This window comes from Barbatula barbatula (genome assembly GCF_947034865.1).
Source record: "Barbatula barbatula genome assembly, chromosome: 19".
Classification (NCBI taxonomy): Eukaryota; Metazoa; Chordata; class Actinopteri; order Cypriniformes; family Nemacheilidae; genus Barbatula; species Barbatula barbatula.
Window position 1 is genome coordinate 1,014,309 of NC_136782.1, and position 144,179 is coordinate 1,158,487.

The following is a 144,179-nucleotide window of genomic DNA, read 5'->3' on the forward strand; positions in this document are numbered from 1 at the left end:
TATGGCTAATTCTTCAGATCACCTGAATAGATAAATGCTAGAAGTTGTATATGTGTAAGCAAAGACTCATGTAAAATGTACACAGAACTATTGATGACAAAATCAAATCCACATGTCTGAAATATATTTAGTTTTTTCTTTAGATTTTCCATTGACATAACTGTCATTTTATCTGACCGTGTAAAAAAGTGCTGCGCTTTGTCCTGTAGGAATTAAAAGGGAAAAAAAACAAGCAGGTGAATAGTCCAAAAGCCCCTCTATTCCTTACAGGGTCACAGTGATCTCCATTAAAGGCTTACCAGCAGAGCACAGCCTTAACTGTTACTAGAGACACATTCGGCTCAGGTGTCACACGAATCCCCCCCCCCCCCCGCTCCTGACATCCCCCTCCAACCGGAGAAAACCGAGCCTTTATCACGCATTCGTACACACGCTCTTGATTTGTAATTGTGAAGCTCTCAATCGCAGGATCATTTTAACTGGAAGCATCTCGTGCTGTCCGCTCCGTTGCTCTTCATTGTACACTAGAGCAGCAGGGGCTCTGGGGTTGTACTGTGATACCGCCTCCGTGTCCTATACCTGCTCTCGCTCCCATAGGGACTTTGGGAGATGCGGTGTGGCCGGGGGGCCCCAGGTCCGTGTTCGGCGGGCGAGTCTGACGGAGGCGCCTCTCTTTGCACGGCCAGCGGGAAAGTGAGCGCTACTGTTGGGTTTGTGTTGAATGGTAGAGTGACACCAGCAGGTCAAGCCCTCCTGAAGCTGCCATTCCTCTCAGTTTTCAGATGGGTATCCTACCTCGCTGCTGACTCTCTGTTCATGTTTGCATGATTCTTCAGGTTCGGGGGTATGTCGAGAGACGTTTAAACACATTTATAAACTTGGTATTTATAAACGTAGATTGGATGTAAAACGGCTCTTTCGAAGATGTTTTTTAGCAGATGTTTTTTACACAGCAGATGTTTTCAAGATCTTTAGCAGACGTCTTACAGACGTACGTGTGTTAGCAACTAAAGCCTGTCATGGTTGGTGGGTGCCAGTAGCTTTCAGTTTACCCCAGAAGAGGTGAGCTTTTGAGATTATCACTGCTCTTTTGGACAAAGGCTTTTTTGGAGTGACACCAAACAATGAGACTCTGATTTTCCTGACTGAAGCTGTTATATTCAGCTTCTACAGAAATCTGCAATCATGTGTAATGTCACAAACTATTTCATTACACAGGCCACCTAATGAAATGCTGAGCTTAAACAAGATATAAGGTGTTATAGCTTTAGAAGCGCTGCTTGGCATCTGATCATCCATTACTGTTGAATAGCCACTGAAAGAATTTTTCCGGATCATGTGTCACGACGGCCCACAGTCCAGCTGCCAGACTGTTATTTTTTCGGTCCTTCTTTGCTGTTGGTGGACGGGTTGATTCCTGCATGTCACAAAAGCACCAAACAGTAGATCAGGGATCTTCAAGTCTGCTCCTGCTGTCCTGCAGTCTTCCCCTCCAGCCCTACCTGTCATTTTCAAGTAACAATTTGATTAGATGCTTCAGTGTGTTTGTTTGGGGTTGCAGCTGAACTCCACAGGACAGTAGATCTCCAGGGACCTGTTGAGAGACTTAAGGGCTGTCTGCATGAGACCCTTTTCAAATAAAAGTGGACATCTTTTTATGCGCTGTGGCTGTTCATTTACACAACAATGGCATTTTGGTGGACTGAAAATGCAAACTTTTGAAAACGGGTCTCCAAGTGCAAGTTATTGAAAACGACAGCATAATCGTCTATGTAAACTCTGGAAATGTTAATGTTCAGTCTCTAGGCATGCACAAGTATTTCCAAAACAATGGACCCCCTTCGCACCGACGTCACATTTACATCATGGCATTGCCTGGAGGCACTAACACCTAATCAAAAACTGGGTAACAACAAGTTAGGTTGTTTTTCACGTAGCAAACCTTTGAACGCATTAGATATGCTAGCTAACTTTGTTGGTTATACAACAAGCAGTTAACTATCGGACAGAAACTAAACATAATGGAAACTGTTGGTCATCTCTTTTTCTTTAGTTGTCACAAGTGCATTAGTATAAAGGGAGAGGGAACAGTGAGAAGGCTCATGTTATGTTTCAGGTTTGCATTCAAGTAAATGCATTTGTTAATGTTTCACACTATTACTACACACGGGCTATATATGGGCTATAGATCTATAGATGTATACAATCTCAGTTTATCATTACTATACAATCCTATCAGTTCGTCCCTGGATCCATTGAGTGAGTGCGTACAGGTCGCACATTTTAAAAGTTCAAGGAATTGTTCACTTCCAACATATATTTTCATGATAATTTACTCACCCCTGTTGCATTTTCTTCTTTAGTCAAAAATAAATAATTTTTACGTTAAGCGTGACCTTTTCAACGTAATTACGTATTACTTGAAGTCGTGAACGCGCTTCGGAGAACAGAGTAAGGCAACCATTTGTGTTTATAAAGCATATACAAATTAACGTTTGTTTCGCTAGATTAGACCCTTATTCATTGTCTGGTATCGTTTAAAGCCCTTTGAAGCTGCACTGAAACTGTACTTTTGCCCTTTAACAGTTTGTAGTCCATTAAAGTCCACTATATAGAGAATAATTCTGGAATGTTTTCATCAAAAACCTAAATTTTGATTTGATTAAGGAAAGAAATTCCAACGACAAATGCTAGTGGTGTAAGCATCGGATTCCCTTTAACATTTCTCCCGCAAAAAGTAGATTTACGGCACCACTACAACCAGCGGAGACATAGTTTTTATATACACAAATTATAAACACACATACAGAGGCGGACAGAGTACACAGGTTCATTACTTGAGTAAAAGTACAGATACCCCTTGCTAAATTTTACTCAAGTACAAGTAAAAGTACTACAGTCAGATGTGTACTTAAGTAAAAGTACTGAAGTACATGTTTTTAAAAGTACTTGAGTATCAAGAGTACAAGAGTACATTTTCTAAATATTGCATTACTACTGCCACAGTGCTTACATTTATGTACAGAAACGTCCTACATGGAGTAATGAAAACTGTTAATGTTAATACCTTGGAGAATGTTAAAGGAATTTAAAGTAAAATAAAGTAATTTTAATCTTTTTACCATGCTTTATTCTTTTCACCTCTGCTAGAGTTTTAATGGATTTTTGCACCCACATTTGAACCGAACAGTTTTAAACAACACACCGCATACTCAAGAACATCAAAGCAAATACTCGGCTTACATTAATGAGTAATATTAGAAAATACAATTCAGCTAACAATTGTGTGTACATGTGAGTTTCTCTGTTTTTTCATCAATCAGTGGTGGCGTTTCATCAAAACCTAGGGTATGGCGAAATTTCCTCAGACCATACAAAAACGAACCACAATGAAACCAAATGATACCACATATATGTAACCGCAAAACTTAAAGTAGTAAAAATAACCCACAGCCAGATGTTGTCATAACCACCACCAACGTTAATCGACTATGAGACTAAAATATAAACCAACCATTGATCAGATTCAGCAAACAAGATTAAATATAAAACATGTCTTACCTTGTCGCAGGGTTGTTAAGCCTTGATTCTTTTCATTTTTAAGCTAATCCTGGCATAGCTAGTGGCAAATCGCAAAATACATAATAGCCTAAACTGCGACTGCACTACAAAGTCTTTCAGTACAATATATTTTTTTAATTTTTCACAGATAGCGTTGTACATTATGAATGAAATACAATAACAATAGTGTAAATTATTCGATTTATTAAAATTATTAAATGGATGCCAACTAATTGGGAAAATAAAGACCATCCCCACTACCCATAACCTCACACTTGATTCCAAAACCACTGTTAGGCATTTTGTAGACAGTTTCTTTGTTTTATTGAAAATAAATGCCTGTATATGATCTTAAATGTGGAAAATGCAGACAAACGAGTTTAGCCAAAAAGAGCTTCGAACCAACATTACGATGATGTCACGTCAAAACTACACATCTTCGGTCTTACCGACTATACGTCAATGACGCTATGTGAATTAACGGTGTTTATACATTCTCAAATACACATGCTTCCGACGCCTATGCTACATGTACACATCAGTGTAAAGTAGTTTAATTATCTATAATGAGTCTCATTATGCACACGTACTTTGTTTCAACAATGTTTTCTGAACGCTAGGGCCATACACAAACGCCGCCCCTGAAATCAATAAACCTAAAACAGCAAAGAAGGCGATATAGCAATGTTCTGACACACCTCTGAACCTGACCGTGTTATACACGCAGCATAGAGCAAAGAAGAGAAAATAATAATGATTAAAGAAAATCAGCTGACCGGTCGCCATGTTTTCAAGTTCATTTCATGTTATATTTAGCATTTTATATGACGCTATTGGCTACTCTTCCCTTACCTTTATTCTTTATTCATATAAAAATACCCCCAAATCGCATGAAAATACACACAAAACACATATTCTTCAATCGTGCATTTATTAGCTTCTTGTTTTGGTGAAGAAATGTCACTTTAGCTTCATCGCGGATGTCCTGAATGAGGAAGTGTACACAGGACGTGTCATGCAGACGTGAGATGATTGACAGCTGTGTACAGCAAATGATAGAGCTCTGAGGTCTGGGTGATTGTTGCTGATAGGCTCGCCCAATAAGTGGCGCCTGCACAATCCAATCACGTTTGAGAGGGAAAAAACTAATTGGTGGTTTCCGAGATTTTTCTTTTTCCTTTTTAGAAGTAACGTGTACTTACGGTTATGGATAGAAATGTAGCGGAGTAAAGAGTACAATATTTGCCTCTCAAATGTACTTGAGTAAAGTCATGAGTACTCCCCAAAAATTATACTCAAGTAAAGTACAGATCCCTCAAAATTGTACTTAAGTACTGTACTCGAGTAAATGTACTCCGTTACTGTCCGGCTCTGCACACATATACACCGACAAAGTGTGTTAAACAGGATTTTAGCTTAAAACAGCGTATCTGTTCGTCTACAGGCACGTAGTGTTTGTTTACATCGCAACATAGCCATCCACTGGCCTAGCATACATAATGCAGTGTTTTTATTTGCTTTCCCAGATCCATTTAAATGCAGATTGTTTTGATAACGCAATCATGTGTACATGAAACTTTTAAAAATGCAATGGAGGGTTTTTAATCGTGTAATGTTTACTTTGCACACAGAAGTTCACTTTTCTTCTCTTCTCTCCACAGACAGAAAATGGGTGGGTTCCGCATACAAACTATTTTCATAGCTGTAATAGCATTGACTTTCCCTGCATCTTATGACACAATCAAGCCCACTCAGAGGCCAAAGTATCAATACACCAAGAAACCACCTCGAGAGGTGCTGCAAACTACTGTACATGTAGGCAAGCCTACAGTCACCGCACGGATTGTGGACTACACCAAAACAAGAGAGCGCCTCCCTATGGCCATCACAGAGAGCACAACAGTTCCAGCAGACAGCTATATAGATTATCCCGCAGACACCACTGCATCCCCAACCGCCACCAAAGACAATTACACGCTAGACTACAATGAATGCTACTTCAACGTCTGTGAGTGCTGCCCTCCAGAGAAAGGACCACAGGGGTTTAAAGGAGACACAGGTCTGCCAGGTTGGAGAGGCTAAGTTACTGATCTCTAGTTTTCTTAGGTGTTAGTACACAAACAATGGGTTCAGTAGGTGTGTTTTATGTCATGTTGCAGGCATACCTGGAGAAAAAGGAGAACCTGGACCCAAAGGGGAACCAGGACAATTCGGGGCACTAGGGATCGCAGGGTCTAAAGGAGATAAAGGTTACCCTTTGAGAACATGTACTATGTAAAAATATTTGTCTCATTGTTTCCTGTGATCGTGGGAGGTGTCACATGATGTGTTTTCCCCATAATATATTGAAACAGGAGATAGAGGCGAGCCAGGAAGCACAGGATTGACTGGATCCCAAGGCATCCAGGGAAAGGCCGGAATGAAAGGTGGACTTTGTTTATTTTTGGATCTCAGTGAGACAGTAAGTGTATGCTTTATTAGAAACATGGAATATGTTTATCTCTACAGGTGAAATAGGTATTAAAGGTGAGAAGGGGGCTAGTGGTCTTCCAGGACTGAAAGGATCTAAAGGGGAAAAAGGAGAGCCAAATGTGAATGCGTCAAAAGGTGAACAGGGCGATACTGGAAAAAGCGGACCACCTGGCCCCCGAGGCATGACTGGTGAAAAAGGTGAAAAGGGGGATAGAGGAGAGTGTGGTTTACTTGGGGACAGGGGCCAGAAAGGAGAACCAGGTGACCCTGGACCACCAGGTGTACGTGGAGATTCTGGCCCATCTGGACAACACGGCATGCACGGTACTCCCGGAACACCTGGAGAACGTGGAGAAGCAGGAATCCCTGGAGTAAAGGGAGAGCCAGGAGGACGTGGGTCACCAGGACTCAAAGGTATGAGAGGTCTGAGAGGAATGAAGGGCGATCGTGGTCCGCAAGGGAAGCGAGGGGACCGAGGCCTACGTGGAATAAAAGGCCAAACGGGCCAAAACGGTTTGAGACTGCGGTCTGCCTTCAGTATTGGCCTCTATCCCAGTAAGTCTTTTCCTCCGTCAGGATATCCGGTTCGCTTCGACAAGGTCTTTTACAATGACGAAAACCACTACGATACAGCCACAAGTAAATTCAACTGCACCTACTCAGGAGTTTACGTGTTCTCCTACCAGATCACCGTAAGGAACAAACCACTACGAGCTTCTCTGGTGGTCAATGGGGTGCGAAAAGTTCGCTCTAGGGACACTCTACACGGTCAAGACATTGACCAGGCATCCAACCTAGTGATTTTGAAGCTGGATGCCGGAGATCAGGTATGGGTGGAGACATTAAGGGACTGGAATGGCGTCTACTCCAGCAGCGAGGATGACAGCACCTTTTCTGGCTTCTTACTCTATCCTGACGAACACCCTCTCCATGTTTAAACCAAGGTGCAAGGTCATCTTGAGCTGACCTTTACACTATTTGGACATGGAAGGTATGGGAATTTATGGCTTAACTAACTGAATGCAGTTTGCTCTTTTCTATTTGTTTATGGCTTCTTAATAGCTGTATGACCCCATATTGGTAACCACATCTAAACATTTTATTTGATTCATATATATATATATATATTTATATACAGTATATAGATGTACTTTAGGCTAAATAAACACCTAAACTACATGACAATATATTAGTTGTACAATGCATGGAGGGCCGAATATAAGACTGTCAAAATGAGGAAATAATTGATAACTTATTAGAATGCTAGTTTTTCTCCTTACCACGTCTTTTGGAAAGCAGTTGGTATAATCTGACAATCAAACATGAAAACAAATGATATTGATGAAGAGGGACATCATGTAAAACTTTAGTTTTTCGTGGATTGGTTGTTATGTCGTCCTGCAGCGAGTCATTCAGAAGATCGCGATCATTTCACTCAATACTGCCTTATTCTTTAAAGATGCTGTCTGTTTATTTTCAAGGTTATGCATACAAATCATTGAGTATAATACATAACATTTTGTATGAAACCTAATACAATTCACAATGTAGGCTTTGGGCCGCTGGGTTCATGAGCCCTTGTAATAAAATCAAGCAAGGATAATCATTCTGAATTACTTTTCTTGCCACAGGTCCATAAACATTACATTTGATTAAAAATATTTCCTTCTTGTAGCTTCATATGGGACTTGATTGAAGGTTTCTCACATTCTATGTACACAAAGACAAAAAAGAGGTGATGAGCAGCATGATGTCTTTTGTACTGTTCAAAAGTTGATGAGGCACCACACTGTATTTACGCTCCAGTTGCAATGGTATGGAATCTTTTCTGTGGCAGCATATTGCATATAATTTGTGGTAAAGGCAATAATCACAGAATGCATTGCCAAAAAGATCTAGTGAGCTTGCTGTCTACAAAGCATTTTTAAAGGAATTCCTATACTTCTGTTGTTCCATCTGTAAAACCAAGAATTAATCTGGGAGTTGAGTTTCAGTAAATACATTGGTCACTAGGAGCATCTCTGTCTACGAAGTCATATCTCAGATGCCTATGTGAGACACATAGTTGTAGTTTTGGAGAGATGCAAACTAACTGGAACTACCTGTGCTGGAACTACGGTTTTAATCCAAACCTTCCAGCCAATCAGAATCCAGTCCTCAAACAGACCACAGTATAAACTCCACATTTGCAGGTATATAAAGGATTGTAGATGCTCCCAGAGCAAAGGTTGTTGTTAAAATTTTGAGACAACGCTGCATATTAACTTTGCCAGAATGCACTGCACATTGAAATCGATTAGGTTCAGCAAGGCAGCTGACTGGATTTTGACAGAATATCTCAGACACTTACTTGGGTGCAGGTTAATCGACCTTAAGTTCCAGGGTGTTGCTCCATCGCTCCACGTCCAGACGTCTGACCCTAGCTTTACAGATATACACCCCAGCGTCCTGTTCCTTCACCTTCCAGATGGTGTATGTGTTTGAGGATGAGACCGGTGCCAGCCGGGTGTGGTTCTTCATAAAGTGATATTCTATTTGAAGGCCTTCTGCTTTAACATTCAGCCGCGTGTCGCATTTGATACGCACAGCCCTTCCAGCGACGACCTGACCAGAATCAACCACCAGCCGGGGAGTTTCCAACTTATCTGAGAAGAATCAATTCAAACATGGTTATGTTACACTGACAGCACTGTTAACATTGTCCCTTGCAAAAATAAGTATGCTTTCGAGATTCATTTTATTAAGTATATGATTCAAGGTATGTTTATAATTGTACTTTATGTGGTAAGTACCAGTATACTTGTACTTGTTCAATACTACTCGAGACAATTCTTTTTGCCAATTTTCCTTAGTTTTTAAACTAGTTTACTTCAAGTGTAAGAATTGCAAACTTAGAATACACAACATATTTTTCTGAGAACCACATAAAATATATTTCGGAGCATTATACTTTCTTATTTTTTAGATGAAAAGCAGTATACTAATAGCACTTTTAACTTTACTTTTGTTAAGGTGCTGCCGGGTTACTGCACGTTTTCTATAACATGATAGATAGCAATGCACTTTAGAGACACAGTCAGCATGCAAATGCACTTGAATGTTTTAACATCTGCTTGTTTTGCTGAAAGTGTAATTCATTTCTAAGATGCAGCTCAGTTATGTAGACAGAAATGAGAAAGACCTCATTTGCATCATGTTGCAGAAGTCGTACCGAGTACGTTTACAGGAACGGGAAGAGACTGGGCGGAGTGTAACACGTATTTCTCAATCCATGAGACCCGGCACCAGTAAACACCAGCATCCTCAAGAGTAACTTTACTGAAAACCAGCTCATTACTCCAGTCGACGTGGATTTCAGAGCCGTCCTTGTAGAAGCGAACCTCAGTTGCTACAGGATTGCCTCGAATGTTACATGTCAGAATGACAGTATCGTCAAGGATGGGAGGTGGAACCGGTGTCTGCAGGAGCGCCCATCCTCCTGGAAGAGAACAAACAGTAAACATGTGGACTCCACTGCACAGTAGCACGTTGATAAAAGACATAAGAATCATCGAAAGCAAATACTGTCATCAGTACTGTGGAACACAAAAGCAGGCGTTTATGCCAATGCTTTAAAAAGCACAACCCTTGACCAAGACTTGAGATATTGTGTCATATGGACGTCCATTAAAGGTGCTGTGGATTTGTGTCAATATCTTCAATCCATTCTTCTGTCATGTCGTGACAACTTTGAATACATTGAAAATTGTTAAAGATTTTCAGTGATGAACATCTTTTTTCTACTTTTCACAAATAGAAACTTCACATGACCTCAATATATATCACAATGGAATAATTCTATTTCACTTCGAAGTAAAACATGAGGCTGAACCAATTATGACAGACTGAACTATTCGTCATAATGGTGCATAATGGTGATGCTGCTAAATGTATTACATTCCAAGAAAGATCTATTAGTGCTGTTGCGCTCTAACAGTACCGTATAAATGTTAGATGCATTTTTTAACTCTGTAAATGCTTACGATCCACGTGGAGCTGGAGAGGCGGGCTGGGAAGTGTGTTCAGAGCATAAGGCCATTTCTTCGTGTCTCTCTCTCCCCGGCAGCTGTAGTTTCCACTGCGTTTAATCCAAGCCTCACTCGAATTGTAGAAACCCATGTCCTGTTCATCTCGAAACCACCTGTACCTCCAGGGCTGTGAGGGATCGTCGGGCACGCTGCACTCGGTCCTCAAATCGTCGCCTGAGAACACCCGCGTGGAACCCTTACTGACTGTAATGCTGGCCAGTATCGGCGCTGGTGTCGGCTCTGAGGGGCAAGATACAAAAACACTTCCCATCACTCGACATCATTGAGTTTTTGAGCTTATAGTGTATAACTTTATGGTTTAACAATTATTTGACCTTCCTTCCCAAAAGTATTAGTAATATAATCACACAGTTTTTGTGTACCTTGACATTTTGCTCTTGGCAGTAAAATCAAAATGGCTGAAACAGAAAAAAAAAGAAAACCTAGTTTGGCAAAAGAGAAACATTGTTTAAATATAAGACCTGCATTGTGATGTGGAGGACTCACCGCAGAAACAGTGTAGCAGAATCATGGTTGTTCAGCTGTGTCTCTTATGCCCTCATATATTCTCCATTTACTTCCCCTTTCTACATAAAAACAAGGATTTTGCATACGTTGCAATTTTTGGAGAACAACAGAATGTGAGAACAACATCGTTCAGAAAAACCAAAGATCCAAATACAGTGGAAAAATACAGACAAAACACAGCAAGTGCACTTTAAAGATTTATAGCTTATCAGTCTGATAGAATGATGAGAGATGATGTTTAACATTTCACATACATTTTGTTTTAGTTCTTTTATTACACCGCACGAGTTGAGACATGCATACATCACCTCACCTCCCAGCACACAGGAGTTTCATTGTTCAGCAGGATTTGGATTGTATAAATACAAAAAATGATGAAATAACAACTGTAGAATAGAGGATTTCAATGTTTTTGAGGTTGAACGTTTGTTTCGTGTGGTACATTTGCACTTATGCGTTCAAATATCATTTAATAAACAAACACTCAAACATAGTCTAAACAACATAGTTATATTCATTATATGATGGTTGTAATCAGATGGCGTTTTCTGGGGGGTTAATCCCGTGAAAAGTGTCAAGTCTGTCATTTGTAAAGTACAAATACCTCCACAAATGATCTACAATATTTAGTCATGTGCGAAATTGGCATCTCTGTGATTTGCCGGGACGTACATAATTTTTTCCAGGGTTGGAGATTGATGACATTTATAGCAGCATGCGGCAAGAAACATTGTTCTGCTTGTGATATATCATTCAGCTAGACCTCTTAAGTCGGCATGAAACAGAAGTAGCAATTGTCTTTTTTTCTGAATCGTGACGTATACCTGAATGAAACGACAGGGCGAGACTTGATTTCTAATCTGATCACTAAAGGTGAAAGTTTGCTATCTGTCAGTCATTGCAGCCCCGCCCTCGCGCCATTCCTTGTGACCAGAAGTGAAGAGAGGGCATTTCGAGGGGGGGAGGAGGTTAACGTTTTTATTTAAAGATAACAAGTGCAAATAATAAAACATTATAATAATGATGTGCACGGATAAAATAATTTATAATGCATACTGTGCAAAACAATTAGAATGATCATTTAATGCCGACTATAAGACATTTTCACGCAACAGCATATCCAAAATGGCCATATTAATGCCTTGACATCATGGTACCCCTTAGAAAAGATAATACATCATTGGATTATAGTAATATTATGATCTGATTAGTTACTTTAATTACCATCACACATTTTAAGTCATTCAGCCGATTTAAACAGAGAAAAGTACATAATTCATTACCAGTACATCATTGTGATCCTCACACTGAACATGGACCAGAGAAAGCAAACGAGTCTGAGGAGCTCACAAAAAATATAATAGGCAAGCATGGTAAAGGTAAAGGCCACAAGACCATCTCCAAGCAGCTTGATGTTCCTGTAACAACAGTTGCAAATATTATTAAGAAGTTTAAGTGTGCGGCCGCAAGAGGAAAATCCACCCCAGATTGAACAGAAGAATAGTGCGAATGGTAGAAAAAGGAAAACTTCCAATCAGATACAAGCTGAACTCAAAAATAAGGTACGTCACTTTCTGATCGCACCATCCGTCGCTTTTGGAGCAAATGTGGGCTCCATGAAGTCCCAGGAGGACATAAAAAGCCAGACTGGAATATCCTAAAATTCATATTGACAAGCCACAATTCTTCTGGGAGAATGACCTTTGGACAGATGGAGCTTTTTGGCAAGTCACATCAGCTCTGTGTTCAAGTTTTCAAAGCAGTGAAACATGGAGGAGGCTCGGTTATGTTTTGGTGCAGGGCACAATGACATCTCAAGACTATCAAGGCATTCTGGAGCGAAACGTACTGCCCAGTGTCAGAAAGCTCTGTCTCCAACAGGCTAATGACCCAAAACACGCTACAATCACCCAAGAATGGATAAGAACAAAACATTGGACTATTGTGAAGTGGCCTTCTATGAGTCCTGATGTGAATCCTATCGAACATCTCTGGAAAGAGCTGAAACTTGCAGTCTGGAGAAGGCCCCCATCACACCTGAGACCGCTGGAGCAGTTTGCTCGGGAAGAGTGGGCCAAACTACCTGTTAACAGGTGCAGAAGTCTCATAGAGAGCTACACAAAACCTTTGCTTGCAGTGATCACCTCTAAAGAATGTGCAACAAAATATTAGGTTTGTGGGCCATTATTTAGAAAATTGTGCATTCTTAGTATTTTGTGGAGGGCTACCAACAAATTTGAGTCTATCCAGAAACTGTTAATGAACATATTCCTACATTTAATAGCCATCATTTAAGGTTCTCTCTGCGTTGACTGGAATGGATTGAGGTCGGAAGTCGGATATTTTAGGTCATAATATCTGAAGTCATCCCTTTTGCTGTGCGAATGAGCCACACGCAATTCAGAAGTGGATTTCTAAATCCCACGAGGTGGCCAGATAATACAAACCCGTCAGACACAAGTCAGTAAGATGTGATTGAATTTATAAATTATATTTAATCAAACAAACCGAATGAAAATAACTTAACAGCCCAGTACATAGGACCATATCCGCATGCAATTCAGAAGTTCTTTCATGACACTGACCAAATACAATACCAGCTCCTTCCTTTAATTCTCTTCATTTAATGATTTAATCTCTCATATTTATGGCTTCACACACTATAAATTGGACACTGCATGCAATAGTAACACACCTCTGCATACAACAAAGAGTATGTTTTAATGAAGTAACTCTCCAATTGAATCATAAATTAGATTTTTTTACAGTGTAACATCTTTTCCTTAAAAGTTACATAAACAGTAAATAAATATCAGATATGTTTCTACAATAACAGTTACTTTTCTTCACCTCTTCACCGTGCTTTAAAACATTCAAGGGTAACAGAAAACCTTTACACTGTCCCATATCTGCGGTTTTAGCAATAATGTTGAAAAAAATGATCAGCCAAGTAATGAAGATGCACAGAGATTATTATATTCTCTATTATTAACGCTTATCAATAAATGATACTGTGCATTTCAGTCACCTTTATAAAGGCGAAAGACTGTGCAAAAGATATGTAAACGATACCCAACATATCACCAAAAATAGAATAAAGATCTACCCGGGAGAGTTTAATTTCATTTAATTCATTCATTTTTTTATGTTGGGGAGAGTCACATGAAAGAAACTTGAGTGTTGTCCGTGTCTGAATCGAGAGTATCACGTGTACATAACCCCTTGATTCATCACAGACGAAAATGTAACTGCGGATGTGCTAAAAAGAACCGAGGGATCTAGCCAGCAAACTTCTGCGGCTGTAGTGGAGGAGGCAGACTGTCGCTCTCTGCATTATCTGAGTCAATAGTGAAGATGCTGGAGGTCTGTGTCCTCACAGGCGGCTCTTCTAAAACTCCAAACGCAGTGAGTACCTGTCCGTCCTTCCACTGGATGAGATCAGTCTCCAGCTCACCTCTCTCCTCCTTTCTCCGTTCCCGCCGAAGCCCTGACGGCACACCAGCGCCGGGCTCTTCTCTGAAGCCATTCTGTGAGGAAGAGGCCCTGATGCCCAGCGGGCGCTGTGGAGAAGCCACGCCGGTCATGTAGCGCTCGAAATCTTCACTGCTCATGTTCAGAGCCTGTGCGTCCAGCTTCTCGATGAACGCCACCGCACAGCACTGCGAGAAGAACGTGGTCAGAACTGATGAAAGGCACCATGGAACACCAAAAGTACCAGCTAAAGGAAGTAAGAGGCCACGGCTTACCAGGTTAGTGAAGTAATAGCCGTCCTCTCCGCTCATGAGACGGCTGGGCATACAGAAGCGTGTGACGTACTGGATGTTGGAGTGTAAGCGCGGTGGATTGGCCTTCAGGATGATGTAGACGAGAGTCGGCAGAAAATCATCTGCCGAGGCGGCAGCTTTCATGCTTCCCTGAACGGCCGTAAGGATGTGTTTGCTACACCTGGTGACACACGCCAGCTTCTCCTTAGGCACCCGTTGAGAGTCCATGTCGATCAGGTCTGTTAAATGAAAACCAAAAGCGCGATAAGTGATAGGGAGAAGACAAAAACACAATCCGTCCGAAAGACACTTCATTGGATTGACTGCTCGATAAATAAAAGCTTCATTTGCTGGTGACCCAAAATAAAAAAATGTAAAGGGGTCATATGGTGCTAATACATGTTTTTCTGTGTCTTTGTTGTCCGAAGTGTCGGAACAAGAGATGCATTCTATGTAAAAGCACCTGCCTGAAACACCTTGTGTAACCACACCCCCACAAATCTACGTCAGTCCGTGGTATGACGCACATGTAAACACAAGTTAGTCAGTACGATTGCTCTGGAACCTGATGTTCCAAATATGGTGAGAGGCGTTACATTTCTGTCACGCGCACACATTGACCAATCACCACGCAGTGGTTAACTGGCCAATCATAGCACACCTCGCTTTTCAGAGCGATGAGCTTTGTAAAACATCTGTGCCTTTCAGAGAGGCGGAGCAAAGAGGAAATACAAACATGCAAGGTATGTGGAAAATACAGCTTTTTCAACCATAAATCGTGTTTACGAACCATAATATTGGTTTTAGCCGTGTCATATGACCCCTTTAAGTCTGCTTTGGAAAAAGATGCTATGGTAGGAGGATGGCACATTTGAACATACACATTTTTTTATATATTTCAGTTTTTAAAACATATTGTTTTAGTTTTTGTCTCTCTAATTTGTGTTTAGACCAAACTAAAAGTTGTCATTAAGATCAATAAAAACTAGCTTATATTTGATCATTTCATACCAAATTGTGACAATGTCTACAGCATCAGAAAAACAACAGAAATTGTCGTGTCTTGTGTGTCAGTGGTTTTATTCGCGTCTGTACCTGTGATGGCTCTCTCCACACTGTCTGAAACTTTCGGAAGCTTCTCATCTACCGGCACACACAACATCTCAATAGACACCCAGTGCAAAGTGCTAAAACACACACACACAGTCAGCGGTAAACGCATATTAGCTCACAATAGAAAGATCATCTGTCATGGTCTGTTGATGGTTTCAGCATGTACATACCCGATTCTCTTCTGGATGGCCAGATCCTTCTTCTTATCATCCGTGTGTTCAGGACAGAAGAGCTGCTCGTACAGACGACCCATCACATAATGCTCAACCTCAACCATCACCGTCTCAGTCTGATCCGCCGACCCTGAAACATGAATTTCGAATGTTTTTATACTGAACTCATCATATTTTCTATCCTCTAAACCTCACACGTACACAACGCTGCAGTCTCGTTCCATTATAACATCCCTTTGTGGTCGAAGCATATAAAACCTTTCGTTAGCTTGTTTTGGCGGTAGAAAATCGGATTCAATCTGAATAGGTAATGTCGCTCAGTGTCCGGGACCGTGATTGTTGTCTCTGGTCGTTAGCTAACTGCTCGTTCGGTTATATATGAAATAAACATTTACATTAAGAGGGAAATAATCAACTGAACTTGTTCCAAGTTTCTAGCGAGGTGGCCATACCAACAGAAGACAGTTTATTTGGAAAGGTGATAATTTAGGCTGCTAGGCTACTATGAAATGATAATCCCACTCTCTATGCGATTCGCCGTCCTAAACCACGCCTCCTCCAAACACATGAACGTATTCCGTAAATCCAGGAAACTAATTACAAACTAAATCCATTACATTCTTCTGGAAGCACGTACATAGCTGTCCAAAAGAAAGAGAGCAACCATTCAGACCCTCATATTATTTGACAACTTTCCTTCTTGATTGCTATCAGGATGTAAAGAGATTTCCATCCAGTCTGGTTTTATCCACTACAGCTGTCCTTTTTGGGGGTTCAAATGTTAGACTAGCGCCTGTACTCTCGATTCGGACACTCAACAAAACAGCAAGATGATATTTTAGACTCTTTAATAGCTGACTCTGTGCTGGTTTGTATTGGTTGCCCTTCTTTTGCTTTCAGCTAATGCAGTGACGCACTCGTGATGTCGGCACTAAATGTGTCTCTACATCATCTGTTGAAAATAAAGAGATTGATTTCTTAATTCTATTTTGCATGTTTACCCTTCAAATTGGTGTGAAGATACTCTGTCATGTTTTGATAGAAGTCCTGCACCGATTCGGAGAAATCTTCACAAACCAAGACCTTCAGCACAAAGCAAACACACAATCACCACAAGTCAGATTTGAGCTCCCATCCTCTGTACTCTGCAAATACAGCCGTCACCGGTAGCATTTATGTTATCATTAAGATCTTTGAGAACATTTGCCGGACCGTTTTCTTTCAGGAACAGAAAGGGATCAGGGCTACCGCAACGCTGATGAATCGCAATTTTGAAACTGACATGTAAGTTTTGCTCTTTGTCACCTTTTTATGTCCAATATTTTCTGTGAAGGCATGACACCGTTTGAAGATGTCATACGCAGGTCTCGGCAGGGTCTTAAGAAAGTCGATGAAGTGTTGTGTCACATGATCCCTCTCAACGCTGGTCTGTTTACTGACTGAAGAACTCCTGGAACCTGCAGCATCTGTGAAACATGGACACCAGACACGTTGTTTTCAACCTTCTAGCACATGCACATTCACAAGAATGAGAGTGCGTTCAACGTACCGCCGGCCTTTAACATCAACAATATAGTTATGTTTACATACAGTAATAGTAGTGAGGCCAGGGGAGAAGTTTATCTACATTGAATGTCTCTTCCTCAGTGTCACATGAGTGAAAGTATTTTTTTAACGATAAGCTTCACGATAAAAACAGAAGTGTGTGCAATGATTCTGCAATACATCCTGATAACTCATGAACTGCTTCTGTTGCATCACACTGCTGGTTCATCTCTACTGAATTGCTCAATCGAAAGTGTTCCAGTAGGGTTCTTGTTTTTTGACACAATAAAATAAAAGGTTCATTTCAATCAAAAAATGAAACCAAAACTATTATATGTTGGCAATATTGTCACGTTTTTCTTCTGAACACAAATGTGGAGGTTTACATTTTTTGTCCGTTGCCTCGCATTTACATTCAGCCGATAAGTTTATCCGGGGAGACTGCAAATGATGTTCGAGGGCCAAGAGCTCCAAGCTTCAATGTTATTGACCTTGCAAATAAGAACATTACCTTACAGGGTTTTCAAATGCACAGTGTGAAACATGAAGCAAGATAACCCAGCAAGATCATGCTGACCACAGATTTATCACAGAATGACCCTGGGTTAACAAAAAGCACTTCATTTATTTTTATACATTTCATATTTGCCCAATGTATTCCAAGTGTGTACCTCTCATCGCAGGTGTTTTGGGAGCTGAGTTGAAGAGTCTCTTCACTATGGGCACGCTGTGTGTCACTGTTTTGGATGATGTGCTGGTGTCCTGTGTTTGCTCCCCCTGGTGGCTGCTGGCGTACGCTGCCTCTTCTTCTCTCTGTAATCTGACACACACACACACACACACACAGCATGAAAATAAAAATTCAGTTCATAGCTTTGCCATACATGATCGCACGCAACCTCAAAACCTTGTAGCTTTACATTGTTAAGCCTCTTGGATTTTAAAGTATGCACATCACTGTTTCATAGTGCAGTTAAGAGGACACAATAACGTCTTGGGCTGAAATCAAAGTAATAATTGTATTTCATCAATGTCAAATGAGTTTAGCCGTTTATTGATTTCACATGATTGTATTTATCAGTAATATCCATCTTTCTAAAAGGTCCTGCCATTTCTTTGAAACGTTCTTGTGCTTTTTGTAAAGAGTGACAGCTGATCATCATGCTTGATTCTCTTTAACACAACTGACTTTCACAGTTTATTGATCTGAACACACATGCGCTTGAATGCCGTCACAATCTGATTACCCAGAGGGCAAAAGTGTGTGCATACGAAACATTGTTTCATGAAATAAATGGACATTTAGGTGGATTTTATAGAGATTTCACGCAGGTAGATTCACCTGCTGACCCTTACAGATGATGAATGAAATCTTTCTTTCTCACCTCTCGGCCAATGCTCTATCGTCCTCAATCTGCTTAGTTTTGCCACAGGGATTCTCTTCGTGCCAGCATATGGAACAGAGACCCTGCCAGACAGTGTTACCGTAGAAACCACATCCCCTCTTACACATCAGCTCTGACTGCTGGATGCTGATGCCCCTGCGCTCCACACCAGAGTTCATGCTTCACCGACAGAGAAACACACATCAGTTGGCCGTGTTCAAATCAAGGGTGGCTAAAAACGGCCAATCTCAATCAAATCACTGAACGAGAGAAAGTGTCATACTTTTACTGTGCAAAATGTTTATTATTCACTGACAGGGTACGAACACAGGTAGAATATATAACTGTCTCCCAACAAAATGTCAAGACATGTTGACACATCGGACCGTCACGTCACTCACAGAGAGTTACGTAAACAAAACGGTGCTGCTGTGACGTTCTAGAAAAGCACAACATCACATATCATGACCGTAACGGCGACTCTCAAGAGTTAAGAAGTCTAACGTCTTGCGTTAAATGATCGTCGGTTTCATTTGTCATCGGTGTCTGTAAAAATGAACATGTGTTACCTGACAAACCAGACAACTGTCCAAACGACTTTAATATGTGAAACTGGTCTATCTGAGGTGTGTAGTGACGCTTCATTCAAAATAAATCAGCAGCTAGTAATCGCTAGTCGCTAGATGTTTGTGTTGTTGACGGAAGTTCTCTCGCCACCGGAAGCGGCGTCATATACACGCGACACATTCTGCCGGTTGTTGCTAGAAGAGCTACAGCTTCGGCCGGAAGTGGTGCAAAATCTCGCCATATGATCACAATCAGTGACATTGCTCTACACCTACACAACAATAAACCCAAACTTACAATAATACAAAAATATGAATCAATTGTTTTCAGCGTGACGAAAATGACGTAGTGTTGAAGTGCGCATGCCCAGTGGAAGTAGCTGTGTCCCTTCTAGTCAAACCCCGTTCTTCTTACAAGCGTTAAAATAAAAGTCCTTATTTTAGTTCTGTGGCATTATTGTTATATGTTATTGATTTTAAAAGATGTAAACATATTTAGCACATGTTAACAGAATTAAACTACAACTTTTATATTATGAGGAACATATAAAGTTGTTTTTTACGGTCTTGGTTAAAAACTTGCTCATGTGGAAATAATAATCATATTGCTGTTTTAAATGACACACAAATATTTTAAAATCCATTGAAGAGCTTTCAAGCTAACGTTGTAATGCTTAGCTAATGATCTTAAAGGAGCAATGTGGAGATGCGAGCGGCATCTAGTGAGGTTGTGAATTGCAGCCAACGGCTCTAACAGGACAAATAGATGCTGTCACATCGCTTCTTTGACGAAGAGATAACGTAATCCAGCCAAAGAAAACAGAGACATTTTACATGAATTTATTTTTTTAAATCTCGTACTTTTAGTTCCCTTTCAAGAGCGGTCTCTCGACATTGCGTAGCCTACAGCTAAGCTATGGGGGATATCCCTCTTTCTCATGCGAGTTATTGTGCCCCGGCCTTACTGGACCGTACCATACATATTTGTGTTAATCCAGACAACCCCTTGTCACAGGAGTTTCAAGTGGCCATTTTAGGCCTACCCTTCGTTGTAAACTTAGGTTTACTTACACAGCTCTTTGCGGATTGTATATATGGTTGCTACCCCGTTATTACCCGAAGTACTACTAGTACCTAAACGTAAATAGGCATACACCATATTTTCCAAATATCGGTTAATTTACGCATTTCTCTGCAGGTTGTAATCTAATGCTTTACCAAAGTACTATAAACGGATAACTCGGGTGAGGATGCAGAATAGCTTTGACCATCCCAGGGGCAAAAATGAAACAGGACGGCGAGGTTGAGACCGCCTGCAAATCTCCAATTCTCTTCAGAGAGGTAATTGCCATTAAAAAAACATTTTAAAGGTCAGAAGCCTGATAGGTGCTGACTCCATAGGTTCAAAAGGGGCGCTAACCAGACCCTAGAGCACTATTACTAAGTCCTATGTTGGAACAATCCATCTAGAAGAGGCATCAGCCGCCTCACTCCACGAATAAAGTGGGCAACTAAAGGTTGTTTTCCCACAGAAACCCCATCAATCAGGGCGTGGCAAGCCGAAATGGTGGCCACATAAACCCTGAGAGTACTGAGAATTGACCCTGAGGACAGTTTCTCTCGCGGAAACTCCAACACTGACACAATCTGGAAGTGAATTGGGTCTGCATGGTGTACCATGCACCATCTGTCAAAAACTCTCCTTCTAAGGGCGTAGCTCCTTCTAGTTGAGGGAGCCCTAGCACTTAGAATAGTTTCTACTACTTCAGGCGGAAGCCCAGCACCTCTCAGCTGGTTCCCTTCAGGGGTGAAGTATCGCCCCGTGTGCTTGAGACAGGAGATCCCTCCTGACTATGACCGTTCATGGCGTGTCTTCAAAGAGGGATACTAGATCCGAGAACGAGACTACTGACGTGCTGTCCACCTGCACTAGGATATGGTGGCCTTGTAACTGCCGGAGGAAGTATTACAGGGCAAGAAATACAGCCATCATTCCGTGGCAATTCATGTGCCAATTGAGAAGATGACCTCTCCAGATCCCTTGGGCTGGACGGCCATTTAAGACCCGCAGCCCAACCTGTGAGGCATGCGTCTGTCGGTAGCATATTGCGATGACAACACGAACCGAGAGTGGGACAGATAGTCAGAAATGGAGGTCTGAACCACATTCAATTTGTAATGGAAATTTTCTAGTCTAGCTTCTTGATGTGTCTATCTATATGTTTATGAAGTTTTTATCCATGTTTTCTTCTCTATGTTATCATGTTTTTCTCTATACACGTCATACCACTCTGCCTTTGCCCTCGAGCAGAGGCCAAGATGTTCTGTTTGGAATAACGGAACTTCTCGTAAACCAGCTCGCGATTCTGGCTAGGGGGCAAAGGGAGGGGGTTTTCACGTTTTAATCATATATAAACTCTGGGTGTAGGAGGAAAGAGCGCCTTTGCTCTGCACCATGCTCATTGCTTATGATGCAGATTAAACGACAATAAAATACTTTGCAAAGTACCTGATGTCTCTGTATATTGCGTTTGTCAAAATTGAATAAGAAAATTCCACAACAATTTGGCGATGAGGTATGGGATCACAAGGCTGACGGAGAACGGACTAGAGTTGACTGATCATCCTGGACATAGCAAATCCAGCTCTAACCCCATACAGGGACGAGAGAACTCTACTCCGGACTCCAAGCTGACGTGATCCCAAAAGAACTCAGTGCAAGGCACAAAAAGGAAAAGTGGTGAGTCAGGTAGATTTCTGAACAGTCTGGAACAAAAGGGGAGACTACTTAGCGCTAAACAGTCTGGGGGACTGCTTAAAACAGTCTGGTTAAAGAGGGGAGACTACTCAGAATCGAGAGAGATTCTAAACAGTCTGGGGGACTACTAAGAAATGATATGGATAAACCAACATACAGAGAAATGAGGAAAAGGTGGGGAACGGGAAGTTTACAAGGTGTACCCTATTTAAAAGAAAAAGCTAACTTTCCAGAAAACGGTAAATTTAGTACCACAAAATTAGAGAAAAAAGAGAACATATGGGGAAAAAAAGACATGTCTACAAAAGAAAGGGAAAAATATGATGAAGCGTGTAAATGTTTAGAGTTATGGGAGAGGGAAGCTAATAGACGTGACTATGTTTTTAAAGAAATGGCATTGGAAGAACTGCCACCACCGAAAACTCCATTGTACCCTGTTTTGCCTGAATATAATGATGTAACCCCTCTGTCTTCTTTACCCCCATCTATGACTTGTTTCAAACACCAACCAGAGGATGATTGTGTCCCTCCTCACCGACATCTGAACCCGATCGAGGCAGCTCCAGTGCCCCCACCAGTGTCTCCACCAGCACCAGTGCCACACATGCCACAGCCCGTGGTGTGTCAAAAGCAGGAAAGAGCGCAACCAGCACCGACGTATAAAGAACTTTTGACATTTTGCAAAGAATTCTCACCCTCAATGAAAGAATTAGAGAGACTGTTGAAAGTCAAACTGAAACCATCTGACCTGAGAAAGTTACAGGGTAAATGGCCTGTGGAGGAAGTATTTAAAGAACATTCTGGACTTCAACCTGATTCAGACGGACCAGACATTGGTCCGTTCGAAGGACATCTCAGATCCACTTTTTTGCGGAACCTCAGAGAAGAGCTGAGACGAGAAGTGGAAAAATCATGCATCGAGCCAGATCGTGCGAGAATGAGTGAGATTGTCCGTCATGCTGTACATGCCGAAAGACAAACAGGCAAGAAAGAGCTTCAGAAGAAAAACACACAAGATAAAGAACTCCACATGGCTCTAATGAATATCGGAGGAGAACACGGAAGAATAGGAAGATGGCGAGGGAGAGGAGGTTTTAAACCCTCTAGTAATTATGACCCAGAGAAGTGTTTTAACTGCAAAAGATTGGGGCACTGGTGGAAAGATTGTCCTGAGCCTCGGAGATCACGGAGGTCAAGAGAAAAGGTAGATGGAAGTGAGGAGGTGAGGCATCATTCCGAGGGTGGTGAGTATGATTTCCCTTAGCATATGCAATGAAGAAATGCTTTTTCCTACTGTATGCAATGAAGATCTGCTTAGCTCACATTCCATGATGAATGAAACCGCTTTCTGAACTTTGCTAAAATGCACAATGCTCGTGTGCAACAAACTGCTTGAATTATTGATAGATTCAGGGGCAACGAATATACTGTGATTCACAAGAAGTGTTTAAATTTGCCAGAGTCTAAACTAGCTGTGTTTTCCCTAAATGCTAGTGGCTCTAATGTAAAATAATGTATGTCAAAAGGGTGCAATGCGAGTTGGGGAGTGTCAAATTTCAACACAGGTTTCTCATGTCTGACTGCTGCCCGATTCATTTGCTGGGCAGAGTCATAATGTGTATGATGACAGATTGAGCATGATACCAACACGACCCGTGTGCAGCGCTCGTACAGCTGTACGATGTAGTTTTGAATTACGTAAATATGATGTAGAATGTATTGCCTCACAGAGCCTCATGACGTTGATTGCAATGGTGTGGGGAGCTGTGGGTGTTTTGCTGACAAATATGCGCACGCCATAGAATGGGTTAAAAGGGATGACGTGCAATATTCAAATTTGTTGCACGCCCATCGTGAGAATCATGCCTGTCTGTCAGCAACAAGGGGACTTGAAGTGTTTTCACACACAAAAAAGATTAATGAAGAGTATTTAAATACCATAAATTTTGGGGAAGGTGCCCGTACAACTGTTGATAACAGGAAAATATTATGTTTGGTTGATTAGGAACTGTGAACCTGTTGTGATAACACCCAAGGGTAATTTTCGTCCACGCAAACAGCAATACCCCCTCAAAACAGAAGCCTCAAATCAGAAGACCTCAATGGCATAAGGCCAATATTCAACGAGTTTCTCAAAAAAGGCATAGTTGTGCCATGCCCAAATTTACCGGTGCGCACACCTTTTGTTTCCAATTTAAAAGATAAGAGAAAAGAACACAAAGTAAATGTCTTCAAAGTCCAGCTGGCAAAACAATTTGTTCGTTTTTTGGGTCACGAAATTACTGACCGCGGCAGACAGCTGTCCGCAAAGCGTGTCTGCAATTACAGACATCGCAAGTCCAAAAGCAAAGAAGCAATTGATATCATTTTTAGGGACCATTTCTCTGCTCAGACAGCAGAGCCCATTGCACTCACACGCGCATGCGAATTGGCTGAGGGTAAAAGTGTCAACATTCACACAGAGAGTAGATATGCATTTGGTGTAACTCATAATTTTGGCACACTCTGGAAACACAGGAACTTTTTGAAAGCTGATGGTAAAAAGATTCTTAATCACACACCGGGTGCTGATATGCTATCTGCCATTATTCTACCATCAGCCATTGTTGTGTGTGACTGTGACACACACACTTTTGTATCTGAAACTATTTTTTGCAGGAAGCCGACAAGCTGACCTTGCAGCAAAGCAAGCAACATCAGCCACAGACAGATTGTCTCCAGAAATCACTAACAAAATTCTTTCTCTTGCAGAGATGCAAACATTTTGCAGAACCAGCTGAGCGTGCACTCTGGAAGGAGTGCTCATGTAAATACACAGACAATGTTTGGGGGGCCCAAATGGCCTCACCCGTTTGCCAGAACATTTTTTCCCTGCTTTTGCGATTTTGACGCATGGCCTAGACCACGCGTCAAAAGGCGGGATGTTACAAGGCAATGTGTATTTGTGTTTTTTGCTCTCAAAATGTTTGTGCAGGTCAAAAGAGCAGTAGCAAACGGAGCTGACAAATCATTACACAGCTTCCAGGAAGTCGTAGGAAAGACACGCCTCCCACTGCAAAAAAGGTGTCCAAGGAGTGGCAACTCCAACCGTAGGCCATCAAAATGGCATCCACAATGGCTCTTCGCAATGGTCGTGCTGACTCAAACGACAGGAGGAGATTCGCAAAGGAGAATCAATTGTTCGAGTCGGGGACGCATCGAACCCCGAGAAATTAGAGATTATAGAATTTTGTTTTTGTGCAACACTATATTCCAAGTTTAATAAAACGGTATGGGGAGGGACAGTGTTACCCTAATTCTGCTAGGTACTGGGGAACAAATATGTATTTGTGTAGAGGTACGTGTACCTCAGGTGATGTGGTGGATAAGGCAACAAAATTTGAAAATGTGGGCCATTATGTCCCCTGGGACGGCCAAATAAAAAGGAAAAAGAGAAAGTTTTAGACTAGCTGTAACTCAGAAAAATTTTAGTTATGAGGGAACGGGAGCAATTCCACAAATGAGAGTAAGAATATGGAAAGTGACGAAGGCTGAAGCAGGTGGTGTTACCAATTCTAGTGGGATTTTAAGAACTGTTTAGATAGAAGAATGAAACCTGTAAGAGAAAGGGCGTTGCTCATCTTACATGGTCAAAGTATAAAGATTTTGGTTATCATATATGATAAAAGGGGGGAATGTAATGGAAATTTTCTAGTCTAGCTTCTTGATGTGTCTATCTATATGTTTATGAAGTTTTTATCCATGTTTTCTTCTCTATGTTATCATGTTTTTCTCTATACACGTCATACCACTCTGCCTTTGCCCTCGAGCAGAGGCCAAGATGTTCTGTTTGGAATAACGGAACTTCTCGTAAACCAGCTCGCGATTCTGGCTAGGGGGCAAAGGGAGGGGGTTTTCACGTTTTAATCATATATAAACTCTGGGTGTAGGAGGAAAGAGCGCCTTTGCTCTGCACCATGCTCATTGCTTATGATGCAGATTAAACGACAATAAAATACTTTGCAAAGTACCTGATGTCTCTGTATATTGCGTTTGTCAAAATTGACTCACCTTGATTAAGGAATAAGAAAATTCCACAACAAATTCAATTCAATTTTATTTATATAGCGTCTTTCACAATTTGCATTGTTCCAAAGCAGCTTTACAGGGGAAAAACGAAAAACCCAAGAAAGGGTAAAACACACTACATGGTGTTTTATATAATAAATCCAATTATTCTAGTAAATAATATCTAATGTCAGCATCTCCTGGTGGTTTATTTAGCATATTTTCCACTAAGTGAATGCTTGGCTGAAAAGATGTGTCTTTAATCTAGATTTAAATTGGGCGAGTGTGTCTGATCCTCAAATAGTGTCAGGAAGGCTGTTCCAGAGTTTAGGTGCTACGTATGAGAAAGCTCGACCCTCTTTGGTGGATTTAGTTATTCTTGGTATTATCAAAAGTCCTGCATTTTGAGATCTTAGAGAGCGTGATGGGTTGTAGTGTGATAGAAGCTCTGTTAGGTAGGTAGGGGCTAAACCCTTTAAGAAGAACTTTAAAGTCAATACGATACTTAATGTGTAGCCAGTGAAGGGTTGATAAAATTGGGGTTATGTGATCGTATTTTCTGGACCTGGTTAGAACTCTGGCAGCTGCGTTCTTAACTAACTGTAGTTTGTTTATTGATGATGCAGGACAACCACTAAGTAGCGCATTACAGTAGTCAAGTCTTGAGGTCATAAATGCACGAATAAGCTTCTCCGCGTCAGCAACACACAGAATATTTTGTAACTTGGCAACATTTCTTAGGTGGAAAAAGGCTGTTTTTGTGACATTTGAGATGTAATTTTGAAATGACAGGTTGCTGTCTAATATAACGCCTAGATCTTTTACTGTATTTGTTGGAGTAACAGTACATCCTTCAACTTGCAGTTTATAATCAGAAATATTTGGTTTACATGTCTTTGGTCCGATAAGTAATATTTCTGTTTTATTCGAATTTAAAAGAAGGAAATTACAGGTCATCCAATGTTGTATATCTTTAATGCACTCTGCCAATTTGGATAGCTGGGAGGAATCATCTGGTCTTGATGAGATATATAGCTGAGTATCATCTGCATAGCAATGGAAGCTGATTCCATGTTTTTTAATAATGTTTTTGAGGGGAAGCATGTATATGGAGAACAGCACGGGTCCCAGAACCGATCCCTGAGGTAATCCATAATTTACTTGCGTTAGATTGGATGATTCCCCATTTAAATGGACAAATTGATGTCTGTCTGACAAGTAAGATCTAAACCATTGTAGTGCCTGTCCCTCAATACCGGTATAATTGTGTAAGCGATCTAGAAGTATGTTATGGTCTACGGTATCGAACACAGCACTAAGGTCAAGCAGGACCAGGAGTGAGATGTTACCTTTATCTGATGCTATAAGCAGGTCGTTTGTAATTTTAACGAGCGCAGTTTCAGTGCTATGATGCGATCTACAGCCTGACTGAAATTTTTCGTGCATGTTGTTATTTTGTAAGAAAGAGCATAACTGAGTGCACACTACTTTTTCTAGTATTTTAGACAGGTATGGGAGATTTGAAATCGGTCTATAGTTTCCAAGTTCATTTGGATCTAAGTTTGGTTTCTTGATTAGAGGCTTAATGACGGCCATCTTAAAGGGTCCTCGGACATCGCCTAGATTAATTGACGAGTTGATAATGTTATAGATGGGCTCAATTGCAACAGGTAGTAGCTCTTTTAATAATTTAGCTGGTATGGGGTCTAATAAGCAAGTTGTAAGTTTAGAGGTTGCGATAAATTGAATTAAATCTTCCTGTTTTATAGGCGAAAAACGCTGGAGCCTTTGTTTTGGAGCGATGGTTGGTGCTAATTCATAGGACAGATTTGAATGTTGAGTTTTTAAAATTTTGTCACTAATGTTTTCGATTTTCTCTGTAAAAAATTTCATGAATTCATTGCTACCGAGGTGCGGCGGAATAGCCAGGTCAGGTGGTGTGTGTTTCTTTGTTAATTTAGCGACTGTGCTAAATAGAAACCTTGGATTGTTTTTGTCAGCCTTTGCTGCTTTTAGTGCCTTTTTATAACAATTTGCCCTCTCTTTCCACGCCATTTTAAAGACTTCTAATTGCGATTTTATCCATTTGCGCTCTAGTTTGCGAGTTTCTCTTTTAAGGGCGCGAGTGGTGCTATTGTACCATGTTGCAATATTTTTCTCATTAATCTTTTTTGACTTCGTAGGTGCAACAGCTTCTAATGTATTAGAGAAAATACTACCCAATTTCCTGGTCATGACATTGAGCGATTCTTTATTTATTGGTATGGTTATTAAAGGAGTCAGATCTGGCAAGCTCTTTGCGAAGCTATCTTTAGTAGCGGAGGTGATTGTTCTACCCTGTCGATAACGAGTTAAAGGGCTGATTCCTGACGTGCGCAAAGTACCCGTTATAAGATAGTGATCGGTGACATCGTCGCTTTGAGGCATAATATCTATATTGGTTAGATCGGCTCCGTGAGATATAATCAGGTCTAGTGTATGATTAAATCGATGAGTGGGTCCTTTAATGTGTTGTATTACCCCAAAAGATTGTAGTAGTTCTGTAAATGCCAGTGCTAAGGCATCGTTAGCGCTATCTACGTGGATATTAAAATCTCCGACAATTAGTATTTTATCAACGTTAACCAATAGGTCCGATAGGAAGTCTGCAAACTCTTTCAGAAAATCAGTATAGGGACCACGGGGTCTATACACCGTAGCCAATGTAATAGAAAGCAATGGTGTTTTACTTTTGTTAGGAATAATTATGTTCAACGCAAGCACTTCAAATGATTTAAATTTATGCTCTGTTCTCTGAGATACAGTAAGAAAGTTTCTAAAGATTGTAGCGACGCCGCCACCCCGACCAACCGGACGTGGCTCATGCATATAACAGTAACTTGGTGGGGTACACTCATTTAGGCCGAAATAATCATTTGGTTTAAGCCAGGTCTCGGTAAGACAGAGTATATCAAAACTGTTGTCCGTGATCATTTCATTTACAATTACTGCCTTTGAATTTAGTGATCTAATATTAAGTAGGCCGAACTTTATAAATTGGTTTGGGTTGTTTATTACATTGTCTTCAGGTTTAATCACGATCAGATTTTTTCTCTGACTTTTGCCAAAATGTTTACTTTGTAGTATTATTCGGGGGACACATATAGTCTCTATATATTTGGAAGCAGTAACATTTATAGCAGTTGAGGCGCACATACTATGGTTAAAGTTTTGACTTACCTGAGGGAGACATAGTCAACCGGTGCTTAGCGCCTTCGAGATGTTGTCGGACAGGAGAGCCGCTCCGATGCAACTGGGGTGCAGGCCGTCGGGGCGGAAGAGCCTAGGTCGCTCCCAGAACAGATCAAAATTATTTACAAAGAACAGCTTCTGTTCAATACACCATGACATCAACCATTAAGCGAAAAAAGTCTACTGAACTCATCATTCCCTCGTCAGTAGGTAGGCAGCGGTCCTGATACGATAATCCTCGCTGTGGGCGATGCGTTGCATACCGTCTCGATCAGACTCCTGAAGTCCCTCTTCAGGATCTCCGACTGCCGCATTCTGACGTCGTTCTATCCCGCGTGCAGCACGACAGCTTCGACGTTAGCGTTTTCCTTCAGGATCGCAGGTACCTGCGCAGACACATCAAGAACACGAGCGCCGGGAAAACAGTGAGTGCGCACCTTACCTTTAGTAGATGTAGCGCGTATGTTCCGGACGATCGAGTCTCCGATGATCACAGTGTTGCATTCGGTCTTGCAGAGGGCGGCAAAGCGGTTCCTGGTCTGGATCTCGAAGACCGGTGGCGGTAGCTGAGTCATCTCACCGGTCCTGGCTAGCGCCTTTCGCCGTTGGTGTTCATTTGGGCTGGTCGAGTTCTCGTAGCCTGGGCTCTGTGCAGAGAAACACGCGGAGTAGAAGTGGAAGAAGTATTATAATCGCGATGAAAACTTACCTCGGATTTGCGAGCTTCAGCACGGGGTGTTTCCAGCGCCTTTATACGTTCTCGCAGCCGTGTTTGCTTCTCAAGTAAATCCTGGATCTGCTTCTCCACAGCCTCCAATTCCGACTGAAGCGCAAGCGTTTCCTCATCTGCACTCAAAGGTACAAACACGTCTGAAGCATTAGCATTAGCCATTAGTGATGTAATAAGGAGAACAGCGAGTTAAGCAGTATGCAGGCTGGTAATGCTAATAGCCTAAGGGCTAACACAGAATGATCCGATACAAATAATTTATCAGTACGTTTAACAACGATATTTGTTTATGCTATACTTAAGGATGGGTTTCACTCTCGCTTAATAACAATTTAAGACACAATTCTTCAAGATGTAACAAGAATTATTAGATTTGAAAGAGCTCCCGCTCAAACCACGCGCTCTCAGTAAACTCTAAGCAAACTCGCAGCAAACAGGAAACCATAGAATGGGTGCGAAGCCCCTGGCGCGTCACCCTTATATGCCTCTGGGGTTGGCCCTTGGAAGAAACCCCCTGGCTCTGAGCCACAATTGAAACAAATGCAGGAGGCATTACTGAGGTATTACTGTAGAAGCCGCCACCATGAGACCTAGAACTTTTTGAAAGTGATGATTTGTCACTTTCTGGCCTAACCTGAACCACTTTCTGGTTCAGCATGGAAACTAATGCCTGGTATCTCTCTATGGGTAGATAGGACTGTAGCCAAAGGCTAGACGATCACATTTGCATATCGCTTCCATAGTGTTTGAAACGCAGCATCGAGAGTAGCTTTTGATAGGGAACTGTAATTTGTTTTCTGATCTGCTAGAGTTGCCTGTTGTGCATAGTTGTTATAAACAAATGTGTAAGTTTTGACTGTTTATGAAACAGATTTTTCCCATTATATTACATATTGCATTTTCATATAGACATTAAAAGTGACTCACAGACTAAGCAGAGATGGAGTTCATGTGTCACGAACTGATGGAAGACCCAAGAGCAGATTTCAGTTAAAGTTCAGTTTATTGAAGGCAAAAAATAAGGCAAACAAAGTTACGCGGCGGTACAGCCGGAGAAATGCGGGAGGAGGCAGGCGTGGGTCAGTCGAGGCGTTAACAGTATCCGTAAAGGGAGAAGAGAGAGCGTAGTCAAGCAGGCGTGGTCAGGCGAGGTGCGAATCGATACTGGGAACAGATGGCAAACTCTTAGTCGGGAAGCAGAATCGGTGAACCGGGAAGACAACTTCGAAACGGCAACTCCTGACAAACAACCACCAGAACGAGCTTTGGGAAAACAAGATTAGAGACAAGACACGACCGATTGCTGTTCAATAAAGGAAACAGCCGAGTGTGCGCAGAAGTGAATGGTAAGTCAAACCTGAACCCTGACAGTACCCCTTCCCCCAGGCGCGCCCCCAGGCGCGCCAGAGGAAAGAGGGGCACGACGGAGGTGGAAAGCCTCAATGAGCGAACGGTCCTGGAAGTCCCGGGCCGGGACCCAACATCTTTCCTCCGGACCATAACCCTCCCAGTCGACCAGATACTGGAATCCCCTACCACGACGCCTAGAGTCAAGCACCCTCCTGACCCTGAAGGCGGGAGCACCATCAATGATCAGGGGAGGAGGGAGACCGGGGAAGAAACCAGGGGAACATGAGGAGAGCGACCGACAGGTTTGACTTTAGAGACGTGGAAGACTGGATGCACCCGGCGAAGAGGACCCGGCAAGCGAAGCCGAACCGCCACCGGGCTGAAGACTTTAACAATCGGGTATGGCCCAACATAGCGAGGGGCCAGTTTGCACGCAGGGACGCGCAAAGTGAGGTCCCTCGTAGAGGGCCACAGATGTACCTGGGAGCCTATGTCCGGTGACAGTCAGCGGCCAGCTTGGTGCGGTCCCTGGTCCGTAGAAGAACCTCCCTAGCCCTTCTCCAGGTGAGGCGACACCGGTGAATAAATGCTTGGACCGAGGGAACCGCAGCTTCGGGGCCTGGAAAGAAAACAAAGGAGGTTGGTAACCGAGGCAACACATAAATGGGGATAACCCAGTAGACGATACCGGCAACAAGTTGTAAGGATACTCAGCCCACGTAAGCTGCTGACTCCAAGAAGAAGGATTGTGAGAGGCCAGGCAGCGGAGCATCCGGCCAAGTTCCAGATTGGCGCGCTCTGACTGGCCGTTAGACTGTGGGTGAAATCCCGAAGACAGACTGGCAGGAGCGCCAATCTGTCGACAGAACTCCCGCCAAAAGCAAGAGACGAACTGGGGCCCCCTGTCGAAGACCACGTCCTCCGGGAGACCATGAATTTCGGAAGAAATTATCAACGACTGCCCTGCCTGTCTCCTTAGCAAACTTAGCAGAGTTTAGGAAAGGCCAGGAAGAAAACCGGTCCACTACCGTGAGGACTACCGTATTGCCACTGGAAATGGGGAGACCAACCACAAAATCCAGCGCAATATGGGACCAAGGGCGGGAAGGAACAGGAAGGGGTAAGAGCAGCCCAGACGATGGTGCGTTCAGGGACTTGCTTTGGGCGCAGACCGAGCACGCACTCACGAACCGACGGACGTCCTTCACCATGCCCGGCCACCAGAAACGCTGGCGGAAGGCAGCCAGCGATCTTCTGACGCCCGGGTGGCAAACGAGTCTGGAGGTGTGTCACCAACGGAGAACAGCCGCGCGAACCGAATCATGTACAAAAAGTAGATTCGCTGGACACCCTCTAGGGACTTTGATTCCGCTCAAAGCTCGCTTGACGCGATGTTCGATTCCCCACGCGACCCCCCCCAGCACACACCCAGAGGGCAGGATGGTGTCAGGTGGGAGCGGATCACACGGGGAAGTAAAACACCGCGACAAGGCATCCGGCTTGGCATTCTTAGAGCCCGGCCGATACGAGAGCACGAAATTGAAGCGCCCGACGAAGAGTGCCCAGCCAGCCTGTCTAGAATTCAGCCGTTTTGCGGACCGAATATATTCCAGATTCTTGTGATCGTTCCACACGATGAAGGGGATGGTAGATGCTTCTAACCAGTGGTGCCACTCCCCCAGAGCCAAGCGAACAGCCAGCAGCTCTCGATTGCCGACATCGTAGTTCCGTTCTGTGGGAGACAAACGATGGGAAAAGTAAGCACACGGGTCTAACTTATTGTCACAACGGGAAACCTGAGAAAGGACCACCCCAACCCCCACCTCCGATGCATCAATCTCCACCACAAACTGCCGCGCCGGGTCCGGGGTAACGAGGATGGTGACTTTTAAGTTCCTCGAAAGCCCTCTGAGCAGCCGGCAGCCAGACAAACTTGCTGTTGGTGGAGGTTAAAGCAGTGAGGGGAGCCGCCACCTGCCCGAAGTTCCTGATAAACCGGCGATATAAATTTGCGAAGCCCAGGAACTGTTGTAAGGCCCTGCGGGAATCAGGCGGCGGCCAGTCGGAAATGGCCCTTACCTTCTCTGGGTCCATGTGGATCCCCTCTGATGATGCAATGTGTCCCAAGAACGGAACAGACTGGCGGTGGAAGTCACACTTCTCCGCTTTAACAAACAGCTGGTCCTCCAGCAGTCGGTGAAGCACCCGCCTGACGTGCTGAATGTGCACCTGGAGAGAAGAAGATTAAAATGTCATCCAGGTAAACAAATATGAACTTATTGATCATATCCCGCAGCACGTCATTAACGAGCGCCTGGAAGACGGCCGGGGCATTAGAGAGTCCAAAAGGCATGACTCTATACTCAAAATGCCCCGTAGGGGTATTAAACGCCATCTTCCATTCGTCCCCCTCTCTTATCCGGTCTAGATGGTAAGCATTGCGAAGATCCAGTTTCGTGAAGAACCTTGCAATAGCTCGAAGGCCGATGACATAAGCGGCAACGGGTAACGATTCTTAACGTTTATGTCGTTCAGCCCACGGTAATCTATGCAGGGACGCAAGGAGCCATCCTTTTTCTTCACGAAAAAAAACCCTGCACCGGCCGGAGACGAGGAGGGACGAATAACACCAGCTGCCAGAGAATCACTCAAATATTTCTCCATGGCTATCCGTTCGGAAGCGGACAAGGAGAAAAGCCGGCCGCGCGGCGGAGAAGTGCCTGGGAGGAGGTCGATAGCACAGTCGTACTGATGGTGCGGAGGAAGGGATTTGGCCCGGGACTTGCTGAAGCCCGCTCGCAGGCTTTGGTAAACCTCCGGGACACGAGCCAGGTCAACTTGTTCATCCTGTAACACAGAAGGAACAGAAGAAAAAGCAGAACCAAGACAGTGAGCATGACAATACACGCTCCAACCAGAAACAAAATTTGAGCCCAGTTAATGGCGGGGTTATGTAACGATAGCCACGGGTGACCTAAAATAAGAGGAACGACAGAAGACTTTAGGACAAAGAGAGTGAGCTCCTCCCGGTGGTTGCAGGAGGTAATGAGACCTACCGAAGTGGTGGTAAATGATACCGTGCTGATCACCTTGCCGTCCAGGGAGTGGGCGAGAATGAGTGGATGGAGAGGGAAAAGGGGAATCCCTCTCTCACTAGCCCAGGTCTCGTCCACGAAGTTGCCATCCGCTCCTGAATCCTTGAGGGCCGACTCACAGAAAGAGTCATTGGCACAGGTTGGCACGACTGGTAGAAGGGTACGCGAACCCAGGATGGGGGAGATGGAGGTGCCGCTCGCCAGGACTCCCCTATTTACCGACGAGCGCTGGCTTTTAACGGGCAGGCAGCCGCTTGGTGTCCTTGTCCCGCACAGTAGAGGCACACTCCGTCGTTTATGCGACGCATCTTTTCCTTGGCCGAGAGGCGAAGTCTGCTGAGTTGCATGGGTTCGGTTTCATCCGAAATTGGGGTCTGCGAAGTGAAGACCACGGATCCAACTGAACGGTAGAGGATGACTTGTTCTCGCTGACGAACCTCTCTCCTCGCATCCAGCCGAATGGCCAACTCCACCAGTCCGTCAAAATCCCCGGGAAAATCCCGGGCATAAATCTCATCTTTGATCTCACTGACGAGTCCCTCTAAGAAACGTGCCATCAGGGCTTCGGTATTCCAGGTGCAAGTGGCTGCCAGGGTACGAAAGTCAATCGAATAGTCCATCACCGACCTACTGCCCTGTCGCAGTGAGGCAAGGCATCGAGAAGCCTCCCTCCCGAAGACTGAACGGTCGAACACCTTGATCATCTCCACCTTAAAATCCTGAAAGTCGTGCCTGCAGCGAGCCTGTGCCTCCCACATAGCTGCTCCCCACTCGCGAGTTCGTCCGGTAAGAAGGGAAACCACAAACGCCACCCTGGCTCTATCTGAAGAGTAGGTGCGCGACTGGAGGGAAAACACAACTTCACACTGCGTGAGGAATGCTCTGCAAAGGGTGGGCTCACCGTCGCTCTGGAGGTAGTCCTTGAGAGGTCGCATCGAGCTATAGTGTGTGTTCCATCCGGGACGAAAGATCATTCACCAGAGCGGACAACGCATCAACCGTCTGCTGAGTTGCCATTATGCCTTCCTGATGATGGCCCAGTAACGCCCCCTGCCGCTCCACGGCCATGTGCAAAGTTGAAACATCCGCTGGGTCCATGCTGGCCAGTGTGTTCTGTCACGAACTGATGGAAGACCCAAGAGCAGATGTGTTAAAGTTCAGTTTATTGAAGGCAACAAAGTTACGCTGCGGTACAGCTGGAGAAATGCGGGAGGAGGCAGTAATCGTAGTCTGGCAGGTGTGGGTCGGTCGAGGCGTTAACAGTGTCTGTAAAGGGAGAAGAGAGAGTGTAGTCAAGCAGGCGTGGTCAGGCGACGTGCGAATCGACACTGGGAACAGATGGCAAACTCTTAGTCGGGAAGCAGAATCGGTGAATCGGGAAGACCACTTCGAAACGGCAACTCCTGAAAAACAACCACCAGAACGAGCTGGGGGAAAACAAGATTAGAGACAAGACACGACCGATTGCTGTTCAATAAAGGAAACAGCTGAGCGTGCGCAAAAGTGAATGGTGAGTCAAACCTGAACCCTGACATCATGTGCATAATTAACGGCACAACTAAATAAATGTCTCCCTTCCTTTTAAAACATGGCTGGTTTCAGGTAATATACATTTTGTAAATATTTTCTAATAATTTAATCACATATATTTACATTGTGGGAAGTTTTAATTTGAATTCTTGTTTTGTTTATCGTGTTTTACCCATAGTGGGTTTTTGTTTTTGTTTAATAAAGTTTTGTGATAACCCTTTGTCTGTCTGCCCTTTGGTTGTGTCCTAATCCATGACAGTAACGTGCAGCCATCTTATGAACAGGATTTATCAGTAAGTAAAGGGTATCTTACTAAAAAAACGTCTCGGTTACACATGTAACCTCCGTTCCCTGATGGAGGGAACGAGACTTTGTGTCGAACCGACAGATGGGGTTTGACTTGAGAATCTATCATCTTCTGACTATTTTGAAAAGGCAAATGAAATTGGCGAATGAAATTACATGCCGGACGCCCCCGGATATCCGGGTATAAAAGGGAGACGGCGTGCTGCATTCATTCACCTTTTGTGTTGAGGAGCCTGAGAGCATCTCTTGACTGCTGCAGCGGGCGGCAAGTGTTGTGGCATCAGGGAACGGATGTTACATATGTAACCGAGACGTTCCCTTTCTGTCGGTCTCTCGACGTTGTGTCGAACCGACAGATGGGGTTCCTATGAAAACGCCACAGCACTATGCCGCATCACAATCTCTAGCGAAGCGACGGTGACTGGCCTAGGCGTGTCAGACGCGAGCGCTAGCGCGAAATTGATATATGATATAAATGTATTTATCCTTTTCGGAAAATTGTTCTGCACCATACAGCACTGTATGGTACACTTATACAAAAAACGAAATCAATTTCCTCAACCACCCCCACCCCCCACACATTCACAACGTTCAGACAAAACAGAAAGAAAAACACAAACCCCACTACACATGGCTGGGATAACAAAGCGTAGCTGTAAGAACTGTGACAGTTCAGCTGGAAAGAAAGTGCATGGTGCTATTTAAAGTGCTGTCCTGCAGGTAACTTTTTGTTCATCAATGTGATGCTCGTTGGAATAAATGACTTACTGGCCCGATTTGTTTTAAAAGAATGTAACCTAAACCTCATCCCTGATGGCAACACCTCATATGCCTGATGTAGGGGATGTAACATATCATTATTTATTGCTTGACCTTTCTTCAACACCCTTCTTTCACAGGTAATAGCCATACTGTCTAGTTCTTGCTCAGTCTGTTTTTGTTGGTCACTGATAAAGAGAAATACCAGGCAACACAACAAAACAGTAGCATGTTCTCCACAAATGAGTGATAAAAAAGTAAGATCATATCTCTATCTACTCTGAATTGTCTTAGTCTCTGCATAAAATGCAGCCTCTGCAGCTCCTTTTTAGAGATGGTGTCAGTATTGCTGTTCCATTTCAACTTATTATCTATTATTGTGTCTAAGTACTTGCACTCCTCCACAATTTCAACATCCTCTCCATTTATAGCCATAGACTGATGGGGCTGGCTCTCAGTTCTGTAATTTCCTTTGTTTTATTTATATTTAGATGAAGACAGCTGGACCTACACCAGTCTACAAATTGATCTACCCAGCCCCTGTAGTTGGACTCGTCCCTATTCTGTATTAACCCCACTATTGCTGTGTCATCTGCAAATGTTATTGTAAGATGCTCAGATGTATTACTAAAGTGAACAGTACTGGCGAGATGACACTGCCATGTGGGGATCCTGTATTGGTCATAATCGGGGCAGACACAGCTTCATTTACCCTAACACACTGTGTTTTCTCTGTCAGAAAGGACTCAATCCACCTCGTTATGTTAGGATTTACCCCCAAACGCCCCAGCCTCTCCATCATAATATGGGGCCTGATAGTATTGAAGGCGGAGGTGAAATCTATAAAGAGAACCCTGTCATATCGTTTGGGCTTATCCAGATGGCAATAGATACTATGGAGCATATACAAAAGAGCATCATCTGTGCTCCGCTTTTTTTTTATACGCAAACTGTAAAGAGTCAATATTTCATTGCACATTATTTAGAATATGTCTCAAAACAATTCTTTCTAGGCTCTCCATCACAATTGATGTTAGGGCGACTGGACGATAATCATTTAAATCAGCTGGTCTTACTACCTTAGGTACTGGTACTATGATTGAAGACTTCCAAGCTTTATGAATGTAGTGTGTATCTAATGATTTTTGAAAAAGCTGGCAGAAAATGATGCTTAGTTGTTCACTACATTTCTGCAGAACCCTTCCACTTATTTTATTAGCGCCTGGTGCTTTTTTGGATCAATTTGACTAAATACTCTACGCACCTCCTCTGTTGTAATGGTTGGAGGAGTGCCATACTGTAGCTGCTGTCTAATGGCATCACGCTCCCTAAGAAAGTCTGATGTTTCGAACCGTGCATAAAAAACATTCAATTCATTTGCAAATGCATGATCATCTCCTTTTGTAACTATGTGCCTTTTCTTCTCTTCCTTCCCTATCATTGTATACATCCCTTGCCATGCATGTTTCAGGTTTTTCCCCCTCATTTTCGCCTCAATCTGCAGTTTATATCTTTGTTATTTGTCTAATCTCCTTCTGAATCTCTTTCATTTTAAGCATATCTCTCTGTTCAAAAGCTCTCTTCTTCCTATACAGTGCAGTTTTTAATTCTTTATTTACCCAGGGTTTGTCATTTGGAAATGTTAAATGTCAGCCACTACTGAGTTCTTACTAGTATTTACAAAAATGTCCCACACAATACAATCAAAACAGCCCCTAAGATGTTCAACAGACTCAGTAGTCCACTGTTTGACTGTCCTTATCTCGGGTTTGCTGGTTTTGAGCTTTTGTCTATACTGCGGGTCGATGGAACTGATGGAAGACCCAAGAGCAGATTTCAGTTAAAGTTCAGTTTATTGAAGGCAAAAAATAAGGCAAACAAAGTTACGCGGCGGTACAGCCGGAGAAATGCGGGAGGAGGCAGGCGTGGGTCAGTCGAGGCGTTAACAGTATCCGTAAAGGGAGAAGAGAGAGCGTAGTCAAGCAGGCGTGGTCAGGCGAGGTGCGAATCGATACTGGGAACAGATGGCAAACTCTTAGTCGGGAAGCAGAATCGGTGAACCGGGAAGACAACTTCGAAACGGCAACTCCTGACAAACAACCACCAGAACGAGCTTTGGGAAAACAAGATTAGAGACAAGACACGACCGATTGCTGTTCAATAAAGGAAACAGCCGAGTGTGCGCAGAAGTGAATGGTAAGTCAAACCTGAACCCTGACAGTACCCCTTCCCCCAGGCGCGCCCCCAGGCGCGCCAGAGGAAAGAGGGGCACGACGGAGGTGGAAAGCCTCAATGAGCGAACGGTCCTGGAAGTCCCGGGCCGGGACCCAACATCTTTCCTCCGGACCATAACCCTCCCAGTCGACCAGATACTGGAATCCCCTACCACGACGCCTAGAGTCAAGCACCCTCCTGACCCTGAAGGCGGGAGCACCATCAATGATCAGGGGAGGAGGGAGACCGGGGAAGAAACCAGGGGAACATGAGGAGAGCGACCGACAGGTTTGACTTTAGAGACGTGGAAGACTGGATGCACCCGGCGAAGAGGACCCGGCAAGCGAAGCCGAACCGCCACCGGGCTGAAGACTTTAACAATCGGGTATGGCCCAACATAGCGAGGGGCCAGTTTGCACGCAGGGACGCGCAAAGTGAGGTCCCTCGTAGAGGGCCACAGATGTACCTGGGAGCCTATGTCCGGTGACAGTCAGCGGCCAGCTTGGTGCGGTCCCTGGTCCGTAGAAGAACCTCCCTAGCCCTTCTCCAGGTGAGGCGACACCGGTGAATAAATGCTTGGACCGAGGGAACCGCAGCTTCGGGGCCTGGAAAGAAAACAAAGGAGGTTGGTAACCGAGGCAACACATAAATGGGGATAACCCAGTAGACGATACCGGCAACAAGTTGTAAGGATACTCAGCCCACGTAAGCTGCTGACTCCAAGAAGAAGGATTGTGAGAGGCCAGGCAGCGGAGCATCCGGCCAAGTTCCAGATTGGCGCGCTCTGACTGGCCGTTAGACTGTGGGTGAAATCCCGAAGACAGACTGGCAGGAGCGCCAATCTGTCGACAGAACTCCCGCCAAAAGCAAGAGACGAACTGGGGCCCCCTGTCGAAGACCACGTCCTCCGGGAGACCATGAATTTCGGAAGAAATTATCAACGACTGCCCTGCCTGTCTCCTTAGCAAACTTAGCAGAGTTTAGGAAAGGCCAGGAAGAAAACCGGTCCACTACCGTGAGGACTACCGTATTGCCACTGGAAATGGGGAGACCAACCACAAAATCCAGCGCAATATGGGACCAAGGGCGGGAAGGAACAGGAAGGGGTAAGAGCAGCCCAGACGATGGTGCGTTCAGGGACTTGCTTTGGGCGCAGACCGAGCACGCACTCACGAACCGACGGACGTCCTTCACCATGCCCGGCCACCAGAAACGCTGGCGGAAGGCAGCCAGCGATCTTCTGACGCCCGGGTGGCAAACGAGTCTGGAGGTGTGTCACCAACGGAGAACAGCCGCGCGAACCGAATCATGTACAAAAAGTAGATTCGCTGGACACCCTCTAGGGACTTTGATTCCGCTCAAAGCTCGCTTGACGCGATGTTCGATTCCCCACGCGACCCCCCCCAGCACACACCCAGAGGGCAGGATGGTGTCAGGTGGGAGCGGATCACACGGGGAAGTAAAACACCGCGACAAGGCATCCGGCTTGGCATTCTTAGAGCCCGGCCGATACGAGAGCACGAAATTGAAGCGCCCGACGAAGAGTGCCCAGCCAGCCTGTCTAGAATTCAGCCGTTTTGCGGACCGAATATATTCCAGATTCTTGTGATCGTTCCACACGATGAAGGGGATGGTAGATGCTTCTAACCAGTGGTGCCACTCCCCCAGAGCCAAGCGAACAGCCAGCAGCTCTCGATTGCCGACATCGTAGTTCCGTTCTGTGGGAGACAAACGATGGGAAAAGTAAGCACACGGGTCTAACTTATTGTCACAACGGGAAACCTGAGAAAGGACCACCCCAACCCCCACCTCCGATGCATCAATCTCCACCACAAACTGCCGCGCCGGGTCCGGGGTAACGAGGATGGTGACTTTTAAGTTCCTCGAAAGCCCTCTGAGCAGCCGGCAGCCAGACAAACTTGCTGTTGGTGGAGGTTAAAGCAGTGAGGGGAGCCGCCACCTGCCCGAAGTTCCTGATAAACCGGCGATATAAATTTGCGAAGCCCAGGAACTGTTGTAAGGCCCTGCGGGAATCAGGCGGCGGCCAGTCGGAAATGGCCCTTACCTTCTCTGGGTCCATGTGGATCCCCTCTGATGATGCAATGTGTCCCAAGAACGGAACAGACTGGCGGTGGAAGTCACACTTCTCCGCTTTAACAAACAGCTGGTCCTCCAGCAGTCGGTGAAGCACCCGCCTGACGTGCTGAATGTGCACCTGGAGAGAAGAAGATTAAAATGTCATCCAGGTAAACAAATATGAACTTATTGATCATATCCCGCAGCACGTCATTAACGAGCGCCTGGAAGACGGCCGGGGCATTAGAGAGTCCAAAAGGCATGACTCTATACTCAAAATGCCCCGTAGGGGTATTAAACGCCATCTTCCATTCGTCCCCCTCTCTTATCCGGTCTAGATGGTAAGCATTGCGAAGATCCAGTTTCGTGAAGAACCTTGCAATAGCTCGAAGGCCGATGACATAAGCGGCAACGGGTAACGATTCTTAACGTTTATGTCGTTCAGCCCACGGTAATCTATGCAGGGACGCAAGGAGCCATCCTTTTTCTTCACGAAAAAAAACCCTGCACCGGCCGGAGACGAGGAGGGACGAATAACACCAGCTGCCAGAGAATCACTCAAATATTTCTCCATGGCTATCCGTTCGGAAGCGGACAAGGAGAAAAGCCGGCCGCGCGGCGGAGAAGTGCCTGGGAGGAGGTCGATAGCACAGTCGTACTGATGGTGCGGAGGAAGGGATTTGGCCCGGGACTTGCTGAAGCCCGCTCGCAGGCTTTGGTAAACCTCCGGGACACGAGCCAGGTCAACTTGTTCATCCTGTAACACAGAAGGAACAGAAGAAAAAGCAGAACCAAGACAGTGAGCATGACAATACACGCTCCAACCAGAAACAAAATTTGAGCCCAGTTAATGGCGGGGTTATGTAACGATAGCCACGGGTGACCTAAAATAAGAGGAACGACAGAAGACTTTAGGACAAAGAGAGTGAGCTCCTCCCGGTGGTTGCAGGAGGTAATGAGACCTACCGAAGTGGTGGTAAATGATACCGTGCTGATCACCTTGCCGTCCAGGGAGTGGGCGAGAATGAGTGGATGGAGAGGGAAAAGGGGAATCCCTCTCTCACTAGCCCAGGTCTCGTCCACGAAGTTGCCATCCGCTCCTGAATCCTTGAGGGCCGACTCACAGAAAGAGTCATTGGCACAGGTTGGCACGACTGGTAGAAGGGTACGCGAACCCAGGATGGGGGAGATGGAGGTGCCGCTCGCCAGGACTCCCCTATTTACCGACGAGCGCTGGCTTTTAACGGGCAGGCAGCCGCTTGGTGTCCTTGTCCCGCACAGTAGAGGCACACTCCGTCGTTTATGCGACGCATCTTTTCCTTGGCCGAGAGGCGAAGTCTGCTGAGTTGCATGGGTTCGGTTTCATCCGAAATTGGGGTCTGCGAAGTGAAGACCACGGATCCAACTGAACGGTAGAGGATGACTTGTTCTCGCTGACGAACCTCTCTCCTCGCATCCAGCCGAATGGCCAACTCCACCAGTCCGTCAAAATCCCCGGGAAAATCCCGGGCATAAATCTCATCTTTGATCTCACTGACGAGTCCCTCTAAGAAACGTGCCATCAGGGCTTCGGTATTCCAGGTGCAAGTGGCTGCCAGGGTACGAAAGTCAATCGAATAGTCCATCACCGACCTACTGCCCTGTCGCAGTGAGGCAAGGCATCGAGAAGCCTCCCTCCCGAAGACTGAACGGTCGAACACCTTGATCATCTCCACCTTAAAATCCTGAAAGTCGTGCCTGCAGCGAGCCTGTGCCTCCCACATAGCTGCTCCCCACTCGCGAGTTCGTCCGGTAAGAAGGGAAACCACAAACGCCACCCTGGCTCTATCTGAAGAGTAGGTGCGCGACTGGAGGGAAAACACAACTTCACACTGCGTGAGGAATGCTCTGCAAAGGGTGGGCTCACCGTCGCTCTGGAGGTAGTCCTTGAGAGGTCGCATCGAGCTATAGTGTGTGTTCCATCCGGGACGAAAGATCATTCACCAGAGCGGACAACGCATCAACCGTCTGCTGAGTTGCCATTATGCCTTCCTGATGATGGCCCAGTAACGCCCCCTGCCGCTCCACGGCCATGTGCAAAGTTGAAACATCCGCTGGGTCCATGCTGGCCAGTGTGTTCTGTCACGAACTGATGGAAGACCCAAGAGCAGATGTGTTAAAGTTCAGTTTATTGAAGGCAACAAAGTTACGCTGCGGTACAGCTGGAGAAATGCGGGAGGAGGCAGTAATCGTAGTCTGGCAGGTGTGGGTCGGTCGAGGCGTTAACAGTGTCTGTAAAGGGAGAAGAGAGAGTGTAGTCAAGCAGGCGTGGTCAGGCGACGTGCGAATCGACACTGGGAACAGATGGCAAACTCTTAGTCGGGAAGCAGAATCGGTGAATCGGGAAGACCACTTCGAAACGGCAACTCCTGAAAAACAACCACCAGAACGAGCTGGGGGAAAACAAGATTAGAGACAAGACACGACCGATTGCTGTTCAATAAAGGAAACAGCTGAGCGTGCGCAAAAGTGAATGGTGAGTCAAACCTGAACCCTGACATCATGTGCATAATTAACGGCACAACTAAATAAATGTCTCCCTTCCTTTTAAAACATGGCTGGTTTCAGGTAATATACATTTTGTAAATATTTTCTAATAATTTAATCACATATATTTACATTGTGGGAAGTTTTAATTTGAATTCTTGTTTTGTTTATCGTGTTTTACCCATAGTGGGTTTTTGTTTTTGTTTAATAAAGTTTTGTGATAACCCTTTGTCTGTCTGCCCTTTGGTTGTGTCCTAATCCATGACAGTAACGTGCAGCCATCTTATGAACAGGATTTATCAGTAAGTAAAGGGTATCTTACTAAAAAAACGTCTCGGTTACACATGTAACCTCCATTCCCTGATGGAGGGAACGAGACTTTGTGTCGAACCGACAGATGGGGTTTGACTTGAGAATCTATCATCTTCTGACTATTTTGAAAAGGCAAATGAAATTGGCGAATGAAATTACATGCCGGACGCCCCCGGATATCCGGGTATAAAAGGGAGACGGCGTGCTGCATTCATTCACCTTTTGTGTTGAGGAGCCTGAGAGCATCTCTTGACTGCTGCAGCGGGCGGCAAGTGTTGTGGCATCAGGGAACGGATGTTACATATGTAACCGAGACGTTCCCTTTCTGTCGGTCTCTCGACGTTGTGTCGAACCGACAGATGGGGTTCCTATGAAAACGCCACAGCACTATGCCGCATCACAATCTCTAGCGAAGCGACGGTGACTGGCCTAGGCGTGTCAGACGCGAGCGCTAGCGCGAAATTGATATATGATATAAATGTATTTATCCTTTTCGGAAAATTGTTCTGCACCATACAGCACTGTATGGTACACTTATACAAAAAACGAAATCAATTTCCTCAACCACCCCCACCCCCCACACATTCACAACGTTCAGACAAAACAGAAAGAAAAACACAAACCCCACTACACATGGCTGGGATAACAAAGCGTAGCTGTAAGAACTGTGACAGTTCAGCTGGAAAGAAAGTGCATGGTGCTATTTAAAGTGCTGTCCTGCAGGTAACTTTTTGTTCATCAATGTGATGCTCGTTGGAATAAATGACTTACTGGCCCGATTTGTTTTAAAAGAATGTAACCTAAACCTCATCCCTGATGGCAACACCTCATATGCCTGATGTAGGGGATGTAACATATCATTATTTATTGCTTGACCTTTCTTCAACACCCTTCTTTCACAGGTAATAGCCATACTGTCTAGTTCTTGCTCAGTCTGTTTTTGTTGGTCACTGATAAAGAGAAATACCAGGCAACACAACAAAACAGTAGCATGTTCTCCACAAATGAGTGATAAAAAAGTAAGATCATATCTCTATCTACTCTGAATTGTCTTAGTCTCTGCATAAAATGCAGCCTCTGCAGCTCCTTTTTAGAGATGGTGTCAGTATTGCTGTTCCATTTCAACTTATTATCTATTATTGTGTCTAAGTACTTGCACTCCTCCACAATTTCAACATCCTCTCCATTTATAGCCATAGACTGATGGGGCTGGCTCTCAGTTCTGTAATTTCCTTTGTTTTATTTATATTTAGATGAAGACAGCTGGACCTACACCAGTCTACAAATTGATCTACCCAGCCCCTGTAGTTGGACTCGTCCCTATTCTGTATTAACCCCACTATTGCTGTGTCATCTGCAAATGTTATTGTAAGATGCTCAGATGTATTACTAAAGTGAACAGTACTGGCGAGATGACACTGCCATGTGGGGATCCTGTATTGGTCATAATCGGGGCAGACACAGCTTCATTTACCCTAACACACTGTGTTTTCTCTGTCAGAAAGGACTCAATCCACCTCGTTATGTTAGGATTTACCCCCAAACGCCCCAGCCTCTCCATCATAATATGGGGCCTGATAGTATTGAAGGCGGAGGTGAAATCTATAAAGAGAACCCTGTCATATCGTTTGGGCTTATCCAGATGGCAATAGATACTATGGAGCATATACAAAAGAGCATCATCTGTGCTCCGCTTTTTTTTTATACGCAAACTGTAAAGAGTCAATATTTCATTGCACATTATTTAGAATATGTCTCAAAACAATTCTTTCTAGGCTCTCCATCACAATTGATGTTAGGGCGACTGGACGATAATCATTTAAATCAGCTGGTCTTACTACCTTAGGTACTGGTACTATGATTGAAGACTTCCAAGCTTTATGAATGTAGTGTGTATCTAATGATTTTTGAAAAAGCTGGCAGAAAATGATGCTTAGTTGTTCACTACATTTCTGCAGAACCCTTCCACTTATTTTATTAGCGCCTGGTGCTTTTTTGGATCAATTTGACTAAATACTCTACGCACCTCCTCTGTTGTAATGGTTGGAGGAGTGCCATACTGTAGCTGCTGTCTAATGGCATCACGCTCCCTAAGAAAGTCTGATGTTTCGAACCGTGCATAAAAAACATTCAATTCATTTGCAAATGCATGATCATCTCCTTTTGTAACTATGTGCCTTTTCTTCTCTTCCTTCCCTATCATTGTATACATCCCTTGCCATGCATGTTTCAGGTTTTTCCCCCTCATTTTCGCCTCAATCTGCAGTTTATATCTTTGTTATTTGTCTAATCTCCTTCTGAATCTCTTTCATTTTAAGCATATCTCTCTGTTCAAAAGCTCTCTTCTTCCTATACAGTGCAGTTTTTAATTCTTTATTTACCCAGGGTTTGTCATTTGGAAATGTTAAATGTCAGCCACTACTGAGTTCTTACTAGTATTTACAAAAATGTCCCACACAATACAATCAAAACAGCCCCTAAGATGTTCAACAGACTCAGTAGTCCACTGTTTGACTGTCCTTATCTCGGGTTTGCTGGTTTTGAGCTTTTGTCTATACTGCGGGTCGAGCTGAATTGCGTTGTGATCCGAGTCTCCGAGGGGTGGTTTTGCGTAGCCCTTGTAGGTGTCCTTAATATTCCAGAAGCATAGACCAAGTGTCTTTTCCCTCCTTGTCGGGCACTTGACGTATTGATAGTAATTGGGCAGTACGCTTGTGATTGAACATCCATTAAAATCTCCAATAACAAACTTCGGCGCATCAGGTGCCATGTTTTCTAATTTAGCCATTGTGTCGTATATCCTATTTGCCGCAGCCTTAATATTAAGTCAAGTCAAGTCAGCTTTATTTATATAGCGCTTTTTACAATTTTCATTGTTACAAAGCAGCTGTACAAGAAAACATTGACTATAAGTAAAACATAAAAGGTTATGGAAGTCAAAACACAGTTCAAATATCAGACACACAATAAATTACTATATGCAGAGTTAATTAAATAAGACTATCAAATTCTAGCAGCCCCCCCGGCCAGGCAAACAGTGCAAAACAGTATGCAAACGGTGGCGAGGAACCCAAAACCTCGGAGGGAAAAAAAAAACCTCAGAGGGAGACCAGGCCTAACCAGGGGATTCCAATTCCCCTCTGGCAAAAACTGCTGCCTCTGCACAAGCTCAACAGTGCTTGCACAACAAGGCAAAATAAAAAACAAAATTTAGATTTAAAATTATCATTAATAATCTAATAGCGACTGAAGTTTTGTAGAGTCGCCACGTCCTTCGTCCAGCATTTGTCAGGTCTGGGAATGGATTGCGCCCTGCCCGCTCCGGTAGCCTTGGACTGCGTCCTGCCCGCTCTGGTAACCTTGGAAAAATGAGACAAGACTGGCTGAGAGTAGAGTACTGTTCTGCACTCTTTGATGCAACAAATGCATCAGTTGTTATTGGAAGTGTCCCTGGTTCCGGTTGATCTAACTAGTGCAGCCAATATTAGCGCAGGGATGAACATATACCACAGTGATAAACACCTGACCAAATTCCTTCTGTAAATAATAAGGTCTTACCGACAGCGACAATAGCTCAATATCCTCCGAGCAATAAGAGTCTCTTACTATGTAATTTCCACACCAACCCTCATTTATATATACACATACTCCCCCACCCCTTCTCTTGCCAGTTACCTGTTCATCACGGTCCAGTCTAATCGGGTCGCTGAACCCTGTGATCCTGAGTGTTGAGTTATCAGTCGTGTCTTTAAGCCATGTTTCCGTGAAGCACAACAGACAACTTTCCAGATACTCTGCGAGGTACCTCACAGCGCTCCGTAGCTCCGTAAGTTGCTTCAACAAGGAACGGGTGTTAGCCAAGATGACAGTAGGTAGAGGTGGCTTGCTCCCCAGTGCGCGAACTCTACGCCGTATGCCCCCGCGCCGGCCTCTTTTCCTCGGGGATGTGGGTGTCCGTGTGCACTCCTCAGGTAGATCACCTGGAAAGTTTCCGCTGTGCAGATCCCTTAGCTGCCAGAGTTGATCCCGGGTATAACGTAAAACCCCATATGTTGTAGCAGCGGCCGATGCACAGCCTCCCCGACTCAATGAAGGGATTGTCGACAGCAACAGATGAATCGCCAGGACGATATACATAAACTGAACAGAACACATCTTGACCTTGTTTGTTCACTTCTGACTTAGCAGCCACACGTTCCCAACGTGTAGTTCAGGGCTTTCACACGTGCAGCAGGCCCTAGTCGCCAAGATGCAGTGCCGGTTTGTAACCATCCAATGGGGTTGGCAGGGCGTCCCAGAGCTTTGTCAAAGATGAGAGGCACCTGCCCTCGGCCACCACAGACGAAGGCCTTGTATCTCTAATGGCGAGAAGCCGTCCAGTACCGTAGGGCCACTGGGGAAGCGCTGTTCTTAGTGCTTAGTGATGGAGGGAATGCCTGTTCTTCACCCGTGGCGAATGAAGTGAGTCTGAATTAGCGCACTGACCTGCCCGGAAAGGGGGGGAAGGCGCTTTCGCAGGTGTACACCCTACCGGCCGCCGGTCTCACGTGCTGGTAGCATGCAAGACTCGGCTGCCGGTTCTACACGGAGGTTATAGAATCACGCGAAGGCGTAGCCCAACCCGCAGCTCTACAAATATCTGCCAGAGAGGCGACCTGAGCCAGTGCCCATGAGGAGGCCACATCCCTGCAAGTTCACCACCTGGTCCCGAAAGGGATTGTTGGGAACTTTGGGCACGTAGCCAGGCCGGGGTCTCAGGATCACGTGAGAGTTACCGGGCCCAAATTTAAGGCAATCCGGGGATACAGAAAATGCTTGTAGGTCCCCTACCATCTTGATGGAAGCGAGCGCCAGCAGGAGGACCGTCTTCATCGAGAGGTGAGGAAGAGCAGCCTCCTATGGGCTCGAAGGGGGGCCTCTGAAGGCCCACCAGGACAACATTGCGGTCCCAAGAGGGAACGGAGCGCGGACGGGCCGGATTCAGGCCGAAAATACACAGCCGTAACCAGGTGAATGGTGAATACATAACAAAAAGCTTGGCCCAGACAGAGAGGTCCTCTTCAGGCTAGATACTTTAGCAAAGGGCCCTTTTATTCACTCAGTTGTTCTCCCAGTCACTTTTTCAGTTTAATTTCTACGAGAATACTGGGCTTTTTTGTGTTCACTTTTTCAGGTGTTCATTCTTGAAAATATGCCCTTAGTGTTTTATTCGCAAAATTTTTGAATATATTCCCTCAAAAGCACTGGGATAGTGTACTTGCTCATGGGGAAGATCTTATAAAAAAGGAGGTAATAAACATATTTATTGAGTCTTCAGCCTTATGAATTAATGATTAGTCTGAGACAGTTGTTTTTGTAGTATGTGTTTGTATTTGTATGTACTACTAAGTATTGTACCACTAAGCATTACTTTATCAAAATTATTGGGAAATTTGAAAAAGTGCCAGCGCAATAGACTTGCTATTGCATTGTTTGAAGATGCCATAACAGGGAAACTGTATTAACCTAGGCATAGATAAATAATAAAAAGTCTGTTCATGGAAATTACATATAGTGAGCCTCAAACATAATTGTATCCTCCTTCTTTTGTAAACTGAAGGGATTGGCTGAAGTGCCTCAAGTTAGCGAACAATGGCAGAACAGTGCCAAAGTTACTATAACAAAGCCAATCTGTTTTTCAATTTGTTTTACCGTGGTTTAAATATTGTAACCGTTAATTCTCCTGTTCATAAATGAAAACTGCACATGAGGTGACTGGGTTATGAATGGCTAAATGTGGTTAGTTTTCATTTGTTTAAATGTTGAATCACAATTTAATAAAAGTAAAATACAAATATGAGAGAAAATGACAATAATCCATTGACAAAGTTATTTAAAATAAAAAAACGGATATTGTGTTTAAATTTTTCATTTGTATTGAATGGTCTGAAAATGTAATTGTAAAGGGTTAGGGTAAACATGATTTGTGAAATTGATTTCAATCGGCAGTGGAGGGAATATGATGATCTCCTCCACAGCATCATCGAGCTGCATCTATGTTAATACTTTGCAACCTCTAGTGGCGGAAATGACATATTGTGGTCTTCAACGCAGTGTTTGTTTTACACCACTGATATGTAAATGTATTGTTTTATGGCCTGTGCTATCAGTGATGATTTTAAAAGTTTGTGTCAAGGCTAGCTGTCGTAATATTCCAACCTCAGTTTTAGGTCCACTAAAATAAATCTTTTCATGAAGACCACATCTACACAACTAATAGGTCCTATTGTTCAGTCCTGCCATGTTGTTGGATGTTTTTTATAAATAGGTCTGTTTACCAAGCCATAAACTTACACAACCTGCACGTTTGCTTCAAGGAACGTAAGCTTTTCATTTGACTGGATAAAACAGCATGCAAGTAAGTCAAATGCTGTGATTAGTAATGTGTCTTGCAGATATGAATACTTTCATTACATTACTTTCAACACATTTGTAGCTTGTTACATGAATGTGGGAATTTTACAACATTGGGCTAGAACAGGTGTTTTCAATCTTTATATCTCCAAGGCCCCCATTGCACTCAACAATTTTCTCACCATTTCTACCCAATCAAATATTTTAGAGCTTGACATTGACTGGAAAAGTGTTTATTCAACAATGGTAAGTAATACGAAATATGGAGCACTTCCGGCGCTGCACCTTGGCGATGAGTGCCTGTAGCACGCGTGAAAGCCCTGAACTACACGTTGGGAACGTGTGGCTGCTAAGTCAGAAGTGAACAAACAAGGTCAAGATGCGTTCTGTTACGCAGTTTATGTATATCGTCCTGGCGATTCATCTGTTGCTGTCGACAATCCCTTCATTGAGTCGGGGAGGCTGTGCATCGGCCGCTGCTACAACATTTGGGGTTTTACGTTATACCCGGGATCAACTCTGGCAGCTAAGGGATCTGCACAGCGGAAACTTTCCAGGTGATCTGCCTGAGGAGTGCACACGGACACAGCAATAGTGGGGTTAATACATAATAGGGACGAGTCCAACTACAGGGGCTGGGTAGATCAATTTGTAGACTGGTGTAGGTCCAGCTGTCTTCATCTAAATATAAATAAAACAAAGGAAATTACAGAACTGAGAGCCAGCCCCATCAGTCTATGGCTATAAATGGAGAGGATGTTGAAATTGTGGCGAAGTACAAGTACTTAGACACAATAATAGATAATAAGTTGAAATGGAACAGCAATACTGACACCATCTATAAAAAGGAGCTGCAGAGGCTGCATTTTATGTGGAGACTAAGACAATTCAGAGTAGATAGAGATATGATGTTACTTTTTTATCACTCATTTGTGGAGAACATGCTACTGTTTTGTTGTGTTGCCTGGTATTTCTCTTTATCAGTGACCAACAAAAACAGACTGAGCAAGATAGTGAACTTGGCCAGCAAGGTCGCGGGGCAAAAACTAGACAGTATGGCTATTACCTGTGAAAGAAGGGTGTTGAAGAAAGGTCAAGCAATAAATAATGATATGTTACATCCCCTACATCAGGCATATGAGGTGTTGCCATCAGGGAGGAGGTTTAGGTTACATTCTTTTAAAACAAATCGGGCCAGTAAGTCATTTATTCCAACGAGCATCAAATTGATGAACAAAAAGTTACCTGCAGGACAGCACTTTAAATAGCACCATGCACTTTCTTTCCAGCTGAACTGTCACAGTACTTACAGCTACGCTTTGTTATCCCAGCCATGTGTAGTGGGATTTGTGTTTTTCTTTCTGTTTTGTCTGAACGTTGTGAATGTGTGGGGGGTGGTTGAGGAAATTGATTCCGTTTTTGTATAAGTGTATCAGTATGGTGCAGAACAATTTTCCAAAAGGATAAATAAAATTTATATCATATCACATATCTTGGTTTTTAGTTTTTTAATGAATTTCCATGGTATTTTACTCTCATTTTAAATTATAAGTCATCTTGAGGCCCCCTTGGAAGTCAGTTGGGGTCCCCTTGTGGACCACTGGGATAGGGTGGTGGCAGAATTTGCATTACATGAATGAACTGTACTCCTCAAGTGTAACAAAATACTTTTTTTATCATTTTTGTCAGTGAGAAAATAGAGTTTTCAAGATACACTTGACTGGTCCTGGTCTTTTTCCTGGGCTGAACTTGCTTAAATGTATGTTTGATGCATGAAGGTCAGGTGATAATGATATTGTGGAAATGGGGGGGGTGATGGTGTACTTGCTATTACAGTTACATTTACTGTATGCATTTTGCAGATGCATTTATCCAAAGCGACTTACATTGCATTATACCCACAGCAACATTGACATTCTGCTTTAGATCATGTCATTGCATTTACTAGTTCTTGAATGCCTAAAAGTCAAGCTTCAGTCAGTTTGATTTGAGTTCGTGATTTCCAATGAAATTCATTGATGGCATCATTCATATTTTTATTGGTAAAATGTAATTTTAGTGTTACATAAGAAAATGACAGAGGCTGCATTCATTTGAATGATGCTGTTAAACCTTGTGAAATCTAGCATTAAATGCACTTGATTTGAACTAATTTCAAATAGAACGGAAGTACACTGAACAGAGAAAGAAACAGTACATGCAGTATACATGCATATGGATGAACCCCATGAAAACATGTATTCACCCTTTCTTTACAAAAAAAGAAAAGGATTGTCTTTTTTTTTCAGGGTGGAATACCTCATGTGGCTGTAACAGAAAGCTAGTCAGTTTCAGCACAGATGATAATGTAATTCATTCTAGGTGTAGGACAGCGATGTATCGTGACCTCACGTTATAAGAGACTGTTCATAAAAGCACAGGAACAGAAGGTTCCTGCATCACGTCTGCGTACTGACCGTGTCTGTGCTGAGATCTCTGCACCAGCCGCGCGACAGACAGACTATGTTTAACAGAGAGCTCCTGAAGGACTTGCAGAGGAAGAAGTAGATGAGTGGATCCAGCACAGAATTGAGGGAAGAAAGCCACAGCGTGCTCTCCTTCAACTGAAAGAAAAACAACTTCTGCTCGCAGTTAAAGAATCGTCCTCGTGTCTGGCTGATGGTGTACGGCACTCGGGCAAAATGAAAGGGCACAAAGCAAACAAAGAACACTGCCAACACAAGGAAGACATTTGCCTGAATGCTGGCTTTCTTCTGCGTCGGGTTTCGAGCTTGTGTTCGGGCATAAGACTTGTAGAGCTCTTTGGAGATGAGCGCGTAACATATTATCACGGTCACAAGGTTTCCCCAGAAGATCACCTGGCAAATATGGTTGACCACCTCGTGCCATCGCAGTCCCATCTGTGTCTTCAGATCACTGCACTTGAAGCGAGCCGACGTGTTCGGAAGACTAGTCAGAATGACGTTTGGCAGGCAAATAGTCACGAGGGTCATCCATATGAAGCCTGCGAGGAGCTTTCTGTTCAGCAGGCGTCTAGCATTGGTGCCAACAAAAGGCCACATGGTCTTTCTGCAGCGATCCACACTGATCAGGCCAAAGAACAGAATGCTGATGTACATGGTGAGGTAGAAGAGGACGGACGACACGCGACAGACAAAGACACGCGTTCCGACCGATGCGATGTTTGAGTCGGCGAAGATCTTAAAGGGGAAGGTAAGCGTCATGATGATATCGGCCACAACGATGTTCTTCAAGTAAATGATAAAGTGAGATTTGCTGGGGATTCTGAGGAAAACCCATGCTGCCAGACCGTTCAGCGACAGGCCCAGGGTGAAGAGAATGGAGTAGAGAATGGGGAACACTATCGTCTTTAGAGTACTTTCACGGGAACAGGGACTCGATGTGTGATTTCCACCGCTCTGGTTGGAGTAAGTGTCCGAGAACTCTGCAAGTGCTGTTGTAAACTCCATGGATAACGCCGTTCTGTTAACAACATAAATATCAGAGACATGAAACACACAGGCTGCCATCCCATTCTTCTCCTCGTGCTGTTTCTTCAGCGTACAGTCTACAATGTATTGTACAGTAACATACGGTATGATGCGCAGTATACAATAGAGTTCACAATGCAATATGCTCAAGCCTCATTAAGCTCCTCCTTTATTAAGTCGTGATTTTCCACAAAATTTAGAATTTAAATGCAAAGTAACAAGATTATGGATAACTAGACTGCACTCCTTTAATTTAGTGACGTTCCCAAAGCCCCAAACGTTGAGTGCAAAATCTCATTAGTAAACATTTGTGATAATCAGTAGAAATAATGACGCTATTTCATTTCACATTACAATCATTTTGCATTTTCTAACATGAACTTACAATGAGCGATATCGTTTTCAGCATGTATTAATCCTTGTTAACGTTAATACAGTTACTTGTGTTGGTCATGTTGCGTGAACTAATGTTTACACTGACAATGTTTAACTGTAATGTATCAGTAATAGCTCAAATATACATGGGAGTAAGAATAAATAAATGCATTGACAAACTGTTAAAAAATTCAAACTGTGTGAAACCTGACAGCAATGGCTATTTATGTTGCAGCGTGTGTTTGGTTCCCATGAGAGATGTGTGGTGGATATATAATACAGAACATAGCACTGAACTTACCATACAACACGACTCCGGGATAGAATGTGTTTTGTTTTAGTCAGTACTTCTGATGGGCTAAATCACTCTTGGGACGTTACTAAAAGGAAACGTCCCTTCTGCTTTTTGCTTCCGGCCATGCATACTCATGGAGTCAACACTATGTAACCTTACATTCTGTCAACAGTCTTTATGCTAAACAAAGTTAAAACAGTGTACATTTTGTGGCATAATATCTGCACGTTAATAGTTTTTTGACATTCTTAAGAATTGTGGATTTTAAGTGTTGAGGTTGTAAAGTGTTTCACCTGCATTTATAGTTTACAATAACATGGCCAGTGTCATATCATTATGAGTCATACGAGGATTTACGATGTCCCATGGTGGATGATCTTTAAACTGTATCTGGACAATCGCACTGATAAAATTTGACCTTTGTACAACCCTACATAAGCAGCGGGGATAATACATATCAGGTAACTATATGATATTTAAATGTGGATGTATCATGTACACTGTATAAATAATGTGTTTACTTTGTATGTGATGAAATGTCTCATTGTCTAAATGAATGAACAAGTGCGCAAGATTCAAGTGACCTGAACAGTATTAAAAGAAAGTATTTCATTTTCATTACCTCGCAACTAAATGCAAGTACAATCACAAACTGAAGGATGATCGTAGCTCTGAGATGTCTGGATCACTTCTCTATTTCTCTTTAATCTTGCTGTTGTTTGTATGGCACCCAAAGCAGTAAACTGTTGACAAAGCACTGGCTGATCTTGTGTTGTTGGGCAACATCTTTCCTCATTTCTGCCACACTTCCTAAAAGCATTGTAGAGATTTATTTGTGACTGTCACAATGCTAACATAATGGGGGATTGGAGCCCCTCTTCGCTTGTTGCTAGGCTGTTGCTATGTGGCAGTGTGTACTAGAGGATACTTGCAAGGTTAGATTGTTGAAAGAAAAGGTTTCCAGTTTATTCCCACTGTCTGTCATCCATTCATGGCTTTACATACCTCTCCTGATGTACTGTGTATCTCATCAGAAACATCTAAACCGCCTCGCTACCATAATTCTCACGCTGCCAGTATAAACACATGAAAATACTGCAGGCCCATGACATGGCTTGAAAACTGCACAGACAGGAATGGAAAGACTTCTCTTTGTGTTCTTCCACAGCTCTCGAGTCGAGGCACTGAAAGACGGCAATTATTGAATTACACTTTCATTTCGAGGTCAAAACAACAGACAACAAAGAAGAATCACGAGCTCTCGTCTTCTCACAGCAGGGTAGATTCTGCTAAGACGATGGAAAGATGCAGTGTTTGATTGGGGTTTAAACGGTTAAGATTTCTCCAGAGTCGGTTCACTGGCACACAGATAGCTCTATGTTTGTTCAGTCTGAAGTTTCTCCGGCTTCAGAGATGTTGGCAGCTCGCTTTATAAACAGATTTATTTTTCCATCAGTGGTTTTCTTTGTTGAAAACTTATATGATTATGGTTCGACTAGGTTTTCCAGATCATACATTAAGGTATGGAGCATGTTCATGTGTTCCTGTTGCAGTCTAGGCTAAATGTATCTCACTTTTGTGGCAATTCTACATGTGTTCATGAGGGGAGCTGGGTGTCCTGGACCTCATATAAGGCCTGAAAAATCTGGGTCTACTTCTGGGTCTTCTTGTTTTTCATTTAAATCGAAATGCTAGAAAAATAGTTTGTAAAAATAGACTAATGACAGAAAGTCACATTGTCCTTTATCTGTGCCGTTAAAATGCTGATAAACAGTCCAATGTGCCCCATGCTTTTTTTTAACAAATTTACAGACTGAGTTAAAAGTCAATTAGATAAAAGCGTCTGTAATCTGAAAATAACAATATTCGGTTTTCACCTTGGCACTGTCAGGATTGAACCCAAACGCAGACAGTAGGTGCGGGAGAAACAATGATTTATTAAACAAAGCAAAGACCCACAAGGGGGTAAAACAGGAAGGACAGAAATAATAATTACAGGCAAAACAGGAACATGGATGGAATAAACTGACACTTGACATATACTAACACTGACTAGACTAGACTTGCTTTGACACGACTCGAGGAACAAGATACAATGGCTTGGCAAGGCATAAAGCACACAGGTGAGCAATACAAAACCAATGAGCAAAGGACAGAGAACACAAAAGGGCAAATCCAGCAGGGAACAGGTGAGGGGCATGAAACAATAATAATTTAATTAAGAAGGTAACGAGAGGGCGGGGACGTAGACGAGACCAGGGAGAACGCACATTATGTTGTAACCGACAATAATGTATTTCTATCCACACAAAACACGTGGTACTGTCATGATCCTGACCCAAGACTAGAAACCTGACAAGACGAGGCAGAACCATGATTCTCATTGAATTTACCCAACATTTTAGACATCCCTATTCTACATGTTGTCGAACAATTGCTCCGAAGCAGTTTCAGGAGAAAGATCTGCGAGACTAAGTTGAAACTCCATCAAATCTCATGAGCTTTAAAAGAGTAACCTCCGAGCAATGACATTCCAGGGTCTGTTATTCTCAGAAGACCAGCAAAATGCAAAATTACGAATAAATTCAATATACAGTACATATGCCTGATTAATGCTGCCTTCATGTGCTCTCAAAGTCTTCAGAAATATGGGTTTCCTAGGCAAACATCACACATGAATGCCCTCTGATGTCATGTTTACCACTGTGTGCAGTTCATGTGCAGTTTTACCCCCCCCCAAAAAAAACACACGACGGCAGCATACATTGATCAAGAAATCTTTTAGACATTTGGTTCTTTATATGGAAGTGTTTGAAATAGTCAGATACGTGACTGTGTGGATGATGTTGAGGTTTGGCTGGTGGGATAACTCATGTTTCACTCAGAGAAAACCCAATTGCAGACAGCTCTTGCAACGAAACTCTTTCTTAAAACAGAATGAAAACATAACAACTCAAAATCCCTCGAAGGGGAAACGGAACCAAAACATAACTATACCAAAATGGGCGCTTTCAAAACAGGCTTCATAAAGCTTCGAAACCCGTGTAAAAAAAGACCACCCACTGCCACAACGAAGGAATCCAATGGAGTGGGTGAAGGGATCTCGTAGTCTGCTTCTCCCCAGTGTTTCTACATGAAGTTATTTAAAAACTAGTTGTTACAATTTGGTTCGGTTTACATGACTATGTGGTTAAGACCGATCTTACTCCAATTTTGATTTATAAAATAAGTTATATGACCTTTCCAATTTATCTGTTGATCATAGTTTTATGAGTAAATCCTCGTACTCAGTTATCCTTTCGTTTGGGACCTGGTGTCGCACAGAGTCTCACGCTCACAAAACAGTCTGTTTTTAGTCAGAGGTTGCCGGGTATACCAATATCATTAAGTCTGGCCACCCCATGCTTGCTCAGAAACATAACAATAGTTATTTTAGGTGGAAATCTGGTAAATGTGAGCTTTAATAAATGTGCCCATTTGTAGAATGAAATCAAAACTACCGTCCATCCTATCCTGACATATTATTTTGCGGTAACAAACAGGCTCCTTTCAATCAACCGGTAATAACAGTCTCTGAAGGATTTAGTAAATCAAAAATAACAATTTAGTATGCCGGGCATTAAAATCATAGACTGCACATATAAAGAAATTTCTTAATAGACATGATAATCAACATTATATAAGAATAAAATAAAAACACAAAGTTTATCATACCTGGCACAATCGAGACACACAGTTGTTATGACGGAAGTGTTGGATACAGATGCTTCCCTGAGTATTTAGCCAATGCACCCTATATACCCAGATGTAACAAAGACTCATGAATTCAATGGTCATTGTGAAATTTAGTTTGACTGACGAGATCATCAAATGTGATCTCATTCTATCTGTAAACAAGATTTCCCTGAGAAAGCCACACCTCTTAGATGAGTGCAGGTTATCTTCTAAAGTCATAAAGCTCCGATACACTCTTTGTTAGGTTTAAAGGAAATCGACCCTTTTACCCATCGCACCATGACCTTTATAACAATACCAAACATGATCAAATCTTCATAAAATGACAATAAATGAGATACATGGTATGAAATGTGTAAGCACGTTTCCAGTGGTCAGGACCTGAAGAGGTAAAGGGGAGGTGAGAGGTGTGATAAGAAGAGGGGGTTCAGTTCCTGGGCGCCAACAGCCCCTGAGGGGAGGGCAGGATAGCATTCCTCCGGATCTAGCAAAGAATTGGGTTTTATTGTTTTTGTGTCCCCGCGCCACAAACAAACTCTTAGCACTTTTCCAGCGGCCATACACTAACAATTACAAATCAAGAAATAAATTGTAGTGATCCATCATGGACAGTGATCATCACGGGATAAGTATCACTTAATGTGAAATCTAGCCAAATTTGACAGAATAAACAGAGACATATGTTGTGCAATTGATATATATTGGATAATTTGGTATTTGACATACATTACATATAAGATAAGTGCAGTAAAAAGTCAAAGGTCAATTGTAGCCTATGGAACAGCTTTGTGAGGTGTGTGATGGCAAATTATAATACGTTATTAATGTTGAAGCACACACACTACTGTCATGATTCTCGGGTGGTGAGACACGGATAGAGGACCCAGGTGCAGACAGCGAGTAAGGGGCTAACAGATATTTAATAAATAATTAAACAAACACCCACGAGGGGGTAACATAACAAAACATGGATACAATATAATAAGACAGGACTAGGACTAACTACACTGAAACAAAACTTAAATTAACTCTTTGATATAAACTACACATGACTAAACTAACACAACACAGGAACTCACCACACAAACCACACTGAACCAGCACAAGACAGAAGACACAGGGGCATTAAATAAGGGACCAAATCAAGAGGGGAACAGGTGTAGGGCATGAATCAATAACGAGAAAACGAGAGGATGGGAACAGACACGAGACCAGAGAGAGTGTACGGAGGCCAAAAATACCTCTCTCCACACAAAACATGAGATTCTGTCATGATCCTGCCACTAAACCAAGAGAGACATGACATGATGTGGCAGAATCATGACACCTACCACCTTCATTTATTGGATGAGCATAGGTGTAGCCAAAACATCTGCAGTTTCCAAGGTATGAACAGTATGTGTTTCAAAGTGAATAATTCCTCAAATATCTGGGCATCTCATGCCATGCTATTAAGTAACAACCTTTTGAAGCCCTCAAATCCTACAAAAATCTATACCACGTAAAAAACAATGAATACAGAATTTATCCATTTGAATAGGCTTGAGTGGACATGATCAAACATTCACAGCCGTTTTCAGTGTTGGAGAATGAGGGCTTCAGGGCATTTGTAAAGACCCAGCACAATGCATGACTGAAGTACACGGTTAGGGAATATGTAAATTGATGTGAAGAAAAACACGTAGGCCAAGTTCTTCAACAGCAGAGCAAAATAAAAAATTTGAATAAAAATGATTTATGTAAAAACGTGAGACATTGTGGTTTAACTTCTTTTATTAGGCCTATCTTAATTTTCACTGCCAAAATAGCCTATTAGACATATGAATGACAAAAGACATGACGGTGTAGGTTACAAGACGTCCAGCAAAAGACAGCAAACACAAAGGCATTAAATAAGAGACAGGGAACTGATAACAGGATTTTGGCTGCGTCCAAAAAACCCCACTTGCGGTCTTGGCCACTTCAGTGGGTGTGCACGCGACAGGAAGTAAGAGTGCAAGTCTGTCCAATGTCTTAAAAAATGCCAAAGTGCAGCCTTAACACACACTAAACCCACTATCTTGAATACCACAAAGACACCAATCGCGTGAGCAGTGCGTTCACATAAAAAATCACCAAAAAAGAAGTGTATTTTAAGTACCCGGATGATGCACTTTTTCAACCAAAAATATGAAGTGTGGAACTGTGGAGACTTCATGCACTCAACGGTTGCAGTTTCGCTTACATAAAGCGGTACAAAGGCAGGGCTATCAGACCCTGCTCAAGCAAAACTCTCCTACAGAGTGATAACGCTTCAATCTGATGATGACTAAAGTAACGCTGGGCAAAACACATGAAAACTACATTAAATGTACAAGTTGATTTTTATTCACACGATGTGCCGTGCGATCAATGTCATAGGCGCTCATCTTGTAAACAGTATTCCATTTGGGACGATATTGCCCTTCAAAAATACTACATGGTTGAGTGTATAGTGCATAGTTTAAGTGCATAGTATGTCATTTGGGACAAACAAAATTTTGTCTGACTTGACGAACGAGTCGTGTCAATGGCATGTGACTTTCACGTGTGGCATCAAAGTACCGTTTCAAGAACAGCCGGCTCAGGAGCGGCTGCACCAGGCTCTGATGACGACACAGCTCTTCATCATCGGATAGATACACTGCATGACTAGATCAGGTACGTTTCGGGTTTATTCTAATGTGGTGTAGCGGGAAAAGAGTGATGAAACTGATGAGGTTTAAAGAAATGAATGTGCAAATTTGCCTCCTTATTTTGTTATTTTAACTGTTTATATTGTATTCAAACGTTGCATTATTTGTATTACACATGAGTGTAAAGCATTTATGCGTGTGATTTTGGTTACGTTGATTGCCTTACGTGATTAGCAGACGCTAATATAGCAAACGTGCCGAGATGCGCTTTATTCAAAGTAAAGCATCATAAAGGAAGCACTGCATTGGCTCGTTCTTTCAGTAAATGCTTTTCTCTCCTTTAAGGTAACGTTTGAGTACACAAAGTAGATCTGTGTTAAGTAGAAAGATAGTTTAAAATTATATTCATTTGGGTAATGGGTTGAAAGCATTTTTGTGTACTTTATTATCGAGTGAATGTTTTGAGCTATGTGGCTATGCTAGCGCGCGGTTAGCGCATGCCTATTAGCTTACATATTGCCACATGAATCGATGTTGTGTAGAGATAATACTGTAGTTTGAATATAAGTGGCCATAATCAATTGTTTAAGCTGTTGTGAAGAGATTACTACAGGTAAATTAACTCCTCAAATATTAATGGTGAGTTATGGGCTGCAGAGTTTGTGTAACGTTACACATGTACATGTTTTATAGAATGTGAGGCATGTGTGTCTGGGACACTAACTGTTATTTGTATATACTGATTTGGTTATTTTGATATGTTGTTAAGAGTTCTATAAAACCAAATAACAAATGGTGTGTAACTTGGAAAAGTGTTTACCGTATTTCTGAGGAAAAAGTATGCATAATGATACTTCTCATGTTCTCCATTGAATTTATGGTAAAGCTGTATTTGCATAATAATTTTATTCAAAGTAAAGCATCATAAAGGAAGCACTGCATTGGCTCGTTCTTTCAGTAAATGCTTTTCTCTCCTTTAAGGAGTACTACAATTTTGGAGGCCCCGCTGGGATAGATGTCGGACGGTCTAATCTCACCAGGAGTAACAAAGACCGCCTAGCAGCATTCATCCCTTACATACCCAGATGTGGAGCAGCTGAAAAGAAAAAAAAGTGACAACGAGACAGAGCAGATAAGTCAGAGTACAGAATTGATCCTGTGAAATACTGTAGTAAAAATGGATCCCCTGCAAATTCTTCAGGAGGAAATTGCGGAGAGACTTTGTACACTGCCACGAGAAAAGCTAGTTGAATTGATTAAATTCCTTAAAATTGATGTAGAAAAGGTAACCAATGTCACACGCTTGTCCTTAATCGGCCTCCTAAGTAACTATCTGTTAAGAGCGGAAACAAAAGACCTGGAGGATGGAGGCATGGCAGAGCTGTTAAGCATAAATGACAAATTAAGGGAAATTATGATAACTGACGTAACTGAGAGTGAACTGAGGCCTGATCCGAAATTGAGGGAAAAAGGAAATGTAGAACGCGAGAGAATAGAAGAATGCAGCGATACATTTGAACCATCTCGCCCTACTGTGCAAAGTAGTATGCCTGTTAATCAGAACCCCAGCTTGAGACATATGGACAGTGTCACAATTAACCCATCACATGCATTACATGGACAAATGATGCCTGCCGTATGGCATAGAGAATTCAAGATTTCAGGTTTAATTGGGGAACCTGGTCAGAAGGACAGGTTAACTTTCTCTAGTTTAGCACGTCAAATCGAAAGCGGATTAAATAAGGGATACCCAGAACAAGAGATTGTTGATTCAGTCATTCGAGCCATTACACCAGGACTTCAATTACGAAGTTATTTAGAAGGAAAGTCATATTTAACGTTACCAATGCTGAGGCGAATCCTGCGTTCTCATTACCAAGAGAAAAATGCCACTGAACTGTACAAACAGCTCACTGCCGAATCACAACGTGCAAAAGAAACTCCCCAAAGCTTTCTCATACGCGTTCTCGATCTGAGGCAGAAAACACTCTTTGCGTCACAAGAAGATGACTCAGGTCTGAAGTATGACCCAGCACTGGTGCAAAATATGTTCCTTCACACTGTGTTAACGGGTTTGCAGAATGATCGGATTCAAAGTGATCTTCAGCCGTACTTGACTGACACGACAGTTACTGATGAAACATTATTGGAAAAGCTAAATGTAGCATGCTCCCACGAGGCAGAGAGACAGAGTAAGCGAAAGGGTGAAAGAAGCGCTGCTGTATACGCTGCTCAGTTAGACGAACCATCTCCTCCACTGAAAAATAAGCCAAAATACCCTAAAGTTGATGTGATGTCACAGTTGAAAAGTCTGAGTGAAGAAATAATGCAAATAAAAAAATCCATACAGCAACCCTCACCTGTCCTGCAACAATGCTGTAACGCCAATAATGATGTCCCCACTTTAAGAGAGGTCCACCAGCCCCTCCCAGAGGAGAATCATGTGTTACAGAAACAAACTTGGGGACCAAGCCAAAGAGGAGCTGAACAACACCAGCATCCATTTCAGCTTCCTTGTATTTCTCCTCAACAGCAGCAATGGGGGACGAGTCCAGTACCAACACAGTTTGTCCAGCCAGCTTATCTACCTCAGTATTCCACTCAAGGATACCACCAACAACAACCTCACGCGGGTTCACACCATCACACTGCCACCCCATTTTCCCAGCCATTTTACCAGTCACGTCCAGCTAGAACAAGACAGTGTTTCCAGTGTCAGCAAACCAGAACAACAGAAATGTGTACCCATTGTTATCGCTGTGGGAGCAATGAACACTTCCTGGCGGGATGTAAAGAAAGAGGAAGCCAATCACAGAGTAGGCCTCAGTTAAACAGGAACGGGTCGCTACCGAGGGACAGGAAGTGACCCGCCAAGCAAAGACGTCCCCTCGTTGTCCAGAGCAGCATGTCAAATCACGGCCAGATACCAGCCCCTTTGAGTGTAACTTAGTTTCCGGGTGTCAAGTGAATAGGTATTCAAATGTGACCTCCCTGGTTGGCAAACAGTGTTTAGTGACCTGCTATCTGAATGGATACAAAACATTGGCACTATGGGACACGGGATCCCAAGTGTGCATCGTGGATCAGCAGTGGAAGGATAATCACCTACCTGGAGTAAAGTTGAAAGATATCTCTGAAGCGACAGAAGTAACACATTTGAGTCTTGTGGCAGCCAATGGTTCGAGTATGCCCTTTGAGGGATGGATTGAGATCACATTCAGCTTGACTCATCCTTCAAACACACCAGAAGAATTCATGATCCCTGTCCTAGTTATAAAAGATTACCAGTTGCCCAAGCCAATCATTGGTTACAATGTGATAGAGCGGATAATGAAACAAAGTCAGGTACAAGAGCAGAGTAATGCAAGCAAAGAACCGTTAAGCAAGACAGTGAGGGATGCCTTCCCGAGATTGAAGAAAAGTAACGTCAAAACATTCATCAACCTAGTGACAGCTGAGAGCTCAAGCGAGTATTTAGTCAAGACAAAAGACCACGTGAATGTGCCAAAACATGCAATCATGCAAATCAAGTGCCAAGTTAAAGTCCCTCACCTGAGGCAGAACAATGTCATGTTGTTCGAACCAGCGGTAAATCCACAACACCCTGAAGGGCTCGAACCTCTCGAGACACTTGTGACACTACAAAAAGGCAACCGACACATAACCCAAATTAGCATTCAAAATGTTACTGACCATGATATTGTGCTACCAGGAAGAACAGAACTTGGAACTATACAGATGATCAAATCAGTGTTACCAGCGACAGTTCCACCTTGTGTAAGTGCGGCCTGTGTTAACGAGAGAGTAGATCTAAAAAGTGTAGATGCGAATGTCAGTCAGGAAGTATGGGACCCGCCAGTGGACGTTAACCATCTGTCCCAGGAGCACCAACAGAAAGTAAAACAAATGCTGCGGGAAGAGTGCCATTGTTTTTCAAGATCTGAAGAGGACATCGGCTGTATCAGAGATCTAGAGTTAAACATCAGTTTGACTGATCCGACACCTGTTGTTCGAACTTATACATCTGTCCCAAAGCCATTATATCAAGAAATGAAAGATTACCTTCAAGACTTGATCGCACAGAAATGGATTGAAAAATCTCACTCGCCATATTCGTCACCAATTGTGTGTGTCCGAAAAAAAGATGGCAGCCTTAGGTTGTGTATAGACTACAGAGACCTCAATCGGAAAACCGTACCAGATCGCCAACCGATCCCAAAAGTACAGGACATCATAGACGGATTGGGAGGAAACAGATGGTTTACTTTGTTGGATCAGGGAAAGGCATATCACCAAGGATATATGACACCAAAAAGCAGATCACTAACAGCCTTCAGCACACCATGGGGGTTATATGAGTGGGTTCGTATCCCTTTTGGGCTCATGAATGCACCTGCTGCATTCCAGCAATTAATGGAAAGCTGCCTGGAAGGGCTTCGAGATAAAATATGTGTACCGTACCTGGATGACATCCTGGTGTTCACTGAATCGTTTGATGAGCATGTTGAAGCAGTGAGAAAAGTCTTGCAACGACTGAGATCACATGGAGTGAAACTCAAGCCAAGAAAGTGTGAGTTGTTCAGAAAAGAGGTCCGTTATTTGGGAAGGATTGTCTCACAGGAAGGAAGTCGGGTGGATCCTGCAGATACTGTGGCAGTGACCGCTCTAAAAGACAAAAAACCTGACACTGTGGGCGAGCTACGGAAGATTGTAGGATTGCTAAGTTACTATCGTTCCTATATCAAAAACTTCTCAACAATTGCGTGCCCTCTGTATGACCTGCTAAAGAAGGACAACAAAATTGAAATGCAAATGAGTGAAAAAGGAAAAAGGGTGGCTCACCTTAAAAAAACATGGGGTTCCATCAAGCCAAAAAATTAAATGGACAGAGCAACATCAAGAAATACTGGTAAAGCTGGTTGACTGCCTAATCATACCACCAGTGCTGGCGTTCCCAGATTTTACAAAACCCTTTGTACTGCACACCGATGCGTCAAATCAGGGACTGGGGGCTGTCCTGTATCAGCAACAAGATGGGAAATTGAGAGTGATTGCGTATGGGTCAAGGACATTGACTGCTGCAGAACAAAACTACCATTTGCACAGTGGAAAACTGGAATTCCTGGCTCTCAAATGGTCCATCACAGAAAAGTTTAGGGATTATCTTTACTATGCACCCACCTTTACAGTGTACAGTGATAACAATCCTCTTACCTACGTCCTGACGTCTGCAAAGCTAAATGCCACAGGGTGTCGATGGGTCTCGGAACTTGCTGATTTTCACTTCACTATTCGGTATCGACCAGGAAGGGAAAATATAGATGCTGATGCCTTATCCAGGTTGGCAATAGACCCAGAGAAGGTAATGTCCGAATGCACAGAGGAGCTTTCGTCAGATTCCATAGGAGCCACGATACAGATGGTGGAAGCACAGGTTGAGTCAAGGATACCTTGGTCTGTTGCTGTCGCTTGTCAGAGTCCGCCAACATGTGCTAACATCAGCGAGTCACCAGCAGAATCAATGCCAAAGCATGAAATCAAAAGAGCTCAGGGAGACGATAAAGACATTGGGTCTCTTACTTGTCACTTATTGTCTGGAGTGAAGCCCCCCTCTAAACAGTGGAGGTCATTGAGTTCAGCTGCAAAATGTCTAATGAGAGAGTGGGACAAGTTGTCTTTAGATGAGGATGGTATTCTGCAAAGGAAAACCTCACAGAGAACTCAACTGGTATTACCAGCAGAATTCCGAAAGATAGCACTGAAACAGTTGCATGACGAAATGGGACATCAGGGTGTTGACCGTACCACAAGTCTGATTAGAGAACGCTTCTACTGGCCTCGCATGCAACGTGACATTGAGCATTATGTGTTGAGAACCTGCGCTTGCATTAAGCAAAAGAAACCATGTCGAGAGACAAAAGCACCTCTTAAACCAATCACAAGTACATGCCCCTTCGAACTTGTCTCTGTGGATTTTCTTCATTTGGAAAAATGCAAAGGAGGATATGAATATATCCTGGTTATCGTTGATCGTTTCACAAGATTTGCACAGGCTTATGCAACAACATCGAAATCTGGCAAGACGGTGGCAGATAAACTCTTCAACGACTTTGCCCTCAAGTTCGGGTTCCCACTAAGGATCCACCATGACCAGGGGGGCGAGTTTGAAAACCAGCTTTTTGAACAACTTCAGAAATACAGTGGTATCACAAGATCACGGACTACCCCCTACCACCCCCAGGGAAATGGGCAGGTCGAACGATTTAATCGGACATTGCTGCAAATGTTGAAAACTCTCACAGAGAAACAGAAGTCGAATTGGAAAGCCTCATTAAACAAAATGATCTATTCCTACAATTGCACAAGAAATGACGTGACTGGCTTCTCACCATTTTACCTGCTGTTCGGTCGCTCTCCCAGGCTTCCCATTGATGTGCTTTTTGGACTTCACATAGACAATTCATGTATAAGTCAAAGTGAATACTTAAAGTCATGGAAACAAGGCATGCAGGAAGCACTACAGATTGCTAGAGAACATGCAAAGAAAACAAGTGAGCGAAACAAAAGAAATTATGATCAAAAAGTGAGATGTACAGACATTGGCACCGGAGGCCGTGTTCTTGTGAAGAATCTGACACCGAGAGGGGGACCAGGCAAACTTAGAAACTACTGGGAAGAACAAGTTCACGTTGTTGTACGCAGGGTTGCAGAGGATGTGCCAATTTATGAGGTAAAGCCTGAACGAGGAAAAGGGAGATCACGAGTGTTACATCGAAACATGTTGATGCCATGCGATTACTTGCCTTTGGAAGTTGATCCAACTCTAAAATCTAAACCAAAACAAACACCACCAAGCAAGAAGATCGGAGCATGTGTGGAAGGAATCGACGAGAGTGACTTGGAAAGCGAAAGTGAATGTGAGTATTATGTGCCATCTCAGACTTACCCATCAGAGCAACAACCAAGTTCTTATGAGCAGGATGAAGAAAACGTACAGTCACAGTCCGCTTTTCCTAAGTTGCCTGATCACCAGAATGTGACTGATGACACTGCGTCATTACAGTGTGCACCGGAACATTTAACCTCAGTGGAGACAGAGTGTGATGTTCAAATGGCAGCACATAAATCTGCAGAAGAGAACGGATCTGAACTGCCTGAAAACCAAATGGGATATGAGTCCGGGAATGCACATGGACATTTATCTAACGAGCAACCAGTCGACACAACTGGATTACGTAACGGAGCTGAGGAGACGCGAAGAGGATATTAGTACCAAGGGAGATCACGACGGCCACCGAGAAAGTTCAGATATGATAGTCTGGGGACCCCTACATGTTACAATGTGCAAGTTACTGATCCAGAATACACTTCACATCGTGGTAATTGGTGGACACCTACAGTCATTCCATGGGTGCCAATGATGCGCCCTTGCCCAAGGTCACAATCTGTTTGTTTCTAAGATCGACCTGAAATTGAAATAACTCGCACTGATTTTCCCCATAGAATGTTGAACTTTGTGAAAGATTTTGAACTGAGCACACATACACAGCACACGTACACAGATAGACATGGACTGTCCTGTGGCCAAATATAAATTAGACTGTGGTGCAAGGCCCCTGGAGTATTCAAGGAAAGTTTATGGAACGACATGTCATCATTTTTTATCTCTGGTATTGACCAGGAATGCCATTAGCTGCATGGGTTCATATGGACTTCATAGACCAGTTTATGCAACTCTGTTGAGAAATGTACATCATACCTTGTCATTTCAAGAGTATTTTTGAATATGCGAACTTACTGAATTTGGGACGACAGTGATTTTGTTATAAGGGACACAAGTATGTGTTTAAAACTGTTTAACAGATAACATTTTATGAGGTCTCTGTAGATGTCGGGACGACATCTTATTCTGTAGGGGAGAGTGTGGTGTAGCGGGAAAAGAGTGATGAAACTGATGAGGTTTAAAGAAATGAATGTGCAAATTTGCCTCCTTATTTTGTTATTTTAACTGTTTATAGTGTATTCAAACGTTGCATTATTTGTATTACACATGAGTGTAAAGCATTTATGCGTGTGATTTTGGTTACGTTGATTGCCTTACGTGATTAGCAGACGCTAATATAGCAAACGTGCCGAGATGCGCTTTATTCAAAGTAAAGCATCATAAAGGAAGCACTGCATTGGCTCGTTCTTTCAGTAAATGCTTTTCTCTCCTTTAAGGTAACGTTTGAGTACACAAAGTAGATCTGTGTTAAGTAGAAAGATAGTTTAAAATTATATTCATTTGGGTAATGGGTTGAAAGCATTTTTGTGTACTTTATTATCGAGTGAATGTTTTGAGCTATGTGGCTATGCTAGCGCGCGGTTAGCGCATGCCTATTAGCTTACATATTGCCACATGAATCGATGTTGTGTAGAGATAATACTGTAGTTTGAATATAAGTGGCCATAATCAATTGTTTAAGCTGTTGTGAAGAGATTACTACAGGTAAATTAACTCCTCAAATATTAATGGTGAGTTATGGGCTGCAGAGTTTGTGTAACGTTACACATGTACATGTTTTATAGAATGTGAGGCATGTGTGTCTGGGACACTAACTGTTATTTGTATATACTGATTTGGTTATTTTGATATGTTGTTAAGAGTTCTATAAAACCAAATAACAAATGGTGTGTAACTTGGAAAAGTGTTTACCGTATTTCTGAGGAAAAAGTATGCATAATGATACTTCTCATGTTCTCCATTGAATTTATGGTAAAGCTGTATTTGCATAATAATTTTATTCAAAGTAAAGCATCATAAAGGAAGCACTGCATTGGCTCGTTCTTTCAGTAAATGCTTTTCTCTCCTTTAAGGAGTACTACACTAACACCTGCAGTTCAACTAATACTTTTTCATTTCTGTTTTTAAAACAGCTAAAACTCTGTTCGTATAATAAAACTGTCACGGTTCCCTCTGTTTCTCCCCTTGTTTTCCTGATCTGACTTCCCCACGATCCTCTACGCTGTTCTGGAAGCCTACTGGACGCCTTCCTTGGAAGGTTTTCCGGGCCCGTCCGACCGGGAGGAGACCCCGGGGAAGACCAAGGACACGCTGGTGGGACTATGTCTGCTGGCTGGCCTGGGAACGCCTCGGTGTCCCCCCGGAAGAGCTAGAGGAAGTGTCTAGGGTGAGGAATGTCTGGGCATCTCTGCTTAGACTGCTGCCCCCACGACCCGGCCCCGGATAAGCAGAAGAAAATGGATGGATGGATCTGTGATTCATCAAGGAATGGATTTTCTTGAACTAACGGAATGAAGGCTGATGGTGGTAGTGTTCACTGTGTTGTGAACGAGAAAGGTTCCAGAGGACACAACTGAACTGAACAACTATCCAGCCAAGAAGCACCACCATCTTAAGAGGTTCCTAGTAATAGACACACCACATTTAAGTTAGTATACTAGCTGCAATTGTTCAATATATTTGTTCATTTACAGATAAACTTTGTTATTACTTACAAACATTCTAACTAGCATTACAGTGCTTTAATTGTTCAATCCATGTGTAGTTTCACTAGTTAATAAGTAATTGTTCAAAAGTGTGTAACTGTTCAACATTAATGTTGTATTTCAAAATAAGAATATCTGATGATGAATGTTACTACATAAAATGACCTGGGTATGTCACATGACCAGCTTTTATGAATACCCCCCAGGTTATATTTAAATATTTAAGAGGTTTAGAGACATCTCCCGAAATTAAGAAAATATAAATTTTTAAAGAAACATATGATTAGACCAATATCATGTCATTTAATTAGGGCTGTAAATACCAAAAAAGGGTACGTTCTGACAATGTGTCGCAGATCTTGGCTTTCTCAGTATGAAGCAGAGAGTCTCTAACAGATGTAATCGGTTTTATTATTCTGGAACCAGCATAAGCACTGTGAAAACTAGAAATAAACACACACATGGCTGGTTAAGAATTAAACATCTGGCATAACACAAATTCACAGGTAAAACCTCACACCTTTACAGTGCATATAAGCAATACCAGTAACTGACCTTAAAGTTATGTCAAATAACACATAAACAATAATTTGTTCAGTTAACACTTTCCTGATACAACATACAAAGCAAAACGATTTCCAGAAAGAGTCGATTAAGACATTTTACATAAATTAAGATTTTCCCATCTTTAAACATACAAAAAATTATCAAATTAAAACAATACAGACTTCGCTCCGCTCACCAAGGGCTGCAAACTTTAAACTTGCTGCTTCCTAGCGTGAAAGTCATTGGGATAAACAGCACACAAATGTGGACATAAGACAAAGCAACCTAAAATGCAACCTTACAGTGCACAGCACCAGGATTTCACAACCTGTTAACTTAAATATGTCACTGAATGTCTCAGAGGAGAGAAATCTGAAGAGTGAACTGTAGATCAGCTATACCGGTTCATGGGCTAACAGCCTCAAACCCAGTCACATGAATGGCCTGACTTACCAATAGCGACCTCTAGTGGCCACTTACACAATGTTCGTTTTAATTTGGTCGGAAAGCAGTGCGCTTACGGCAGGATATTACGCTTATAAGTCTGAGTGTGCTGGCAAAATATATTATGTTTAAAATATATCACCACATTTAGGTTATTGGGAGCTGAAAAACGTCTCGGTTACGTATGTAACCTCCGTTCCCTGATGGAGGGAACGAGACGTTGTGTCGACAGAATGGGGTTTGACTTGAGAACCTACCTTCTCTGACTGACTTGAACAGGCCAATGAAAATTGGCGAATGAAATTTGCATGCCGGACTCCGCCCCCGGATATCCGGGTATAAAAGGGAGCCGGCGTGCCGCATTCATTCACCTTTTGTGCGGAGGAGCCTGAGGATCTTGCCCCGACTGCTGCAGTGGGCGGCCAGTGTTGTGGCATGAAGGACACAACGTCTCGTTCCCTCCATCAGGGAACGGAGGTTACATACGTAACCGAGACGTTCCCTTTCTGTCGGTCTCTCGACGTTGTGTCGACAGAATGGGGTTCCTCGGAAAACGCCACAGCGCTGTGCCGCGTCACAATTCCTCGCGAAGCGACGCTGACTGGCCTGGGCGTGTCAGACGTGAGCGCTTAGCATGAATTGCAACCTTCCAGCGGAAGGGAAGGAGTCCAGAGCTTTCTAAAAAGATGGGAGCCCCTTCCACCGGCCGTCACGGACGGCGGCCTAGTTCTCTTGACAGCGAGAAGCCGCCCGGCACCGTAAGACCACTGGGAAGCGTCATTCCCCCCTGAGGGAACGCGCTACGGAGACCACTTCCTACTGCAGGAAGGAGCTTTAGTGGAGATTCACACACGGTCTCACCGGATAGGGGAGAGCACGTGGGAGACATGCAGACACGAGAGGGTGTCGCGAACAGGTGAAGTACACCTGGGAGAGGTCATGGGCCATCGATTGAGAGCCATTCATGAGAAGACAACAGACGGAACCGCCCTGTGGGGGGGTTACTACGTGTGGAGCACTAGGCCTTGTTTGAGTCACTGCTAGAGCTCAGAAACAGGCCAAGGGAGGCAGGGCCGCTCCGCCAGGCCCGCCGCCGAGGAGTGCTTAGTGATGGATGGAATGCCTACGCTTCACCACGTGGGGGGAAGAGGGGAGGCTAGATAGCGCCGCGTCTCACCTATGGAGGGGCGCTATCGCAGGCGTACGCCCACCGGCTGCCGGACTTACCTGGCGGTGCTTCGTACTCTGACTCTGGCTGATACCGGTTCCACGCGGAGGCTGTAGAACCTCACGAAGGTGCTGGGCGTAGCCCAACCCGCAGCTCTACATACGTCTGCCAGAGGGGCGCTCTGAGCCAGTGCCCTCGAGGAGGCCACACCCCTGGTGGAGTGTGCCCTCACTGCAAGCGGGCACGGGAGATCCTGTGATCGGTAAGCCATTGATGGCGTCCACGATCCAGTGCGCCCACCTCTGTTTGGAGACAGCCCTCCCCTTGTGCTGACCTCCCAAAACAGACAAAAAAGCTGCTCAGAGCTCCAGAAGCTCTGCGTGCGGTCCAGGCAGAGGCGCAGCGCGCGCACTGGACACAACACGGAAGGGGTTGGGTCTTCCTCCCCAGAAGGGAGCGCATGCAGGTTCACCACCTGGTCCCGAAAGGGAGTGGTGGGAACTTTGGGCACGTAGCCAGGCCGGGGTCTCAGGATAACGTGAGATTGACCAGGCCCGAACTCTAGGCAATCCGTGGCCACGAAAAATGCATGTAGGTCCCCTACCCTCTTGGCGAGCGCCACTAGGAGAGCCGTCTTCATCGAGAGATGAGAAAGAGCGGCATCTCCGAGGGGCTCGACGGGGGGCCTCTGGAGGCCCGCCAGGACCACATTGAGGTCCCAAGAGGGAACGGGGCGCGGACGGGCTGAATTCAGCCTCCTCGCGCCCCTCAGGAACCTAATGACCAGGTCGTGCTGTCCCAGAGACTTCCCACTAACTGGTCCGTGATGAGCGGCAATAGCGGCTACATACAGCTTCAGCGTGGAAGGGGAGAGATTGCTCTCGAGTCTTGACTACAGGAAGGACGGCACGCTCCCGATCGAGCATAACCGTGGGTCTTCTCCACGAGAAGAACACCAGGACGAGAAGAGGCGCCACTTCAATGCGTATAACTGCCTCGTGGCCGGGGCCCTAGCCTGAGTAATGGTTTCCACCACCGCTGGGGGTAGACCACTCAGGATCTCCTCGTCCCGTCCTGGAGCCAGACATGGAGGTTCCAGAGGTCTGGTCTCTGATGCTACAACGTGCCCTTCCCCTGAGAAAGAAGGTCCTTCGTCAAGGGAATCGGCCAGGGGGGAGTTGTCGTCAGGAGCATTAGCTCCGAGAACCAAGTCCGGTTGGGCCAGTAAGGCGCAACTAGTAGCACTTGATGCTCCTCTTCCCTGACTTTGCACAAGACGTGTGCAATGAGGCTCACTGGGGGGAAGGCGTACTTCCGCTTGTCCCGCGGCTAGCTGTGCGCCAGGGCATCCGTGCTGAGGGGGCCCTCGGTCAGGGAGTACCAAAGCGGGCAACGGGTGGTGTCCAGGGAGGCGAACAGGTCCACCTGTGCCTGCCCGAACTGCACCCAAATGAGCTGGACTGCGCGGGGGTGGAGCCGCCACTCTCCGCGGGGCGTCGACTGACGAGAGAGCGCATCGGCTGTCTGGTTCAGGTCGCCCGGGATGTGCGTGGCTAACAGAGACTTCGTCACCTGCTGGCTCCACAGGAGGAGGCGTCGGGCGAGTTGCGATAGCTGCCGTGAACGAATACCACCCTGTCGGTTGATATATGCCACGGCAGTCGTGCTGTCCGACCGGACCAGCACGTGCTTGTCCTGCACGAGGGGAAGGAACCTCCTCAGTGCAAGCAGCACCGCCAACAACTCTAGGCGATTGATATGCCAGCACAGGCGGGGGCCCGTCCAGAGACCCGACACTGCGTGCCCGTTGCACACAGCACCCCAACCCTGCAGGGAGGCGTCTGTCGTCACCACGACGCGCCTCGTAACCTGCCCAAGAGGGACCCCTGTCCGCAGAAAGGTCATTGAAGACCATGGGGTTAGGGTGCGCCGGCAGAAGGGCGTGATCGCGACGCGCCTGTTGCCGGTGTGCCACGCACTCCAAGGAACTCTGCTCTGTAGCCAGTGCTGTAGCGGTCTCATGTGCATCAACCCGAGGGGGACCACCCCCGCCGAGGACGCCATGTGTCCCAGGAGCCTCTGAAAAAGTTTCAGCGGGACCGCTGGCTGCTGCCTGAAGTTCCTCAGGCAGGTCATTACTGACTAGGCACGCTCGGAAGAAAGACGTGCAGTCATGGAGACAGAGTCGAGTTCCATACCGAGGAAGAGGATGCTCTGCACCGGGGAGAGCTTGCTCTTCTCTCGGTTGACCTGTAACCCCAAATGGTCTAGGTGCCGGAGCACCAGGTCCCTGTGTGTACACAACAGATCTCGCGAGTGCGCCAAGATGAGCCAGTGGTCGAGATAGTTGAGTATGCGCACCCCCTGCTCCCTGAGGGGAGTGAGGGCGGCCTCCACGACCTTCGTAAAGACTCGAGGAGACAGGGACAGACCAAATGGGAGGACGCGGTACTGATATGCCTGTCCCTCGAAAGCGAACCGTAGGAACGGCCGGTGACGAGGGAGGATGGACACATGGAAGTACGCGTCCTTCAGGACGATCGCCATGAACCAATCCTGACACCTGACGGACGTCAGGATGCGCTTCTGCGTTAGCATCCTGAACTGCAGCTTGTGTAGGTGCTTGTTCAGGGTACGCAGGTCCAAGATGGGGCGGAGCCCGCCACTTTTCTTGGGGACAATGAAATACGGGCTGTAAAACCCGGAGTACATCTCGGCCAGAGGGACGAGCTCGATCGCCCCCTTCGCCAGAAGGGTAGCGACCTCGGCCCGAAGCACGGGAGCATCTACCCCTCCCACTGAGGTGAAGAGGATGCCCCGAAACTTGGGTGGGCGCTTGGCGAACTGAATCGCATAGCCGAGACGGCCTGTCGGGCGATATCGCGGCATACCGCACCGTCTGACTGAGGGTGCTGGTGGCCACTGAGAGTATACCCAACCGTGTGTCTCGCCGAAACACAACGTGGGGTTGCCGAACACCGTCCTGCGGAGGGTGAGAGCGGCTGTAAAAAAGACCCAGGGAGAGAGACAGCTCTTTTCGTGAGAATATGGGCACCAGGCCCTGAAAAGGGCCCGGCTGGTGTTGCTAGGACGGGGCAGGTACCGTCCCAATCCGACCCTTCAGCGATGTAGTTGCCTGGGTCGGGCCCGGTGAACTCGATCTCCCTAAGTTCACCCCGTCAGGAACGCTTCTGCTTCCGCGGAGGTTGGTGACGGGATGGTGCTCTCCTCTTCGACGTCCTTCTCCCGGAGGCCGCCTGTGCAGGGGGCGCTGGGGCCGGAGTCTGAGTCGGAGAGGGGCGGGGCTGCTGGGAAGCAGACGCCGCGCGGGACCTCGACGGACGATAGGCGGCCGGGTCGCGGCGGGGCAGGATATGCTTAATCGCCTCCGTCTGCTTCTTTACAGTCGAGAACTGCTGAGAGAAGTCCTCGACCGTATCACCAAACAGCCCACCCTGCGCGATGGGGGCGTCGAGAAAGCGAACCTTCTCAGCGTCCCGCATCTGCGCAAGGTTTAGCCAAAGGTGTCTCTCCTGGACCACCAGTGTGGACATCGTACGACCCAGGGCTCGCGCCGTCACCTTCGTTGCCCGAAGAGCGAGGTCAGTGGCAGTGCGGAGCTCCTGCATTAGCCCCGGGTCGGACTTTCCCTCGTGCAACTCCTTCAACGCCTTGGCCTGATGGACCTGCAGGATGGCCATGGCGTGAAGAGCCGAGGCAGCTTGACCCCCAGCGTTGTAAGCCTTCGACACCAGCGATGCCGAAAACTTACAAGCCTTGGAAGGGAGCCTTGGTCGATCCCTCCAGGTGGCAGCTGTCTGCTGGCACAGGTGCACCGCGACTGCACGTTCCACCTGTGGGATGGCGACATAGCCCTTAGCTGCCCCGTCATCGAGGGAAGTCAGGGCGACCGAGCCAGTCTGACGCGCACGCGCCGAGAAGGGGGCGTTCCAGGTCCGACTGAGCTCCTCATGCACTTCCGGGAAGAATGGTACCGGCGCCGACCGTGGCTTAGAGTCACGGCCGGTCCCCAGATACCACATGTCCAACCGCGAGCGTTGGGGAAGAGGCGGTGCGGTGCACTGCAGCCCAATACTCGCGGCGGCCCGGGAAAGCATGGTTGACATCTCGACGTCCGCTTCATCCTGAGCTCGACCCCCTGGAGGGGGAAGCTCTAAGGAAGCGTCGGGGTCGGATGCCAAGAGGTCGCCCGTGTCCGAGTACGTGACGGAGGAACAAGGCGGCGTACCGCCTTTTCCGGGACGGTCAGACGAGCGAGGCGGGGCGTGAACGGTCCGCGAGCCGATGGCTGACGGATTGAGGCTCACGGTAATTCCCCGATCATCCTCGGTGCTCGCCGAAGCGGACGGCAGGGCTGATGCCACTGCTGCCGCAGAACGGAAAGCACTCGAGGTGGCGGCTGATTCTCGGAAGAACGCAGCTACCCGTGACCGCAACGTCTGAATTACCATCCGCCCGCAGTGCGGGCAAGATGTATCCACAAACGCTGCCTCAGCGTGCTGGAGTCCCAGACACACGAAGCAGACATCGTGTCCGTCCCCTTCCTCGATGAGTGCGCCGCACCCACGAGCACAGCGGGACATGCCGCGCTGAAGAAACACTAAGCCCTGAAAAGGGCTCGCTCTTTAGAGAGATGCCTTGGAAGTTGCCGAGACGCCCAGGGGAAGTCACAGGAAAAGGGACAATCCGCTGCACCACGTCTAAGACCAGCAACACGTTGATAGTATCTGCAGAGTCATCAGCATCAGGATACGAAGGCTCCGAAGTGAAAGATGGATTAAACAGCAAAAGACAAGTCGACCACAGTCTTCGAACACTGCCTTCCAGTCACTTAGACATTTTGAGGACACAAAATAGAAAAGAAAAGAAACTCATAATACAGTATACACCTCAGATTCAGGGTGCAGGGTTTGCATTCAGGTTTAAAAAAATCTATAATGAAAACTCATTGTTCTTTGTTTATCCTCCAGGACTATGAAAGTGAAGAGGCTAAATCTGGGATTGTACTGTACAGAAAACAACCATAAGAATCTACGTCATTTGGGCAGAATGTGTTGATCCTGGAGACAAACCTACAGATATTGGTACGGTACTTGAATGTGTATAAGTTCTGCGAAACCTGCTGAGTGTTGCCCTTGGTCCTCAAGTACACGTTTGAAGCATTTTAGAAAATCCTGAAGGAACTGGATGAAACCAAGCTGTAACCGAAAGTCCATGCACTGAAAATTGCAATGCTTTATATTTTATATACACTGATGTTTCCTTCTTCAAACTTTTTTTTCTTGCTAGCCCCTTGTTGCTAACATTTTAAGGCTTTAATGTCTTAAAATATTAATAAATTGATCAAATGTGAAATTATGTGGTCTGGATGTTCTTTTCGTGTGTTGTATTTAGATTTGGATGTAGAATATTGTGACTGGGAAGGAGTAAATAAATACAAATGTATAAATGCATTTTAAATTACTAGGAGTCCATACAGACCCAAGATAAGATACTATAAGATTACTTAAATGTGATGCATTTTAATTAAATTGTATTATTTGTATGTAAGAATACCTTATCCTGTTTCTTATGAATTTGAATCTAATCAGATTTATTGATACAATTACACGAATCTTATTATTTAATAAATAAATATCATAGTTTATTACTCTGTTAAGGTTAAAAATGTGTAATCCAAACGGATGTAAATTCTAAATGCAGTCAAAATACATAAATCTTAATTATTAGGATGGTTGCAACTCAATCACTTTTAACAGTTTAACAACTTTATTAGGTGAATGCAGTATTTCATAATAACATTAAATGTTTAAAAAAATAAAGAATCATAGTACAACAAAACAATAGTGAAAATGGAAAGGAGTAGACCTATAATAGATCAGTCATTCTCAACCAGGGGAGAATAAGCAAAAACAAATCTAATAAAAAAACTTTACAGCTGATAAATACATTTTTGATTTGCCATCACAACAGTTTTTTCTATTTGAGTAATAGGCTCCCCATACAATCATAATAATCATAATAATGATTATTTTTATTATTGTTTACTCTCACATTGTGTTAAAACATTTCAAAGTTGTTCTCCCCCGAAAATAAATAAAATAATCAATTAAAACCAACGATTACCAATTGAAAGTTTCCTCTTCCATGTTTACGTACTTTGTAGACACTCTCTACATGGCCTGAGCACCATCGGGTCACATTTCTATCGAACAGATTTTTAACGGATGAATATCTTTCTTACATCCAACGTAGAACCAACTTTACTTGGGTCTGTATGAACTTATTGACAAAAACAAATATTTTAAAGCTCAGTAGCATTTAAAGGGAATGTCTTGAAGCCACAAAACCAACTGTACAGTGTTCATGTGTGTGTTAGCTATGTTTTAGATGTTTGATATTTATTACAAAAACCGTATGTGGCGAGCAGGGCGGGACGAGAGCCATGAGGGAATGGCACGAGGCCGGCCACGCGAACAATAACGCGTGCACAGGTCTCGCATCTCTCACAGAGGAGCTCCAGGAGCATAAAAGGATGAGCGACAACAGGGAAACAGACCTGGACTTAATGTGATGTGTTATTGTGGCTGGCAGTCGAATGTGAAGAAGCTGCCAGCATTTTAAGTTTGTTTTATTGTTTGTTCTTGTTACATTAAAAGTTGTTCTATTTTCGCCGGTTCCTGCCACCGTGTTACATTCCTGTTGTTGTTCCTCTCTTATGCTCCCAGAGCTCCTCCGTGAGAGATGCGAGACTGGTGCATATACAGCTAATGCTTGTTATGACTCGTGTCACCGGCCTCGCACTGTTCCGTCACGGCTCTCGTCCCGCCCTGCTGGCCACACCGTCAAATCATATGTAAATATTGCTACGGTATGTCTTTATGGACTCTTATACAAAAATATTTTTTTAAAACCTCAAAAGTATTCAATTTACAGCCACAAAACTAAGTAGAGTGTTTATGTGTGTGTCAGCAAAATTGCACAATGTTTTACATTTGGGATATTTATTATAATAAATTGTCAAATAATTAGCAATTCACGAGTTCCCCTATCTAATAATTATAAAGCAGGTTAGAAGTTATGTGTATTTGGCGTGCTGTCTGGGGAGAGGGCTCTGAGCTCGGTATTAGCCCGAACCCAGAGCCCTTTCCCCAAAAGGCGCATTAACCCGGCAGAGCATCCGGGCAACGCATACCCCCCAACGACTAGCAGATGGTAGCCTGCGTTCAGGGTAGGAAATGAGAACGAGGGTTTAGGCCCTGATGGTGTGATCGCTGCTGCAGTAGCGGGTGGCTCCTGTGAGAGGGGAATGTTTTTTAAAGTATGTTTTTGTAATCAACCTAATTTAACTAAGGCCTAGTCCTGGTTTATGCTAGTCCTTGTCTGGGCAACCGCCTCTTAGAGATTTTAGACTCCTAGAGGAAGTAGACTATTTGGCAGATGAAGTGTATTTGGGTCTAACAGCTGGCATAATTTTTCCCCTTGTATTGCTTGACATACAATCTCTCTAGCAAAAGTCGTTCTCTAAAACGATGACTAGCTACATTGTCTACTAATTTAAAAAGACATTGCGTGTCTTCTATTTTCATAACAGTGGACAAACAACAGCAATGTTTCCCTAAACAGAACCCCCCAAAAAGAATTCTGTCATAACTTATTCCCCCTCGTGCAAGGGTGGACTGGCCATCTGGACTTTCTGGAAAGAAGAGTAAACGAAGCAGCCTAGGGTTATTGCTCCAATGTAACTTTCAACTGGAGAATGAGTCAGTTTGCAAATATTTTCACTGCATCGTGACTTTCTTCAATGTCTGGCAACACTAGACACCAAAATTATCTTATTTTGATAGTGACATGTAGGCACACACACACACACACGCGGCTTGTTTATTATCTCTGTGGGAACAGTCCATAGGCGTAATGATTTTTATACTGTACAAACTGTATATTTTCTGCCCTACCCCTAAACATAAAGATCATTGCAAACCTTTTGCATTTTTAGATTTTCAAATATAATGTTCTGATTATTAGCTTTCTGACCTCAATTTTGGTCCCCACGGTGACACGAGGGCTCATGAGTTGGTGTGCATTCAGGTTTAAGTCCCCACCGGGATATGGAAACAAGGCCATATGTATACTTAAATTGTAGAATAGTTCTGTTATTTCAGTTGTTTGGGGGGAAATCCAGGGATGTTTTTTACTCCAAGTCTGTCCCTGCCCTCATGTGGTTGTAAACCTTTATATGAATCTTTCTTCTGCAGAACACAGAAGAAGATATTTTAAGAAATGTCTCAGTGGTTTTGTGTGCATACAATGAAAGTGAACGGGTTCAATCTTGAAAGTTTCTACAGGAAGGAAGAAACTAGCTGGGAAGGAAGAACAGATTGAGCTTCATTATGATTACCCACAAGAACGCAAAAATGAAGATGAAATCTCTTTCATATCTCATTTTCTTTTAGAGATCATAGAGGGATTGTAGGCAATTTTAGGAGAAACAACTAAGCAACCTCTGAGCAATAACACTGTCCTCTGTACGTTCACATTAAACACGATAAGACGGATTATGGAAGGCAGGCTTTTTTCGTTGTTTTCTGTGTACATGTCTGGACTCTGGAGTCTAGACTTCATTTGAACAGAGAAATGTAGACTTTGAGTTCACTCATTAGACCTGACATTATTGTAATAAGGTAATAAGATAATGTTCTTTGCCACAGAATGTCAATGTTATCTATGGCCTTTCAAAATTGTCTAATGGAATGATCAACGTAAAATGAGTGTTGTTGTCTTTTATTTTTATGTGGCACTATGAGAGAATCCCGACAATCTTTATAGTACGTTTAATGTACTGCACAAACCCTTGGTTGCTTCATGCTGTGTGCCAGCACATTTTTGTTTGATGACAGGGACCGAGTAGAATTCAGGTTTATCATTTGACATCTTCATGTAGGGCATTCTAAGAGGTTCACTTGGGTGGATGGACAGAATAAAGATGAATCTGTCCCTTGTGAGTGAAGAACAGAGGTGTGGATTCTAAAATGGCATTGTGAAATTCCAGAAAGCCCTCAGATGGTGTGGTGTAAGGTATTGATGCAAGCAAAGGTTGAAATGTTGGAGGGCAAGGAATGTTGTGAAAGTAGAACCAGTAGAGCCTTGCTTCAAGAGCTTCTGACCTGTTAGCAGAATGTGCCGCAATACATCTTAAAGAGTGAGCGTGAAGTAAAAATTATTTGAATATTATTACATGAAACATTGTTCATTTGAAAATAGAATGTTTATTCTACTCAGACTTTCTAAAACTACATTGAAAATTTTAACCATTGAATTTGCCTTTCCAATGTTAGATAAACTCAATAATATTCATTCATTACATAGGAGCGCATGGGCATGTCAAACACTGACTGAAACTAAACAGTGATTCTCTGTCATGCTGTTTATGCAATTTTAAAATATATACATATTTTAAGGTTCAATGTCAATATAAACTTGTCAGAAGGACTGATGAAAGCATTGATATAAAAAGTAATTTCCAATGTTTTTAGCATCACTCAAACAGCATCATTATCCAGACTACTGTCCGTGGCAGATCGACGTACCCATTATTCTGTTAAACCAAGACATTTCAGAAGAGCATCCTGTCATCACCCTATTAACTCTACCTATATGACTGTCATGTATGTCATTTTGGTATCCCTGCCTAGAAAGTTCACAGCAGTGCACTTGTAATTTCCAGAATCTGCTCTTGTGGGATTTTGAATGACAAGTGTCCCATGTGGATGTAGTAGCTGACTGCCTACAAGTTGTCTGTTTTCTGTCAAGGAAAGAACCGAGCGATCTGGCAACTCCCATGTGATATCTGGCTTTGGAACTCCCCTGGCAATACATGAAAGATGAACAGGAACTCCAGTCACTCCTCTCACAGCTGGTGGAGGTCCGTTAATGATCTGGGGTGCAAATGCCATGATTATAACAGGCACGGTCAGAAGTGCCACGCCAGCTTCATTCTTCGCTTGGCACACATAGTTGCCGCCATCATTAATGGTTGTCTCTCGTATAACAAGCGTTCCGTTTTCCATTAAATGGTACCGTCCGCTCACCTGCGGATGGGCAAGAGCATGACCTCCTGGCATGATCCAGGAAATGCTGGCTTTACGTCCATCTGTCAGGCAATGCAGGTAGAGAGGCTCTCCAGAAGCACAGCGAATCATCCCTCTGGGGCGTGTTAGAATGTAAGGCTTTTGAAACACCTCAAACACGATCAGCTTCTCAATGTTGCCCACCTGGTTTTTGGCAGCACAACGATATTTACCTGCATCTTCTCTCCTGGAGTTGTGAATGACGAGGGTGCCATCCTTACCCAGGAGATATCTTGAGCCACTGTCACGCTCTCTACTGAGGCGAGTTTTATTGGGTAGTATCCATGTGATTTCTGGCACGGGTTGTCCGTCAGCAGAACAGTTCAGCACTGCGGTTCTTCCCACCCGAGTCACCAGCCGCTCATTAAAAGGATTTTTAAAAATGGGTCTCAGGAGCATGCCGGTTACCTCCAGTTGAAGCAACATGACCGCCTCACCTCCATCATTCTGTGCCATACAGATGAACTCTGCTCGATCTGATTGCCGAATGTTACGGATCTCTAGCGTACCGTTGCTATGAACATTAATCCGGCTTCCGTAGTATGGTGCTGTTAGAAATATATTGTCCGGCATGATCCATGTGATCTTTGGGGGAGGATATCCCTCAGCCTTGCAGTCTATTAGTTTTCTAGAGTACTTAACTGCTATATCTTTCACCACAGTTCTATTCTGTTTGAAGCCATTGATGATGGGTGGATTTCCATCAATGTCCAGTTTATATACTTGAGTTTCCTCACCTGCTGCGTTACGAGCCATGCAGACATACTCTCCAGCGTCAGCCAGTTTAACATCGCGTATATCAAGAGACCCATTGGCGTGCACTAAGCAACGCTCGTTAGATGCAGCAATTATATCTTTGGATGGCAGCATCCACAGGACCTTGGGCTTGGGCTCCCCTTTAGCCTTACAGTCAAAGCGGACATTTCCACCTGGCCTTACCTTGGCATGGGTATGGTTTGGGGGTTGAATACGAGGGACTGCAGTTACCACATTAATGTGAACATGCATCTTGTCCTTACCCAGTTTGTTTTCTGCATAACAGGTATAATTACCCTCCTCACCAATTTCTACTTTATTGAAGTACAGCGTACCATTATTAAACACTGTGTACCGCTTGGACTGAACTTCTCCAGCTCCATCAGATTGCGCAGCGCTATTAACTAAGGTACCATCAGGCAGCCCCCAAGATATCTCTGGGATGGGTACGCCAGCTGCCACGCAGTCCACTTTTAGGTCATGGCCGTAAAGCACTTGTTTCTTACTAAAGATGTTTGGTTCAATCCGAGCTGGCTTCATAGACACAGAAACCCTCATCAGCTGTAAATCATCCCCTGCTTTGCTGCGTGCAAAGCAGATGAAGTCTCCGGAATCCTTCTCATTAACCGATTCAATGACGAGAGTGCCGTTCTTCAGGACCTTTATGCGGCTTCCCATTCTGAAATGAAAATATGATACTTTTTAACAATACACAGCAATTGTTTCAGTAAATACATTCAATATGTCTGTGTTTTTTTAACCTGCTATTCACAGACTAGCAAATCACTATAAATGTTCATGTATTTTCACATTTATAGGTTACAATCCGATGTAATTAAATGCCTGAAAGCATATCCTAAACTTACTCGACTGCCGAGAATCAATTCCTGAAACCATGCCCCTTTTGTGATGTTTGATAAGATATCCAGCAACAACTCAATGCCCATTTTTAAGCCAAAAGGACTGGAAAACATTCTAAGGGATTGCATAAATTAAAAACAGAGCACTACATGTCATGGCTTGTTTTTGCAACATTTGTTGAAGTGCTGTATGAATGACTATTCAGAAAAGAATTTAAAGTGATAGTTCACCCAAAAATGAAAATGCAGTCATCATTGACTCACTCTCATGTCATTTCATACCTGTATAAATTACTGCCATAGTACGACAAATTAAATGGTAATGCGAAGGTGCCCCAGAACGGTTTGTGTTCCTGTATTCTTCAAAATATCTAACTTTGTGTTCAACAGAACAAAACAAAGATACAATCTTTTTTTCCTACTATGGTAGTGGATGATGTCACAGAACTGAAATTTGCTTACATTCTTACAAATATCTTTCTTTGTGTTTAACAGACCACGGTAGGTTTTAAACAACCTATGGGTGAGTAAATGATTTTTAAGTGAGCTATCCCTTTAAGGCTTTACTCGCATGCTATAAAACAAGATGTAATCCAGATTTTTGTGGCTGCTCTTAAGTGTAAAAATGTTTCTGCCATAAACTGAACCCTTTGTAAGTATACAACTTCTCAATAATCACTTTAGTAGCTGTCTTGAGCGGTCTTTGTTACTGACGTATTGCATGCTTTTTATATGTACTGTTAATTGTTAGTTTTATTAATTTATGCACTTTCTATATAAAACTACAGCAGATCAAAGTGCCGTACGATCAGCATAGAAAAAGAAGACATACAATACTCAAAATATCACACTAAAATAGGGCTGGCCGAGCTTCATAAAAGAGAATATCGATCCACGATCTAAATTGAAAATATAAACTTTTTTGCACATAGCACTGGTGCTACAGAGTTTTGTAACACAGGCAAAACAGCACGAGTGTTATCATCTTTAAAAAACACAAATGAGGATCATCACATAAAGAGACTGGTTAACGACAAAGTACATTGATGTTATATACAAATGGATCAATAAGGGCCTTATTATTTTTTGTTTACCCATTTCTTTATTGTTCTATGTTGTCCATTTTTTACTATGCAAAACACTGTTTTGCACTGTTTGCCTGGCCGGGGGCTGCTAGAATTTTTTAGTTTTATTGAATTAACACTGTATATAGGAATTTATAGTCTGTTTGATATTTGACATGTGTTTCTCTCTCCTTATCTTGGGTGTGTTTTCATAAACTATACAATAGTAATTTTATATCCACATACAATACTGTAGTATAGTATAAAATTTACTAGGCCTTTAGGAAACTCAAGATAATATAGCGTCATGAACCTTACTATAGTAAATATAAAAGTATACTATAGTTTATCAACTTACAACAAGAAAACCACAATTTGCTATATCAAATACTATAGAAATTTTATCCATTCGAGTATTTTGACGGGTCATCGTTAAGACACTACCTCAATAGACACTTGAGTTTCAGTGTGTGTAGTTCAATGACGATAGTTTTTGTCAAACAGTGAAAACTGTTAAATGCACCTGAAATAATCTCTCAGGGAACTCTGGGCATGATGTTCATGTGTTTATTTCCTCATATTGTGAGACGCATACAAGTCCACGAGCGTCACACATGTAGCACTTTAAACTGTGCAACACATTCACTCATACATGCAGAACCGTGGTTAGAGCATGGAACTAGGTACTATGGCAAAGGTGCGTTTCTTGATAATCGGCCTGAATTGTTTCAAATCTCTAGCATGAGTAATAACGTTGAAGATCTTGACTTAACCATTGAAAATGTAACTCAACCTTCTCAGAACCAGCATAACCCTAGGTTTTTATTTGATACAGTGGCTAAATTAACCAAAAATAACTCGTCAGCGACTTCTGATTCTGTATACCAGCATTGCAGTGATGAATTTATGAACTATTTCACAAATAAAATCCAAGATATTCGAGAAAAAATTATAACTATGCAACCAGATGCGAAACCCGCTGAACAAACGACTAACAACAGTGTCCCTAAGGAGAAATTACGTTTATTTTCTTCCGTAGATCACGATGAACCATCTAAAATCATTAGATCATCTAAATCAACTTCATGCATGTTAGACCCTATACCTACAAATCTACTGAAAGAGATGCTGCCAGAAATTATAGATCCTCTACTTAGCATTATTAACTCATCTCTGACATTAGGACATATGCCTAAAGCATATAAGGTTACTGTTATAAGGCCTCTTAAGCTCAGGAAACATAAGAGAGGAGCAACAGGAGTGTATGACGACACAGGACCGGGCCCGGACATGTGTTAAGTTTGTGTTTTAAGGTCTTTTACTTCCGTGTTTGTTTATTTAATTAAAGTTTTGTTAAATGTTCGCCAGTTCCCGCCTCTTTCCTTCCCTTTTATGGATCTGTGTTACAGTCCCAGAGTCCTTTTTTTGGCACCACCACCTCGTCTGCCATGCCATTAACTTATTGATTTGTTTTCAAATACGTCACTTATGGAAAAATCCGCGGCAGACACATATTTATTTTTGGCAATCAGCACAGCCATCTTGCAGAAAATCATTAAACTGTTCAATTTCACGCGGCACTTCTCAGACCTTGCAGCACGGCTAGACTAATTCGAAAGTATACAGAGCTCTCGCAGTGCTTCAATGTCACACGCAAATGGGTCTGTGCAGCACTGAATGATATCAAACACATTTCTTGTTTTAGGCCCTGGCCACACGAACACGGGTATTTTTTTACCCGTACACTTAAACAACAGTTAGAATAGTTTAACTTCTCAGAGGCTTAATGACAAAAAATTCTATTTGAAACCGACTTTAAAGCATTTAAAGATGTAACCTCCATAATCTAATGTCAGTCCAATGACACTTGCAAATGCAATTACAGAATTGAGAGGTCCTGAAAGATGGATAAGCTCGATCAGTTTCCAGGTAATATGATGAAGAATAAAGGAGCGAGGTAATGAGGAAGCATATTGAGAAGCACCCATAGGCTAGCATTAAAATCGCATCAGGTGGTTCTTCGTAGAGGAGACCAACCACCCGATGCGAAGATACCATGATCATTTGACAAGTTTAAAAAGTTAAAGCTGTTATTGATGTTTACAGTACAATTTTTGTCATAAAATAGTTTTTGTCAGTTACGGCCCGTTAGTTCTAGCACTCTGTCCACTTGAAATGTGACACAGAGATAAAAGAGAGAGATAGAGAGACAATGTGTGAATCACCTGTACTGTGCTGAGCTCAATTTTAGTCTGAAAAGACAAAAAGTCTTAGAAGCGAGTTGCATTGGTGGGAGTTAACTACGACAGTGAAACCAGTTTAATACACTTCAAACCTTGTTGTGATTGAAAGGTGAGAAGATACGTTTTTCTTATGCGTTTTATAAAAAACTTAATCTGTTTAATCTGTCAAAAAATCTGCGTTTCCATGGATCCACAAAAAAACATTCTGCAAGCTGTCCATCCAACAGGGGAGGAAAGCGAAGGCAGCCCCACGCAGAAGCGCAGTATACCAGAGACCTAGACTCACCAAACACCATGGAGTTGAACAGACTGCCAAAGTTGTCAGTCTTCCAGCAGGGGGAGGACATTCTTGCTTTGCATCGGACGTCTTGCAAAATCCTAGGAGGTGGCCAGAGAACGAGTGAAGATATCTCCTTGTTCCATTGTTCAAAACCAGATGATTCCTTCCAGCTATCCAAATTAGCAGAGTGCATCGAAGATATAAAACATTGGATGACCTGTAATTTCCTTCTTTTAAATTCAGATAAATTAGAAATATTACTTTTTGGACCACAGACACGTAGGCCTAAACAAAATATTTCAGTTAAAGATCTAGGCGTTATATCAGACAGCAATCTGTCAATTGGTAATCACATCTCAAATATCACAATAACAGCCTTCTTCCAATTTAGAAATTTTGCCAAATTACGCAATATAATGAATAATTCTTATTCATGCATTTATGACCTCAAGACTTGACTACTGTAATGAGCTACTTAGTGGTTGTCCTGCATCATCAATAAACAAACTACAGTTAGTTCAGAACGCAGCTGCCAGAGTTCTAACCAGGACCAGAAAATATGATCACATAACCCCAATGTTATCAACCCTTTACTGGCTACACATTAAGTATCGTATTGACTTTACAGTTCTTTTAATCACTTATAAAGCCTTAAAGGGTTTAGCCCCTACCTACCTAACAGAGCTTCTATCACACTAAAAGCCATCACGCTCTCTAAGATCTCAAAACTCAGGACTTTTGATAACACCTAGAATAACTAAATCCACCAAAGAGGGTCGAGCTTTCTCATACGTAGCACCTAAACTCTGGAATAGCCTTCCTGATATTATTCGAGGATCAGACACACTCGCCCAATTTAAATCTAGATTAAAAACGCATCTTTTCAGCCAAGCATTCACTTAATGCAACATATGCAAAATAAACCACCAGGAGATGCTGACATTAGATATTATTAACTAGAATAATCTAGCTTGTTCTATAAACACCATGTACTGCGCTGTGTTTAAATAAAATTGAATTGAATTGACCAGGCAAGTGCTGAAGGCATACCTGGCTATCCAGAGACCTACCATCAGCTACAACTGGTCTTGATAAGGCTAAATTGGTTCAGAAGAATATCAACGCTCACCGTGGTTGTCAGTACTCTCAACCCACAAAAGATAACTTTAGAGGTGCGTCCAGTAACTCTAGAGAACCTCAGTCTGACTCTAACTTTGCTCCTGTACAGAAAGTAGCTCCTGCTAAAAAAAATGGTTTACTTTCATTGCCAACAGGGGTGGAAGTAGCAAGATCTACTACTCATGTTACTGTAAATTTAAGTTGTTTTTTGATACTTGTACTTTTAGGAGTAAGTAAGTTTTAAGTCTGTAATTATACCTGTACTTCGTCACATATTAAGCTAATACTTCTACTTTGCCACATTTAAAAATCACACTCGCTAGTGAGTACAATTTGAATTAATATTCAAATCTCTGACTAGCTAATAAATATATGCTACCGTAAATAGAGTTTGTAAAAAGATTTTGGACTGAAAAAGCTTTTGATCCAAGATTTGTGCAGCTGATCAAGAGCTCAGACAAATAGGTTAGGAAAAACAAGCACATGGATATTGAAAACATTAAATACATGCCATCCAACATGTAAATGACATTGTTTCTAAATTGTTTCTATAGTCCAAGACCTTTGGTCATTCACACAATGCAAGTGCCGTCTGTTTGAAAGTTCAAAAAGCAGACACAGGCCTCACAAACACAATCCCTGCGCCTCCTGATTATATATTTACGTTTTATGAAGCTAATCATAAGATTATTAGAAACTAAACATTACCTGCCGAGCGAGTGTGCAGCTTTGGAGGCGTGAGCAATTCTATACTGTTTAGTGTTATTTTTCTGTATATAACTTTGCTTGTCTTTCTACTGGGACTGATTCACATCTCAAGCACTGTAAATGATCACTTTACATTTTAACACATCTGGGTGTATTGCCTTCACTGTTGGGCAGACTAGCTTCTCTGATATCAGGCCTGCAAAGTCACACATCCTTCTCTTATCTCTCAACGGAGGCAGTCGCATTTTCTCTCGCTCCCGTCCTCCCCTTTACTTTCCTGCTGACCTTGTGTCTCGTCTCGTATCATCTTTTGAGAGATTTTCTCTGCACTGCTCTACAACTGAAATTATGGATCTGATCAAATGGTCTCTAAACGCTATTGACACGATCTTCTCGACGAGAAGCTTGGGTTCGGGGGAACCTGCCTGCCCTGACGGAACGTTTGCAGCTGGCTACACGATGGACGCCTGGGAGAGATGGCGGATCGTGTGTCTAGCTCCGCTTTCCGTGGAGGACATTGAAGATGTCTACCTATTCGGAACCATGATAACAGGTATTATGCTGATTGGATTAGGCTGTGCCGTTTGTTATCGAGAAATTAAGAAAACGGTAACAGCTCTCAAAAGTCTCACAAGGCTGCCCGTTATGATGGAAGTCGTGGGAAGAGCGGTCGGCTCTGGAAATGAGACTATTAACCGCAATATGGATTCTATCACGGAGAAGCTCACGACTTTGCAAAGAAAATTTGATATTCTTGGAGACCAAATTGGACAAAATGGACAAAGAGAGTAGCCGTGTAAATGGAATGCGGTTGCTCGCCCAAAGACCAAACAATCAATCTTATCTCTTTCGACTCCCCCGTATCAGCCTTGGCCAAGGCTGCTGCTGAAATTCAACCCTGAGTAGAGCAGTACGGAGAGACGCTCTTGTCCCTCCCTAATTTCTACTGAAACACCTGCATAGACTATTACACACAGACTTTTCCACACAGACACAAACATAGGCCGCACTCGAGGGCGGCCACTCACACCCAGATCCAATGCCTTCGTCGCTTTGACCCGCCAGCCTGACAAGTGGGTCTGCATGCGGCGCCATCATGGCAGCAGAATCAGATGCTGCTTGTCGGAACTGGATTACCTATCCCTGTTGCAAGTCTTGTCTTTGGTGTATTGTGTACATGTTTTTCTCCCCACCTTCCCCATGTTATGCATTATCTTCTTCTAAAAATACATTTCGTTGCACTGTACTTGTATGTGTGTAATGACAATAAATTGAATCAAATCAAAAATCAAATGCACAAATACATCTTTTTCACCAAGAAGGCGCAATCTTCGGGTTTTACTTTCGTCACTATGGTTACCCGCATCGCGTGCATATAGGATAGAATACAGGCTTCAGTTCGGTTGCTTGTTCACAGACAGCGCTTAGGAATATAGTTATTAGTTTAGTTTAGGCTAAAATATTTTGGCACTTGCCATTATTGTGGACACTGCTGGATCCGGTGGTAGAGTGGTCCAATGGCTCATATCTTCCAAATGTCTTGTACCGTCAAGTGAATGAAAATATGTGACCCTAGACCACAAAACCAGTCATAAGTCGCAAAAGCCAACAATGCATTGAATGCGTCAAAATTATAGATTCTTTTTATGCCAAAAATCATTAGGGTATTAAGTAAAGATCATGTTCCATATAGATATTTTTTTCCTACCGTAAATATATCATGTACTTTATTTTTGTTGGTGGATTCAGCAAAATCGCAAACAAAAAATGTCAGAAACTCAAAACTTAATCAAACTAAAGAGTTTTAAATAGTTGTATCTCTGTCAAATCTTGTCCTATCCTAACACACCATACATCGATAGAAAGCATATTTATTATTATTATGGTTATTATGCATACTAAAACTAGGCTTGAAAGCTTCATGTATAGTTATTTCTGGGAGGCATAGGGGTGGAGATACATACGAACGCTCTTCCCCTGATTGGGATGTACAGTAAGGTGTACAGGGAATTTTGTGCAGATTCTATCACGCATGGTTTTATTACATGTAAAAGTTTTCATAAATGAGGCCCCTCGAGAGAGCATATAAGGAGGGAAAAAGATGGGTGTTAAACAGATAATTGTCGAATACCACATGATAAGGGTCGTGGCCTAAAGGTTTGAGAGTCGGACATGCAACCCAAATGTTGCAGGTTTGATTTCCAATGCTGACAGGAAATATCTGAGGTATTCGCTGTGGTCACATTGAAAGCTGCTCCAGGCATGTGCGTTTTCACATCTTGCAGTATTTGTGTTCACTACTCATGCATTTACCATACTAGACAAATAGCTTCACTTTCACAATTGCTGCATCCGACATGAAGAAGATAGAACAACTTCTTATTTGAAGATAAGACTTAATCCAGGTAAAGGCACATATACCCACACGTTTCGAGATGAACGATAACGGTGTAATGATCAGTTGTAAGGGTAACTCAAGACTCTGTAACCGTAGTAACTTACTCTGTGAACCTAACCTGGTCGGGAGCAGCTTTTCTTTGGTAAACCCAGTTTTTCTTTCCATCTCCTCCCTCTTTAAAGCACAAGGGGTGTAACTCATTCATTCATTCATTAATACAGTCATTCATACACATGTTATGATCACACAGAGACCATCTCACTGACTGATATGTCATATGTGCTTTCATAGAGGATCCTGTATGTGAAGAGGCTGCATTCATTCTAAGTGAATTAGATACAGGTATATCAAAACATATCTCATCCATCCTTACGTCAATAACATCAGCCGTTGTGGCGGTGCATTACATCAGAGCATATTCTTTCCCTTACATGCCCTCACAAATGGTAGTTTTCTATGGAGGATACAAAATGACTTAATAAAGTGTATAAATAAAGTGCATGAATAAAGAAATTAATAAATACAGACATACTTGCAGAAATTAAGCGATAAAGGTAATAAACAATTTAATTAGACATACACGCATTTCTATCCAAATCTGCTCTGAGTAGGGTTCAAACTGGTGACACCCTAAACTAAACTAAACTAAACTAGGGAGCCCTTGACACTGTAGAACAAAATTTACAAGTATTTTAGTTATGTCAACGATGTAGTGTTGTTATTGAATTGTGTATAACTTATGTGTCTTAGCAGCAATTATTACAATAACTAAATAACAATTGTTTCCCAGCAGCTTTTGCCATTGGTTGAACCAGACATTTAAAGCTGAAAATGTCAAACCAACACATCTAGCCTTGAAAAAGAACAATTTGCTAAATATCTCATAAGCCTACCTGACTGAGTGGTCCACAAGACCCTTGGAAGGGAGCCTCCAAATGATATGGGGTTTTGGGTTCCCAACAGCAGAGCAGTTCAATTGAAGATGACCACCATATATCAGTTCAGATTTTAGTGGTGATGTCTCAATGATCTGAGGGGCCGTTTCTGTGCTCTTCACAGATAGCGTGGCCACAAGTCGCTCTGATGTTGTGCTGCTGGTTGCAACACACTCATATTTTCCATTTTCAGTTATTGCTACATTCCTCAGGTGAAGCGTACCGTTTAAAAAAACAGATATCTTGGGGTGTGAGGATGTAAGAGGCCTTATGATTGTGCCATCATTTAGGACCCAATGCGTAGTAGGTTGGGGGTCACCATGACTGGAACAGGGCAAAAAGACATTCTGCCCAACATCAGCTTTTACCAGCTGTCTTTTCTCTTCCAGTATTAGCGGAGGTGCTGCTACCACTTGCAGACGAACAGTGACGGTGTCAGCACTGCCCCTATTACTTGCAAAACACTTGTAATTTCCACAATCAAAAGATGACACATTTTGGATAGTAAGTGTGCCCTTTGAGCTTACTGCTACTCTTCCATGCGTAGTGTTTGGACTCTTAATTTCTGTGTGGTTTGGTAGAATCCATGACACAATCGGCATTGGCCTGCCCTCTGTCTTGCACTCCACTTCCATAGTCTTCCCAGCGAGAACCTTAACTTCCCTCACCTTTTGTTCCAATATACGGGTGGGGTATGCCAGAACTGACAATGTAACCACAAGCTTGTCAGAGCCATGCTCATTCTCAGCAAAACATATGTACTGTCCATGGTCTTTAATGTTTGTTCTTTGGATGGACAATGTTCCATTCTTCAAGACTTCGAATTTACCCATTTTGCTCTTGATTGTCACCATCATACCTGGTGATATAAAGGGGAAAAAGCAATATAATATAAATTCTTCTTAAGAAATTGAACAGAGAAGTTTACTTGCATGATGTGTGGTATGTATAAATATACCTGTGGTAGATACAAATCGTCTCCAGGTGATAGTGGGTTCAGGATTGCCAGACACATTGCAGGGAAGGAAGGCATCAGAGTTGGAAAGAACAGTAAAACTGGCAGCTTTTCCACCAATAATCCTTGGCTTGTAAATTATATCCTCAACAGATGACCTATTTCTGGTATTAGAGGAGTCATACCTGGAAGAGCGGTCATAGGCATTTAAATTGCCTGTATCAGTATTGTGTGAAGATGAGGTGAAAGTGTACAACTGTTTTGCAGTTTTACCAAACATTGTGAGTGAACTCACTCTTCTCTCGTTTGATTTTCCCAGAGGTACACCAGATGAGGTATGACAGTCAAAACAGTCCTTGCATCTTTGATCATAAACGGTTGGCTGAACACCCATAAGGGGCCTCTGTGTTGTGTATCTCAAACCCCTTTCTGCTTTAAACTTCATGTTAATGTTCACTGGGTTTGCATTGGTGTTCCTCTGGGTTTGCGATTGTGGTGTAGTGTGTGATCCAATCACTCTATGTCTTCTGTAAGTTGATGGTGTTTCAGTTGTCATAGTGATGAATTCTGGTAAGTTGGTAGAAGACATAATAGAGTTTCTCCAAGCCTCAGAGTCAGTATTAATAGCTGACAGATGTGTCTCTCCTACTTTAAAGGGTGTAGGCAGAGGTCCTACTCCCACACGTCTGTTCTGACTGTGTGATGCTATAGTGGTGGATTTGGTAGAAGATTTGTCAGTGATTTCAGTAATCAAGGTTTTTGGTGTTGTTAGGGTTTTGACCTGCCCTCTTCCTTTGAAGCCAGGCTTCTGATTTCCCCACAATCTAGTGTGAGAACCTGAGAGCCTATCCTGATCAAAATTTTGCTTTGCCTCAATTTTCATTGTTGGTGGGGCCGCCAAAGTGTTTAAATTTGGTGTAGATTCTGTTGCTGTAGGCAACTCATGGAAAGCAGGAAACCTTGTAGCTGAAAGAGGTATGATTTTATAAGATGCATCTGGTTCAAGATAGGAAGAAGAGCCTGATGCGTCATCAGTTGATGTTTCCGGAATGTTTTTTTCTTTTGCCATTGGTGGAGAGGCAATAATATGTGGAAACTGCAAATATTCAGAAGATACTGTAGTTGACAGCCTGTCAGGTTTTGCTGCGGATACTGTCATGTGCTCTTGTACAGTCGACAATCCTTTAACATTCTCTAGTGTAATTTTAGGCCACTTTGTAGTTGTGATTGGTGTTAATAGAAGCACATTAGCATCTTTGGTTGCTTCGATCTCCTCTGCAACAGAAGTTTTATAATATTGAGACTCTTTAAGTATGGGCGTAGGACGGACCACGCTTTGATCCACTGTCCTTTTGCATTTTTCTGCAGATACTCCAGTTTTAAATCTCCCCTCATCATTACAATCTGAGGCTTGTTCCACAGCGTCTGGTAAAGTCAGATTGTCCCCTTTGTTTACAGACAGATGTTTAAATTTAAATTTATTTAATAAAAACTGGATGTCTGAAATTTTGCTGGGCCGAATGATTCTACGTTTGCCAGGCAAGTTTCGCCTCTTTCCTGCGTGTGATTTTTTAGGAGGAACGATTTGGATTTGGTGTTTTGAGATGATTGTAGACCCAGGAAGGAGATGAGGAGACGTGATTTTTTGAGTGGTGTGAAATGTGATCTTGTCCTGCTCTCTATCAGTTTTGGTGACAGCTGTAAATATAGTCTGGCTTTCATTTTGCAGGGGGGTTACATTTGGGATCTGAAAGTTGTATGATGGTGTTGCCCCAGCTGCAACCTCTTCTGTGTCTCCAGAGAGCAGAAGCTCAATTTTATCTGTATCTTCTGTTGCAGTACGTCTGAAAGTAAGAGTCTCCCCTGAGTGTCTGTTTATTTCTCTCTCATGTATATATGGGCTGCCATTGCTGTGGTTTAACACATAATCTGAGTTAGTTGTATTTGGGGCTAGAACAACTTTCTTTGGAGCTCCATCATACACGGGAGTGTATCTGCTCACTATTGGTGTGGTATGTGTCTGGGAATGAGAGTTCAGGTATGATGTGGCTGTAAGCAACTTTGATTTGTCTTTTGTTTTTAAGAGATCCTTAACATGGTTTGCTTCTTCTTTCATGAAACTGTTGACAGTTATGTTATTGGTCTTTGGAAATGTTAAACCAGCGGTATTAATGTTATTAACTGTTTTCTGTACAAGTGTTTGGGTAGTCAGGAAAGTAAATTCATCCTCAGATACACCATTCCCAGAGATTATGTCACTATCTTCTGGCTGATCTGTAAATGTCTCATCCTCATTTCTTCTTTTATTTTCAGAATTCATGATAAAAGAGGACACTTTAGTTGCTTTATTAAAGACCTGTCTTGCCATAATTTGAGTTCTTCTGTTGCCTCTTCTGATAGTGGGAGCCTTATGAAATCGGGTGTATGGTCTGTCTGAGATAATACTTATTGACTCCTCACTAACGCTGTGAGGGTGATATCTGCTGCTATGTTTCTGGATACCACCTACAGTATGTTCCTCACTCTGCATTGGGCTTGTTGACAAATCATTAAAAACAATTACTTGGGAGGCAATCAAATCTGCTCCTAGATAATTAGCAGCTAAGCATCTGTACAACCCCGCATCTGACAACGTCAGTCCACGTATTTCCAAACTACCATTTCTGTTAAGCTTTCTTTTTCCAAAAGATCTGTCCAAAACTGTCTGATCAGGAAGTATCCACTGAATCGAAGCCTTTGGACTGCTGGATGAGGTGCAGTCAAGAAATATTTTCTGACCAACAGTTTGTGAGATTTGAACTCCATTAACCTCTTCTTCTTTAATATATGGAGACAATACAGTGACCCTGAAGGCAAGGACATCTGCATCCAAGAAGTTTGTGGCAATGCAGTGATAGACACCTGTGTCTGAGCTTTCCACTGATCTCAAAGTAAGTCTTCCTGTATTAGTTGCCACAATCCTTTGATCCTCACTGTGGTATGGTGCATGTATCTTACTTCCATCTGGTAGACTCCATTTTGTGGTTGGTTTTGGATCCCCAAAGATTTGGCAGTTTAGTTCAATCAGTCTACCAGCAAGGACAGAGTGTTCGGTTTTGGTCTTATTGTCCCTTCTGATCATTGTCCAGCCATATTTATCTGTACTATCTTTGCTGCTGTCAACATCTATTTGAACATTAGAGAAATACTTAATATTAAGGGACTGGAAAGTTGTTGTCATGCGGTCCAGCTGTAAGCTTATCATACCTTGCATTAACCATGCAGGATGAGCTTTGATTTTTGCCTCAATTTCTGTAAACACATCATCTGTAGTGGGTGCTGTTTGCTTGTATGCATAAACTGTATCTGATTGCATAGAAAGTGATAACCCTCGTTCAAGTTGCATAGGTGACTCGCTATAGATAGCCAAGATGTTCCAAATCTGGCTTAAATGATCATTATCAATGCTGCAGACCAATGACGTTGAGACAGTTGCACTTAGGGCACGTATATCTTTTCCATTTACTCCATATGTGATTGTCAAGTTGTCAATTCCCACAGGTCTCTGCACAACACATGCTATACTGGCCACATTGTGGAACTGATCAGTGATGTTAATTTCCAACATGCCAATGGGTGCAACAAAATCTTTGTGAGAGACTGAAATGTAGTCATCTTCACCCAAGGTAACATTTCTTTGTTTCAGGTGAGGATGAATCCATGGTCTCATGCATGTATAGCCATCATCAGGTAAATGCACAATACTGCTGCCTCTCGAAGAAACTGGGAACTCACAGACAGGACATAGCTGTTCTTTAACAATCGTCCTATCTCTTTTGCATTTCACAACACCTGTCAATTATAACAAAAACCTGTTAGCATTTGTTTGCCAACCATATCAATATGATTCTTGTATGATATGCATTTGTGCACTGAATATTATTCTCTTATTTTAAAACAACAATTGGTCATCATAGACCATACACTCACCAGGGTTTTTCTTCATCCACTCGGCAAGCCAACTCATCTGACAGTCACATGACCAGGGGTTTCCACTAAGAAAGACATTCTCTATTTTGTAACAACCAGCAAGAACAGATGCAGGCAATGTGGTAAAATAATTGTCTGATAGGTAAATTGTCTTGAGTGTTGAGAATTTGTAGATGCTGCTGTGGCGCAATGATACGAAAGTGTCCGGATGAAGCTGCTGGAGCAGATTTCCCTCAAGGTTGATCAACTGTAGCATTTTCAATCCATAAAAACTCTCTGGATGGATGAATGTAATGTGATTATGGTCCATATGGAGCCGTACAAGATTCTCCAGGCCTCTAAATGTATTCTTGTCAAGCTTCTCAACTTGGTTATAACTCAATTTCAGAACCTAAATGTGTTTTAATTAGACAGAAAAGTCAGAAAAGACTGTTAATAATGCTGCAATTGATATTTTAGACCAACAGAACACCATCACAATGATTTCATAATTTACCACGGTAACATAAATCAACACATTAATTCATCATCTATTCAGTTAAAGGGATATTTCAGACAAATTTACACCATGTTTTACTCACTCTCAAGGCATCCTAGGTGTATATGACTTTCTTCTTTCAGATGAATACAGTTCGAGTTATAATACCATTTATAATGGCTCATCGAAGGATTAGAATAGGAGCCAATAGAGAGTGAGATTTTGAAGCTCCAAAAAGGGCATCTCCTGATCAAAGAACTGCTCGACAGAACTCCATTGAGTTAAAAAAGTTCTTCTGAAGCAAACTGATGTGTTGGTTTAAGAGAAATATCCATATTTACAACTTTATTAATGTTAATGTCTAACAATGTCGTAGACATTAGCGGTATTAAAGTTGTCAATATAGACATTTCTCCTAAACAAATGCATCGATTTGCTTCATGGTGCCACGTCGAGCAGTTCTTTGATCTCTCACTCTCTGTACACTCCTAATCTAATACTTGGTTGAGCCAGGATAAATGGTATTATAACTCGGCTGTATTTGCCTGAAAGAAGAAAGTCATGTACACATATGATGCCTTGAGGGTGAGTAAATCATGTAAGCATACTTGGTTTGTCTTTTGTAAGGCTAGTCATTTTCTGACTAAATGCCCAAGATGAAATGTAGTAGTTCAACCAAAAATGAAAATTCTGTCATTTCTTATGCTTCCAACTTGCTCTGTGTGTTCACAGTATGGGTTACCATACATTGAAAAATACTCACACTTTCACTCTCATGTCATTCTAAACCTGTGACTTTCTTTGGGAGAAAGCAAAACAAGATATTTTGAAAAGTGTTGGTCTCGGGTTACTCCACTCAACCAAACTAAAATTTTATTGATATAGCGCTTTTTACAGTTTACAGAGCAGAGCGGTCACCAATCAAATCAAAGACTGTTTATTCATCCCGTTAACATCATCCACTTTCGCACCTGTTCCCCAGCAAACCACAGCGTAAAATAGGGAACTGGCAACCACAGACTGATTTAACATGTTGAGCATTTGGTTGTACATGACAAAGGACTTTGGTCTCAAATGGGATGGCACGCCAGACTCCGCTCCGTGCACATTCATTCACCCTTTTGTTCTTCGGAACCTGCAAGGCATGTGCTGAGCGATCTTCGATTCTTCCTACTGGATTTACAATGCAGAACAGCGGAACTCGTCCTGGCGTTTGCAACTTCCCATGGGCGTTTCGGTAGTTGGTCAGAGGTGTATTCAAAGAGTATATTTCTAAAAGAGTAAATTCTCCTACAGCGTGCACATGTCGCCCAGGCATGTCTCGCCGCTGTAGTCTTGGGTGCGACCGCCCCATCCTTCAGCCAGACAGGCACGATACCTGCGTCACATGTCTCTGTCTCCAGCATGCTGAAGTAGCGTTAGTGGTAACGGCATTGCGGTCATGGCTGGCACAAAATCGTTTGCGATTTTGCAGCCAGCTGCAGCAAGCCAGCTGCAGCAGCGAGCGGTGGTGGTGATATGGCAGTGTCGTTTGGCGTAAATCTGTTGAAGCATTGCCGCCAAGGCGTGTACACTGGGTCTGACGATGTCCACTCTTGTGGTCCAAGAGAGACACCTTTGGCTCAATCCTGCGCAGATGTGAGGCACTGAGAGAGTCCGCTTGCTTGATGCCATCGCACAGCTTGGGATTCTTGGTGACACCGCCGAAGACTTTCGAGTTTTCACCTAGGTAGCAGACGGAGGTCATCTGCAACCCGGCCCCTGCCAGGGGTTCAAGGTCCCTGACGGCATCTGCAGCCCAGCAGCCACGACCTCCGAACCTCCGGCACCCCTCCTCAGATGGCCCCCGCGGACGGAGATTTCAAAGGAGGGCATCAACTCCCTGCCAGCAGCCCAGGAAGAGGCCCTGGAAGGAGCCACCTGCAGAGACCCAGGACATTGGGCACAGCTTCAGCCATGCTATTGCTGTCAAGCCGCACTGGGACGGTCCTTGCCATGTCCCACATCAAGCCAGAACCTTCTCAGGGCCTGGTGCCCACTTGGTCTCTAGGAGAGCTTCCTTCTCCCTGGGTGCCCACAGCATGCAACAGCCACAATTCGACGTTGTGACATGCCAGCTCCGCACTCTCCAAGCGACGGCAGGAAAGACTTAAGGCACATGCTCTGATGGCCACTCCCCCTGGCGGATTCCCCTGATGGTCTGGCACCTGAGACCAGACCGCTGGAACCTCCATGTCTAGCCTCTGGACAGGATGAGGAGATCCAAAGTGACCTGTCTCCCGCAGCCGTGAGCATGGTCACTCGGGCAAGAGCACCAACCACTAGGCAACAGACCCTCACTCCACCGGGCCTTTTTCTCATGGGCGTCGAGCCGGTGTCGGACCGGGTCTTGAGTGAGACTCCCTATTTCCTCCACTGGATGAAGTATAGGCATTCCATCAATCACTAAGCACTTCTGGTAACGAGCCCGGCGGAGTAGCTCGTATTCAAGCCCAGTATGTGTGAGTTTCCCTCACGAGGTGAACCCTTGTATCTGGGCTAGTGCTCCACACTTAGTGAATCCCCTCCTTGGGTAGTTCCATCTGATGCTTTCTCACTCTTGGCCCCGCACTACTACTCCCATGAGTTCTCACCACTGGTGAATTATCTCCATTCAGCCTGAGGGGGTAGCGCTTCCCAGTGCTCCTTACGGTGTCGTGACAACAAGATCTGAACCAGATCATTACTTAAAAGTCTAATGATTTTTGGCATAAAAGAACATTTTTAAATTTTGACCCATAAAATGGATCTTCGGCTATTGTCACAAATATACCCGTGCTACTTATGACCGGTTTCGTGGTCCAGGGTGACAGATATTATTAATATTGCTTTAATTTGATGTGAGGGCCAGGTAGTAGAAATGGCTACTTTTTACTAAAGTCCATGTAAGAGCCCATACTTCTTTACTTCAACTGGAGTAAACAAGTTTAGTCAGTACTTAGTTTTTTTAGTACCAGTATTTTAAACATGATTATTTGTAAAGCTGCTTGAGTGTGTAGTTTTGGTATCGTGATGCCTAGTTGCAGATCTAGTTGCATACATTCCTTAGACATTTACATTACATTTAGTCATTTGGCAGACGCTTTTATCCCAAGAAGCAGTCACAAAGAGGTGTTCTCCCCAAAAGTGTCATTTCATGATGCAAAGTTCACTTGAAAAGAAACCACTCAGACATTTATTTTTTGTTTCTCAGAAGAAAGAGTTAAGAAAAAGGTTTTAACCACATGAGAGTGAATAAAAAACAGCAGACTTTTTGGGGAAACTGTCCCTAAATTATTTTACATTTAAAACTTTTTGAATAGTTAAAACAAGTAGTATCAAATGAATATGTTTCTCTCATTGCAATGGTATATTACCTGCAGGGATGTGAGATTGTAGAAGGATCTATCTTCAATAATCTTGATGGCATTACTATGCAGCATTAATAGCTCCAGATATTTTAGCCCAACGAGGTCATTTACTTTAAGAGCTGTTAAACTGTTGTACCTGACACAAAGAACAGTGAATATAAGTTTTTGTCATAAACAAACAAAAATGACAATGACAAGGTTAGAGAGGATGGCCAGATTTACCCCAGGTTAATTCTCTCAACAGCTGGCTGAATCTCTCTGGGTATTTCACTCAGGTATCTAAATGTGCAGTGGACCTCTGTTGGAGCGTAACATGCACATGATTTGGGGCAGGCGCTGCTTCGCTGTGTTATATTGGCCCAAACACACAGAATTGGCATGAATCTCCACAACAGACTTGACTTTGGTTTTGAGTCACGCATTTTGCATTGGCAGGACTGTTTCTTTGGGGAAAAGCTCAACTTGATATCGATCTCGATTTGTCTGCAGGAAGAGAATAATTTCAAATCATTCTTATCAGTGTTAACTTGGCATCACTTATAGCAATAATTATTAAATTGTATCGCCATGATAGGAATGTTAAACTGGCATAGTTTCATGGCTAGAGCAAGGCTGACTGTCATAAACAGAAGATTTCAATTAAAAGTCTATTTAGACAATTATTTTGTTTCCAACATCTGGTCCAGTAGTTTCAAGTTACAGTAAAATAACATGTTTCATATTTTTCTATGGATGTTGGATAAACGTGTGAAAAATAAACCCTACTGGCCGATTATAACCATTTAATGCATATTACAAGTCATGTCCATTCACGTGTGATTTATGTTAAAATTGTAGCCTAAATATTTTTTTCTTTAGTTTGCCAAAGCAATGCCTTGTCTGTTACCTATGGAACTTTAAAAAAGCATTTTCATCAAATGTCTTAGCTTAAAAGACCTTTCATTTATGAAAATGTCCCACTGTGCAGATTTAAAATCCTGTTTAACACATTATTGGGGCATGTTGTCCCACAATGTCAATGTGGGTTCAATGGCATTTATTTGAATAACTTTTTGAAGACAAGATGTACAGAAATACAATTTGACAAACAAACCCACAGTGAGAATATAGTGTAGCAGAGAACATAAAAAGAATCAAATCAAATCCAACATGTCGTGTTTTTCAAAGAATTGTCAAAACAATAAAAAATGAAATGAATAGAGTCATAAAATATAACCAGACCAGTCTATATCTCTAGAGTTTAAATATGAACACACTTACCCAAAACACGGTTGAAGTATGTGTAAAGTTTTCCTGGATATCCCACAGGAGTCTTAACTTTAACGTTTGATTTATCAAGGAAGATCGCCTTAAGGTCCACCTAGAAGCGTTTTTTACATTATGATTTTCACATGATGTTAACGGAGAAATTGCGCTCTCACCGCGCTCCTGATGTGCGTGTCGTCCAGTGCTTGTTCATGCCAGTGCAAATATAACAGACACGCTCAAAGAACGGGGTAAAGTTAGATTTGTTTTCGATATTCCCGACACATTCAGTGATGAAACGCCAATAACTCGACTTGCCCTTCAAATATCTTGATAATATTACCACTGTAAGGACGAAGCTGATAATATTTCACAGCCTTCTTTAATATTCTTTTCGCTCGGTATGATAAACACTGCACCACAAAAGCCGTCGCAATGTGCGTTAAACCGGGAGAGCTCTCTTTGCGGAGCTGTAAGTAAGGGACCGATGGAAAAGTGTGAGTTTTCTTCGTTTTTTATATAGCCCGGTGGGTATTTTTTTAACGGGGTTATTCGACGGAAATACGTGTTTTTCTTTGTCTGTGGTGTGTTATAAGTTGCCAATGCATGTATTAGACACGTCAAATTTAAGTGTCGGAAACAAAAGATGTATTTTATAGAAGCGAATGCTCACCCAGACTTGCCTGAAACCACACCCTAGCAAGTGTGTTGACTAAGACCACCCACATGCAAGTAAGGTGGGCGGTCTTATAAAGCTCATTGTACCGTCGCCGGCGCAGCCATGTCGCTGACAGTGGTCATCTTTCACAAACTTTTTTTACCCCTACTGGTGGAAAATTAAATTTCACGTTCAAAATTAGATTAACATTTATACCATACAAACAGGGTTCTAAATTAACACCCGCCAACCCGCCAAATGCGGGTAAAAATTCATTTTGGCGGGTGTTAATAAAAACTTACTAGCCAGTTTGGCCGGTGATGCATGAGGCATTACATGCATGATACATAAGGCTCTGTTCTCGTTCATTTATCCTATGCATTTATCCACCTGACAGTACTTCCTACATTTCCCAAGAACACTGTTTCGTAATGCTACGTGGTGACGTTTCATACGCCCGTTGGCTGCGCGCAGTTTGTAGTGAAACCAGCGCGAGAAACCATGGAAACGAACGGAGCCAGAGCAGGGAGCAGACTGAAATAAGACGGAGTTTAGCTAGATAGCTAGCTAGCTAGCAAAGTAAAGTATAAAGTTAAGATTAGCTAAACTAAATGAGGCGGTGGTTGGGACAGACTTCTGGGGGCGAGAAGAGGAATGAGGCAGGGGATGAGGATATCAACAGAGAAACGAAGAAAAGAAAATTTAATGCCAAATGGCTGACGGGTCGTGAATGGCTTGTGTTTGATCACGAAAATGTCGTCATGTTTTGTCAGGATTGCCGCATGTACGCGAAAGAAAAAAACAAAACGAACAATTTCGTGGTAGGAACTACTAATTTTAAAGTCGAGGCAGTAAAGGACCATGAGAGTGCCCGAAGTCATCAGGAGAGCCTAAGGATTAAAACTGCAGATATATATAAAGACAGATATAAAGACAGATATAAAGATAGATAGAAAGATATAAAGATAGATACTGTAGATAGATATAGACAGATATAAAGACAGATAGAAAGATAGATAGAAAGATATAAAGATAGATACTGTAGATAGATATAAAGACAGATATAAAGACAGATAGAAAGATAGATACTGTAGATAGATATAGACAGATATAAAGACAGAAAGATAGATATAAAGATATAAAGATAGATACTGTAGATAGATATAAAGACAGATAGAAAGATAGATACTGTAGATAGATATAAAGATAGATACTGTAGATAAATCCCAAACTTGAAATGTATGCACTTTCTGTGTATATTTTGTTGTATGTATTGTACTTTATATGTATTTTTCATGCCAAAATTGTTAATAAAATGATCAAATGCATTCAGTGTTACTCATATTTTCACCCGGAAAAAAATTGGCTAGTGGAAATTCTGATTGGCTGGTAACTTTAGAAAGTTACCAGCCACATTGGCTGGTGATCAAAAAAGTTAATTTAGAACCCTGCATACAAACATAATAAAACATAACATCCAGGCCTGGTCCTCTCTTGTCGTACCCTCCTGTGGCCTGTCCTTCTATGCTTCCAGAGCTCCTCCGTGAGAAATGCGAGACCGGTGCACGCAGAGCTGACACTCATTATCACTCCCGCCACCGACCTCGACCTTTCCCTCACGGCTCTCCTCCCGCCTTGCTCGTTACAGTTACTATTTGCACATCAGTATTGTTCTGCATTGAACATTGTGCTGTGTTGAATATCATTATATTCATAAAAAAATATTAATATGATGGCAACTTAATGAGATATTAAAGCCCTACACCTAACCTTAACCTAAATCTAAATTCTATTTAATTTGTATTCAATGTTAATTGACACTCCGTTTGTTAAATAATTATTATGAAGTAGATAACATTTGAAAATTTGTAACTTCTAATTATTAATGGAATATATCAGCCTATGCCCACTAGTGGGCAGTGTCACTATTTGAGTGAACTCAAGTATTACAGTCCTTCACGTGCAATATGCTCTCAGGCGTCAGGTCAGTTGGTAATGCCTAGAATTTCAAGATCAAGTGCAGGCGGCAGGTCATTTTCCTATCTAGCGCCTAAACTTTAGAACAGTCTTCTCTGTTGGAACTCTGTCAGTTTAAATCTAGACTAAAGACGCATCTTTTTAATCTTGCATACACTACACTATCATAATATATATATTCCAAAGATTTAAGCTTCCAATGACAACTGAGGCATTTGTTGCATCAAATAGTGGAGAACAGTACTCCACTCTCAGCCAGTCTTGTATCATGTTTTCCAATGTTACCAGAGAGGGCAGAACGCAGTCCATGCCCAGACCTGACAAATGCTTTGATGATAAAGCTGGACGAAGAACGTGGCGACTCTACAAAACTTCAGCCGCTATTAGATTATTAATGATAATTTTAAATCTAACTTTTTTTATTTTTGCCTTGTTGTGCAAGCACTATCGTGTTTGTGCAGAGGCTGCAGCTTTTGCCAGAGGGGAACTGGAATCCCCTGGTTAGGCCTGGTTTCCCTCTGAGGTTTTTTTCTCCTCCAATGGAGTTTTGGGTTCCTCGCCACTGTTTGCATACTGTTTTGCACTGTCTGCCTGGCCGGGGGGGGGGCTGCTAGAATTTTATAGTTTTATTTAATTAACACTGCATATAGGAATTTATAGTCTTGTCTGATATATGACCTGTATTTTGACTTGCATAACCTTATATGTTTTGCTTATAGTCAATGTTTTCTTGTACAGCTGGTTTGTAACAATGAAAATAGTCAAGAGCGCTATATAAATAATGTGCCCGCATTAGAGGTCTTCTCGGGTCCAAAGATCTTTACCCGACCTGAAATGACCCGAATCACTTTTACCCGAACCCGACATGCCAATTAAAAAAAAAAATTTAAGCCCCGAACCCGAGACAGACCCGATAACGTTAGACCCGAGTCCGACCCGACCCATCGTATATTTTTTTTCAAACCCGACTAGACCTAAATTTAAACATTATTAATGTAAATGAAATTGATATGGCAATGGAAACGTTGATCCTATTGTTTTGCTCTGGCAAATTGCGCAAACTCAGGCTAAATAGCCTACGCAAAACAGCATAAAGACACAGCTTAATCCAGTTTCCTGATTAATCCCCTGCACAGATCTGTTTTTTTCGCAAGAGGAGAGTTGGTAACTACACGCACACAGGAGAGTTGGTAACTATTGTACAGGAGAGTTCGGGTCTTCCTCGGGTCAATTCAGCAAAAAACATTTTTACTTTATATTTCCCGAGACCCGAAGAACCTAATAATATACCCGACCCGTGTCCGAAGCTTTTTACCCGTGAAGACTTCTAGCCCGCATTTGACAAAGACTCTCACTAGTGTGTGTTATGTGCCTCGAGAGACCATACCTGAACCTGTTGAACTTCCCGTTCCAAAACAAATGCATCTGAAATGAGATTAGGAGCACTAAGAATAAAGGAAGAAATGAGGAAATGCATCCTGTAGTGTATTTGAGTCGGAAATTATTGCATGGAACAAAGGCCGGCTATTTCCCGAACCCACCTTATAGCACCTCTTGTTTCACAGTTTCTGCACCAGGTCAAAGAGAAGTATCCAGAGTGGTACACTGCTTTACTGAAGGTGGGAAGCGCCAAGCAAAGTAAAATGCATGATCCTGCTGTTTACACTGGTCATACAATATGCCTCCCTGGTGGGAAAGAGATGGATTTAAGGTGTAGGATTAAAGCTAGCCCTCAAAGGAAGACTTAAACAGCCTTGATAGAAGACCATCCCTTCTTGCAACTCCCACAGGATGTCTTAGTGGCCAAAGTGCTTGCTAATGTGAAAAGAGGTTGTGCTCCAGTTAGAGTGATGAATCTTTCCCAGCGAGTCAATATGATCAGACGACAAGTCTGGCCAGTACAGTCCTGGTGGAAAAGGTGGTAGAGTTCCTAGATAGAGAGCATAGTGAAGGTTGGGAGCAGAGGGGCTTGTCACAGCTAGTCACTACTTGGTCCAGACTAAGTGAAGTAGTGGTAGAATGTGAGGCCAACGTGCACTACTTCGGGATAGGCTGGAACAGAATGCAGATGTGTTCTCCCAACATCCCATGGACTATGGTCACACCACAACAGTACATCACGAGATTCCCCTGGTTGACCTGAGACCTTTACAACTGCCATACCGCAAAATATCCCCCTCCCAGTGGCAAGATGTGAGGCGGTTATTGATGGAAATGGTACGCATCCCCTGTTGTGGTTGTGACCAAGAAAGATGGGTCACTCTGATTGTGTATTGACTACAGGAAGCTCAACTCCTGCGGCACTCGAGATGCATTCCTTCTGCCAAGGATAGAGGAGGCTTTAGAAGCTTTGGATACTTGCAGGTGGAGGTTGCGGAACAAGACAAGCACAAGACAGCATTCAGCACTCCCATGGATCTGTTTGAGGCTAATAGAATGCCTTTTGGGCTGCAAAAGTCACCTTCCACATTTTAAAGACTGATAACCTCCTGATTTGTGGACTTAAATCTTACCCATCTCCTTATTTATCTTGACGACATTATCATTTTCTCTAAGTCTTTTAATGAACATTTAGAGAGGCTTCAGCTGGCTTTCTATAGGCTTAGGGAGCATGGCCTGAAACTAAAGCAGTCCAAGTGCCAGCTTGTGAGAAAGGAAGTGCAGTACTTGGGTCACTTGGTGTCTGCGGAGGGCATCAGGACAGACCCAGAGAAGATCAACAAGGTCAAGGATTGGGAGAGGGCTACTAATCGTGAAAAGTGCAGTAGTTTTTTTTGGGTTATTATAGGAGGTACGTAAAGATTTACTCTAACATGGCTGCTCTGTTATACTACCTTACCTCCGGTGACCCTAAAAAGAAGAGAAGAGGGACCCAGAAAAGCCCAGGCCCTGACCAGCCATTTCTGTAGACTGCTGAATGCGAGAAGGCCTTTCAGTCTTTAAAAGAAAAACTGATAAGTGCTTCAGTGCTAGGGTAACCAGGCTACAGTCAGCCCTTTCTGCTGCAGACTGATGTCTTAGAACTGTGGCTTGGTGCGGTGTTAGTACAGGTCCAAGACGGGGTGGAAAGAGTCATTGCATATGCAAGGAGAGGCCTGAGCCCATGGGAAGGAGAAGAGGGAACGGAGAGTTATGATTCAGGAGGCTCTGGACAGAGCCCTGGTTGGAGCAGCAAATAAGCACAGAGGAGGCTGACATGTGGACAGAAGAAACAGGTGACAGGGAGGGAGTGTTTATGACTGGTAGTGGGCCCACCTCCACTCGAGTGCCAATCTCTCCAAGGAGAAACCCAAAAAGAAACCGGCATCCTCAGATTAAACTCTCACGGAGAGTGACTTCCAAAAGATAGAAAGAGGGAAAAAGGTGTGGCTGAGGGCTAAAAATAAGAGGAGCATCAGGTCATATTGCATGCGCCCTGATAACAGTTAGCTACCCCGCACACACAATTTACATTATTTTGATTGTCATAGATCAGACCACATTTGATTTGGTTAATTTGATGGCATCACTTAACACTGCATATTGGAATTTATAGTCTGTCTGATATTTTCTGTCTGATATTTTCAACATATTCATAACCTTATATGTTTTATGCGGCCTAGTGGTTAGAGCGTTGGGCTTGTGATCAGAAGTTTGTTGGTTCTAATCTTAGTGCCAGCAGGTTGTGACTGAAGTGACTTGATTTGAGCAAGGTACCTTACCCCTGATTGCTCTGCAGCATCTCAAGTCTAGGGTATTTATTGAATAATTGGAGTCAAGGAGGACAACTAGGCAGCAAAGCCAAAGAGCGGAGGAGGTTTGTCAGTCCACACACAAAGTTATCTTCCTATGACTTTTCCTCGATGAAAGAGTCATTTTTGAATATATCCATAACAAATTAGAATTGATTTGTTAATTTGGCCCTTAGTGCACTTCAGGGGAATTATGGGGTCAGCACTGTTGACTCAATGGGCCATCTATCTTCTTGCTTCGGGTGGCCCCCACCTCACGAAAGGTAGTTCTTTCCTCAGCGTAGTCAGTGCTTCACCCACCCTAAAATGCAGTAAGGTGAATCCTTTTTTGAGAGTCTATTTTAAATTGGAGCTTGCCTGCTCTCCTGAAGAACACGACTTCAATCTAGAAGCGTGTATCCACTGTGACTGGTAATCTGTCAGAACTCCTGTCCTGGTTACGGCAATCACAGTTGCTGGTCCGTGGTACTTTGGTTCTCCAACCTTGGTAGGCTTCAGACTTTTCACGAACACTCTTTATCCTGGAAGAAAACTATGAGTAGGGTTTTCTGAGGGAAGAGGAAGACACAGAGAAACATCAGCACATATAGAATTTAGCTTTTCGACAAGGGAAGTCACGTAGTCCTCCTGGATCACCAAACACCCACATAAATTGTTCAATATTTTGTTATCCTTTATATATATATATATATATGTAACACAGGAGAATATTTGTTGTAAGAACCACACGGGACAAGGATAGTTATGTTTTGCTTAATTCATTTGTTTAACAAGTTCACATCGATACCGATTTGTAGGGCCCGCAGATTGGTTACAATACCTTTTCCCATATACCTTTTTATTAATACATATTTCTTATTGAGTTTACCGGTGTGATGCGTTGGAGTCCTCGGGTGTGGATGCTGGAGAGAGTTCCGGGGTGACAAAGATTGGAGTCCGGCCAGAAGCAAGGAACTTATTTGATTTTGGTTCCGCCGGGACGTGCCATTTACCGATGAGCCGAGTGGGAGAATTCAAGAACAGAATCTGTCTCAACAGATTGGTTTTTAAGCCGATAAAATCAAGTTTAAATTATTGGTTGAGTTGATCGATAATTGTGGACATGCTTATTTTATAAAAAACCCATGGTAAAGTTGTAGTGTTGATTGTTAATGTTGAGAATTGTATAATTATTACCACGGTGTGTTAAATGGTCTCATCTAACACCTTTAAAAGGAAAGGGGTAGATGTTGTTGAAAAAGGTCTCCATTGCCTGATTGAACCTGTTTATTGTCAAGTAATTTTTTGTCAGGTTGATGTTTATCTTTAGTTATGCCTTGTCTTCTTTGAGGAAGAAATAAATGATCAAGCGTCTATGAGTTGAGCTTGTGGATTACTTGCCTTAATGTTCGGTCTCTCACATATGGTGGCAGCGGTGGGATCTTTCCGGTTATTGAAAGAAACAAGGTTTTTATTTTTTTGGCCCCTCGTGGTTGTTTTAGTTCTCTTCCTTCTCAATATGAGTCGAGGAACTAAGAAAAAAGATCTAGCCATACCACGAGAGGAGAAAAGGGCTGAAGAGCAATCGGGGGTAAGGGATGAACTTGAGGGAGGAAAAGTGTCTGGTGAAATGGATGTTTCCGTGACGGAACTGGATGGCCCGGACTGGAAAAAGAAGTAGCCCGTTTCTGCAAAAGTTGTTCTGACTGCCAGAAAGTTTCTCTTCAACAGCCAAGGAGAGCCCCATTACAACCACTGCCTATTATTGGTACACCATTTGAAAGGCTGGGGATGGATGTTGTGGGTCCTCTTGAGAAGAGCCGTTCTGGGAACCGATTCATGTTGGTAATAACGGACTATGCAACAAGGTACCCAGAAGTGTTTCCTCTACGAACTGTGAAGGCAAAGAATGTGGCAACGTCACTGGTTCAGTTGTTTTCAAGAGTCGGATTTGCTAAGGAGGTCTTGACTGACCAAGGAATCAACTTCATGTCGACCCTGTTGAAACAGGTGTATCAGATGTTAGAAATCAAAAGTCTGATGTAACGTCCAACATCAAAATTAACACCAGAATCATCATCATCATATCTCTTACCAGCTTTAGTTAATTTTCTCATTTCCAATTTTACCTCCAATTCATGTTCTATAGTCCATCTATACACGGAGACAGGACTGGTCATTCTTGTACAACATCTCAGAAAAGGACATCCTGTTACACTGCATTTGGATGCCACTGGAGGGGTTGTGAGCCGAATTCCAAGCCAGACAAAGACAGTTTTGTACTACATCATCAATCTACCAGGACAGGTAAAAAATAAGCCTCCTCTTCCTGTGTCTGAAATGATAACAAATGACCACACAATCCCAAATGTTTCTCTCGTGTTACATCAGACTGTAACAAAAATATGAAAACTCACTGTCTACCACATACACCAGGTTGAAACCGACTTCAGTTGGGCACTCCTCCATAGTGTCCTGTTGTCATTCAATAAACAAGACATATATGTTTACCTGATGGAAAGCTACAATTTAGTGACAGGAAACAACACAATCACAGACTTCAGGAGACTGACTGTTCTTCACCTATGTTCTGCCCAATTAAGGCAATCCAAGGAGTTATTGGCAGAAGAACAACAGACAAGGGATTAAATGAGTTTGCCAGTCACTGTGTGGCACAACTGGTAAACACCACAAGTCTGAAGAGGGCATTAGACATTTTCAAGTGCATGTGCCATGTGTTCTATATAAAAGCAAACTAACAATGTGTAAAGCAGTGTCTTCAAAAACTTCATGACCAAATACTTGGAAGAACAGTTCCAGAAGACACACTGGATGAGAAGCAGGGAGTGGACGACTACATCGCTCCAGAAGCCAACACAATATTGGCAAGGTCACCATTCACAAAATACTTTGCTAGTGTACTTGATGTCTATTAAAGATCCAGTGAAGGAAACTGAAATGGCAGTCAAATAACAAATTTCCAGGGATAATGGTAACGCTGATGAAAGAGAACATTCCGATTTTCCCACTGTGGAGATTTGAAAAGATGACCTACAAGAAACACATGACACAAATTGTCATGTTGAAAACTGGTTTTGTATTGTCAAAGCCAAAATCCTACAGAAAAAAACTGTACCATCGGCCCGCAACATTTGTAGAAAACAATTTATAGAAACCGAGAAGAAGCGTTACTTAGCTAAACTTTGGTCTTTCCAGCATTTTAAATTTAGACTCCAATACCAAGCTTAACCGCTAGATGTCAATGTACCATACGATTTATTTTAATGCAACCAAACAACAGGACCCACTCAAGAAATTGTTTATTTAATTAGATGAACATACAAAAAAATTCTACAAAATGTTATTTATTAATGAATAAATGAATATTAATGTAAATTATATAAAATAATTTTAATTACACTAGCCAAACACAAACCAGAAGTTAACTGAGGGTCAGGTACGTGTGCGTCCGATGAAACAGACTAAACATCTCATCCTCTCTGGTTAACGTAGGGGGGTGAAATAATCATTCGAAAAGTTTAAAAAGAACGAATGCTTCCACTCGCCAGAAACGAAAAAAGCCCAAACTATTACCCCAACCCTAATGATCACCAGAGGTCGGGTTTTGCATCTGAGTGTTAATAGCAGTTTGGGGGACCCCCACGACCCCTGATGATTAGCACTACAACACCCTCACTCAACCAGCAAGCTATTTAAGTAATATAATGATTGCGTGTCTGATGTTTCTCATGCACTCCATTGGTTACAAATGGACAAAGCATGGACATAAAACCACATATTGATAGGATAATCTATCTATCAAAGTCTCTGTCTGAGTGTTCGTCTGTCTGTTAGAAATTTAACACTGATTTCTGATTATGAATTCTAATTACAGTTCCCCTTCAGTCGGTCTCTCGACGTTGTGAGAGACTGACTGGGGTTTGATCTTGAGAACCTACCTTCTCCGAGATAATTAATTAATAAAACGCCAATGGGCTTGGCGAATGGCACGCGCACGCCAGTCTCCGCCCCGTGCATACGGGTACAAAGGAAGATGGCGGCGGTCATTCACTCATCCTTTGTTCTTCGGAACCTGTGTGTTTGCTGATGCTACACGCGATACTCGACTTCGAGAAAAACCTGCTGGATTTATGACGCGGAGCAGCGGACTTCTCCTTTCGGTGGACTTCCCCTGGGCGTTTCGGCAGAAGGCTACAGACCTTAAGAGGTAAGTCCCTCCGGCTACGAGCATGTTTCGTAGCTGTATCCTTGGGTGCGACAGACTCATCCCGGAGTCTGACGGCCATGATTCCTGTGTCACTTGCTTGGGGCTCAAGCATGCTGAGGCAGGTTTTCACTGATGCAATGTCCCGTGTGTGCGGACATAGCAATCAGGGTGTTGCGGTCACGGTTGGCTACGTTCTTTCGAGCGCTGCCACCACCCCGTCTGTTTCCCAGGCGTGTTCAGCTGCCGTTTCGGCGAGGTTGACCGCTTTGGCGAGCGGCGGGGGTGATTTAGGGACGCGATAGATGTCACTCCGTCAGCTTCACGCTCGCGGACCATCTATACCTCTTCACGCTCACCTGGTTCGTCCCCTACGAGCGGCAGACGGCCGTCTCATAGTGGTAAGACTTCGCACACGGATGATGACGCTATCTCTGTCGCTGCGTCGGACAGCTGCCTGCTGGCATCGGAGAAGAGAGCTCCGGAGGAGACTCGGGCTAAGATGTCGGCCATGCTTTCCCGGGCAGCCGCGTGCATCGGGTTGCAGGGTGTAACAACATCCTCGCCGGAACGCTCGCGGCTAGATGCGCGGTTTCGGGGGCATGGTCAAAAGCCACGCCCCGCTCCGTTACCATTTTTCCCGGAGGTGCATGACGAGCTCGCCAAGTCCTGGAATGCGCTCCTTTTGGCGCGTTTCAGGCCGGAGGGCTCTGTGGCTGTGACTTCCCTGGTTGGTGGGGCGGCTAGAGTCTATGTTGACGTTCCCCGCGTGGAGCGTGCAGTCGCGGGCCACTTGTGCCCGCAGACAGCTGCCACTGGGGGGGGCTCGACCTAGACTCCCGTCCAGAGCACGTAAGCTCTTCGACACTCGTCGAAGACTTGCAGTGCTGCTGGACGAACCGCCTCCGCTCTCCACGCCATGGCGGTCCTCCGGGTTTTTCAGGTAAGTCCTGAAGGATTTGGACGACGGGAAGTTCGACCCAACTCGTATGAGAGCTACGTACTGCCACAGACCTCGCGCTACGAGCGACGAAGGCCACGGCACGTGCACTGGGTCGGTCGATGTCCACAATGGTGGTCCAAGAGAGGCATCTGTGGCTTAGTCTTGCGCAGGTGAGCGGCGCCCAGAACGTCGGTTCTGGATGCGCCCATCTCGCAAGCAGGGCTGCTTGGTGATACCGTGGGGGACGGCAGTTCTCCGCGGTCTGGCAGACTGAGGCGATCGAAATGATCCTGCCACGCGGCAACGTGCCCGCCAACAGGTCGGCATGGTCTCGGGCACAGTCTGGTTCCCAGCAGCCCTGCCCTCCCGCGGCGGCCCTCCGGTTAAGGAACCTCCCAGAGGACGACCCACCAGAGGTGGACCCCCGCGGAAGAGGGCATCTGTTCCCCGTCAGCAGCCCGCCAAGAGGCTCTTTAAAGCGGCCCTGACGGGATGAACCAGGGGGAGATTTTACTGGGCCCGAATCCCGGCCTTTCCAATGCCGGATCGGAAAAGGACGCTGCCTGCCGCGTTCCATCGAGTCTGGGCCCTTTTCAGGGTCCGGCGCCCACATACTCTCAAAGAGACAAATCTCCCCTGGGTTTTCCTCCACAACACACTCGTGCAGACGGTGTATGGGATGGATCGGGCCGCCGACCGCAATCTCCTCCGGACATTGCGTTGGGCCGCCTGAAGCAGGTAAACATACAGAGCCGTCAACCTCCCTGGGGGTCCCCCCTGTGCGAGGTGACCGTACTGTCAGCCACCGAACCAGCCTCCCCCGGCACGGTGAGGCAGATTGTCCCTCTGGTCCCGTTGTCACGGTTCTTGGGCGCTTGGTAGCGCACCAGCCCGTCACACTGGATAGAGAGGACGGTCCGTCTCGGTTACTCGATCCAATTCGCCAGGCGCCCCCCCCAAGTTTCGTGGCATTCTGTACACCTCGGGGCGAGGAGAGAATGCTTCCGTACTTCGGCAGGAGGTCGCCGCCCTTCTGGCGAAGGGTGCGGTCGAACCCGTCCCTATAACCGAGATGTCGTCCGAGTTTTACAGCCAGTACTTCATCGTGCCCAAAAAAGGGCGGGGGGCTGCGGCCCATTTTTGGATCTGCGGCACCTGAACAAGCACCTGCACAAGCTGCCGTTCAGAGTGCTGACGCAGAGGCGCATCCTGGGCTCGGTACGTCACCAGGATTGGTTCGTGGCAATCGACCTGAAGGACGCGTACTTTCACGTCTCTATTCTCCCCCGACACCGGCCGTTCCTACGGTTCGTGTTCGAGGGAAGGGCGAATCAGTACAGGGTCCTGCCATTCGGTCTGGCCCTGTCTCCACGGGTTTTTTCCAAGCTAGTGGAGGCTGCCTTAGCTCCTGGCAGGGAGCAAGGCGTGCGAGTGCTAAACTATCTTGACGACTGGCTTGTCTTGGCACACTCGCGAGATGTGTTGTGCACGCACAGGGACCTTGTGCTTCGGCACCTAGACCGTCTAGGCCTCCGGGTCAACCAGGAGAAGAGCAAGCTCTCCCCCGCGCAGAGCACCTCTTACCTCGGTATGGAACTAGACTCTGTCCATATGTCAGCACGTCTCACCAACGAGCGTGCACAGTCAGTGCTGCGTTGTCTGACGTTGATCAGTCAGAATCCCTCGACGCCGCTGAAGAATTTTCAGAGGCTCCTGGGGCACATGCCGTCCTCGACGGGGGTTATCCCTCTCGGGTTGATGCACATGCGGCCGCTTCAGCACTGGCTACAGAGTCGGGTTCCCTGGACGGCGTGGCACGCCGGCACCAGGCGGATTACGGTAACGCCTCAGTGCCTTCGCACTCTCTTACCCTGGTCAGACTTGACCTTTTCTCCGAGCGGGGATCCCGCTCGGACAGGTTTCGAGGCGTGTCGTGGGAACGACAGACGCCTCCCTGCAAGGGTGGGGTGCGGTGTGCAAGTGGGCACGCAGTATCGGGTCGGTGGACAGGTCCCCGACTGCGTGGGCATATCAACTGCCTAGAGTTGTTGGCAGTCCTTCTGGCACTGAGGAGGCTCCAGCCCCTCGTGCAGGACAAACACGTGCTAGTCCGGTTGGACAGCACGACTGCCGTAGCGTACATCAATCGCAAGGCGGCATACGCTCACCGCAGTTATCACAACTCGCCCGACGCCTCCTCCTTGGGAGTCAGCAGGTGAATCCCTGCGGGCCACGTTTCTTCTGGGCAACCTGAACCAGACAGCCGATGCGCTCTCTCGACAGTGTACTCCCCACGGAGAGTGGCGACTCCATCCCCGTGCAGCCCGGCTCATGTGGGAAGCGGTTCGGCAGGCACAGGTGGACCTGTTGCCTCCCCGGACTCCACCCATTACCCGCTATGGTATTCCCAGACCGAGGGTCCCCTCGGCAAGGATGCCCTAGCACACAGCTGGCCGCGGGACAAGCGGAAGTACGCCTTCCCCCCCAGTGAGCCTCCTTGCACAGGTCCTGTGCAAGGTCAGAGAAAGGGGCATCAGGTTCTGGTGAGTGGTGCCATACTGGCCCAACCAGACCTGGCTCTCGGATCTGGTAGATCTGACGACAGCCCCCCTGGCCCATTCCCCTGACGAAGGACCTTCCGTTGCAGGGGAAGGGCACGTTGTGGCACCCCAACGCAGGCCTCTGGAACCTCCATGCCTGGCCCCTGGACGGGACGAGGGCTTGCCCGTTAGCGGTCCGGGAGACTGTCTTACAGGCTAGAGCCCCGCCTCTAGGCGGTCATACGCTTATAAGTGGCGCCAATTGTCCTGGTGTTCTCCCCGGGAGGAGAACCCGCGGAGTTGCCTGATCGGATCAGTGCTGACCCGCAGGTAAGTATCCCCGTCAGCACAACCTGGTCACCAGGTTCCTCAGGAGCGCGAGAAGGGTGTGTCCACCCTGGCCGCGCTCCGTACCCTCTTGGGACCCTAATGGGGTCCTACAGGGCCTTGGTACGGCCCTGGTGAGCCCCTAAGTATTGCCAATCTTCCTCAGTCGGATGAAAGATGCACTCTTTGTGGCGCTCACCTCCATCAAGAGGGTGGGGGACCTACAGGCATTCTCTGTGTCCCAAAGGTGCCTGGAACTCGGGATCGGTAATTCTCACGTGGTCCTGAGATCCTATCCCGACAACGAGCCCAAGCTTCCCACTACTCCCTTCCGGGACCAGGTGGTGAACCTGCAGGCGCTCCCCTCCGGAGAGGAAGACCCAACCTTTCTATGTGTTGTGTCCAGTACGCGCGCTGCGCCTCGGTCTGGACCGCACACAGAGCCTCAGAAGCTCTGAGCAGCTCTTTGTCTGTTCTGGGAGACGGCACCCGGGGGGGGCTGTCTCCAAACAGAAGTGGCGCACTGGGTACCAATCCCAGGATCGCCGTGCCCGCTGGCAGTGAGAGCCCACTCCACTCGTGGGCACTGGCACAGGGCGCCTCTCTGGCAGACATTGTAGAACTGCGGGCTGGGCTACGCCCAGTACCTTCACGAGATTTTACAATCTCCACGTGGAACCAGTTGCAGCACATCCCTTAAACGCCGCCAACGTTTAGGGTGGGCTCCTGGTTTGGGCGTACGCCTGCGAAAGCGCCTTCTCCCCTCACCAGGTGAGACTAGCGCGCTATTGTAGCCTACCTACTTTCCCCTCTCGGGCGAAGTATAGGCATTCCATCCATCACTAAGCATTGCACTTGGTAACAGACTGGGCGGAGCCGTCTGTTAGAACCAGGTCCGTTACAGGTAGAGTCATCCCTGCTCAGGCAGACCCCTGTATTAGGACTAGTGCCCCATACGTAGTGACTCCCCTTTGGGTCGTCCCGTGTGTTGAATTCCTCACTCAGGATTTCCCGATTGGTGAATCTGTGACCTCCCCGCCGGTGGTAATCCCACCTGGATTGTCCCCCTATTCGGGCTAACACCGTTCCGCATGTTGTTCTCCCCGCCGGGGAGACCATGTCATGTCTCCACATGTACCTCCCCTCCGGGTAGGATGTGGCCTCCGTAGCACACTCTTCTAAGAGGAGAGCAGTGTTTCCCCAGTGTTCGGCTCCGGACAGCTCCTCGCTACTAGAGGCGTACGCCACTGTCCGTGAGGCCGTCAGTAGAGGCTTCTCGGTATGACCAATACTATATGACTGGAAGATTACGTCTCGCGGTAGCACTCTGGGACTCGCTAGCCCAGTCAGGGTCGCTCCGCTAGAGGTCGTGATATCGGTGCAAGCGCTGTGGCGTTTAAGATTGATCCCCAGTCAGTCTCTCACAACGTCGAGAGACCGACTGAAGGGGAACGTCTCGGTTACGTCTGTAACCTCGGTTCCCTGATGGAGGGAACGAGACGTTGTGACTTCATGCCACAACGCTGCACCGAATCACTGCAGTGAACGGGAGTGCCCTCTCAGGTTCCTCAGTACAAAGGGTGAGTGAATGACCGCCGCCATCTTCCTTTGTACCCGTATGCACGGGGCGGAGACTGGCGTGCGCGTGCCATTCGCCAAGCCCATTGGCGTTTTATTAATTAATTATCTCGGAGAAGGTAGGTTCTCAAGATCAAACCCCAGTCAGTCTCTCACAACGTCTCGTTCCCTCCATCAGGGAACCGAGGTTACAGACGTAACCGAGACGTTTTCAGCCCCAAGGATCACTGCTCCTTTTGTGGAGAATAGTCTCCTGTTGGATGTGTGGGCCTGAACACATGCGTTTATTTCCTTTTAATGTAAGTAATCTACTTACATTAGCTATTATAAATAGATCTCAAGTGTTTAATTATTAATACCTCCATCCATCCATCCATCCATTTTCTTTCGCTTATCCGGGGCCGGGTCGCGGGGCAGCAGTCTAAGCAGAGATGCCCAGACATCCCTCACCCTAGACACTTCCTCTAGCTCTTCCGGGGGGACACCGAGGCGTTCCCAGGCCAGCCGGGAGACATAGTCCCACCAACGTGTCCTAGGTCTTCCCCGGGGTCTCCTCCCGGTTGGACTTGCCTGGAATACCTTCCGGGGAAGGCGTCCAGTAGGCATCCGTAACAGATGCCCAAGCCACCTCAGCTGACCCCTCTCGATGTGGAGGAGCAGCGGCTCTACTCCGAGCTCCTCCCGGGTGACCGAGCTTCTCACCCTATTTCTAAGGGATCGCACAGCCACCCTGCGGAGGAAGCTCATTTCGGCCGCCTGTATCCGGGATCTTGTCCTTTCACTCATGGCCATAGGTGAGAGTCCATAAAAATTACGAATAGAACCGGTGACAAAGGGCAGCTCTGCCGGAGTCCGACATGCACTGGGAACAAGCCCGACTTACTGCCGGCAATGCGAACCAAGCTCCTGCTTCGGTCGTACAGGGACCTGACAGCCCTTAGCAAAGGACCACAGACCCCATACTCCCGAAGCACCCTCCACAGGATGCTGCGAGGGACAGTCGAATGCCTTCTCCAAATCCACAAAACACATGTGGATTGGTTGGGCAAACTCCCATGAACCCTCCAGCACTCTGTAGAGGGTATAGAGCTGGTCCAGCGTTCCACGGCCCGGATGAAAACCACACTGTTCCTCCTGAATTCGAGGTTCTACTATCGGCCGTATTCTCCTTTCCAGTACCCTGGCATAGACTTTCCCGGGGAGGCTGAGAAGTGTTATCCCCCTATAGTTGGAACACACCCTCCGGTCCCCCTTCTTAAAAAGAGGGACCACCACCCCGGTCTGCCATCCCAGAGGCACTGTCCCCGACCGCCACGTGATGCTACAGAGGCGTGTCAGCCAAGACAACCCCACAACATCCAGAGACTTGAGGTACTCAGGGCGAATCTCATCCACCCCCGGTGCCTTGCCACTGAGGAGTTTCTTGACTACCTCAGTGACTTCGGCTTGGGTGATGGACGAGTCCACCTCTGAGCCCTCAGCCTCTGCTTCCTCAATGGAAGACGTGACGGTGGGATTGAGGAGATCCTCGAAGTACTCCTTCCACCATCCAACGACATCCCCAGTTGAGGTCAACAGCTTCCCACCTCCACTGTAAACAGCGTTTGTAGGGCACCGTTTCCCTCTCCTGAGGCGCCGGACGGTTTGCCAGAATCTCTTCGAGGCCAGTCGATAGTCCTTCTCCATGGCCTCACCAAACTCCTCCCAGGCCCGAGTTTTTGCCTCCACAACCACCCGGGCAGCAGTCCGCTTGGCCTGCCGGTACCCGTCAGCTGCCTCAGGAGTCCCACAAGCCAACCAGTGATAGGACTCCTTCTTCAGCTTGACGGTTTCCCTTAATTCCAGTGTCCACCACCGGGTTCGGGGATTCCCGCCTCGACAGGCACCGGAGACCTTACGGCCACAGCTCCGAGCTGCCGCTTCGACAATGGAGGTGGAGAACATGGTCCACTCGGACTCAATGTCTCCAGCCTCCCTCGGGATCTGGTTGAAGCTCTGCCGGAGGTGGGAGTTAAAGATCTCTCTGACAGGAGACTCGGCCAGGCATTCCCAGCAGACCCTTACAGTACGTTTGGGTCTGCCGAGTCTGTCCAGCTTCTTCTCTCCATCGGATCCAACTCACCACCAGGTGGTGATCAGTTGACAGCTCCGCCCCTCTCTTAACCCGAGTGTCCAAAACATATGGTCGCAGGTCAGATGAAACGACCACAAAGTCCATCATCGACCTGCGGCCTAGGGTGTCCTGGTGCCACGTGCACTGATGGACACCCTTATGCTTGAACATGGTGTTCGTTATAGACAAACTGTGACTAGCACAGAAGTCCAATAACTTAACACCGCCGCTCAGGTTCAGATCAGGGGGGCCGTTCCTCCCAATCACGCCCCTCCAGGTGTCACTGTCGTTGCCCACATGGGCGTTGAAGTCCCCCAGTAGGACAACGGAGTCCCCAGTCGGAGCACTTTCCAGCACCCCTCCCAGGGACTCCAAGAAGGTCGGGTACTCTGCACTGCCGTTCGACCCGTAGGCACAAACAACAGTGAGAGACCTAACCCCGACCCGTAGGCTCAGGGAAACGACCCTCTCGTTCACCGGGGTAAACTCCAACACATGGCGGGAGAGCTGGGGGGCTATAAGCAAACCCACACCAGCCCGCCGCCTCTCACCATGGGCAACTCCAGAGTGGTGAAGTGTCCATCCTCTCTCGAGGAGTGTGGTTCTAGAGCCCAAGCCATGCGTAGAGGTGATCCCGACTATCTCTAGTCGGAACCTCTCAACTTCACGCACCATCTCAGGCTGCTTCCACCCAGCGAGGTGACGTTCCACGTCCCTAGAGCTAGCTAGGGCTATCGAGGCACTCTCCTCCGACTGCCGCCCGATCCACTATGCACCGACCCCCTATGGTCCCTCCCGCACGTGGTGAGCCCACGGGAAACATTAATACCTAATTACACATTTAGTATGCAGCACTAAGAAATAACAATGTAACTAATGTTCAGTTGTAGTTTGTATTAAATAAATACAGATCAAATATTATCACTGTAGGCCTACTGCATATTGGATTAAATATATTTTAATTAATGTTTTCAAGTTAAAAACAATATTACTTTTTTATTCATAAAATTTAAATAATAGTAGTAGTTACAACTACATTTGTTCAATATAATGTTAAGTTGTTGTATACAACGTTCAATTTAATAAACACAATTTTCCCCATCAGATTCAGTGCAGCAACTGTGAAAGATGGTACCACTCTTCTTGTGTCAAAATGATGAAAAAAGACAAATGCAAATTTAAGACAACACTGTTGTTGTGTGTATGCTATAAAACAGTAGAATCATTTAAAATTGTAGCTGTAAAATATATTGTTCGCTATTCTTATCGTTTTATGTTGTTTTAATCAGTTTGGTCAATCTCCTCCTATGTCTTTGCATAAACATGAGTTCTGTTGTCCAGACAATATTTGCGACATGATGTGGGTGATATTTATTTATGCAAAACGTTTTACAATAGAGACAGTTTCACTTTAGCTTTACCGAACTAACAAGAAAATTCTGCATTTTATATGTTAATTTTGTCATTGTAGAGATATAGATAATGCAAAGGTTGTGAAAGAAGCCTACTGCCCTCCTCTATTGAATGACCCTAGTTGTATGAATCTGTCTACCTGCTGGACAAAGCTATTACAAAAAGTAAGTTATTTTTGGATGTGCAATTCCCTTTTCCACCAGTGGGGTAAACAGAAAGGTTCTGAAAGATGCCCACTCACCCCCTCTTTTGAATGACCCTGGTTGGATAGGTCTGTCTACCTGCAGGAAAAAGCTATTACAAAAAGTAAGTTATTTTTGGACGTGCAATTCCCCTTTCCACCAATAGGGGTAACAAGAAAGGTTGTGAAAGATGCCCAGTGTCCGAGTGGGGTCTGTCTGCGGAGTGCAAGAGAGAGGTGTAACTGGGAAGGGCCGTAACTTAGAAGGGGGCGTAAATTTTAATTGTCCAAATCACACGGAACAACGCGAGATATAAAAACATAAAATCACATTGTCGACAAGATGGCGGGTCTAAGGATATTTTCCCCAGATAAAAGGTTAAATTTAATTAAAATTTTGTAAGTAATTTTCATGCAATAGTTCACACATATTGGTATCGTTTCGTCGACAATCTGTTAAAACGTCACTTTACTCGATTCATTGCAGTGAATGACTGAAGGAGTAAAGAGTGGATGGCTGACGGAGTGAATGAGTGAAAAAGAATAAACAAATATATAAATAAATAAACACTTCATAAATGAATGCATTGTGTGTTTTTAAATGCAGATTTGTTAAAGTACATTTACATCTAGGAGACGCTTTTATCCAAAGCGACTTACATAGCATTATCCTATACATTTTACACAGGTGTCTGCAATCCCCTGAGATCCAACACACAACCTTGCGTTGTTAACACAATGCTCTTACCACTGAGCTATAGGAAAGTATGCTGAAATATTTAGAATTCTAACATCTTCAGAAAATGAAATACAAATATATCTGTATTTCCCAAAATTGTGTATAACAAACGTAACCTTTTTCATTTATTTGTTTATTAAACTGAATTTGTGCCACATATTAACTGTGACATACTGTAGTAATGTAGTGTTGTATGGTGGAGGTGGCCAGTAGAGGGCGTCTTTGACTAGCATGTTAATTTTTCTCCTGTGCAACCTTGAAGAGTGTTCCCGGTGGAGGCCGGGTGTATGTTGCACCTGTAAATAAAGCCAGAGTTAATATTTCCTTCATGTCTCATAAATGTGTGTCACAAAGGATATCACACATACATCTGGAGAAGAAAAGGCAAATAAAAACTGCTACCGGTACGGAGCGAGTAGTAACACCGCTAGAGGGCCGAGCCTACTTGCCTACACAAAATTAATAAATAGCCCAAATGATGCGTTGCTGAATTAAACTAAATACATTATATATGATTAATAAAGAAATCCTTAAATTTAAAAACAAGTTGCTTTTGTATTTGTTAATAATTACAGTGTCCTAAAGGAAACAGCCGTCACTTAAGTTTTGCATTTGTATCAGTGCACACACTTGCTCTGCTGTCAAAAATATATTTTTCTATCCCAACCAGTACATACTATTAAGGCGTAAAATGAGAAGGCGATCTTGCCGACATTTTGATGTCACTAAATCTCGCGTTGTTCCTTGTGATTTGGACAATTACAAGTTACGCCCCCTTACAAGTTACGGCCCTCTCTTGCAATCCGCAGACAGACACTATTGCGTAGTGTCCCCTCCTGTTGAATGACACTGGTTGTGTAGGTCTGTCTACCTGCTTGACAAAGCTATTACAAAAAGTAATCTATTTTGAACTTTTCCACCAGAAGGGGTAAAAAAGAGGCTGTGAAAGATGCCCCCCTCTACAAAACGACACTGGTCTCATGTCTTTATGCCCTGTAACAAAAAAGCAACAAAAAATACCCACCGGGCTATATAAAAACGAAGAAAACTCACACCTTTCCCACGGTCCCTTACTTACAGCAAAGCGCGAGCTCTCCCGGTTTAACGCACATTGCGACGGCTTTTGTGGTGCAGTGTTTATCATACCGAGCGAAAAGAATATTAAAGAAGGCTGTGAAATATTATCAGCTTCGTCCTTACAGTGGTAATATTATCAAGATATTTGAAGGGCAAACAAACGAACTTTACCCCGCTGGCACACATAGGCCTACCCTTCTTATCCTGAATCATCTTTGGTCTTCTGTACTTTTTTTCCTCTCTGAAATCCCCAATAAACCTACGAAAATATTAACAAATCCTTTAAATTATTTGTTAGAGGGTTCATAACAGTTTCAGTTTGAATGAACATTGCATCAAACGACAATGATCACATCGCCACAGCCGTGTGGTTGTCTTGTGTTCTTGTAACGGTGTGAATCTGACCGCAAAACCAACGCTCTGCCACAGTTCTTGCTAATGCTGTAAATAAAACATGTTTGCCATGATGATGATGAGCGAAACACTAGGGTAGAGTGCATTCGTCATGATTGTGTGCCTTTACTGCAAAATGCAATTCTATTCCATTAGGAAAGCACTTGTGTAGTTTTTGGTCACTGTCACATCCACAAATTCACCACCAGATGTCACTGTTATCATTGGACTCTGCTTTATTATTGTCGACTGTTTCTCATTTTGCTGATTTATGTGTTGTTCCAGTTGCCGTGTTATCCGAACTCTTGGCATTAGTCTTTACCCCAGTGTTCATCCACCATATGTCTCTTAGATTTTGCATTGATATAGATTTTTGGTCCCTAATGGAGTCCTTATTCAAGGTTTAATACTCACAGAGCTTTCTGCAACTCTAAAAAGACGTGATGCATATAAAATTCAATCATTATGTTATTCTCAGTGTATTCTCAGCCCTTGTAAACATCAATCGATATGTGATCCATGAAATATATACTCATCTGTTTCATCATAACACAACTTTTTTCATGTCTCTTGGTTTCAAAAATCTGTCTATGTTCCCAGTCTGGCATGCGTTCTGCATTATTTCCCAGGGCTGGGGGACTTTTGCTAGACTTTAAATATGTTTTTATCATTAAGTTGCACTGTAGCAACATCTTATTTCCATCCATTTAATTTCTTCTGTTATTTCAACTCGTGTTTCCTCACACTATTACGGAATTGCCAATTTGGCAAAAAGTACAATGAACATTAGGCTCATGTGTTATGCTCATGATTAAGTGATTGCCACGAAAGACGTGGGCTGCAGCATTCACTTTGGTTCATGAATGTGCAAAATGGTTTTAATTAACTTTAAAAGCAAAACGCAGAGCTTTGCGTTGTTTTCTAATCTGTGTCGGTGCTTCCGGCTTTTATAATGAACTGTTTTTCATTATAAAATATAATGAAAAATTATATTGCAGAGTTGGGCTCTGTTTGGCATTCTCTATCTGCCTGTGCCGATTTTAATAATATAAACTTTCTGCAACATGGCTGCCTTGTATTAAAAATTGTTTTTGTTTCTTACCTTACTTTGCTTGGTCAGGCGCGGAGCCGTGCCTGCGCACAATGACAGCTGGCCCGCCCAATCAGAAATAAAAAATAAAATACTACTCTGTATAGTTAAACATGGATACTACTTTATGTGGTGTATTTTATCTAAAACATGTTATGTTAAAAACAGTACAATTATAAGTGAGCCTGATAAATATTTCAAATGTAAGTGTGTTGTGATGTGTTTTCATTGGTCAATGCAACATCAACGTAGCACGCACAATTGCAATCTGGCGCCAACAACCAACAGCTAATGTTTGCTATAGTGTACATTGTATCTTGATTTTTCTTTAGTATGGCCAAACAAGTTACTCTTACTTATTTAAAAAAAATCTCGTATTGATGTGGCAACCAGTGGTCTCGGATTTGCTAATCAACAACTCCAATAAATCAAAGACCAATGAATTAAAAGAATAGTCACCCCCAAAGAACTACCTGGTTTCACGCAAGCCACCCTAATTAAAGGACGCAGATGGAAGCTGGTGTGTCAAAAATATACATTCATTTATTTCACAATAGTTCAATTATATAAACAATTAAAAAGACAGCTGTCGTACTTTGAGGGAAGTTTCATAATCAAAACACCAAATGGTACAGGGTGTGTACGGAGTTTCCCTCCAGAGACGTGTCAGAATCCAAAACACACCACACGTCACTCTTAATAAAGGAGTTAAGAATACACAGGTATAACAACACAGTTAAATATAGTATCCGTGATTCCCAACAATTTCTCCCCCCCCTTCACTTCAAACACACAAACCACTGCAGGCGTTTGTCTCTTTGGGAAACTACACGTTACCCAATAAGTATTTGAAATAAAAGAACCCCACAGAGTATACATAAAGTTGTTAAAAGAAACTCAAAACAAACATACGTTGTAAAAACACAAACCCCCTCTCTCTTTCTCGGCAGGTTATAAATTATGGTAGGCAGTTTGTATATCTAAAATGAACAGGAAAAACAGTGACTGGACACGTTGCCTAAGTAGCAAACAAATGTTTGCACGCTGTGTCTTCACCACAATCTCACACTGCGTTACTGCACTGGTTTGCCCACGTTCACCGAGTAGCCAACAAATGTTTGCACCATGCGTCTTCACCACAATCTCACACTGCAGCAGTTTGCCCAAAACACCAGATTTGTCCACTGGTCAATCTCCAACCTCAAGCAACGACAACAGCACTAGTTTAAACCCACAATCCTGGTGCTTTCATTCCCCACGCTGTACCGACATGCTATGCTGGAACGCTAGTTTGGCTTGTCGCTCACACTACGTCTCCCTAAATAGCCGGCTAAGCAATTAAGCGCTCTGAGGTGTCACCTCCTGGGTCCTAGTGTCCTACTATTACATTCACCCCCTCATAAAATGTCACCGTCCCGGTGTCAACATAAAGTCAACACCAGGGTCTAAACACAGCATGTAATGAATTTACTGTAGGCTGAGTTGGACGCTCCTCCCCACCATCTCCATTTCCTACAACCGCACGAGGTAGATGAAAACGATTAGAGTGCTGGCCTGCTGTTAGCCGTGTGGTTCGTCGAGTTGTTTGAATTACTACTTGCTCTCCTTCCTCTGATCTACCACACTCAAGGTCTTGACTCAATTCCATCGGATCGGAACTTGGACTAGCAGGTTGTTCATTTAGCTGCCCGGTTAATGACGGGGCTGCATCACGTCTTGGTCTTTCTGAATCATGTGGATTCAATGGTGCACACACCCCCAACTCAAATTCCTCATCTGTACTAGGGTCAGGGCTGAGTGTCACGTCCCCCTTTGGCACATCTCTAAATAACTCCACATCGATCGCACATGGGTGAAGGGAGCCTAAATTCATTGGCAATGGGTGCAATTCTTGTCGATGGATATTCCGCTCTGGCCCTGACTGGCCCTTGGGCTTGATTTTGTATAATACCCCAACCTCATCCAGACATCGCACTACTTCATATACAACAGGCTCCCACTGGTCTTGGATTTTATGGCGACGGGGGGAGGACTTCGTCTGTATACAAATGAGCCAATAGGCCAAAATGGCAATGGGACTGCACGATGTTGTGCTCGAGCAGCAGCTGCAGCTTCCAATTGAGTTCGCGCCTTAAGATAGGTTGATGTTAAATGCATCTGATGTTCTTGAACCCAATCTTCTATTGTTCCCCCCGATGTCACCTCCTCGGTTAGTCCCAGAAGCGAATCTATAGGAAGAAGAGGCTTTCTCCCAAACATCAACTCATAAGGAGAGAACCCTGTAGAGCTATGCACTGAGGTGTTATAGGCAAACACCAACTGGGGCAAATGATGAGGCCATCTCTTTTTCTGTTCTGGGGGTAAAGTGCGCAGCAAATCGTGCAATGTCCGGTTGAAGCGTTCACATTGCCCATTACCTTCTGGATGGTAAGGGCTAGTACGTGACTTCTCAATTCCATACAACTGGCAAAGGCGTTTCAGTAGCTCTCCCTCAAAGTTCCGTCCTTTATCTGAATGGATCCGTTTTGGGACCCCATAGGTATAAAACCACCGTTCCGTGAGAATTCGAACGACCGTCCCAGCTTTCTGGTCTGATGTAGGGTATGCTTGTGCAAACTTAGAAAACACATCAGTCACAACGAGGAGGTTCTCTCTACCATCACTAGCTCGTTCAAGCGTGGTAAAATCGATGGCCACAATCTCTAGGGGTCAGAAGCAAGCAGACTGCCCATAAAAGTTCTCACCTTTGGCTGTACAGCTTTGGCTGTCAGGCACCTAGTACACTCTTGACACCAACGTTCAATATCTTTACGCATAAAGGGCCAATAACAGCGTTGACGTACAAGGGTGGTAGTACGTTCCACCCCTTGGTGCCCGTGATGGTCATGGAGATTAGTAAGTACTTCACTTCTCAGCCTCTGTTGTAGCAGCAGCTGTAACATTTCCTCTCTTCCCCCAGGCACATGACATCTGCCGATACAAAACTCCCTGCTGTTCTTGGATTCTATTCCACTGGTGAACCATTTCCAGGACTGCTGGAGATTCCTTTGTCCGCTCCAAGGCTGAGGGGACCCCACCACGTTTCCAATACGCCAAGAAAGCCTGTATCACTGGAGCTTCTGCCTGTAACACTTGCAGGTCAGCTCTATCTCTTGCTGAAGCTGCCTCAATAATAGATGTAAAAACAGCCAACTGCTGATGGTGTCTAATGCAAGCTCGTTCCACGTCTTCAGGAACCGTGATACCAGGGGCGACTTCTCCCATCGAACTTGGCAGCGGGGCAGAAGGCAAGCGAGAGAGTGCATCCGCATTCTTATTAGATGTCCCAAGTCTGTACGTCAGGGTGAAATCAAAAAGTGCCAGCTGTGATGCCCAACGTTGCTCAACGGCACCCAATTTAGCAGTACGGAGATAACAAAGAGGGTTGTTGTCTGTGAAGACTGTAAATTTTGAGCCAAGAAGATAGTCTCTAAACTAAACTGCAAGCAGTTCCAATTTCATAGCTGAATAATTTGTCATATTCCTCTCCGTAGTTCTGAGCCCCCGGCTTGCATATGCGAGTGGCCGACGTTGCCCTCCTTCCTGTTCCTGGGACAGGACTGCCCCCAGCCCCAGATTGCTAGCATCCACTTCCAAAACAAATGGTCTAGTAAAATCTGCATACCCCAACACTGGGGCCCCAATCAGCTTCTCCTTAAGAGTATGGAAGGCCTGTTCGCAACTCCAGTCCCAGTGATCACTCCAGGAGCTACTTGATTTAGGCCTAGCTCTTTTACTGGAAGGCTGCAACTTTGCCACTAATTTGTGGAGAGGGGCGGTATACTTTGCAAAATCTTCCACAAACCTCCTATAATAGGACGCAAAACCCAAAAAGGACCGCAGTTCAACGGCAGTAGATGGGGTCTTCCACTCTTTAACAGCACTGATCTTTTCAGGATCAGTGGCAACACCAGATGCGGAGATGACATGCCCAAGGTACTTTACTTCTGGCTGGAAGAAGTTACATTTTCTGAGCTTAAGTTTCAGGCCATTCTGTTGCAACCGATGTAACACTAGCTCCAACCGCTCTAGATGATTCTGAAATGAGGATGAAAAAACAACCACATCATCCAAATATAGGAGGAGTGAGTGAAATCGTTCATCTCCAAAGATGCGCTCCATCAATCTCTGGAATGTCCCTGGTGCATTACAAAGGCCAAAGGGCATCCGCTGAAATTCAAACAGACCAAAAGGTGTACAGAAAGCAGTCTTGGCTTGATCCTTCTCAGCTACAGGGACCTGGTTGTAACCACTCGCCAAATCCAAGGTAGAAAACATGCAAGCGCCAGTCAGGGCATCCAAAGATTCCTCTATGCGCGGAAGGGGGAATGCATCCTTTCTAGTTTTCGCATTTAATTGGCGATAATCAACACAAAGGCGAATTGACCCGTCCTTCTTCTTGACCACCACAATGGGAGATGAGAAAGGGCTACAACTCACCCGCACTACCCCCTGCTCTACCAAATCTTGGATATGGGTCTTCACAAGATCATACTGGGAGGGAGGGAGTCGTCTATAACGTTGGCGAATAGGTACGTTATCTAACAAGGGAATCTCATGCTCTATCAAGTTCGTACATCCTAAATCCCCATCACTCTGCCTGGAAACCACACTGTATTTCTCCAACAAGGCCTTAGCATCTTCCTGTTCTACATCTTCTAGGTTAGGCCATGATATATTGGCCAGACCAGGGACCGTGCGATTTACTACTTCCGCTGACTGAATGAACACAGTAGGGCTCTCAGAACTTTCTTCGCTGCCAAAAATCACAGGTTGACTTTGGGGACATACACTAACCATTTGAAGTCTACCTAAAAAAGTACGGGGTCTTAACCACCTGTCCTGAGTACCGATATTAACCAAGGGTACATAAACAGTTCCCTCACCAATAGTTACCAGGGAGCATGGGATCAGGAGGTCAGCAGGTAGTTGCCAGTCACCTATACCTGGGGGTTCTAAGAATGCAGCGGGGATAAGTGAACCAACTCCCTGTCTGCACAAGGCTGGGACTAGCTTAAATGAACCAGAAGGAACACAGATGGAGGAACCTGGAGAAATAGAGACACTACCAATAAATTCAGAATCAGTTAAGCGTTCAAGGATCTGACATTCAGACATGGCGTTCTTCAGCACATCAGGTACAGTTGGTGGGGAATGAAATAATGCAGTGCCATGCTGACTAAATAGCTCTCTGTAACAACTTTGCAGTACATTCATTCCCAACAGACCAGGAACATTACGTTTTCTTGTCTGCGTCTGTGCATCAGGGGGATCTCGTACAACCAAAATACCCATTCGAGACAAAGTTCTACCTAGCACTTTCACATCCAACTCTAAATATCCTTTATACGGGATGTCTAGTCCATTGGCAGCTTTCAACTGTAGCCAGCCACATGACTGCAAAATACCCTGACCCTGGGGTTGGAAATGTTCTGCAAAGAATTCCTCTGTAATGGTTGACACCATTGACCCATTATCAACAAGACATGGCACCACTACACCTGCCATTATAACATTCATTACTGGACACTGGCCAATGAGCGTAGAATGTGAAGGTACCGTTGTCTTTAAAAAGGAGCCACCCAATCCACCATCTAGAGCCTGGCTCTGAGCACTAGATGAAGCTAGTTTCCCGAGAGCCCCATGGCATGAGTATTTCTACCTCGACCCCCAGTTCCACTCTGAAATTCCCCGGCTGCCGTAGCTTGGTGGGCTCCCTCCCCATTCCGACAGCGCCTAGCTATATGACCTGGCTGTCCGCACCTTATACAGATAGGTTGGCTTTCTGAATCAAACCGATATCGCCGAGGCTGGTTGCTAGGGCCACTGGGTGCAGCATGCCAAACTGGGTTAGATAACCGTTGCAAAATTGCATCTAACTGTACTTGTTGCTTACGCAGAGTTTCTTTTAATTCAATAATTTCTTTACCGGGTTCTACTGCTACAGCACTTGAGTTTGCCCCAAATTCACAGGCATCAATATGGGTATCACAAGAGTAGGCTCTAGCATGTGGAAGACTAGGACGCTCCCCGTCATCTGACCAACGCAGAGCTTCACTGCGAACGTCAATAAAGGACATACTAGGTTGTGATCGTATGAGACGTTTTAACTCTCTGCGAAGCATATTATCACGGACATACTCAGCAAAATGATCACGAATTACAAAATCAGAATCAGGAATTCCCCTTGGATTCTTACGCTCAATTACCTCCATTAAAGACATTACAGCATGAGAAAATTCTCGCAAAGATTCCCCATCACGCTGGCGTCGCTGAAAAAATTGTTTCTGAGCTTCAATGTAAGATTGAGGGCAACCAAATGTTTCAAGCAAAATAGCCAGGATTCTATCAGGGTTATTTCTATCTGCAGTGGGACGGAATCGGATCTCTGACTTAGCCTCCCCATCAAGATGGTCATACAGAAACAATGCCTGCTCAGTAAAGGTCATATGCTTGGAATTTAAACATCTACGGGCTTCTTCTACCAACTCCTCAACCTCCAGACATCCAGTACTATGATTACCTGAAAACCTTGGGCATTTCCGCTCTCTTGGGATAATGACATACCTTGGGTTTACTAAACTTTCTTGCTGACTGCCGGTAACCTCTCCCTGTCCTGCCACAGGATTTGGTTGCGCTACTGCTTCCTGTTGAAGCCTGGTATTAACAGCTTGCAGCTGCTGAAGCTGCTCGGTCAGAGCCCTAATCTGATCTTCTGTACTTACAGACATGATATAAACAAAACCAACAATGATAATAAAAATAGTCCACACGAGAGTAGTGAATCCGTAACTTTCTTTACTCAACTTCCTTCTTCTTTCGTACGTCATTACGTACGTAAGTCACGTCTCATCACATGACAACAGCAAGTATTACTATTTACAACAGTATACACAAATAGTAATATTGCACATTACTCATGAACACAACATTTTCCCTTTTTTTTAAGAATACAAGGTGGATGGAGTAATTTGGCAGCAAAAGTAACCACTACACCTATACACTTATTAACGTCTCGGTTACGTATGTAACCTCTGTTCCCTGATGGAAAAAGCCGACAGATGGGGTTCGCCCTTGAGAACCAATCATCTCTGACTATTTTGAAAAGGCCAATTAAATTGGCGAATGAAATTTGCATGCCGGGTTTCGCCCCCGGATATCCGGGTATAAAAGGGGAGCCGGCGTGCGCATTCATTCACCTTTTGTGCTGAGGAGCCTGAGAGCATCTCGTGACTGCTGCAGCGGAAGGCTATTGTCGTGGCAAGAAGGACACAACGTCTTGTTCCCTCCATCAGGGAACAGAGGTTACATACGTAACCGAGACGTTCCCTTTCTGTCGGTCTCTCGACGTTGTGTCGCAGCCGACAGATGGGGTTCCTATTGAAAACGCCACGGCACTAGCCGCGTCACAATCTCCAGCGAAGCGACGTTGACTGGCCTAGGCGAGTCAGACGTAAGCGCTCTCGCGAAATTGTAACCTTCCAGTGGGCAGGCAGGGGCTCCCAGAGCTTTTGGCAAAGATGAGTAGCCCCTGCCCTCTGCCAACTCAGACGGCCCCATTGGCGAGGGCCATCCAGTCGTAGGACCACTGGGTAAGCGCTGTTCCATCAATGTGGACGTGCGCTACGGAGACCACTTCCCACCCTAGGGGGGAATACAGTGGAGACACCAACATGGTCTCACCAAATAGGGGAGAACTCATGGGAGGTATGTGCGGAATGCCGCAAGGTGGATGTCCACCTGGGGGAGGTCATGGGTTGCCACGCGGGGAACCATCTCATGATGACATCTCAGACGGAACCACCCTAGTGGGGGGTTACTACGTGTGGGGCACTAGGTCCGGTTAGAGCTATATGTAATAACTCAGCTTGATACCCGGCCATAGGCGGCAGGGCTGCTCCGCCGAGCCCGCCGCCCTGAGTGCTATTGATGGATGGACGGACTGCCTATTCTTCACCCTTGGGGAAAGAAGGGAGGCAGCCCACAGCGCACTGATCCACCTAAGAAGGGGAATGGCGCTATGCGCAGGCGTACGCCCCACGACTGCTGGTCTCACCTGTTGGCAAGACTCGAGCTGCCGACTCCCCATGGAGGTTGCAAGCCTCTGCGAGGTATAGCGTAGCCCAACCCGCAACTCTATAGATGTCTGCCAGAGAGGCGCACTAAGCCGATGCCCACGAGGAGGTCACACCCCGAGCGGAGTGTACCATCACTCAAATGGGCACGGGCTAGGATCGGCACGCCGTAGTGACGGCGTGTGCGACCCAGCGCGACAACTCTCCTCCATAACAGACAAGAGCTGCTCAGGGCCTTGCAGCCCTCCGTGTGGTTCGAGTAGAGGCGCAATGCGCTTACTGGACACCCCACGTACAGGTTGGGTCTTTCTCCCGGTGTGGGAGCGCCTGCAAGTTCACCACCTAGTCCCAAAGGGGGGCGGCGGAACTTTGGGCACGTAAGTCGGCCGGGGTCTCAGGATCACGTGAGAGTCACCGGGCCTGAATTTTGGCAATCGGTGGACACGGAATGCTTGCAGGTGCCTCACCCTCTGGATGGACTCGAGCCCCAGCAGGAGAGCCAACCCCCCTCGCAGAACGAGGAAGGGGCTCTCGGCAGGGCCCGAAAAAAGGGGACCCAAAGGTCCATCTTAAGGTCCCAAGAGGGTACGGGGCGCGGACGAGGCCTTAGCGCCTCGCGCCCTAGAGGAACCTAATAATCAGGTCATGCTGCCCCAGAGGCTCACCAGCAACTGGTACGTGATAACCGCGACAGCGGGTACCCACGTTCCAATGTGGAAGGGGAGATTACTCCCCAGCCTCTCCTGCAATAGGACTGCACGTTCCTGAGCGAGCAATTCCGCGGGTCTTCTCCTCGAGAAGAGCACCAGGACGAGAAGCGGCGCCACTTAAAGGCATCCAGCCTTGTGGGCATGGCCCTTGCCTGAGTGACAGTCTCCACCACTGAGGGGGGTAGGTCATCCAGGAACTCCTCGTCCCATCCAGGAGCCAGACCCAGAGGTCCGGCTCGAATGCTACAACGTGTCCATCCCCTGCGAGTAGGCCCTTCGCCAGGGGATTTGGCCAGGGGGAGTTGTCGTCAGGAGTATTAGCTCCGAGGACCAAGTGTAGTTGGGCCCGTAAGGCGCAACTAGCAGCACTTGATACTCCCTACCCAGACCTTGCACAGGACCTGCGCAATGAAGCTCACTGGGGGAAACATAGTTCGCTTGTCCCGCGGCCAGCTGCGCGCTAGGGCCTCCGTGTCGAGGGGGGAGCCTCGACCAGGGAGTGCCCAGCGGCACTGGGTGGTGTTCAGGGAGGCAACAGGTCCACCTGTGCCCGCCCAAACCACACCCAAGCCGGCCGCAGTGGTGGAGTCGTCACTACCCACAAGGTGTCAACTGACGAGAGAGCGCTTGGCTGTCTGGTTCAGGACACCCGGTGGGCGTGTGATATGCAGGGGCCTTATCACCTGCTGTCTCCACCAGGGGTGGAGTCGTCACTTCCCACGAGGCGTCAACTGACGAGAGAGCGCTTGGCTGTCTGGTTCAGGACACCCGGTGAGCGTGTGACATGCCGGGGCTTTTCCACCTGCTGTCTCCACCGGAGGCTGCGCGCTAGGGCCTCCGTGTCGAGGGGGTCCTCGTCCAAGGAATGCCCAGCGGTACTGGGTGGTGTTCAGGGAGGCAACAGGTCCCTCTGTGCCCGCCCAAATGACAGCCAGGCCAGCCCGCAGGGGTGGAGTCATCACTTACCACGGGGTGTCAACTGACGAGAGAGCGCTTGGCTGTCTGGTTCAGGACACCCGGTGGGCGTGTGACATACAGGGGCTTTGCCACCAGCTGTCTCCACAGGAGGAGGCGTTCTTGGGCGAGTTGCGATGACTGCAGCGAGCGAATGCCACCCTGGGGTTTAGTACGCTACGCCGGTCGTGCTGTCCGGGCCAGTATGCTGGCTCTGCACGAGAGGCCGGAGCCTCGTCAGTGCAAGCAGGACAGCTAGCAACTTCAGGCAGTGATCTGCCAACGCAGGCGGGGGCCCGTCCACCGACCCGACACTGCGCGCCCGTTGCACACCGCACCCGCACCCCGTAGGGAGGCGTCTGTCGTTACGACGACCAGCCTCAGGACCTGCGCGGGGTTTAGGATGCGACGGCAGCAGGCGTAATGACGATACGCCTACTGCCAGTGCGCCACGCTCTCCAGGGAACTCATCTCTGTAGTCAGTGCTGTCGCGGTCCCATGTGCATCAACCCGAGGGGGACAGGCCATCCCCGAGGACACCATGCCCAGGAGCCTCTGAAACTGATTTCAGGGGACCGCTGGCTGCTGCCTGATAGTTCAAGCAGCTCAGGACTGACTGTGCGTGCTCGTGAGCGATCACGCCGTCATGGAGACAGTGTTGAGTTCTCTACCAGGAAAAAGGGGAGCTCCGCGCCAGGGAGAGCTGCCCTCTTTTCTCCCGGCTGACCCGGTACTGACATGCCAGCCCCTCAACAGTGCCGAGGGAACTGTACATGAGAGTATGCGTCAGTTGTCATGAACCACTCCTGGCGTCTGACAGACACCAGGACGCGCTTCTGCGCCTCCTTAACGGCACCCTTGCAAGGTGCTGCTCAAGGTATGCAGCGACCCCTGGTTTTGGGGATGATGAAGTGCAGCTGTAGAAGCCACTGGACATCTCGGCCGAGGGGACGGTTCGATCGCCTTCGCCAGAGGGGTGGCAGCCCCGGCCTGGAGCACGGGAACATCCCTGCCTCTGCTGAGGTAAGAGGATGCCCGAAGTCCGGCGGAGGTCTGGCGAACTGGATCGAATGCCGAGACGGACCACACTCCCAGCCACCGTGATGGTTTGAAATGCTAACCAAGCACCCAGGGACCTCACAGAGGGGGGCTGCGATTTGCTTCATCAACCCGCGGGGGTTGGTTCAATGACTAGCAGTGCTGGTCCCCCCGGGGGGGAACGGCTCCGCTAAATCACCTGCCAGGCGATGGCGCAGCTCGACGCACCGTCGAAGCGAGAGTGCTGAGGGCTGCTTTATACTCGTCATTGCGTGCCGCCACGACGCAACGTCGAGTTACCGAACACCATCTTCCAGAGGGTGAGAGCGGCTGCAAGTGGGATGAGAGAGACCTCTCCTTGTGAGAAGGCGGGCACTAGGCCCCCGAAGGGGCCCAGAAGGTGTTTGGGACGTGGCAGGGACCGCCCCAGTCCGACAATCCAGCAACCAAGGCTGGGTCGGGCCCGATGGTTCAATCTCTCTAGGTGGTCCTTCTCTCGACGTCTTCCTCCGGGGGGCCACCTGCGGGGGCACCAGAACCGGAGTCGACGCTGGAGAAGGCCAGGGCTGCTGGGGGCAGACCACGTGCGGGACCTCGACAGCCGAAAGGCGGCCGGGTCACAGCAGGCCGGTCTGTTTCTACACTGTCAAAAGGCTGCTGGAGCAGTCCTTGACAGCGCCACCAATCAGCCGACCTTGCGAGAGGGGAGTCGGGAAAGTGGCCTTTCTCGACATCGCCCACCTGCGCAAGATTGAGTCATAGGCGTCTTTCCGGGCCACTGATGTGGACATCGTCCGACCCAGCCTGCGCCGCCAGCGTGGTCCCCGGAGGGCCAGTCGGCGGCGGCACTACTTGAGTCGGTCTTACCCCGTGGGGTTCTCTTTAGCGCCCTGGCCTGCAGGATGGCCATGGCGTAAGAGTGGTGGCAGCTTGGCCCACAGCACTGCCAGCCTCAACACCAGAGATGTCGAGACCTTACATGCCCTGGACGGTGAGTCGAGGTCAAGCTCCCCAGGTGGCCGCCGTCTGCGGATACCCGCGACTGCATGCTCCACCCAGGGTGCATTGACATAGTCCCTAGCTGCCTCCCCGCCCCGAGGGAAGAGAGGGCGATAGAGTCAGCTAGAAGGAAGCCCGCCGAAGGGGGCGCTCCAGGTCTTACTGAACTCCTTATGCAGCTCGGTAAAACTTGGCACTTGAGCCAGGCACGGCTTGGAGTCGCGCCCGGGCCCAATGTGCGAAGTACCCAGCCGCGAGCGCCAGGGCTGCGGCGCACCGCAATCCGACACTCACGGCGGTCCGAGCGAGCATGGCTGACATCTTGACGTCTGCTCTCACCTGTGCTCGACCTCCCGAGGGAGGGAGCTTCATGGAATCGCCAGAGTCTGATGTCAGCAGGTCGCGCTCTGATGTTGCAAGAGACACCTCATCTCCACGGCTCGTGTCCGAGCGCGTGGCTGAGGAATAAGATGGCTTAGGACCATCCTTGGGGAACTGCTAAACAAGCGAGACGGGGAGCGAGCGGTCCGCGAGCCGGCCAGCTGACGGATTAACGCTCACGATAGTCCCCACATCACCCTCGCTGCTCGCCGCCGCTGACGGCAGGGCCGTAGCCGCTGCGGTCACAGAACGGGAAGCAAACGAGGTGGTGGCTTGCTCTTGACAGAACATAGCCACCGTGACGCAACGTCTGAATAGCCATCCGCCCGCAGTGACGCAACCTCTGCCTAGACATCCGCGCGCAGTGACGCAACGTCTGGATAGCCATCCGCGCGCAGTGACGCAACGTCTGACTAGCCATCCGCACGCAGTGACGCAACGTCTGAATAGCCATCCGCGCGCAGTGCGGGCAGGACGAATCCACGAGGCTGCCACAGTGGTCGGACCCCCGAACACTTGTGGCAACCACCGTGTCCGTCCCCGTCCTCGATGAGTGTACTGCACCCAAGAGATCAGCAGGCAATGCCACGCTGATGAAATTGCTCTTTTAGAAAAATACCTCAGGAACTGCCAGGACGCCCAGGGGAATCTCCGCTGCACCGCGTCGTAGAACGGCAATTCGAAGAATGTCATCAGATGCGAAGGCTCCGAAGAACAAAAGGTGAATGAATGCGCACGCCGGCTCCCCTTTTATACCCGGATATCCGGGGGCGGAGCCCGGCATGCAAATTTCATTCGCCAATTTCATTGGCCTTTTCAAAATAGTCAGAGATGATTGGTTCTCAAGGGCGAACCCCATCTGTCGGCTTCGACACAACGTCGAGAGACCGACAGAAAGGGAACCCAGTATAAATACAGGCATTTTGATAATTTCAGCAATCGTTAACCCAGTGCAACATGTAACAACAGTAGACAGTAGACATGTGCCGATTTTCGGTAATTCAATAAATCACGATAATGAATATACACAATATTGTTATCGTGGGCACTTCAAAATACCGTAAAAAATAATAGATCCGAATTTTTATTTTTAGAACGTGCATTACAGCTTATTTTCCATCAACCGCTTGAGCAAACACTGCGTATATGCTGCGCAGAACACGTGAGCGCACCCGGATGTAAACAGTGTTCACGTCACCAGTAGAATCACACTGCACGCAGTGCGCGCCACGGCCACTGACGCCGCAGTCAAATTCTCACATGAAGAAGAAGCATGGCGGAAGGAGGAACGCTGCCGACAATTTATCCCCCTTCTAAAAGGGTAAAGTCAGAGGTTTGGAAATATTTTGGGTTCCAAAAATAAATGCCAGGAAGCCCAACACAACTTTATAGTTGTGTATCGTTCTGTTTTTGCAAATGTTGTACTTTTGCAGTTTGCACATGATTCATTTTGATATAATTGTTCAGTTTACTTTTATATTTTATATTGTTTTATTTATATTTATTTGTATTTAAATGTTTGAGTTACTTTTAGTTCATTAAAAAGATATTCAAGTTACTAAAAGGACAACACTGAAGTTTTTCTTTTTTTAACCTGTTTCTCTTGTAAAATTACAATATCGTGATAATACCGTATACCGTGATAAATGCTCTCTCAATTAATCGCAGCATGAAAAAGTGATACCGGCACATGCCTAGTAGACAGACTGCAATAATACTGTTAATAGAACTTATTGGTTCAAGAAGAACAACATGGTATCATAACAAACAAAGTGCATGCAATATGTAGCAGTTTATTGAATCTAAGTGACATAGTCATTTAGCCAACTGGGTTTGTGAACATTAGGTGTAGGCCTAGGACTATTTGCACAGTTACCAGTGTTCTCAACAGGGGCTGTGGTTGTACATGGAAATGCGGTGAGTTTGGAAGCATTCCACGTTTTCCCATCACTAAGAACATATGTACCCACCCCCAGTTGTTTGTGAACTGTGAGAGGGTCTGTGAATTTCCTGTGCCCCTTAGGAACATGCAGATGGTTCCGTACTCTGACTTTATCCCCCACCTGAAAGCAGGGAGTGCGCGCACCCCGCTTCGCATCCGTATACAGTTTCATTCTGTGCTGCAACCGCGTAACCCTCTTGCGAACAGTCACATCAGTAAAAACGGGAACAGGAGGAGATGGCAGAAAAGACAGCCTAGTATGCATTTTCCGTCCTAGAGGAGCTGAAAAGGTGAAGAACCAGTTGCAGCATGCGGAGTGGCACGGTACACTTGCAAAAAGTCAGTTACGAAAGGTTTCCAAGGTTGATGTTGTTGGATGGCCAGTTGGACAGTATTTTTGAGTACACGGTTAAACCGCTCAACAGCACCATTAGCTGCTGGGTAGTAGAGAGAGGAACGATGGTGACGAATGTTCAGTTTGTTTAGAAAATCAGAAAAGGCAGCAGATGTAAACTGAACCCCATTATCACTCACTATGCTCAAGGGGTTGCCATGGCGACTGAATACCGAAGACAGAAATGAAATCACAGAGTCAGCAGTGACGGTATGGGTAAAGGAGACCTCAGGCCATTTGCTGTAATAATCAGTCAAAGTAATAGCAAACCTGCAATCAGACGCTGCAGTGTCAAATGGTCCGACTATGTCCACAGCAACTTTCTGCCATGGTCTGTCCGGCAGCGGCACTGGCTGCAGGGGAGCAGGGTGTGACTTCACGGTTTTATCATTAAGTTGACAGACATTGCAAGAACGGACAGTGTCGTGAACCTGAGTGTCCATCCCAGGCCACCAATAAACCTCGCGAAGGCGTTGTTTTGTTCTCACCTCCCCTTGGTGTCCTTCATGCGCAATGGCTACCAGCGTATGGCGAAGAGCAGCAGGTACAATCAGCCGTGTGCCTCGAAAGACGAAGTTGTCCTTAACAGATAGTTCCAGTCGCACACGATAGTACGACAACAACTCAGCATTCAGTCCTTTGGGAGAAGGAGGCCAACCAATGGAAATCTGTGAACGAAGCTGGGTTAGTGCAGGGCAAGTAGAACAAGCCGCATCAACATCAGCAACAGACAGAGGATTGCAGGTGGCAGACAGGTCAGCAACAAACTCCTCTTCCACATCATCATCATGAGCTAAAGCGACAGCATTGTCTGGTGAAGCAGGCAAGGGCAGACGTGACAAATAATCAGCAGGAGCATTTTGGGAACCTGGACGATATATTACATCATAATTAAATGACCGTAAGCGTGCAGACCATCTAGCTACACGAAGTCCAGCACGACCAACGCCTTTTGTGGTGAGAAGGGTTGTCAGGGCCTGGTGATCTGTCCGCAGAGTGAACCGGCGGCCCCACAGGTAAGTGCGCCACTTCTCAACGGCCCACACGCACGCCAGCGCTTCTTTTTCCACTGTGGCGTATTTACGCTCTGCAGCGAGAGTGTGCGTGACGCAAAAGCAACAGTACGTTCGATGCCATCCGGACCAACCTGGGAGAGCACGCCACCCAGACCATAATCAGAAGCATCTGTGGAGACAATGGTATGCATCGTGGGGTCAAATAACGCCAGAGAAGGGCTGTTTGCAAGCAGTTGTTTCACTTTGTTTAAGCTTTGGTCAGCCACGTCTGACCAGCTGAATCCATCTGGATCTTGTAGGCAAGCACGTACTGGAGCTACCACAGTGGCAAAATCAGGAATGAACTTACTGTACCACGACATAAGTCCAAGGAAGGAACGCAAGGTATATTCGTCCGAAGGTGCAGGGGCATTGAGCATGGCCTGTACGCGCGACTCATCGGGCCTAAGGCCATCAGCTGACACTGTATGTCCTAAGAACAGCAGGCTGGATTGACGAAAACGACACTTGTCTTTGTTGAGTTGTAAGCCGGCCGCTTCTAGACGCTGTAGGACCACTTTAAGTGTTTTGTCGTGTGAAGACATGTCGCGTCCGTGGATGATGATGTCGTCCAAGTAATTTTCAACTCCTGACAAGCCAGCAAGGACAATGGACATCATTTTCTGAAAAGCTGCAGGTGCTGAGGCTAATCCATAAGGAACACGGCAGAATCGGTACAGTCCATCATGAGTAATAAAAGCTGTTAGGTCGCGACTGTCCTCGTGCAGCGGTACCTGGTAGTAGGCATTACACAGGTCAATGGTACTGAAAACACTAGACCCGTTTAGAGCAGCGAGTAATTCATCCATGTGCGGTAATGGAAAAGAGTCCACGATTACAGCTTTGTTTGGCTCTCTGAGGTCAACACACATCCTGATTTTTCCCGCCCTTTTCTGTGTGACAACAATCGGTGAAACCCAGGCAGAAGCATCAATGTGTTCTATTACTCCAGCTGCTTGTAAGCACTGTAATTCCGCTGACACAGCGCTTCGTACTGAAAGTGGCAGGCGGTGTAGTTTTTGGCGTACCGGTGTGACAGTTTCATCCAGCTTCACGCGGTGTACGAAATTTGTAACGTGTCCAAACTCAGTTAGATCAGCAGTAGTGCACTGTAACACTGGCATAGGAGCAAACTCAGAAAGGCCATGAGGAGGCAGTACTTGGTTGTTCTCAATCCGTACATGTAATGCAGACATAAGGTCCCTCCCCATTAGTGGTGTGCCTTTGTCAACAATGAAAAAGGTAGCAGGAACTTTGTGATCATGCAATGACACATTTGCTGACAAACACCCAAGGACTGGAATTTGAGCTTTTGAGTACTTCATAAGCCTGGCAGATGGTTGTGACAATGCAACATCACTAAAATGGCATGTATAAGTGCTGTGGGGTAAGATAGAAACAGAAGACCCAGTGTCGACCACTAAATTCACCACACAAGCCTGATCTGCAGAGGTAGATATTGTCAATGAACTTGTGATGCTGGGGGAACGAGCTGGGCATTCCGTGTACAGAACAGTAACTTCAGGTAATTCAATTTCATGAACTTCGAGCGTAGTTGGTTGTGTCGATCGGCAAACTTTAGCGAAATGTCCCGCCTTCTTACACTGTCTGCAAGTTGCAGTTGCTGCAGGGCAGTTCGCAGCATTAGCCAAGTGAGCCTCCGAGCCACAGCGAAAGCAAGACTTTGTTTTTCCTGTGGTAACAGAAGTAGGAGGTGCGCGGAATGTTTTTGCTCTCCTGCGCTTCACGTGCTGTACCGCTTGTACGGGGGCGGTGACTTGACGGCCATTTGAAATAAGTTTAGCCTGATCAGCAGCAGATTCAATCTGACTCGCAAACGTATCAGCTCTATCCAGTGTAAGGTCAAGTTCGAGTAAAAGTCTCTCGCGAATTCGTGGGCTAAGCACATTTTCCACTAACTGATCACGAATCATATCGTCAGCACAGGCACCGAATTCACATGTAACAATAAGTTCACGTAGAGCAGCAATGTACTGTATGACTGTCTCGTGAGGTGCCTGGCAGCGTTTACGAAAAGCATGGCGTTCAGCTACCACGTTAGCTTTTGGCACAAAATAAGCTTTCAGTGCAGTCTAGGCATCGTTGTATGTCGTACCTATGTTAGGCAATGCGTAGAAAATCCGCTGTCCCTCTGTGCCCAGGCAATGAAGTAGTACAGCTCTCCGTCTGTCATCCGGCCAAGCATCCCCTGTAGCGTCGATAACACGCAGATAGTTATCAAAGATGCGCAGCCATGTGGTGAACGGCATTGCAGGCTCGCCGGGGCAAGGCAGGAAAAAACTTGGAAAAGTACGTTGGCAACAGCCATCATCGCGACCAGAAATAGCAGAAAGTAAAAAACGTAATCCTCGTCGCCAAT

General features: G+C 44.8%; 6 protein-coding genes across 7 annotated transcripts; 1 reads left to right on the forward strand and 5 right to left on the reverse strand.

Moving 5' to 3' along the window:
- Window positions 1-5,229: 5,229 nt before the first annotated feature.
- otol1b (otolin 1b) lies at window positions 5,230-6,971 on the forward strand (the record flags this gene model as incomplete). Its single annotated transcript, XM_079481956.1, has 4 exons — window positions 5,230-5,629; window positions 5,721-5,810; window positions 5,916-5,987; window positions 6,070-6,971. 4 exons carry the CDS (start codon window positions 5,230-5,232, stop codon window positions 6,969-6,971), a joined length of 1,464 nt encoding a protein of 487 aa, XP_079338082.1.
- A 517-nt stretch (window positions 6,972-7,488) lies between these two features.
- Window positions 7,489-10,699, reverse strand: LOC306909033 (high affinity immunoglobulin gamma Fc receptor I-like). The gene is made up of 6 exons (XM_079482374.1): window positions 10,608-10,699; window positions 10,484-10,519; window positions 10,056-10,340; window positions 9,245-9,511; window positions 8,384-8,678; window positions 7,489-7,743 (listed from the first exon to the last, which is right to left on the reverse strand). The coding sequence occupies exons 1-5, from the start codon at window positions 10,630-10,632 to the stop codon at window positions 8,395-8,397; spliced, it is 897 nt and encodes a 298-aa protein (XP_079338500.1). The 5' UTR covers window positions 10,633-10,699; the 3' UTR covers window positions 7,489-7,743; window positions 8,384-8,394.
- Window positions 10,700-13,330: 2,631 nt separating this feature from the next.
- rabgef1l (RAB guanine nucleotide exchange factor (GEF) 1, like) lies at window positions 13,331-58,536 on the reverse strand. Of its 2 annotated transcripts, XM_079481086.1 has the most exons (12): window positions 58,377-58,536; window positions 29,920-30,056; window positions 29,474-29,857; window positions 29,199-29,301; window positions 18,609-18,788; window positions 17,895-18,043; window positions 16,984-17,144; window positions 16,680-16,761; window positions 15,676-15,808; window positions 15,488-15,579; window positions 14,375-14,631; window positions 13,331-14,287 (listed from the first exon to the last, which is right to left on the reverse strand). In XM_079481086.1, the coding sequence occupies exons 5-12, from the start codon at window positions 18,785-18,787 to the stop codon at window positions 13,907-13,909; spliced, it is 1,434 nt and encodes a 477-aa protein (XP_079337212.1). In that variant the 5' UTR covers window position 18,788; window positions 29,199-29,301; window positions 29,474-29,857; window positions 29,920-30,056; window positions 58,377-58,536; the 3' UTR covers window positions 13,331-13,906. The 2 variants fall into 2 exon arrangements, with proteins under 2 accessions (XP_079337212.1, XP_079337211.1); XM_079481085.1 differs by having other exon boundaries at window positions 29,400-30,056; window positions 58,377-58,530.
- On the reverse strand, window positions 52,515-54,721 carry p2ry12 (purinergic receptor P2Y12). Its single transcript, XM_079481087.1, has 2 exons — window positions 54,669-54,721; window positions 52,515-53,984 (listed from the first exon to the last, which is right to left on the reverse strand). The coding sequence occupies exon 2, from the start codon at window positions 53,969-53,971 to the stop codon at window positions 52,940-52,942; it is 1,032 nt and encodes a 343-aa protein (XP_079337213.1). The 5' UTR covers window positions 53,972-53,984; window positions 54,669-54,721; the 3' UTR covers window positions 52,515-52,939.
- A 23,434-nt stretch (window positions 58,537-81,970) lies between the features above and the next one.
- On the reverse strand, window positions 81,971-96,503 carry igsf10 (immunoglobulin superfamily, member 10). The gene is made up of 3 exons (XM_079481380.1): window positions 94,171-96,503; window positions 93,171-94,071; window positions 81,971-84,284 (listed from the first exon to the last, which is right to left on the reverse strand). The coding sequence occupies exons 1-3, from the start codon at window positions 96,485-96,487 to the stop codon at window positions 82,373-82,375; spliced, it is 5,130 nt and encodes a 1,709-aa protein (XP_079337506.1). The 5' UTR covers window positions 96,488-96,503; the 3' UTR covers window positions 81,971-82,372.
- Window positions 96,504-96,515: 12 nt separating this feature from the next.
- LOC306908767 (immunoglobulin superfamily member 10-like) lies at window positions 96,516-103,740 on the reverse strand (the record flags this gene model as incomplete). Its single annotated transcript, XM_079481957.1, has 6 exons — window positions 103,264-103,740; window positions 102,226-102,486; window positions 102,010-102,139; window positions 98,137-98,527; window positions 96,556-97,998; window positions 96,516-96,523 (listed from the first exon to the last, which is right to left on the reverse strand). Exons 2-6 carry the CDS (start codon window positions 102,423-102,425, stop codon window positions 96,516-96,518), a joined length of 2,172 nt encoding a protein of 723 aa, XP_079338083.1. The 5' UTR covers window positions 102,426-102,486; window positions 103,264-103,740.
- Window positions 103,741-144,179: the final 40,439 nt, after the last annotated feature.

Coding starts and splice junctions, on each gene's coding strand:
- LOC306909033 (XM_079482374.1), bottom strand. CDS start 10,632: ATGATTCTGCTACACTGTTTCTGCG. Junction 10,341..10,483: donor GCCAAGAGCAAAATGTCAAG/GTACACAAAAAC, acceptor CTTGCCCCTCAG/AGCCGACACCAGCGCCGATA. Junction 8,679..9,244: donor CGTTCCTGTAAACGTACTCG/GTACGACTTCTG, acceptor GATTCTTCTCAG/ATAAGTTGGAAACTCCCCGG.
- rabgef1l (XM_079481086.1), bottom strand. CDS start 18,787: ATGAACTCTGGTGTGGAGCGCAGGGGCATCAGCATCCAGCAGTCAGAG. Junction 15,580..15,675: donor GCCATCCAGAAGAGAATCGG/GTATGTACATGC, acceptor TGTGTGTTTTAG/CACTTTGCACTGGGTGTCTA. Junction 14,632..15,487: donor TGTGGAGAGAGCCATCACAG/GTACAGACGCGA, acceptor TTCATTTAACAG/ACCTGATCGACATGGACTCT.
- p2ry12 (XM_079481087.1), bottom strand. CDS start 53,971: ATGGAGTTTACAACAGCACTTGCAGAGTTCTCGGACACTTACTCCAAC.
- igsf10 (XM_079481380.1), bottom strand. CDS start 96,487: ATGAATTCTGAAAATAAAAGAAGAAATGAGGATGAGACATTTACAGAT. Junction 94,072..94,170: donor ACGATTTGTATCTACCACAG/GTATATTTATAC, acceptor TTATATCACCAG/GTATGATGGTGACAATCAAG. Junction 84,285..93,170: donor CTTGTGGACCACTCAGTCAG/GTAGGCTTATGA, acceptor TTTTCATTTCAG/AATGGGAAGCCGCATAAAGG.